The sequence below is a fragment of the Micropterus salmoides genome, unplaced genomic scaffold (assembly GCF_014851395.1).
Source record: "Micropterus salmoides isolate LMB-PRFRI ecotype aquatic unplaced genomic scaffold, ASM1485139v1 Ms_hic_scaffold_21, whole genome shotgun sequence".
In the NCBI taxonomy this organism is placed as follows: Eukaryota; Metazoa; Chordata; class Actinopteri; order Centrarchiformes; family Centrarchidae; genus Micropterus; species Micropterus salmoides.
Genome location: NW_024041262.1, coordinates 10,932,851 through 11,057,774, shown reverse-complemented (window position 1 = coordinate 11,057,774; position 124,924 = coordinate 10,932,851). Strand labels below are relative to the sequence as shown.

Below are 124,924 nucleotides of genomic sequence, written 5' to 3'. Positions count from 1 at the left end.
AAACTGTCTGCTACAAAATGATGTATTCTTAATATCAAAAATGTATTTATTCTGTGTTCTATGTGAACAACCTCATTTCATTTTTAGACTGACACAGTAGGATGAGATCAAAATTGTCTCACTATAACCAGTCCACTGTCTGGTGGGCAGCCATATCACAGGAAATTGTGTGTGTGTGTGTGTGTGTGTGTGTGTCATGATCAAATGGCTCCCCCCCAGGCTACATTGAAAGGTCAGGGATCCATGCAGGAAATTAGTGTCTGTGGAGGCACAGACGACACACACACACACACACACACACACACACACACACACGAGAGAGAGAGACGAGAGAGAGGCACAAACCATACTCGAGGAAGCTAAACATGTCCTTCATTAAATTCAAGTAACATCCCACTGCGCTCCCTTGATGTCTCTGCCTTCTCTCATCAGCCATTTTTCCTAAGAACAGAGCTCCCGGTGCTATTGACAAGAGCCTCGCTTCTTATTTTTATTTTTTTTTGCATTAGCGCTGACGCTAAAGACAAATGAGTCTGCCTCTCCCCGCCCACCCGTTCTCCCCTCGCTCTGCCCAAATCTTCCACTAAGCAGGCCCCTGACAGTATACATCAGACGGCTGGATCAGATGTGTGCCATCAGTCATCATTAGAGGGCATGATCAGGGGAGTAGTGGCTGGCCGTGCAGTGTTGATGTTATGGCGTTTAAAGATCTTAGACGCCTTACTTTACGCAGAGGTTTGTTGGTCAGGTGTGTAGCCAAGTTATTGAGTGTTTCAGCCTATGAATCTGTAGAATAATGTCTATATGTGTGTGAACGATGGCCAGTCAGAGTGTTTTTTTTTTTGCGGCTCATAATTGTGCAACCAGGTTGTTTTCCGCTACGTCTGGCTATTCTAAATATGTTGGCTGTCTCCTTGGGGTCTTATGACCATTTAAACCCTTGGGCTGACCTAGTAACCCCCTCGGGTCCTGGCATCACTGAGCTCTTTAACATACTAGTGACAGGATAATGGCACGCTTGCTGTGTCTTCTTGTCCACGCCCCCGCAAATACCTTCACTTAACATCCGTGATAATAGGCTTTCAACTCAGAACTTGACATTGGTTCTTTTGGCTAATTTATGGAGGGAACTGCTGTCATTAAGGGGTTCTTGTACAGTAGAGGAATGCACGTTAGCCTGCTGAGGCTCGAAGGCGGAGGTAAATTACAAGCGAGTTTAAGTATTAGCTCTAACTCACGTTGACGAGCACATGAAGTGACAAACCTAAATGGGTGTCTGGATTTTAAGCGAAACAGTGTGGTGAGAAGGCACACTATTTGGCATCGTTGCACATACACCTCATCCTCATCCACCGAGACACACACACTGCAATCGCGACCTCTCCCCCACTTCCACAGTCATGCTGCTCCTTCTCTGAAGTTGAGAAGATCAAACCCTCGTAATCTATTCCCCTGTGATTGACTATTGTGTTGTCCACAGAGAGGGAGAGGGGAAAGGGAGAACATGAGTCGAGAGAGCCGGTTTAACATGACAAAGCCTGTCCCCAGTGATCCTCTCTTCTCCACCCCAGATCCTGATGAGCCTCTTCTTTCTCCCTTTCCTCTTGATCCCTTGTCCCCCCCTTTTTTTATTTCCACATCCTGGCCCCTCAAAGTCCACTTTAGCCCTCTAATGCAAATAGCCCTCCATATTTATGACCTGCTTCTTCCACTGTTAAATATGCGCTTAAGAATGGAAGGCCTTGAATGCTACCAGTCACGTTGGATTAGCGAGTATCAATAGGCAGATAACCTCTCTGTTATAGTGAGTGAAGAGCAAACACTCTAGCACAAGCATTCATGATGGTCTTTTGGCCTTTAAACACTGTGTGTGGCGCTCAATAAAGTGGCTGTGTGTGGCGAATAAGGTCGGGTCAATGTGTTTGGATGAAATATCAGCACAGTCAATCAGAATTGTGGGGTATGAATTGCATTTTCCAGTGTTTCCAGTGTTACCTGTGATTGTATTTAAATGCTGAGGGCAGACACGTGTTCATGATCTCCTCATTAATTTAAATGTCCCAAATCTTTCAACTACAGTGCTCTTAAATGACGTGCTATGCTCTTACATCCTCTCTTCTTAGACCATTTTTGTATTTTTTCCCCCCAGCATTTTGTCTCTTTTTAGGATTCCTTTAAGGTCACAGGAATATTTTCAGCCCTCTGACCCTTGGACTTCTTATTACTGGTCGCTTGTAATGTCGTTGACCTTGGATTTTTACAGGAATACAGGGAATTGAAGCTTATTTGGCCGTTGCACTCATTCTAAGTGGCTGTGAAAAAAGAGCATCAGTCAGATGACTAAAATGTAAACCGTAAAGGCTTTTGTTAGACCACACAGTGAGTTTCTGGATTGGGTAGGCCCCGGTTTACTATTGCTTTGGCACCCTCCTGGCTCCTAGAATGCATGAGTGCAGTTTGTTATCACAGAAGGGGGAAAAAAGCGCACACACAGTCATCCACTCACACACAATTCTATAATTACCCGACGCAGGCAGTCTGTAAAAGAGAGGCTTAATGTTTCATGAAGCCGTTTTCACAGTCAGAGTGGTAACATTAAAGACCAGTTTGTAAAAGGTTGTGGTTTCACTTGTGTGTGTGTGTGTGTGTGTGTGTGTTATGATCTAATGCTGACCTTGATCTTGAAATATGTGTCATAAGGTATCACAGCTGTAAGTCACTCCAGGGAAGGTGTATTAATTCACTTTGACAGAGAGTTGACAAAGGGAGGTCACACTGTGGTTACACCTTCTCCCTTTCTCACTGCGGGGAGTGTGTCTAGAAGCAAACACGCCAGTTTGCACAGCTTTTATTTGGGGCCTGCTTTTGAAATGTTTGTCTTGCGTGTCACCGTCCTCTCGCTCAGCTTGGCTCCTCTTTTCTCCTCATGTGCTCTCTCTCCTCCCTAGCTTTATCAGCCCCCGTTTCTCTTGCAGCCTGTCTCGTCCTGCTCCGCGCTCTCTTGCCCTGCCTCTCTCTCTTAATGTGGGTCAGTGATGTCGCTCAGCTGATGGTGTACAGCTGCTGTATGCGTGTGATAGCTCGTAAATGTTAAATGGCAGATCCACTGTGGCAAACACTGCCTGTATTCGTCATGTGGATTAGCCACAGAAAAGGTTTGCTAATAATGAGTCTGCTTCTCCCATTGAGTTAAACACCCTGCCTTTAGCTCATTGCAGTAATGAAGCTTTGGGCTCGCCCCTAATGCATATACACAAGAGGACATTTGAAACAGTTAGCTCTGCACAAAAACAGCACATATTCGTTGACACCTCAGCCTGTCAGACCATCTTAATAGACCTGCCATGTACCAGATGTATGTTCAGAATCCTAAGTGAATCGTGCACACACATTTTGACATTCACACCCTCACACACACTTACATTGGATATCATGTTTTGGAGTGTTCATGCCCACACCCTACTATGACATGTGTTACCGGTTGCTAAAACACGCCGCTGTCCCTGTCCACATCCTGGCATCCCCTGCCGACATGGGCTGCCTTTTGCCCCCTTGTGCGCACCACCACGTCCCACACCATCAGGTCATGCCACATATCTCCAGTCACCCCGGGGGAAGTGCCAACTCGCATAGTCCCAATGTCCGTCAGCAGGCAAAGACAGCTGCTGGGTAGAGTTACACTGTGTTACTCAGGGTTGCAATGGAGTGTTGTTGCCAGGGAGCCTGTGGTTCTCTCCGGCAAGATGGCTGTCTTTGGCTGCTTTTTCTGTTTTTGTTTTATTTTGCACAATTAGATCCATAAACTCATGGGATTTAAGAAATGCATTTGTGGTTTAGATGTCCTGTGAATTCTGTATTTGTTAGAAGGCTTCTTATTAACTATACCAAATGCTTGCATGTGGCTGCAGCAGCATAGAGCAGCTACTATGATTAACATGAAGCTGCTGCTCCACGTCTAGCCCTGTAGACCTCACCTTTGCCATCTGCTCGATCCCTTGCTGCCCCTCCCTCCCGCGCTCTAGTTTGTCCACACATGTTCTCAGTTCTGTCTCCATTTGCCGGGGCAGCGGTGATAGGAAAACCTGGTGTTTTGTTATTTCAGAGGCCTGGCAGCATGGAGAGGGAAGTTATCTTGGGCCCCTTGAGAAGGGCTTGGGAACATGGTGGGGGCCACTGGGCTGATAAAAACCAGACCTGGCCTAGACAAGAACATGCTGACATTTACATGCGTAGGCTCTCTTGCACATACGCACAGTGTACATATCAGGCAACATGCACTCAAATATGCAAACAGGCAGATGCATTCATTTAAGTGAGCACGCACGTTTTCATTTGTTGTTCCCAAAAGCAATCAAACAGAAGAACTGCATACATTTACAACTCACAAAGATGTAACGATGCCATAAATTACCCCTGCTAAACACAGCATGGTGTTTTCCCCACTTCTGGCCCATCTTTTCCTGGTGTTGAGGAGAGATAGTCATAACAGGCAAGAAAGACTCCTTACTCTGCACCGCCTTGCCCTTCGGCCTGTGCTCGGACCCTCATCTATCACTCACGTATGTGTGAGTGTGTTTTTCTTGCTGTAACACTCTAGACTGGGGATTGACTTGGCCCCAGTTTTGAGCGCTACTCTTTAAACTTTGATCTTGGACAGTGTAGCCTTCAAACATACCACACAGTCCTTTAAGAACTCAAGCTGTCACATCAATTTGTGTTGTCTCTGCAAAATGTTAATATCTGCAATGGTTGCAAAACAGCAGGCTGTCATTTCTGTGAAATGTTGACCACAACATACTCTCCTAAGTGGAAGTGATGTATCATTTGCTGCAGGAAATTATATTAGAATTAGATTATGCTTTCAGTTTTATCTATGCCCTTACATCCTTTACACTAAGATTGTGATGGTGGATATGTATGAATTAAAATATATATTATGACTCTGTATATAGACCTTGATTTTTCCTAAAATGGTGGTGTTGTGCAACACCACAAAGTATGTTCCCATTATTTTGCTTGGCAAGCTTGGAGACTCATTATTAGTGACAGCACCCAATATCTCCATGCATTCTCTCCATTTCGCCCTCTCTCTCTCTCCGACATGAGATGATAGACTGCAAGCTAGACATGCAGCAGCTTAGGTGGAACACAACCAGGCAGGGGGATCCTCAGTAATCCTCCTAACTCGCCCTCACTGAAAAACACACACACACACACACACACACACACACACACACACAGTGCCATGCATGTATGAGTGGGAGTAGTGACAGATGGCCTACTAGCATAAGAAACTTCTGAATCTGTGAGGCAATAAAATACTGTAGTTGATCGATTGTGATTTTGTTTGCATGTTTAGGTGGACAATGAATGAATGTTGACATTCCCATGATGGGTAGATTTTAAGGCCTTTTACTGGCTGTGGCTGTAATGATTAGTGCATCTCGGTGCTTAAAAAGTGTACATGAGACAATTTTACAAAGCCTACAGTTGCAAGACAAACCCAAAGCCTGAAGTATTCCAGATGTAAAAGAGGACTTCCTATGACTTTCGGCCTTGCATAAGATGTAAGTTGTAGAGAGCAACATGAAGAGGAGAATGTCAAAGTGGGACAGGAATAAGAGGAACATGAAGGTGGAAAGTGACGGGAGATGGGGGGTGGAAAGGCTGGATTTAGTTACAGTGAATATGGGAGGCGTGAGCCTCGCTGTCTGCTCTCCTGCCCCATGTTAACCTACACTGGCTGTACTTCCTCTGTGTGTGAGTGTGTGTTTTCACTTATGCCTGCCTACCCTGCCGCCAGATTCCTCCCCCTCTCCCATCCAATAGCCTAACTGTTCACACTCTGTGTTTGAACACAAACACACCCCACTGTCACTCTCCTTGTAGCTGTCAGTCTGTGCCTGCCTGCTAGTGTGTGACTGCGCACACCCGCCCTCAGCCCGACTCATATTCAGATGGTGTGCGTGGCTTTGCTGTCAGTAATCAGGGTGAAGGCAGCAAACGGAGCCCCATCCATTTTCAGCGGAAAGCTGTTATGACGCTTTGCTAGAGAATGGCAGGATTTCCCTGTAAGCAAGGAAATAGTCCCATTTCCCCCCTCAATAATTGAAGAGTGCTGACAAAGCATTCCCCTCGTGTGTGTTTATCGTTTTCCCTGCTGCTTACACACATTCCCGACATGGAAACCAGAAATAATGTCTGAATATTTAGCAAAAGTGCATGCACTGTGCGTGAGTGATACCCTTCTCTGCTCACTTGTTGGTCTGTTTTGCTGCACTTAAAAGCTCTTAAGTAGCTGCCAGTTGTTTTTATGGACATGCATGATACATTGGACTACAACTCCCAGGGTTTAGCAAGGCGGTCTCTGTCCCAGGGCCTGTTCCATTGACCATCCCACTTCATTATTTAAGCAGACTTCAAAGCAAGCCTTAATGTAGCAGCCTGTAGCATGGTGGTCTGTCTGGTGTATCCTGCACACTCACTGCATGGAAAGACAAATGGACCTCTATACAGGATGTTCTCCCATGTATCTTACACATGGCGAGCGTGTGTTTCCAAATAACCTAATAGAAGCCAGGGGAACACAATGGTCCATGATAAAGTAGGATTCAACAAAGTGGAACACCCTGTCAAAGCTCACCCTCTCCCCCTTCATCCCCTCTGCCTTCATTTTCTCCAGTTCTCTTTACCACAATCCAGCCAGCCAGCCAACCAGCCAGCCTGCTAATGTAGTTAGCTTCCCTCTAATGATGGCGAAATCTCATTAATATGCTTCACAGCTGGGCCCAGTAACCAGTGGGGATGAAGGTAATCAAATCTCAGAGGACTAACCTAGAGCTGAACCTCAAGAACTGCTCAGCAGCACTGGGCCGAGACAGACCAGAGTCTGGAGGCTTGATAATAGCCGGTGGGCTTGTGTGTGTGTGTGTGTGTGTCTTGGTCTGTGGTCTTGATGCCTTTGAAGTGCTGATGTTAGCCAGGCTATCTTATGTCAGTATTACAGCTCAGGCCAGTTCATCATTAGAATAGATTTCATTTCAGTCTTGTGCATATTTGTACATTTAAGTCTAGGCATGCAGTGATTGCTTATAGAGGATGTCGCTGCGAGGGTGCGGCTTCTCTAAGTGCTCTTGTGGCTCATGATGTATGCAAAGTGAATCTGAAGAGCGGCATTACAGACCACTCACACTTGAACTTAATTAAATCATCGGTGCTTCGGCTCTGAGTTTGAGAACACCATGCTACATTAAGCTATTAAGATATCTTGGTGCTACACACACACACTTACATGCACACACCTGCAATGTAAATATCAAAGGAGAGATCTGAGATAGTGATATTTCGGAGCTTTGACAAATTTGTCATTCAGAATTGGTTTCATAAGATAAGTACGTTGTTAATTCATGGCCAGCTCACACATTGTTTAGAGCAATTCAGAAATAGAAATAGTTGGATTTAAATTTTTAATACATACATTATGTGGCAGAATTAGCGGAGGGGCTAGTTTCAGCCGTAGCCTGTGGTCAGATGTTAGACAGACATCAGCTCCTTTAAATGGACTTCTGCTATTAGGGTGGGGTAGGGAGGGAGTGGGGAGGGGATGTTTACTGTGTCAAATGATTGAATATGTGATTTCTAAACTGAAAATGTCAACAAAAAATGAACTAAGTTATTTCAAAGCAGAGTCAGGTTTATTTTTGCTGGTTATACCTGACGGCCTGTGCTGTTTACTCCCGCTTCTGGGACTGGTCTGACAACATGCCAGAATGTAGTCTTGAATCCAGCCTTGTGTCTGGCTAACAACAATTGTGGGCACCGTACCGCTCACGTGGTTTGTGTTACACCTCCTCACCAAAGTACAATAGATTCCTTATCAGTGATTCCTTGCTGTTTTTCATTTGAACATTATTTTCAGGGTTGCTGGTTCCTGTATCCCTAAGCAAAGCGGGGTGTTGTTGTCTATTCATGCTAGCCCTCTCTTGGCTAAAGGAATGATATTCTAGCTGTAGCTCGAGTATTAGTTACCGTGATGACTTTGCAGGCTCTGGAGGGGCTCCGGTATGGAAACCTTGCCAGACACGCACATTTCCAGTGTTAACATGTTGCAAGGATATCGAGGGAAGCTCTCCAGGCGAGTGTGAGTCAGTTCTTCCAGTGTTTGTGCGTATGATTTTGTGGATCACACAATAGGCAGGCTTGTATGGTGGTTGGTGTTGATGAGAGCTTGGATGCAGGCTGGTGTTGAATAATGCCTGGGTGAGGGCTGCTGAAGGGCTAAGTAGCTCTGTCCTCTCTGCTGAGCCTCTCTGCCTCTCTGTCCACAGGCCTGCCATTGTTTTGCTCCATGCCTCGGCTTGACAAGGCTCCAGAAGCCAGCCATTGTATTTAATTACAGTCGCCAGCCCCCTCACAGACTCTTGTCCTTGTGTCCCAGATTTCCATGGGTGCTCTCATTAAGACTGTGCATTCTGTGCGTGTGTTTATGTGCGTGTGTGTGTGTCCGACCGATGAGTTTTTTTTTTATGGCTCTAGGAAAGCCCTCAGCCTCTGTAAATGTAGGCATGGATACAATTTTTATGTGTTTGGGTGGGTGGCGCATCTGTTTGTCTAGGCGCTTCTAATGAAGGAAGCTTTAACTTGGATGAATAGCTCTGTGGTCACACTAATAATGCAGGGCTGTAATCAAGAGGGGCAGAAGAGCGCAGAAAACTGTGAATGTTTTTTTGCTAATGAGAAAATATGCCATGTTATGTAAGGGCTGCTCTATTTAAGTTTAATTTGTTTGACATGAGTGTGATGACTGCATGGCCCAGTGGCATGGGCAAAGATGGCCCGTAATGACCCTAATAAAATGGCAATGAGAAGCAAAGGACGGACACTCTCTCCCTGCCCACAATCTGTCGTCCTTCTCACACTCACCCTCGCAGCTCACTTTGTGACCAAAGCCATTTTCTCTTCTACCACAGTAAAAATAAAATGGTATTCTTACTGCTGTATGCATAATTCTCCTCTTTCTTGAAAACAGTATAAATTTGGATTATGAGCATGTGAGTTGTCCACGTTCTCCCAAATATATCGCTCCTTTCCTCTTTTGCTTCACACCACTTAGGGATTTTTCTAAATACTCCCATTTGTTATTTTTCAAGACTTTAAAGGGGCTATATGTAAGTTTTTAATTTTAATAAATCAAATTTTCATTGCCTTATTTGTCAATGGGCTCAAAACTGACTTAGAAATGAAGCACACACCTGTTTTCTCTGTTGCTTGCATCAGCCACTATTCTGCTTTTAATGTGAGGTCTCCAGGTTGGATTCAGCCCTGTGCGCGCTCCCGAGCCTCTCTCGTGCTACAGCGACAACTCGGCAGCTAACCACATGCAGTCCACTAACACCATAAAACAGCCGGCTCACAGCAAAACACAGGCTCCACGTAAGGATACAAAACAACAATAAAGGTTTATGTGCTGAAGCCCATCAGACCAAAAAGGTTCAGATGATGTTGATTAAGAACAAAGTGAGCATTAGTAAAGCTGGAGAAACACAGAGAAAGTCGCATTAGCTCACCAGCTAACGCCGAGCAGTTGCTAATGTTATCCAGTGCAAAGTTATATCGCTTTCCACATAACTTTATGAACTAAAGCCACCCATGTTACTATACTGTGTACCACTGTGGATTTAGCCTGCAAGAAAGGATGTAACGGCAAAAAGCAAATGTGGAGCGATTTGTTTACTAACGTTAGCCTATAGTGATGCAGCCAGCTAATGCTACAGTAGCTTGGACCTGCCACTGGTTTCTTCGTAACGTTCAGTTAATGGTTATTGTGGTTTTACCAATACTCAGGTACACAGCTTCTCCACCTCTTCGTCGCTGTAACTAACATGACCCACATAACATAAAACACTGCAACGAAACAGTCACAACAACCCAGAGGAAGAGCCATCCACTTACACTAGTTACAGTAAAGTTACTTACTGCAGTCTAACTGTTATAAAGTGTGACACACTCTCATTATAATATCCATTCCAGCTCACTAACCGTTTAATTATCATCCAATACATGTAGCTGTGCTGACATTGCTGAGCCTCCGGGGAAAGATACACAGATAGTAAAGATAGTTGCTGAAAAGCAGCAGGCGAGCTAACGATGTAGCACATCGGCTAAATGCAGTAAATGTATCGTGATCATGTAACGAGCATGGATTAGTTTAACCTGCAGCTGATAAAACAATTACTATAACGTTGCAGTGGTAGTTTACCTGAGTTTCCAGCTCTGTCTGTCTATAGCCGCTGTCACTCTGCCTTTTTTCGGGAGTATTGAGCCGATATGCCGCTCGCTGCGCTGAATGAAATGTACGGCGCCAGTGTTGACTCTGAGACGGGAACATCAAAGTAACAGAGCCTGAACATGTCTGGAGAAAAGCCACAGCCTGCATGCTGGTGTTCCTGCGTTTATTTTGGTATTTCTGTATGAAAAAGGTGTTTCGGATTATGCTCTGTCATCAGTTCAAGCGATGACAGAGCATAACCACCGCTAGTGGCCACTGGAAACTCCATAATGCCCCTTTAAGTTATCGTTTTTATCACTTCATCTGTTTTGTATTTTTTGCCTTTTGTTTATTGCTCAAGCACACCATAGTTCTCTGTCTCTCCTACATCTTTGCCTTTTTTTGTGCCTCCCTGCTTTCCTCAATCCCATCTCCACCCTACATCTTGTTTGCTTTTTCCCCCCGATTGCAAGTAAATGTCCCGCGTCTTCAGAAAAGAACCTCACTTTGTTAAACAAATAAAGTCTCCTGAAGTAAATAATCAGCGTGTCTCACTCCAGTTGCTTGTCAGTGACGTCCTTTTGTCTTTCGAAAAAGGTTGTAGATGGTGTGAAAGTGACATGACAACTGGGCCTCATAAATGAAATGTCTTAATATCGCGGGCCTGATTGGGTGTCACTGTAAGGTCTTGCAATATGAGCTTTATTGCTGCTTAGCTTAACTGTCCCCGTCACCTGAAACCCACTTGGATATGCTGTGTGAGATAACACGCAGGCTTTGGAGAGGCTAGATTTTGGTGTCTGCTTGGTGCTTGTGTCTGTTATTTTTTCCAGGAAGCCTTGGACATATCTGGGCATCAGGTTGGTTTATTGAGGTTGCGCTGAATGTAATCTTCCCTCTGCACCATCTGCTGCATGCGCATGGAGATTGGCAAGCTGAGGCCCACACACACAGTCACTATAAAAGGATAGGAAAGGGCGCGTGCGTGTGAGAGAGAAAAAAACTCATCCTTGCTTTAATATTGTAAGTATAAGTGTGATTAGAGATGTTGTGTCAGGATCCAGTGCGAGCATAGTGTTCGTCTGCGGTGTGTTCCCAGCTGTACAACGGGCCTGCTGAACCAGCCCACTCTGTTAAATATAGATGGCTTATTTACACTCAAGCACTGAGCTGGAGGCACCTACTGAGCTGCTTGTCTATCTCCCCAATCCCTCTTCTGTTGAGCTAGTGATGCTGGGCGGAGAAACGGGGCTGCAGTGATGCACACATATAGTAAACAGAAGCATTTAAATCCCAAATATTCTGAGTTTTAATTTTGTACTGTAACTACTCAGTTCTTGAATGGTTGTTTGTGGTAAGGCCACCACCCCTGATGCCTAGTTCATTGACTCAGGCATCATATTGGCATCAGTATAAAAAACTGGAAAACTTCGACAGCCTAGTTACAAGAAGAAAACACATGCTCCATTTGCAAACAGAGATTATACACTTATTTAGTCAGCCATAGGCCACAGGGTGCAGGTCTGTGCTGTGGATGTGTGTTTTTATATATTTGATTAAAAGTCGTGTTTTGTACACACAGGTTGTTGAGGTCAAAGTCCAATACATATTACATTAAGGCAACAGCGGGTTACTTCCCTAAAATACCACAACACTTTGTTTACTGTGTACAAGCACACTAAATATGTGAGCCTACAAAATGCCCACATGCTGTTTGGTTTGTCATATTAGTGCTTGTTGGATGAAGACGGTGTATTCAGCCTCGTACTGTTTACTGGTATTTGTTGCTCTTGAGTGGTACAGTGCTTTATCCTTTAATATTTCCAAGCATTCATGCTGCACAATTTAAAAATAAATAACAGCACAACTCCGGACCTTGTAGAAGAGAAGAAAGCCTATCTTTGAACACTGCTAGCAAAGCAGCTTCTTGCTGTAACACACACAAGCCATCATATCAGCAGTAAATAAGAATACTCTGCAGAGGCTGGTTTCATTGGTGCTTTGATGGTGTGTGTGTGTGTGTGTGTGTGTGTGTGTAAGAAAGTGTTTGTTCTTTGAAGATATTTGCAGCGTCTTTCCTGTGGCGGATCTGAAAATGCCAGATCAAGAAGTAGCACTTTTTTTTTATTTTTTAAAACACATTGTTAGAGTGTGAGTAAGTTCCCCTTCTGGTGATTTGTATTAGATGTTGTCAGTAGTGTATTATTCTGGACTGGGCTGTTTAAGATCTGTGTGTGTGTGTGTGTGTGTGTGTGTGTGTGTGTGTGTGTGTGTGAATGCACACATGAGATTCTGTGTTTATCCCGCTGATATCGATTAATGCTGCACGCCTGTCAGCACGCCATTTGATAGTGTTTACTAACCCCTCTTGTTGCTCTCTCCTCTCCACAGCAATAGAGACCCAGAGTACCAGCTCAGAGGAGATAGTGCCAAGCCCGCCCTCGCCTCCCCCGCCACCCCGCGTCTACAAGCCCTGCTTTGTGTGCCAGGACAAGTCCTCAGGGTACCACTATGGTGTCAGCGCCTGTGAAGGTTGCAAGGTGAGACTCCTGGCCTTCCTCTGAATCTGCCAAGCAAGCAAGATGTTCATCAATCTTGTAACCTTCGTGTGATTTACATAAGGAAACAAAAACACTCTAAGGTCTTCGCAGCCTAAGCTCAGATGATGAAAATGATAAGGCACGTCATTTTGAGTATTTCACATCCTTTTGGGTTTTTCAGTGTTTAATGCTGGAATTTATTGTTGGAACAAGTCAAACTTGACTACTTTTTCGTGGGGAATCATCTACTAACATTATCCTTTGCTTTACTGAGCTGCCTAATCATCAGTATGACCTGGACAAGTTGCAATTACCTATTTCAACACTTCAGCCTATATCTGAGCATATTGTAAAGATAACCTATATGATGGGCCTGCCTCTTACCACTTACCATATGTGAAACATTGTCAACTATCAATTGTTGTTGCTAACACATATCAGCTTTACTGGCATGCCCGCATCAGCCGTCTGTTATCAGTACAGCCACGTTACACAGGTGCTGAAGAGGCCTCATAACCCCTATCTGCTCTGTTATCAGTTGAGAGTTGCTGTGTGCATGCATACATGTTCTCCTGTTATTGTGAGCACATAGACGTCTTTATCTCACTTCTCCCAAGGCACAGAGCCAGAGTTGTGTAAACTCAGAGGAGGCTGGAGATGAGGAGGAGGCATCTGTGGAATCTAATGTAAAGTTTCTGCCAGGTGCAAACCTTATCTCTATAACAACCACCTTGTTTTTGGTTTTTTGCACAGTGGTCATGGAATCTTGAATTTAGCAAATAGGATTTCCAAACATGTAGAGTCTTAAACAGAACAAGAGTATGTAAACCCTCCTTGCAAGGTTCAGTCATGACAGCAGCCTGTGTATAGCAAGAGGAGGTAGGGAGTGGCTGACAGGTGCCCGCCATACCCTCTGACTTATTGACTGTGCAGCCAATACTGTGTGTGTTTCCATATGTGCAGGGATAGGAGTGATGTGGAAGAAAGGGGGGTAGAGCAGAGAGAGAAAAGCAAAGACTGTAAATAAAAAGAGAAAAAGCCATACTGGAAAAGGCGGGAGGCAGTAGCAGTAAAAAAGAAAAAAGGAGAAAAAAAGTGTTAGTATGGGCAGGAGCTCAGGGGGACTGTAGAAATAAATACAAAATGATACAAAGATGAGAGAGACTGCAGGGAGTGAGATAGCGGGAGTGAGAGAGCAGACTGTGCTCTGGGAGACATGAACAGCTAGAAAAGAGAAGCTGGGATGGTTGTGGGGGCAGAAGATTAGGCGGACGGGGTACAGGGGCCACAGCTGAACTCACTGACACCAAGAGAAAGATGGTCAGCGCATCAGAGCACGGGGGGGTGGGAAAATGACTAAAGAATGCAATGGGAGGAAAGCACAGGAAAGCTGGGAGCCTGGCACACACATACATACTAACGCATAACCTTTTAACACAAACCCCCTGAGTGCTCCATGAAACTTAACCTGCTCCCCAAATGTGACTTATAAAAAGTTAACAAAGTAAGTAAAGGCCGACCCCTGTGCTGTTTTATAGGGGCAACCAAACTACTGCTGACTTTGCTGCTCCATGGGTCCTGTGGAAACTTGAAATATCTATGTAACGGATTTAATGTCTTGTTTTTAGTTTTGACAGGTTTTGTATGTATAGACATCCTTAGACTAAAGGGAATTAACCTATTTTATTTACCTCATTCATATCGAATCTAATACTCCAAATTATATTCAGGTTAGTGGAAATATATGCTTGACTGTCGAGATGAGACAAATGATTATTGTACAGACAGAAGGAAGAGATGGGGGGTACTGAAAATTAGCGTCAGTATGAGTGTGTTTGTGTGTACTGAGCAAGATTAAGCTTGTATGCAAGTGTGTGAGACAGAGAAACAGGAAGATGGTGTGTAGTAGCCCTCACCCTTCTATTCTGATAATATTGTGTGGCGTATGATGTGTTTCTCAACAGTTTAGCACAGGTAGAAGATGTGGCCATGCATAGGCTTACAGCTATACACAGTCAGGTTTGATGATCATGTTTTGATTTTTATGTATTTTTGTTCTATAATTTAATATTAACGCTTCATATTGGTAGTGTCTCACACATACTTCATTTATATGATATGCTTCAAACAAATTTGTTCACTCTTAAGTGGTTGGTAAAGTGGACAGCTACTAAGCTAGCTGCTGACTACTTTATGTATCTTGACTATAGACATGTTTGTGTCCGTGTGTGAGGTGTTTGCATGTATTAAAAAGTATTGACTTGGAACTCAGAAGGTGTGCAGCATCTCTGCAACCATTTTTAAGGCCTAAATGACTTTTATTATGTCCTCTTAATGTTGCTCCCTATTGTCTGATAGCATCTGATTAAATAGGGTTATAAATAAATAAAAATAAAGCTCAAACCATCCGGTGAGTGTGTGTGTGTCTCTGTGGTTGTGTGAGACCAATATAGAAGTATGAATCTCTGTTTTGTGGTTAGTGTCAGTTTGAAACACACCTCTTGTTGCATCAAGCAGCATTAGCGGTAGTTTTAAATGGTCACCTGCATTATTGCAAACTTGCATTGAACTGAGGGTTGTTGGATTAACCATTAATTGTCTGTGTAGTTGGAATGAAAATATGAACACAAATAATCAGAAAAAAGTAATTTATTCAAATTAAGTCAAAAAAGTATGAGACAGGTTGACCTGTATTTATTTGTTTGGTCTGTTTATAAAGTTTTAGTTTGTCAGTAGTCATATCTGAAAAGTTAAAACTCTCAAGTTATGAGAAGTGAATTTTGATTTGTTTTCATCCCAACAGTCTATCAAAGACAAAGAAAGCATTGAAAAGGTATTACACATACAATAGTCTGACGGTTACTAATCATAGATTTAAAAAAATCTTTTACAGTGTGATAAACATAGAAGGAGGGCAAACAATAGATGAGCTGTAAACTTGAGTAATTATTTGTTTCTCCTTAGTGGTCGCAGTGTTGTTCTCCCTGACAGCTCAGAAATAGTGTGGCTTTTTGAAGCCATTGTGCAGCTGGGATATAGCAGATTTTTTTAATTAATCAGTCAACACTTATTGTGCAAATGATTTTAAAACAATGGCAAATAATAACTTAATAAGTTTGACAATCAGTTGTTAACACTCTGTCTGCCCTCTGAAAAGCACTGAAACTAAGGCATGATAGACATTTCAGCTCTTTCAGCTCTTAAATGTAGGATCCATTTCATAAAATGTTTCTCCACAAAACCACCAGCAAGCTCTGCATGCCTCCTTGACTGGATATAATTCATTTCCCAGATAGATTATAGCTGAGGTAGATATATTTTTAACCAGAAAAAGAACACATGCATATAGACTGAGTCCAAACAGCAACAAAGTAAATCACATTCAATTCAATCATATTCTGAACCAATAATCAGATATCCTGATTAGTTTTAGGCCAAGGTAGGGGAGGCAGAAGGAAGTAGAGGAGGTTGCCCTCTAATGAGAAGATCGGCGGTTCGATCTGCTCCTTTAGTCTGCATAGCTGTTCCATCGGTGTGTGTGAATGTTTATTTCTGTTCTGAGTGATTTTATTGGAATTGGACTGCTGCTATTTGTACGGAGTTCAATAGTCTCAGGCTTGATTTGAGGACATTACTGTATAGATAAGGCTAATAATCTAAACCAAACTACTAGGACTTTAAAGGTGAATAATCCAAAATTTTTATATCTGTCCTTTGCATTGAGACTCTGAAGCTGTGTTTGCACGACAGTGATACGGGTATAAAGTCAAAGATGAACCGGAACTTAAATAGATTTTAACATTTTAATACCAAACCGGTTTTGATAGTGTTGTTTTAAACCCGTCTGACCACACACGTCTTGCCCGAATGTACTCCGTTCTACTGAACACAACAGCTCAGCTGGTTAGTAAAGTGTTACCATAATCATTAGGAATGTTGCCTAAAACTACGAAAATATCCCATGTTCAACAGCTAGCATCAGCCGCTAGTCCCCAATTCGTGAGCTGACTGTCTGCCTACTCAATAGCCACAGTGATAATTTGAAAAATTCAGGATGCCTTCTCTGTATCACTTCAGAGGAGATGACTTGGCATAGTGTACTTAATAATTCAACACTACAGGCATGTGAATGTATATGGTTGTCTCATCTGAGACTGGGGTAAGTTGAGGGTTAGCAGCGTCTGCTTTGCTGCAGCATGCCAAACTACAAAGGCATTTCCTGGGGGCTGTAGTGAACAGAGGAAACAGGAGGGGGATGTTGAGCTCTGCTACTTGGAGACAGCTTGTTCGTTTGTTGTGTAAGTTCTATCGCCCGCACATACTCATTGGCGTTGCACTTCTTTTCCCCTCCAGATATTAACACTTAAACATTAAATATGCATGCCCACCCCCTCATGTTTATGTTTTTGTCTTGGAGGCATGGCAGCACGCAGCAGGCGATCTCTCTTCCTGGTATCCGCTGCAATGGGAGGCAAGTAAATGTGAATGCAAGTTAATGTGTGGGCTGTGCACAGGCACACGCATATCCACACATGCAAGGATGCGGTGGGAGGCTGGGAACGCACTCTTAATCTGGGCACAGTGTGAAAGTCATGTAAGAGAGGATTCCTGTGCTTCCCTGTGAACTTGCCAACCCGACTGCCCCCTGGCTTCCCTCTTAATAAGCATAGCATTACCTATAGCATATCCTCAAACACATGCAAAGTAGAACGCACTGACCTACTCATAAGCGGGTGGGGCTCTTAAAGCACACCAGGTAGACAGCTGGGAACTCAAGTACATGACATATGCAATCATGTATGTGCTGTTACCTTTCGCTCCTTCTCTTTCATCCCTCCCGCCCTCTCCCTCTTCTTGCGGCTCTCATCTCCTCTGAACACTGCAGGGTGGCTGACAGGCCTGCTGAGGGCTCTTGTCGCCGGGGTGGATTAAGCGGTGATACAAAAAGAGGCTTAAGGGCCGCAGGAAGCAATGACTCCTAAAAGGAGGAGAGGGGGGAAGGGGCGGAAACGATCAACGGTCCCACGAGCCGGCAGCGACAGCCAATCAGGAGGTGCTGCGAGAGAGCACCTGAGCCTCATGATGGTGGGAGGGCGTGGGTCAATCCCCTGGTGACACTGGGGTCAGGGTCAGGGCAATATCGGATCAAAGAGGACATGATACACGCACACATAGGCACATACAAAGGCCACGGACCTATCCCTCAGCATCAGCAGCTAAAATTAACGTCAAGCTACAAGCCTTGTTGTCTCCACTTTGTTGTCTGTCTGGCCTCATTATTCTGCTGGGAGATGGCAGGTCTTCTCAGAGGAGTTTGTAGGTATCTGCTAGAAGTACCAAACTTTCTATTTCTAGGCTGGAAATTGCGCATGAACAGCAGGAGTGAGATTGAAAAAGTGTGGAGTTGTTCACCCTTTTTCAATTGCTAAAAAAATCAACAAGTTGCAAAGCAGATATGATGAAATCAGGACAAAGGTTAGATGAGATAACCCTCTGAGGACTGAAACTCTTCCTCTACCAGCTGGAAGAAGTATATCATCATGTGTAATCGGCACTGTCGCCCCCGCTCTGGTACCTTCTTCAAACAGATACATGACAGACTGTACCCTCTTCCTCTTCGTAGTTCATTAGAAGCCTGAATCACTTCCACTTTGTGGTGGATGGGAGATGTGAGAAGAGCCTGGTGATCTGGGAAGGACAAATTGTGGGCTTAGGTCCACCGGCCATCTGTCGGCTTGCAAAGATAATCCCTCGGCATGGGATGGGCCTCCCTGGCAGCTACCCCACCCCACCACACCAGACTCCACTCCATTCCCTCTTTCCCTAGCTACCCCTACCCATCCTCCTACTGACCAAAACATAACCCGTGCCCCACTGTGTTGCATCAATACTGACATTGACCTGTATTACATTTGTCCCGAGTCCTGCTTGCTGAGTACTCACTCAGTTGTGGCTGATTTGCATTAACCTCTTTTTGATCTATTTGACACACAAGGGATGTTTAAGCGGTAAGGCCACAGAGGTTAACAGTGATTTTATTGAGGTTGCCTGCTATTGAGGAGAATATAAGTTATTATGCAATGCTTTTCCACTGGTTTGTCATTTTTGACTCTCGTAATACATGGGCAGCAGTTAGAGGCCCTCCTGGTTCCAAAGCACAGTTTTTCCATTAACAATTCTTGAAAGCAGAAAATATAAAAAATTCAGTCATCAGATTTTGGGATATTTTTAGACAAGGGTACCTAGCCGGTTAGGGATGTGGTCAGTTTCAGCTTTCATACCAGAAATCCCAGGTGTTGTTTTTTATTTAAAGCATAGATAGCTCCTGTTAAACTTTTCTCCTCAGTTCTTTTATTACCCAGTATCCTGAGCTTCTTTGCAGCTGTTAGAGCTGTTCTTAAAGTTCATAGGGAGAGGATCTAAATTATTACCGAGGTAGTGCATGGGACACGTGTTGCATCCATCAGGGAGAGATACTTTGCTCTGTTTCTATGTCTTGCTTTTGTGCCATCAAAACATAGTTAGTCTCCCAAAGATGGCCCAATTCAGCTCAGTGACCAAAGATGAGCTCATTAGAATTTGTCCTCTTCCCAACACGCATGGACTAAATTTTTATATGTATTATCAGATTTTCTTTGATCTAGTTAGATTGAAAAGGGAAACACAGGAAACGAGGGATTCCTTTTTTGTTCTTACACAACGCACTCATGTTCTCCCTCTCTCTCTCTCTAATAATACGTGCTTGGCCTGGATCTGGAATTGCTTATTTCTGGCTGTGTAAACTAGGCCATGGTTATATGGCACCCAGTAACCCCGTGCCTTTTGCCCCAAAATCCTTTGGATCTGAAACATCACCAAAAGCATTTTTGTGTTGTCTCTCGAGTGGCCATCCTAGAGGAGGTGGGAGACCTCATGAGATGATGGCAGTCCACTGACTATTGGTGTCTGTCCAGATTATGCCACAGAATAAACTCTTTAAGGACTTAACCGTATGGTAGTTCATTGCCTTTGAACTGCAGATGGTCATGGCCATTCTGATCCGCCTCTTTTTAATTTAATTCTTTTTAACCTTGCGTGTAATTTAGGGGTTTCTTTTTTAAAGGGACGTTGTTAACATGGGCAATGCATGAGGAGAGACACACAACAGCAAACCGTACAATATTTGTTAAGTAACTGAACTCTTTACTGCTATTTAGGAAGGTAGTTTCATTTCCCTCACACTTCTTTTGACACCTATCCCTCTGCCAACACCTGTCCTCTCTCTGTCTTTCTGTCCCATAGGGCTTCTTCCGAAGAAGCATCCAGAAGAACATGGTGTACACTTGTCACCGGGAGAAGAACTGCATCATCAACAAAGTCACCCGCAACCGCTGCCAGTACTGTCGGCTGCAGAAGTGCCTGGAAGTCGGGATGTCCAAGGAGTGTGAGTATAAAAACCCACAATGCCCTGCTCGCATCGGGCTCTTAGGGCCAAGCACAGATCATCATATTTTAATTTGTTTAATCCCTGAGCGGTTAGCATGATTGTTACCATTGCAGGAAGTCTTAAGCCTCAGCATTTGTAGAGATATGTTCCACTACCAATATTGCATAAGCAATGACTATTGATGCACTCACATATCAGCTTTGGCTGCAATTCCAGTCTGAATCCTGTCAGTTTCTGTGACTAAACTCGTACATTGATGCCTTTTAGTTGATTTTGTTAGTTTGGAGGCTCCCGTTTGAAGAGAATACCCACTATAAAAGCGAGACAAAGGGTAGTCGTGATGTAGACTGGCAATAACAGTCAGGGTGTCGCCAGGCTTGGCAGGCCTCTGTGATGAATATGTTCTCACCTGCCGAGAGTGAAAGAGCAGGCGTCTGCTCTCATCATTGCACCCCGAGGGCTGTGTGAACACACACACACACACACACACACACACACACACACACACACTCACTCACACATATGTACACGCAGGCAGACAGACTTGATAAAGTAATTGGAAGAGGTGTGACCACTACAGAGAACTCAGAGGCCAGCCGGGTTCTTACCTCAACCCTGGTCACATGACACACTCTGTTGTACACACAGGCACACACACACACTTACTTGTTATCATGTTGCACATTACCAAAATGTGTGTATGGGGCACATTTTCACTCATGAATACTGATTCATAAAGTAATAAATAGAAAGTGGTATATGCAGATGGAAAGCGTAGCACCTCTCCTCCTCTCACCAGCACACACCTGTTTAAAACTCCCATGCAGACTCCATTGCTCCATCCCTCTCTGCCTCCTGTCTTCCCAGCGCTATTTACCTCATCTTTCTGGTACGGCGAGTGCAGGGAGTGCCACAGCACTGTGGCTTACAGTAAAAGAAGTTATCCTCTGAGCTCCTTACCTTTGAATGGGGCCATTAATCATGGTTAGAAGGATCACAGCAGCCAGCTCTTTTACACACACAGAGAGAGAGAGAGACAGAGAGAGAGATGGGGAGAGAAGGAGAGAGACAGGGGCACTCAGCACACAACAGGGGAATAGACTGGAGTTGGAGAGCTATCTAGTGGTGAATAGATAGTACTGAACAACTGAAAACAGCTAAAATTGGTTTTCTGAATGGAATGGAGACTGGAAATTTTTATTATCTGATAGATTTTGACCCACCAACACATGGTTTTGGTTTAATAGCCTTTTTCTGATTGTGGTCATTTTGTGCAGATTGCTCATCTTGTGTCCTCAGCAGTGACTTTGGCTTGTGAAACTGGTCTGGGCTGGTGAGGAAGGAGACGCTGGCCATCTGGGGCCAGCAGGGAGTCTTTCTGCCTCTCACACTCACCGACACGAGAACACACGCAGACATAAAAATGTGTTCTCGTGCACACACTCAAATTATGGACTTGCAAGGTGACAAACACAAAGTGGTATGAATAAAAACGCTTTAATAGTAATATGCTCGGACAGCTCCAGTTAAACACCATATCCTGTCTGTCACACACACACACGCAGAAAGTGGACCCCCTGCTAGTGCCGGGGACGTCTGGGTGACCTTGTGTCTGCCGGCAGACAGGTCCAGATGACAGTGCCAGGCCTTCTGCCAGGTGGCAATGCCAAGCAAGACGGCTTCAGAAAAAGAGAGGGGGTTGGGAGCAAGTGAAGGGTTACAAGGGAAATGCCTGTAAGCCTAGTGACACATTTATATCAACCTGACAGTGGTTCGTTAAAGAAGACCAAGACTTATGGCCTAAATGAAATCATATTTAGATGGCTTAAATGAAAAATATTAGCATGTATTGGCTTATTTATGCCCTTGTTGCCCTTAGCCTAGTGCAGTGGTTTCCAACATAGGGGCCAGGGCCCCTCAAAAGGGGTTATGAGATAACTGAGTTAGAAAGAAACACATTTCTGCTACATCAAAACTATGTCATTTCACTCATTTTTGCATCAAAAAGTATTCAAATTAAACTATCTGAGAAGGTAAAAATCATTCTTTGTTTGAAATAATAGCAGCTCATAGAAATATGTACATTTTGGCAAGAGGTGGCGAGTTGACTTTGCTCTGTTTTAAAGGGTCACAAGCCAAAAAGGTTGGGGAACCCTGGATTCTCAAGCAACACAAAGGAAAGTAACTTTACTCCCACTACTGACACCTGTCCATTATGAGTCTTTTTTTGTGCATCAGTGATGATCATATGGTTTAGTTGCACAATCCTTGAATCCTTGAGGTTCAGACCAGCCACCCTACCTCATCATCGTCACCCCCCCCCCCCCCCTTTTTTTTTCCCTTTCTCACAAAGCTATCGCTAACATGTTCCTCAAGGAAAAGTAGAAAAAGTAAAGTAATACGAAGCAAAGGACGTTGGAGAACAGAGTATGGGCAGGATAAGATCAGCCGGAAAGAAAGGGTAGCAGAGAAAGATGAAGGCTGTGAGAGGAAAGAGTGTTGAACCAAATGTGAGTGAGAATGAAAATCTAAGAGTAGAAAGAGCAGAAGGGGGGGGCTGGAGGACAGAGAGAGGGAGAAAGTTTCATCACTGTCGACAGTGGCTCTGCGCTGCGAGCAGCGGGAGCAGCGGGAACATTGACATTTTTATCTTTCCATTGAATTTAATCTGTGTGATGGACGAGCTGCCAGTGCTTTAATTTTCCTCACACGAATTATCCCCGTCTGCCCACCTCTCTCTGTCTTGTGCACAGACACACACATACACACAAACGCACACACAAATACACACCGAGGCACTAACAGGAATTGTCTATTAACGGCACACTACAGCTGCAATCCAGTAAGAGAACAAATGATTGAGTAATGGGTGGGTGGGTGGGTGTGTGTGTGTGTGTGTGTGTGTGCGCTGTCACAGTATTCTGTACACGTTACACACCGGCTCTTGTAAATCATTTTTATTCGATGAACACGTAACCGCAAACAATCCAGGATGCAAGTTCCCCCATTAGCATTCATATTCTGATAATGCATTTGGAAAGATGCATTGCTTCTTTAACGTGCACGCAAACATCAAATGCACGTTCGTGGCCACACGCACACACACACACACACACACACACACACACACACACACAATAAAAAAAAAAAAGCAAGGCAGTATTTCTATCATTTTCGCTCCCCCGCTACAGTCCCCAAGTTATTGCATGTGGCAATTCGCCATGACAGATCGCCAGTCGTGCCTAATAGTTCTTTAATGACTTCATTAAATTGTGTTGTGCGGCTTATGATTGCGCTGCCAATTTGTCAGCGCGGGTAATGTCTGGGCGCTAGGGATGCCCCACTTTTATTTGTGAATTAATTGGACATGGACTATGTTGCAGCCCTCCACCCCTCCCCTCATGGCAGACAGGTCACAGATTTCCAATCAGCACCATGAGCAGGGCTGGCCCAAATATGTTGAGCAGCTTACTACGGTTTTATGCAATGCGTTTCCTCCACTAGGTCATAATTGACTTGTTAAGTAAGTGGAAGTGGCAAGCATTTTACTGTTTTGCTTGTTTTCACTGACATGGTTTATATAACTGTCCAATTATAACATACTATGTAGGATGCAATACTGCACTGGTTGTTACTGCATGTCCACCTAGCCTACCACATCACAACCAATAAAATGCTGGCACATAATGTATTACCATGCTCCACCTGCACAGCAGGGTCTTCTTCATTTCTTGTTATGGCGAGCAATGCTTAGCAATAACACAGTGCGGCATCAGACTTCCAGCCCCTTCCTTCCTCCTTCCCTTCATGTTCTCCCAGGCAGGGAGGCCTGTCTGTGGGCTGATGGATGAGCATCGGCACCGAGTAGTGCATCCCTCCCTGGCCCCGGGCTATGCCCCTCTGTCACAGACACTGATCTCCCTTCAGCCCGAGTGCTCTCACCCTTAATGGTCAAGGTTAGGATTAAGACAAGGAAAATCTGATCTTAGGTCGGACGCTGGGGAAATTCAGGTACCTCGAGGGGAGGTGGGGATGCGAGGACAGATAGAGATGAGTTTAGGATGGTGGGATGATTTAAAGCATAAGAAACACAATCTTGGAATGGGGAGATGGTGTGCAGTGGTGAGAACAAAATGAGAGGAGGACAAGGAAAGAGAGCATGTGTTGTATAACCGAGAGAGAGAGCGAGAATAAGAGAGAGAACGCTGGAAGGTTTTTTCTTTTTTTCTTTTTCAAGCATGGGCTCAGCAGCCGAGCCCTTTTAAAACCATTAGAGGCAGGATATTTGTCATATTATGTTATTAGATTAGCCGGGACCCCTAATGAAAGCTGTGGCAATTTGTCAGCCTTATGGATAGCTCCATCCACCACCACTATTTATCATCTAGCACCACATCCCACCCCCACCCTCAACACACACAAACATACACAACCCAGTCATTGCTAAACTGCACCTCAGTCTGGATGGGCTGGAAAAAATGGATGGAGCCTGTAATGGGATTCCAATGCTAAGCACACCGCCTAGTGTTTTTTGTCATTTGGTGTGAGCACACTATTCTGAGCCAGATCGCCCAGAGGGAAACCACATTGGATTGTTTCAAGGCCCCCCCCCCCCCATTACCATAGACCTTCTTCGATGGAGCTGTCTCACAACATTTATCTCGTAGCATGGGATAACAAAAGTGATGCTGTGGTTGCTGCTGCCGTTTGCTGCGGCCAGAGCATCTTTTTCTGCTCGAGTTCACCTTTGATCTTGATCTTAGTGTACGTTATGGTAGTGCTTATATGGAACATGGAATGTGGGGTTATTAGCATGTTGTAAGAATTTTTCAAAGCAATCTGGACATATTTAATTGGTGATTAAGGCTGCAAAAATTTGGTTTCCACTGCAGGTTCTATGTGATTTATTAAAAATGTAAAATGTGTCATCAGTTTCGTGAAGTTTACACTGTGTAGCTGAGGTACACTATGAACCATTCTTAACTTTAGACATTTAGCTATCTAACTAATCCTCCCTGCCCCTCTCCTTTGCTCCCTACAGCAGTGAGGAATGACCGGAACAAGAAGAAAAAGGATGAGAAGAAGCAGGAGTGCACAGAGAGCTACGTGCTGAGCGCAGACACAGAGCAGATGATCGACAGGGTTCGCAAGGCGCACCAGGAAACTTTCCCCTCTCTCTGCCAGCTGGGCAAATACACTACGGTCAGTAGCATGACACTGACAAGCTGCGTGTCTATATTTGTTCACCTTTCTTAGCTGTAGTTTATTGTACCTGCACTTGTCTGTATGTAATGCATATATGAGATATGGCAATATCTCAAATTTTTCCTCACCTCTTCCTGTCCTTCCAGACTAACAGCTCAGAACGACGTGTATCCTTGGACGTAGACCTGTGGGACAAGTTCAGTGAACTCTCCACCAAGTGCATCATAAAGACGGTGGAGTTCGCTAAGCAGCTGCCTGGCTTCACAACACTTACCATCGCCGACCAGATCACTCTGCTCAAAGCCGCCTGTCTGGACATCCTGGTAAGAACAAAGGCCTCGCGTTTTTTAATCACAAAATTTCACAGAACATTACCCCGCCTTTTAAAAAGACTTAGAGCAGAGGAGTGGTTAAATTGTCTAAACAAATCAACAATGCGTTCTGTCTCCGCTGTCCCCAGATACTCCGGATTTGTACGCGCTACACCCCAGAGCAAGACACCATGACTTTCTCAGATGGACTCACGTTAAACCGAACGCAGATGCACAATGCCGGCTTCGGTCCCCTCACCGACCTGGTTTTTGCCTTTGCCAACCAGCTCCTTCCTCTGGAGATGGATGATGCAGAGACAGGGCTGCTCAGCGCCATCTGTTTGCTTTGTGGAGGTAGGACAAGTTTCCTCAAAACTTATTGAACATTCTCTTTGCCCCAAAACCGTGCAATTACATAATTTTTAACAGTTTACTGAAGCTATGGCTTGGACTGAGTGGCACCCCTGTCTATATGGCTGAAATAACAGAAGGGTGGCCATGCTTTTTAATTGAGCACCACCTAGTGGCTAACTGTGTTTATGACAGTAGGAGATGTTGACAGATTTTTTCCCCTGTTTGTCCTCAGATCGTCAGGATTTGGAACAGGCAGAGAAGGTTGACGTCCTGCAGGAGCCCCTTCTGGAGGCGTTGAAGATTTACGTAAGGAGGAGGAGGCCCCACAAACCGCACATGTTCCCCAAGATGCTGATGAAGATCACTGATCTGAGAAGCATCAGTGCTAAAGGTCCGTGGTCCTCACTAGTGTTTATATGTGAATAGCACTAAAAGGAATAGTTAATGAGTTGATTCTTGTTTGGCTGAAACATTGTTATATATGTTTATAATTTTGATAATAAACATTTAGTTATGCATCAATTTTCTTTGTTACATTTGACTTTTCTCACTTTCATGTCATATTAAAATTGTGTTGAATGAATATATACCTCAAATGTTTTTGTAAGAACTTTGGTAGTTAATGTTTTCCCATCTCTCCACCCCTCTCTGCAGGAGCTGAGCGTGTCATCACCCTAAAGATGGAGATTCCCGGCTCCATGCCCCCTCTCATCCAGGAGATGCTGGAGAACTCAGAAGGTCTGGAAAGCGGGGCTGCAGGCGGCCGACCCAGCGGTGCCCCCCCAGGCAGCTGCAGCCCCAGTCTGTCCCCTAGCTCTGCCCAAAGCAGTCCAGCCACACAATCGCCGTAGTAGCGGCCCACCTTTTTAGTTTTTTCCTCACGATGCTCTGTCTCCTCCCTCGATGTCCTAAAGAGGAGGGGCGAAGGAGGGGGGTGCCTTTACCCTGACTGCTGAACACAGGAGACTGGCAGAGCCAACCTCCTCCTCTCCAATGACACAAACCCTCACCTCCTGATCTGCTTTTCCTCACTCTGGAGCACAGTCCTGGCGTGAGAGGGGGGTAAGGCCAGGTCAGGCCTGGGGAAACAGGATGCCTCTGAGAGACCACACCGTAAACACTGCTGATGACTCCTCCTCCTTCTCCCTTCACTCTAATCTCCACTGCTGCTCCTCCCCTATTCACCCAACAGACTGATGGAAACAAATCTGGATGCAGGGGAGGCCAGTTTTGAAAGGAACCGAGAGTGGGTGATGCACCGTGAGATGACTATATGAACAAGGACAATGCATACAGACTGACTTGAGAAACACCAGACACTTTTTTGTTGTACTCTGAGGCAGACTGCAAGCTTGGGACTTGTCAAAAGACCCCCCTCCTCAAAGACTCTGGGTCTTTTCTCTTTTTCCAACTTCAAAATAACAGATTTCGTACAAAAGATATATAAATATATATAGAAAAAAGTTAAGGAACTATTGTGTTTGACATGTCCAGAACAGAATGGCAGGTTGAAATGAGGATATGTTTTCTGAGATTAGAAATTGTTGTATTCCTTCACTGTTTGAAGCTTTTCATACCCATTGAGAGTATTGAGAGACGTTTCAGTTTTATCACATTTGTACATTATTCTAATTAACAAAAAGCAAAAGATGTTGAAATTTCTCTCCAGTCTACACATGCAAACACAAGCAAACAAACACACACACACACACACACACACACACACACACACACAAATGTGCACAGAAAACAAGTCGCAATGAATATCACCTACTATTCCAGGTTGGATTTGTTTTCCTTTTTCCTTTTTTTTTGCTTCCAAGAGAATGGGGGAAAAAAATGATTGTATGATATGGTCACAGGTCCTTTCAAGAAATCAAATTAATGAAGATTCATTATTAAGGTGTATTTTAAGTAGCCTTTGAGTTTGTGTATATAAGCTGTATTCATTTCTTTAAAACTATGAAGAGTTTTAGGCTTCACCTGATTTTTTTTTTTTTTTTTTTTTTTTTTTTTTTTTTTAAGAATACCTTTTATGTGTTTTGTTTATAGGTCTGTGATGCAAGAAAAGACATTTTGAGCACATTTTACTGAAGGAAGTTCTTTCATGTTTTGTGTCCTACTAAAGACTGGACGACCCTTAACCAATCACTGGCTGTTCAGAATGTGGCTTTCACAAACAATGTCAACCTTTCTCCCCCCGTTCCACTTTTTTTTTTTTTTTAAATACATACAGTAGATAACAAAGTAGCACTCCAGTCGGGGCATAGCTTTTTGGCCATGTAGCAGAAAGAGATGGTGTTTTCTGAAAATGGTGAGCTAGATGCCACTTGTAGCTTGCCGGGTTCAAGTGAGCCACAGCAGCTCGGCTTCAAGGAGAGTTAAAATGTGAAGAATGGTGTACATACACACTGTATTAAACACAAGTGATTCTCAGTAGTCTCTGAATGAATCAATCCGTAGTGGATGGGAAAAGACTAGATTGTAGTGACTCCTCTGCTCTGTCAGTGGTCAGGCAATTGTAAGGTCCCAAATATGATGTCTGTCAAATCTTCCCCTGGCAACCTGTGGTAGAAACAATTATGTAACCTTTTTGCCGGATCCAGAGCAACTTCGCACCCTGCAATTCACTTTACACCAAAACGCCTTCACCGTTAACACACGTCATCTAGACCATCATTACTGTACACATGCCAATGTCTCAGGAAGGAATCATTTTTTGTGCTTCGCCTGTTCTTTGTATGTTCTGTGCTGCACCTCCTAACCCTCCTGTCACACAAACACACACTTCTGCTACTGAGCCCCTGACTTTGTCTTCAGTCACTCATTTTTGTTCGGCCTGGCACACCGGGACTCGTTCATAGAGAAACTGACCCCGCAGCGTTACGACTTACGATGCCAGTGTGGAGTCTCTCTTGAGTCGTTCATGTGTTCTTTTTATTTGTACAGTCAAAGCTGCTTTCATCATTTTAGGACTTCACCTGTCCAGAACAGCGCACAAATTTTCCCTCTGCAGCTAATCTGGAATAGCAACAGACACACCGTCAGTTTGAGAAGTATGGAATATGTTGCAGTTTTGTCAAGATTATCAAGCGACTTTGGAAAAAAACAAAAACAAAAAAGATCAAAAATAAAACCAACATTTAATAATTATTAAATGAGTTTTGTGTTGCTCACGTGTCATTTATTTCACTGTCTGCTACAGGGGTGTCCTCAGTATAGGTTTTCATACATCATATTTATAGAAAGAAGAAGTTTTGGGGGAAATCAGAAGGCAGTCACTAACTTTCTTGACACTTTCTGAAAGCCTTGGAACCCCCTTTTCATGTGCGTAGCAATAGCATAGCATTGAAGAGACTGATAACAAGTGTTCACAGGTAACCATTAATACTGGGGTAGGTACACTGCTCAAAAAAATAAAGGGAACACTAAAATAACACATCCTAGATCTGAATGAAATAATCTCATTAAATACTCCTTTCTTTACATAGTTGAATGTGCTGACAACAAAATCACACAAAAATTATCAATGGAAATCAAATTTATCAACCCATGGAGGTCAGGATTTGGAGTCACACTCAAAATCAAAGTGGAAGCACTACCACACTACAAGCCGATCCAACTTTGATATAATGTCCTTAAAACAAGTCAAAATGAGGCTCAGTAGTGTGTGTGGCCTCCACGTGCCTGTATGACCTCCCTACAATGCCTGGACATGCTCCTGATGAGGTGGCGGATGGTCTCCTGAGGGATCTCCTCCCAGACCTGGACTAAAGCATCCGCCAACTACTGGACAGTCTATGGTGCAACGTGGCGTTGGTGGATGGAGCAAGACATGATGTCCCAGATGTGCTCAGTTGGATTCAGGTCTGGGGAACGGGCGGGCCAGTCCGTAGCATCAATGCCTTTCTCTTGCAGGAACTGCTGACACATTCCAGCCACATGAGGTCTAGCATTGTCTTGCATTAGGAGGAACCCAGGGCCAACCGCACCAGCATATGGTCTCACAAGGGGTCTGAGGATCTCATCTCAGTACCTAATGGCAGTGAGGCTACCTCTGGCGAGCACATGGAGGGCTGTGCGGTCCCCCAAAGAAATGCCACCCCACACCATTACTGACCCACCGCCAAACCGGTCATGCTGGAGGATGTTGCAGGCAGCAGAACGTTCTCCACAGCATCTCCAGACTCTGTCACGTCTGTCACATGTGCTCAGTGTGAACCTGCTTTCATCTGTGAAGAGCACAGGGCGCCAGTGGCGAATTTGCCAATCTTGGTGTTCTCTGGCAAATGCCAAACGTCCTGCACAGCGTTGGGCTGTAAGCACAACCCCCACCTGTGGACGTCGGGCCCTCATACCACCCTCATGGAGTCTGTTTCTGACCGTTTGAGCAGACACATGCACATTTGTGGCCTGCTGGAGGTCATTTTGCAGGGCTCTGGCAGTGCTCCTCCTGCTCCTCCTTGCACAAAGGCGGAGGTGGCGGTCCTGCTGCTGGGTTGTTGCCCTCCTACGGCCTCCTCCACGTCTCCTGATGTACTGGCCTGTCTCCTGGTAGCGCCTCCATGCTCTGGACAATACGCTGACAGACACAGCAAACCTTCTTGCCACTGCTCGCATTGATGTGCCATCCTGGATGAGCTGCACTACCTGAACCACTTGTGTGGGTTGTAGACTCCGTCTCATGCTACCACTAGAGTGAAAGCACCGCCAGCATTCAAAAATGACCAAAACATCAGCCAGGAAGCATAGGAACTGAGAAGTGGTCTGTGGTCACCAACTGCGGAACCACTCCTTTATTGGGGGTATCTTGCTAATTGCCTATAATTTCCACCTGTTGTCTATTCCATTTGCACAACAGCATGTGAAATTGATTGTCAATCAGTGTTGCTTCCTAAGTGGACAGTTTGATTTCACAGGAGTGTGATTGACTTGGAGTTACATTGTGTTGTTTAAGTGTTCCCTTTATTTTTTTGAGCAGTGTAATTTATTTCAGAGGCATTTTTTGTTAAATTTGTTGAAATTCTCTTTACATCCCGACAGCAATCAATAAATCAAATGCTGACACAAAAATATATCTGTGGTTGTTGCAGGACTGTAATAACTACAGCTGGCCTGCTTACCTACCTGTCTACCTGCGCACATTCTGCCCATGCACTCACTGCGCATGAAAATGTTTTGAGGGAGGCCTGAAGGGAGGGTGTGAGATTATTTCAGTTGGATACTTTCAAAATCTAGCTGTTGCCTACTCCAGCTTTAATATTTATATATATATATATATATATATATATATATATATATATATATATATATATACATATAAATATTTAAATCACCCACTAAATACATAGCAGAGATTCTTCATGGCAACGACCTCAAGCAAAATCAGCATTAAGGTTAGGTAAGGTTGAAGCTTTCATCAGATTTCATAAGCAGTAACACAACAGTGCTCAAATCATTACTGTCAGGGGTTTTGCAGCTACAGCCTTGCTTGGTCTGGTTTGACCATTTGTTTATGGTGGCTAATTTTAGCACAGAGTTACTGACTCTATGACTATGTTTTTGCAACTGCCCTTATCCTGTAATTCTGTATTAATGGCCACAGAGGCTGGTGTTCAGCAAAATGTATGTTGAAAATTAAATAATAAGAATAATCGAATGTATTGGAAGAAATGAAATCACACAGAAAGTCTCTACCTCCAGAATGTAGCGCTTCTCAGTAGTGTAGTGAGGAGGCATAAAAATAATCACATATCGACACAAAATATTATTAGAACTTAATAATTTGTTTTCTTAATATCCATGTATTACCAGATCATTATTATTTTGAGAGCAAATTATGTTGCAAATATGGGTCAATAAATATTTTTAACTCACATGTTGACATGTTATAGAAAGCACAGCTGTTTGCTTTAGGTATCTCAATATGCCAAGTCAATAAACCAGTATACATAATATCAGGGCCCTGGAATACAAGCCTTGTTAATGTTAATGACTGTAGACTATTGTCATTTCACGCATACAGCAAGTACACACAGAGAAATATAACAACATTCCTCCAAGATGAAGGTGCTACATAGAACAGCAAAACACAGATATAACTCTGACTACACTGACTTATAAGACTACATTTAAAGTGCATGTACAAAAGGAGAAAGACCACAGAAAAACAGGATGACAGTGCAAACTTACTAGTTGTGCAGTGTTTTTTCTGTAATGACATTTACTTGTGTGAAAATGATATATTGTTATTATGTACTATAAATAATGGTTCTCAATGCTGTGATATCCTGCCATGACCCTGATGACAGCTTCTCCATTCAACTGGACCCTGGTGAGGTTTTTGAAAAATATCTTTAACAAATCTTACAGAAGTTGGAGACACATTTATATTATATTATATTATATTATATTAGAAAATCTATGGACAACATCAGAAATGCTAAGCCTGACTTCCGTGAAGAAACCCTGTGATAGGGGCTGACTAGGCTCTGCCAGAGCCCTATAGAGGGCTGCAAAAACCATAGACTGTATATTGAAAGTACTATGCCCCGCCCTCTTACTGCGATTGTGACCCTTCAACCAATCACAATCCTTCGCGCGGAATTTCAAAAATTTTCAAATGAACATCCCTTTACAGAAGGGAGATTGTTCCGCCAAATTCGTAAACAAAATAGTCCCCTTAACGTAAATTCAAGTTAAATGTAATGCACAAAACCAAAAACATCTTTAAAAACGCAGCAACACATACATACATCAAAATACATATATTGTGTCCCAAAATATCAATTATTCCGAGTAGTTTTTTTAGGTTAATGTGTGTTTATTGTGTGGCGTAGTGATAGTACAGCACCCCTAGGAAAGAGTCGCGAGACGGCAAGTGACGGCTGTTCGAGGCAGCTTACGTTAGGCATTCGTAGATGTACATTGTAAGGTACGGTAGGACATCAGTTGTATGTCCAGTCTGATATGATATTGTAGTAAATAATTCCTCTTCGCAACATCGCGGTCGATGTTTATGGATTGCCAGAAATTGACGCGTCGTTGAACGGACTTCCAGGTGAGGCTACAACGCTTAACAGTTAACATTAAGGTACAAATGTTTCAAAAGTTTTGGCTAACTTAGCGTCACATTTTCACTGAAAACCGTATATTCTTTTGTTGCGTAGTCTCTAACGTTAGTCTCACTTCAGAACATTTCTACGTTGACATGTATTTCTGAAAAGAGTAACTTATCGTTAATCGTAATATCGTTAACGTTGCTGTCGACGCGACATTGCACGTGGGATGTCGCAGAATTATCAGTAGTGTTTTAACTTTAACCACAAACGACCTGCTGATTTGATTTTACAGGGTAAGATCGGATTACGTCAATGTTCCCTTGTGTTAAGACATTTTTGGACAAAAAATATATTACTAAGTCTATTTGATGTTTAGCTATCTCTCGGTGCAGGTTTAACACTTATTTACTAATGTTCCTAGGTAACGTTACGAAAATGCCACTGCATGGGAAAATAGTCGTGATTAAGAGGACTGGAGGAGATGGGACTGAGTTTCCTCTTACTGCAACGTGCTTATTTGGAAGGTGAGATCAATAACATGCATTTGGTGGCTTTAATTTTAGTCTGCCGTGTTGTGATTCCAGATTATATATTTTTGTTGTTTCATTGCACTACTTTTCTAGTTATCTTAAAATGGCTAGCTGTTAATTAGTAGAGGAAACGCATGCGCAAGTTATGTTGGAGCCAGCAATTCCTATGTGTGTGAAGCCATGTTGGGGTTGACAGAGGTGCTATAAAAACGCTTGTGGTTTGGAGGCGGGCCATTTGCTGCAGACGTCACAATCTTTACTGTATGTCTGCTCACTTACATGTATATCCAAACCTCCAGGTCAAGTTATCTTTATGTAGACTGTGGAACATTTCATTATCTAATTATGAACTAGAACCACTTATGTGTAAAACCTAAAATGTCTCTCTTGTTGACCCATGCATTTGTTTCATTGTGATTTTTACAGGAAGCCTGACTGCGATATTCGTATTCAGCTTCCTCAAGTCTCCAAGGAGCATTGCAGAATTGACTTGAATGAAAATAAAGAGGTAACAAAGCGTGTTTAACATGACCACCTTAGCTTGTCATTGTTTCATTTTAAAAGGATATCTGGCATAGTGAGGTTAATGAATATTTGCTGTATTATAATGCTAATTTTCTAGATCAAAAAGTTCCTAAAGTTCACTGTGGGGAATCTTTACCTATAGCAGCATAAACCTAGCTGACACTGGCATTCAGCTTTGAGCTTCTCAAGTCCTTCTTTACTAATTCTTTTGTGTGTGTGTCTCTCCCAGGTCATTTTGACAAATTTGAGCTCAGTGAATCCAACTCGTGTCAATGGAAAGCCTATGCAGCAGTCTGAGCGTTTGAAGCATGGAGATGTGATAACTGTAATTGACCGTTCTTTCAGGTAACTATGAAAAGGAAAAGGTAGCTTTTGTTGTTGCTGCTGAGATTTTTGCCTTTTGCAGTCACAGATTTTTAAAATGATTAAACTTAGTTTGCGCCTGCTTTGTTTTTTATCACCCAAAAAAATTTGAATGTTAATTGTCATTTCAGGTTTGAGTACCCACCAGCACCCACGCCAAAGAAGAGGTCTTCAATAGGAGGAAAAACTGAAACCTTCAAAGTAATTGACTTATTATTCATCTCTTACCACAGGAGCATTGCAGCTTTCCCAACATCTTGAATTTGCCTACACTCCTGTTGAATTAGATGATTTCATATTTTGATCAAGGTGTCTTATGCCTAGGTTCTTCAAGATCAGCAAGTGGGGGACACATTCGCTGTTGAAAAAGGAGACAAGAGGGTCTCTGAAGTGTCCACAGGTGAGACTTGTGTGCGTGATAGTGGTTATTCTAAATTAGCCGTATTTGAACATGATGTCGCACAACAGTGTGCATTCCCAGAAACATGATAGATCAAATGTTTTTAGAAATGGAGACAAATCACTGTTTTGACTTTTTCTTGTATTGTTCACAACTATTTTATTATAGTCATATTTTGCTTGGTCTATAATACATCTGACAGATCAGTGGAATGTTTTTGCAGCCCAACTCTAACTCCCTGCCCATTGATAGGGATTCGATGCCTGTAGATTTTCTCTAGTCTAACATTTGCTTTTGTTTCAATGCTTTTTATGTAAAGTTTTGGTTGTTTTTCACATTTTAGACCCTCATCTGAAAGATGGAACTAACCATGACAACATCCAGCGATCGCTGGAGAAAACTATGGTGGAGTCAAAGGAGGATGATGGCCTGCTGCAAGGCAAGACCACCTCCCCCTTCAAGGATCTGTATCAAATGATCAAAAAATCTCTGGATATCAAGACCCCTCGGAAATCTTCTGCCAGTCTGCTCCAAACGCCTTCTTCAAGGTTTTGCACACCAAAACCTTGTTCCATCAGGAAAAATGATGGAAGCCCTGTCCTTTCCACAGAAGACAAGAGCACTCCTAAGAAGAATGAAACTAAAGGGGAGAATGAAAAAATAAGTAATGGGACCCCAAAGTCTGTAAAGAAACAGAGGAGGTCCTTCCATGCTCCCTCTACTGAGATGGCCGGACCAGAAGCTGAAAATACAGCTTCACCCCAGAAGAGAAACCGTGCATCCCCCCAGAGGTTTACTGTGTGTGAGGTTATTGAGCAAGTTTCCGCTCAAACGCCAAAGTCGCCTATGAGAAGGAGAAGCAAGGAGGTCACACCAGCCAAACTGGTGACTAAGGAGCAAGAAGAGCAAGCGGTGACTTCTCCCAAAATACTTCAGGCATCACCAAGGAACTCAGAGAAAACTGAACAAGGTAATTAATACTGTGATGCTACGTTTTTCTTTTTAATATATGAGTGTTAAACAAATTACAGTAATTATTAAAGCATGTTTAAGATATGCTCCATTGTTATTGATGTGCATGTAACATGTTTTCAATTAATTTCATAGCGAAAGAGACGTCTAAAAAACGCAAAAGCGGAGAACTTGCGGCTGACTTACCCGCACCACAAATGAAGAGGAAACGGGTTTCCTTTGGAGGTCAACTGAGTCCTGAGTTATTTGACAAACGACTGCCTCCTGACTCTCCATTGCGCAAGGGTGCTGCTCCGCGGAGAAGCTTGTGTCTGTCTAAACCCAACCAGTCACTCCTCAGACGAGCATCGGTCATTGGCATGATAAAGGTAAGACTCTAGGAGAGGATGACTCAAGTAATTTGTCTAACATTACCGTAGTTATCCATCATATAATCTTTAAAATGGACCTTGTTTTTTGTTTTTGTTTAGGAGTTTGAACAAGAGCATCCAGATAGCCCAAAGGTTCGAAGAACGCCTACAAAGAAGTCGCCAAAATCCAGGACCCCTTCTCCCAAGGCAGCAACTCCTGCAAAGAGGTCGCCAAAATCCAGGACCCCTTCTCCCAAGGCAGCAACTCCTGCAAAGAAGTCGCCAAAATCCAGGACCCCTTCTCCCAAGGCAGCAACTCCTGCAAAGAAGTCGCCAAAATCCAGGACCCCTTCTCCCAAGGCAGCAACTCCTGCAAAGAAGTCGCCAAAATCCAGTAGTCCATCACCTGCAAGGGGAAGGTCCCCCTCCAGGAACAAAGTGGAAACTCCTAAGGCCAACGAACAGCCTAAGAATCAACGCAAGTCGGTAACTCCAGGATTCCAGACCCCCTCAATACAAGGGCGCTTCTCTGTGTCACGCATCAGCACACCATCTCCAGCTGCAGAAAACGCTGTTTCTGCCCAGGTGCCTTTAGTCTCTGTAACTCCTAAAATACCCCTGAGGAGGAAGAGCGCCTCAGGGAAGACTCCAAGTATGGCAAAGAGCGCTGTGAAAGTAATGCGCAGAAGAAGTGGCATTTCACGGGCATCTATGAAACGTATGTTATACCTTGAAATTATAATACATCGCTTCTTGTCTGGTCTTTGTTCCTTTCACTTTGTCATCAATAGAAGTGTGTGTGTTTGTGTGTGTGTGTGTGTGTGTGTGTCAGAATAAGGTGTAAAGACCAATGCTGATGCCATTTTACTGTAATGTTTACCATTCAGCTTTATCACATGGATTGACTTCAAAGTATCTTATTTCATCACTCAGTAATTAAAATGAGAACAGATTTCATAATCTCAATAATGAGATGATCATTTATTGTCTGCAAGGTTTGCTTGGGCCCTTTGGTGTTTTTTTTGTTTAACATGTTTACTTTTTTCCTTCAGTGTGGGCAGATGTTGTGAAATTTGGGCAACCCAAGGCTCAAGTGGCTGCTCCAGCTAAAAAAACAGTCCCCAAAAAGACAACAAAAAAGGCTGCGTCCAAACCACAGGTAAAGTAAGATACTGTAACAAATACAGGGTACACTTTTTATCATAACAATTAAATGCTTTTTTTTTTTTTTTTTTTTTTCTATTGCTAAACAATCTAAACGAGTTGGACTAAATACACTGAACAACACATGTTTTTGCCCATATTCATCATGAGCTGAACTCAAAGATCGAAGACTTTCTCTATGTACACAAGGTCTATTTTGCTCAAATATTGTTCACAAATCCGTCAGTATCTGTGTTAGTGAACACTTGTCCTTTGCCGAGATAATCCATACACCTCACAGGTCTGGCATATCAGGATGCTGATCAGACAGCATGGGTATTGCACAGGTGTGCCTTAGGCTGATGCAAAGTGTTTATAAAGCGTTTATAATTTTGTTCATTGTATAAGCAAAGAACATCTGCTATTCTGTTTTGCTGACTGTGACTACTCTTTACTTTTAATAGCTAACTGTTGGAAAAAACTATATTCTATATTCTCTTCAATGAAGACCCACTGAAATTAGAGTTTACTTATACTACATGTCTTTCTCAATCTCTCAGACCCCTGCAAGAGAACTCAAAGGCCATGTCAGCACTGGGCATGCAAATTCACCTGTTACCATTGTTTTGAGCAGAGCTCACTATCAAAAGTTTGTAAATCCAACTGGTGCTGCACCAAGACTGGTCGCCAATACTGCTCTCCTTAAAAAAAACATGAAAATGGACGAGGACCTGACTGGTAATAACCCCTTTTCCATCCTGACAAATGGCAAGACTAATTCTTGGTAATGCATTTTGGACTTTAACATTTTTATGTTGTGCATTGTTTTTTGAACAACAGGAGTTTCTGAAATGTTTAAAACTCCTCTAAATGAGAGGAAGAGGAGGTCTGTAATCAACAAGACCAGTGCTGTTAAGACACCAGCAGAAGGCCTGGGCACATCTGTGGTAGAACCATCAGTGTTGAACACACCAGAAGGACCAGGTAGAGTGTATGTGGTGTTAGAGAACCAAAGTATGACATTTTTATTCTGCATAATCAGAGACTGAAGGGTTTGTCAAATTAAGTCACATAATACATTAGCATAAACTAATAAAAATGTGACTTATTTTACAGGCGAAATGATGGTGTCCCCACTGAGTGTTTCATCTATGGTAAAAGAGAAAAGCTACAACAGTGAGGCAGTCCAACGCCTCCTGAATGAAGATCCAGAGTCTAGCTTAGTCAGCGATGTCCCTGCCTTGGAGATTCACTCTGATTCTGGTGAACAGCAGTGCGCAGATTTGAAGACACACTCTGTAACAACTCCCAAACAGAAGCCAGAATTACCGGAGTGTCTCACTGGCGTGAAGAGGATCATGAAGACACCAAGACAGAAAGCTGAGCCTATTGAGGACCTGAGAGGGAGACTTCTGAGAACTCCTAAGCAGAAACCTGAACAATTAGAGTGTCTCACTGGAGTGAAGAGGATCATGAAGACACCAAGACAGAAAGCTGAGCCTATTGAGGACCTGAGAGGGAGACTTCTGAGAACTCCTAAGCAGAAACCTGAACAGCAGGAGTGCCTCACCGGAGTAAAGAGGATCATGAAAACCCCACAACAGGAAGTTGCGCCTCTCAAAGACCTTCAGGCAAAACTTCTGGGAACTCCTAAAGCTCTAAAGGCTGATGCAGGTTTGGATGATAAAGAACTTGAAGAGACACCAGCACACGTGCAAGAATCTGAAGACCAATCGGAAATGACAGAAATGAAAACTCCAAATGTGAAGAGCTCCCCATTGGTATGTCTCACAGGTATCAAGAGAATAATGAAGACGCCCAAGGAGAGAAGTGCTCCAGTTGAAGATATGGTTGGCATAAAGAGCCTCATGAAAACTCCCAGAGATAAGAGTGAACAGGTTGTGGAGAACTTAAGTATCAAGAGACTCGCAAAATCGCCAAGGCTGAGCAGTAATGCGCCAGTGGAAGTCTTGGAGGGAGTTCAAGAGCTTGTGGAGGAGCCACTGACTGATCACACAGGAGTGGACACAAATGAGGTAACAATGGAAACACTTACTTCAACATTTTCGTTATTTTGTTATATATTTGGGAATTAGTTTAATTTTAAGTATCTGAGAATGCAACTGGCAGGTAGCGTGTGATCAACAATAGGAACCGTTCAGCCATAGAACAAGGCAATGAACTGAACACTTCAAAACGCATGTTACTGAGATTTAAAATTTTCACATCACAGGAAGTCATTTGATTGAATATAAAAAACAAAAAAAAACAAAGATTTTGTTTAGCAGTCCAACTTAAGTTGCACACACGGTAACTTCAGAGTCTACTTGAGACTCGTCCTCAAGACTTCAGACTCTGACTGGAGGTGCAGGACTCATGAACAATGTTTATTTTTAGGAAACGTCTGAGCTTGCTGTTATTCCGTTCCCTGCGTTACCTATATACTACCTGTGTAACACGTAATATCAGCTGCGTGCGGCCACACGCGAGAGACAACAAACACCACAGCTGCTGTGCCATACATTATAAACTTTGGCTTTAAAACGTCGTACAACAAGGCCCAAACAAAGAAGCGCTGAACGCTACATAGGTTACCTGAGGTGAGTAAACATGTTTAGCTCAGCGTTGGCCCTCTAACGTTAGCTTGCTTTGGCTACGACCTACCAGAGCTACTCCAACTGTCGTTCGTTATGAAAAGATGAATGAGCGTTTGTTTACTTGCCAAACTTGTGGTAGTTAACATAATCATTTACGTCCCGCTAGCTGCCATCACATTAATTATTAATGTGGCTGCAAACTGGTTACAGGTTTAATGTTGATCATGTAATGTTACACTTTTATCTAGTTAAAACGTTACACTGGTTTGAGAGTCTGGGAGATATGCTGACTTACAGTAGTTTATCAGCTGTCATTAGTTGAAGACTCATTGTACATCAGACTACATGGTGGTGCTCTGTAAGTGGAAAAACAGGTTACAGAATTCCTTATAGATATGCAGTTTTATAACGGGGTACCCGCGGGGTCTTAAAAGTATTAAAGTCTTAAATTTCATATTTGAAAAATAAGGCCTTAAGTCTTAAATTTCATTTACCAAGGTCTTAAATTTGTTCAATAAATGCCGTAACGTCATAAACACTTTTTGTGTGTGTGACTTTATAATTTACTCCGTTTGTTGTGATGTTATATGGCAGTACAGGTAACGTTACTGTTTACGTCAGTGTTCAGCTTTACGCTCTGGACTGTGGAGTGTTCGCGGTGCACGAGCTTCAGCATCCAAACTCTGGCGCCTATCAGTCAGTTGTTAGGGAAGAAAACAAAACGTCTGATGGGCTACTAACCAGCTAACGCTAGCTTGTCACCTAAGAATTGGGGGGGGGACACAAGTGGCGGTTGAGGCCAAGGACAGTGGCACTCACACTGTGGCGAGCGCTAATGAAACAGCGGAGCTGGAAGACCCACCTGCAGGTTCCTGGTCAGTTAATGTTAAAACAGCAAGGGAGACTGTTGTGTATGAGGACCGTGTCTGTGTGTCGGCCTTGCGCCACTGTTGCAGGGTAACGTTATGTGAGTGGGGATCCCCAGTTTATATATTTCTGTATTGAATATTTAATCCAAATAGTTGTTCTCGTGAACCCAATATTGTAAATTGTGCATGTGAGTTAAGTGTATCGTCACACCCCTAATTTGAACCCTACGTCCACAACACTTTTCAACACAAAGTGATGTCCTTGATTCATATTAAAGTACAAACACACCCCAAAGAGCTACAGTGTGTTAAGTATTAATAAAATATTTTATTAAATACATGTCATTTTGTAAATGCCTTTCTCTGGAATTAAAATTCCTACAGATTTTGCGTTATGCGGCAGGGAAGTTGGTATTAAATTTCATCCTAGGTGGTATTAAAAAGGTCTTAAGTCTTTGAGAATCCTGGGGGTACCCTGTATAAGCAGCCTGGATTGAACGCAGCAGGTGATACAGCATTCATTATAACCACAAGAGACTTGAGATTTGACTTGGACTCTACCTCAAAGACTTGAGCATCTCTGCCAGGCGACGGCAGCTGCTCTTCTGAAAAGGCCTAGCTGAGACCGCTAGAGTGCACTTTAGAGGCGCAGGGAGGGGGTTGGGTTGTTTGTTTTTCGGCTGATCGTTCCATTGATTTAACTTTGTTCTAAACAATTAGGCCTATACTCTTTCTTCAATGAAGGTTTCTAGAAGCTGAAATGAACAATTTATCTTGTCTGTGTACATTTCACTGAACCTTTCCTTTACAAGACCTCTGTTACCGGTGTGGTTTTCTTTCTTTCTTTTGAACAGGTGGCAGATCAAAGCCCTCTGGATTGTGGTGAAGACATTGCAAAAGGTTAGTTGGTTCATAAGTTTAGTTAGAATAATATTAGATGTATAATACCAATGTTTCCCATTAATTAATGAGACCATGGCAGCCCGCCACAGTCTTAATTTGCTCAACCATAGTTTCAGAATGAACCAAAAATACTTCTCGTAACAACATTCCAGACCTTTAACGTTGGGTTTTGTGGGCACTGCTCCGCGCTGCTCGTTAAAGCCCTCGCGCTCACATACTTTGGCGCCCGACTCGAGACAACCACTTTTCTTTTGAGGTAACTACGGTAATGTTAACTGTCTTTAAGCTAGCGGCACCTAAATTTGGAGTGTGCACGTATTAAAGCCTTTATGGTAAATCCACTGAAAAGAACGAGTGCAAGCTGACAAGCATGTTAGCAACTTTGTCATTTTCTCTTTAAAAAGACAAGTGTTGCAGTATGAGAGGCCTATCTCGAGAGGCTGTGAAGTCTTCATGTTACGCAATACGAGAACTACATACAACATCATTTATCAAATTGGGTCAGACTTGATGAATTTAGCGGGCGGATACACATGTGACAACATCTGGTTTTCAAAATAAGGTGTCTATACATTATGGAAATAAGATAAATTGGATTATATTCACAGAAAGTATAAAACCTATTACATGTGTACATTAAAAGTAAAATTTATGGTTGCTGGATAAACATTAAATTTGTTGACTTTTGTTGCTGTTTCATCACCATTTATAGCTATACAAAGGGTTTATGATTAGTTTACTAGAGCACAACATTGTTTTCAAGAGAGCAAAGTTATTCATAGGTAGCCTCTTAATTTTGCACCAAATTAATGCATTTAACTTTATGATATATATTATACAAAATGTTCTTCGGTTGGCTCCCTGGGCGACGCGCACCCACCATAGTCTCTTAAACTCCAGTGGGAAACACTGGTAATACATGACATTTCTTGGGTGGTTCTGCTGATGAGCTGATTGATAACAATGGTTTTGTTGTCTCTCCTTATGTAGAGCTAGACTTTGCCCAGGAGGAGCCTCGAGACAATGTGCAATCAGATGTGATCAATGATGTGCTCCAAATTCACACGACAAAGGGTACAGATGCTAATGCTTTTAATTGATTTGTTATGTTAAAATGACTTATGAGTTTGTTATTATGTGGACTTTGAGATGTTTTCCAAAATGTTATGGAAATTCTGTATATTGATTTGAAGAATTGGGGAGGGGGGGGGAGAATCTGCTCTCGAAAGTAAGGGGGGTAGATTTTATGCTTCAGAACTTATTCAGGCGTTGACGAGGGTTTGATCCTTGTGCCATGATCATTGCTGTGGAAATCTTTTGTCAAAACATGCTAGATGCAAATATTTAAACTGCTATAAACTCTATCATAACATGTTTTTCTTTCTTTTCTGTCTACGTTTTTGTTTATTTTAGAAGCAGATGCAAATGAAGTTGTCGATCATTTGGAGGAGGTGCCAAGTGGACATGATGATGAAGATGCATCAGATACCATGGAAACAGTTTCTCAAGCAGCTATAGATGAGAATTTACCTGTCGACGCAGCAGATGAGCATGTATCTGAAGAACAACCTGAAGTGGAGACTGCCACAGATTCTGACCATGAGAAGAAACCTGTTCGTGGCAGAAGAGCAAAAACAGAATCTAAAGCAGCTGAGGATAAACCGGAGGCAACAGAACATTGTGAAGATCCCGTCACCCCTGCTCCAGTCAGAGGAAGAAGAGGGAAGAAAACTGAAGCTACTGCACCGCCTGCTGTTAAACAGACAACAAGAAGCAGGAATGCAAAGACCACTGAAAGCAGGGATGTTGAGATTGCAATGGAGAAAAGCGAGTCTCTGCCTTCCAAAGTTGCCCCTAAGCCTAAACGAGGAAGAAATGCCAAAAAGTTTTCTTCTGCTCAAGCTGAAATGGTGCCAGTGCCTGAGAGTGAGCAGAGCCCCCGAGTTGATGTCAACCACGAGGCAAATGACACTGCAACAGCTCTGGAGAAGGCTGTATTGAAGCCTAAGCGGGGCAGAAAAGCTGAAAAATCTGTGCCAGAGCAGCAAGATGTGCCCCAAGCTGACATGGCAAAAGGTACTTCAGAGTTCCTTTTTGTTTCTACTTTAAACTGAAGTCACTTAAAACACTTTCTGACCTATTCATAACGTAAAAGTGAGGGGACTTGATCAATGTGTTTTTCCATTCCTGGGAGAGTTAAGAATTGTGAAAGTTCACAATATTAGTGGATGGTTCTCCATAGATTTTCATTGGTGAAAACAAATCCTGACTCACATACTGTATTTAACTGATGAGCTAATTGATAGTTGAACGCTCAAACACTGTAAATGTAAATCTAACATTTCTCCTTTGGTTTTCTTGTGTTGTAGAAGCAGGAGCAACTGAAGTCTGCGGTGACGAGCTGGAGGTGTTGCGCAGTGGACAGGATGAAAATAAATCATCAGATGCAATGGAAATCTTTCACCAGGCACCTGTAACTGAGAGTTTACCTGAAGTGAAGACCGCAACTTGTGAAGTCACAGAAATGGAGGCAGCTGTCGTTCAGAAAAAATCTGGTCGAGTCAGGAGACCGAAACTGGTAGAATCTAAAGCAGCTGAGGATAAACCGGAGGCAACAGAACATTGTGAAGATCCTGTCGTCCCTGCTCCTGTCAGAGGAAGAAGAGGGAAGAAAATTGAAGCTACTGCACTGCCTGCTGTTAGACAAACAACAAGAAGCAGGAATGCAAAGTCTCAAGAGAACACCTCTGATGATCAACCTGAAATGGTACCACAGAAAGTTGTGGAGCCACTGGTGGCTGAGGTTTCCACTGAAGCTGTGAGTGACCAGACTTCTTCACTAAATACCCATCAGGAAGAAAAGGATCCTGCACCGCCCGCAGAAGCTGTTGTGAAGCCCATTAGAGGGAGAAAAACTAAACAAGCACCTGTTGAGCCACCTCAGTCAGAGCAAAATGAAGTTGTTAGTGACGAGCCTGCAGACGCTCAAGCTCAAAAGTCCATTCCTGCTGTTGGAAAACCCAGAAGAGGGAGAAAGCCAAAAACTGATACTGTTGAACAAAATGAGGTGGCAGAGGACCCTGTTCTCATTGTGGAGACCAAGCAGCAGGCTCAGCCTCTGCTCAGGGCTAAGAGGGGAAGAAATGCCAAAGAGGAAGAGCTAGAGAACGATGTCCAGACTATTTCAGTTGAGACTGCTAAACCACAAGAGCCGGTTAAAAAATTAAGGAGAACCAGGAAGGCAGAGCAAGACCATGTAGAACCAAGAGAAGAAGTCCAACCCGTTGTCCCAGAGGAGGCTGAGGCTCCACTTGTTGCCGAGCCAGTGAAGATGAATGAACCGGCAACTGTGGCTGCAAAACCAAGGAGAGGAGGGCGAAAAGCAAAACAGGACACACAAGAGTGTGAAACCCCTGTTGAATCTGCTGAGGTCCATGAAGTTCCTATCGTCAGCTCCACAGGCAAACCCAAACGTGGCAGGAGAGGAAAACAAGTTACTGAAGAGATCACTGCTGTAGCACCAGAGGAACAACCTGACCATGAGCTTCAGGCTGAAGAGGAGAAAATTGCTGAGCCAGAGGCTTCAACCATCAAACATGGCAGGGCAAGGGGGCTTAAAACATTGGTGAAAACTGAGCTTCCACAAGCCATTCCGGCCAAGAGAGCCCGTCGAGGTGCAGCTGCTCCCCTTGAGGACACCAATGCAGAATCGACAGTCCTGGTTTCAGAGTCTGCGCCAATTTCAGTACAGCCAGCTAAAAGGGGGAGACGTGCAGCAGCAAAGCCCACAACAGATGATGCTGGTGACCAGGCAAATCCCACTGAAGACGTAAGCAGTGCTGTGGTGGAAGACACAAAAATGTCCAATAGATGTGTCAAGTGGAAAGCAGATTTGGAAGTGTTTGAGATTCCACAATTAACACCTGTAAAGGCGGTCCGAGGCAGGAAGTCAAAACTTGGAGACAAGGTTGACACTGAAAGCAAAAATGTCTCTAAGGATGCCAACAAAACTGAAGAGAAGGATCTCTCAGATGAAGTTGTCGAAGCTCAGCCCATCAAGAGAGCCAGGCGCGTGGCAAAGGTCGCTGACAAAGAGTTCACAAGCAAGGTGAAAAGTGTTGAGGCTGAGGCACAGCCAAAAACCCGAAGAGGAAGAGCAGCAAAGAAATAAATGCATTTGTATATATCCTTAATCATAATGACTTTTTCCCTTTAAATCTTTGTCATTTTTTTTAAGATTGTATGGCATTTTAGAAAGTAGTTTTATAAAAACGAAGCACTGCTTTTTTTTTTCTCCAATACAGCAGGGAATCTTGTTTAAACCCTTTTTATGTCGTGACAAGTTGTATGTTCATTACATTGCGAATATTTTTATGGTGAAAAAAGTGGTTATTAAATTTTTGTACAATGGGGGAAAAAATTGGTCTGAATTTGTCTTAATGTCCAAAAATGGATTTGGGGTTCTGTGCATCCACATGTGGAGTTACAATGACTGGGATGATTATTCACTAAATGGTTTGTTCTGGTGACTGATCATTTTCATGCTTTTGTCAGTTTCTGGAAGATATGACAGAAGGGTAATGGCCTTGTGCAACTTAGTGTTGCTGCCGATCTTTTCTGGATGACTTAGTGCTTTTTATAAGCAGAGGGGAAAATAAAAGTGGCTTTTTCAGAGCATATAAAACTTTACGTTGTAGGAGGGGTGAGCAAGAGTGAGTCAGGCAAGTGTAAATTGGTATATGGATTATAGGGTTTAAAAGAACTCTACTGAGGTTTTGACCTACATTGGACTAGAATGCATACGGCCGTAAATGCCCTCCTTTGCATATGAAGTTGAATTGAAAATGTATCGATTACTGAGGCTTAGTATTTACTATTTCAGACACTAGTAATATCCTTAAAGGGACTTAAGGAAAACTTTAAAAAGCCATTCATTGCAGTGGCATATTGAAAAATACAAGGTAGTCAATGTAATCAGTGTGCGAATAAACTTGATTAAATAACACTAATATTAAACTTTAACATCAGCACAGAATAAGCGTCTCAGGAAGAGATACAGAATAGTTTCTGGCTAGCTTCGAATTACTAACCGGAAATGGCGATATATCAGGAGAACAGCCCGGACACATTTAGGAGACGGAGTCGAAACGAACGCAGAGTCGACGCTGGAGGGAGATTTGAGCGGCGCACGGGCAGCTTTCGACCTAAAAATTGTCTCACGATTTAAGTGGTTGACTTATTTCTTGCTTTGTCGTTAGATTTTATGTTTTGCCGTCATGGAGGCGGAGAGGGACATAAAAACCACGGCGAGAGGGTTTCAGTGCACCCTGTGCAACGTGAATTTACCAAACAGTAAGTAACGTAACGTAAGCTAACTTTAGCCACATGTGCGACACTTAAAATTATGTTTCCAGTAACTTTTTTTATAGGCAGGTGACGTGCAGTATTACCGGACTAAAAATCCCACCAAATTTTAAGCTATGTCGGGGATGAGAAAGAACGTTAACATACTGTCACTTCTAAAATGAACGACATAATGTGAGTGCATTGTTAAAACAGTTAGCTAATGTTATAACGGTAAGAGATTTAATGTATTGGATACGTTTGTCATTTTTTTTGATTGTTAGCTAAACGGTAAATTGCATGTCATTGCTTGATTAAACGTTTTTATCTTTGAAGCTGTCATATTAATGCAATACTGTTCAAATTGTAAATCTTTCCCGCAGTGCCAAGCTTGGAACAGCATGTCAAGGGGCGGAAACACAAGACGCTGAGCAATGTGCGGGCCACCAGGAGGACCCAGGATCAGCACAGTGTGTTTGTTAGTGGCATCAAGCCTGACATATCTCAGACTGACATAGCTGACTACTTCCAGCAGTTTGGGCCAGTCTCAGATATTATCATGGATAAAGACAAGGTCAGTCAGCTGTTCACAATGAGATACAGCTCATTTTAAATGACACCCATAGCCTCAAGGTGCTCCTCTTTGTAGTTTGTGGCTGGTAGTCAATTTCTGACTGAGCCCCAATGTAGTCTGACTGTGATGTGTCACTCTACGCTCACAGGGTGTGTTCGCCATCGTGCAGTTCAATGAGACTGACAGCATACAGGCAGCCTTGTCCTGTGTTGAGCATCGGATGAAAGGCTTGAAGCTGCGTGTCAAACCCCGGGAAAAGAAGGAGTTCAAGTTGATTCCCAAGAAGAACAATGACTTCCAGAACCTCCAACAAGTTCTTGACCGTCTGAAACCTCAGCTGTGCCAGTTGGTGTCTGTAAGCATCCTGTGAACTAGAAAGTGTGGGTCCGTAAAGGTTGGATTGTAAGTGTTACAGCCTCTGGGGGCTGCGAGTGGAGCTTTGAGATTCTTAAGTCTTTATATTATATATCATTTTTATGCTATACTAATTATAACTTATGCATTACATACTCATGTTAATAGCACATAGTTTTGGTAATTGGTGCACAAAAAACGGATACTTTTGTCGTTTAAACTGACTGTAAATGGTTGTCATAGGCAACAGTAGTCAGACACTGTTAAATTACAAGGTGTTGTCGTTTTGTTCTCCAGGTGGATGCACAGATGCAGTACATTGTAGAGCGATGTCAGCTGGGCGAAAACGAGAAGAAGGCCCGAGGCTTGATGGTTCAACTCCTGCAAGAGGTTTTCGTAGAGTTTTTTCCAGGTGACCTTTTAGAACACACATACAGGGAGTCAATTTCTGAAATTTTGTGTTACACAAAGATAATTGTGTAAAAGTTTATTGTCAATTGGCTCTCTCACTTTTAATGCATTGTTTGGAACGGTGGCAGACAGCCAGATTCTGCCATTTGGTTCATCTGTCAACACTTTCGGCATCCACTCCTGTGACTTGGACCTGTTCCTGGACCTGGAAAACACCAAAGTGTTCCAGGCCCGTGCCAAGTCCACCGCAGAACAGGTCAGGCATTTTTATATATATATACAATTTTTACCTCAGTGTTATCACCAAAACTTTGTGGATCCACAGTGTATTGGCAAAATAATGTAACTTTACAGGGAGCCCGCTGTGAATTTTGTCATAGTTCCTTTCTTTTGTCTTCTCTCTTTCTTCAGGTAGGGGAGGGCATGTCAGACGATGGCCGCTCCGAGGACTCCATCCTGTCTGATATTGACCTGTCCTCTGCCTCGCCGGCCGAGGTCTTGGACCTTGTGGCTGCAATCCTCAGACGCTGTGTCCCCAGCGTGCACAAAGTTCAGTTGGTCAGCAGCGCTCGTCTTCCTGTAGTCAAGTTCCATCACCGCGAGCTTAACCTGCAGGGGGACATCACCATTAACAACAGGTCAGTAGATGATTCTTAGGATTACCTTGATGATGTGTCAAAAGTCTTCAGATGTAGTGAGAAATTGTTTTTATCTTGTACAGTGAGCAGAATTACAGATTGGTTTCCTTTTTTCTATCCTGTATCTCTTACTAGACTAGCAGTAAGGAACACCCGCTTCCTCCAGCTGTGTTCAGGGATAGAGGACAGGCTGAGGCCTCTGGTGTACACAATTCGCTACTGGGCCAAGCAGAAGCAGCTGGCTGGTAAGGATGAAATGACTCACACCTCAAAGCATATCATATAGCACCTATTCTGTTTGTAAGAACAAAAAAAACCAAAACAAGATTATTGTGTTGTGGTTGTCTGTGCATTTAGGTTATGTCATTTTTTGGTCAACAGGTGTCAGTAGAACTTCACTTTCCCCTTGTCTTGTTGGGATCTGTCTGCACACACTGACTTGCAATGCCTTTTTAGCTCCTTGTTATTAAAGCTGTGAAAAAAGAAGAAATACATAAAGCTGGCACATGTATAGCTCCTTTTTGTGTTGAAATATAACAGGCAGTGTCTCCTGATATAGAATAAAATCTTAATGCGTGTTCTTCACAGAAGAGCACACAAATTACCTTCACTCATGGGGCACATCTCCTTTATTCCCTTTTATGAATAGTAGCCTCCACGCTGCCAGTGCAGCTTTCAACAAGGCACTTGTGTAGAGTGATAAGCAGAGCAGGATGGAATCAGTTCCATGTAAGGCTGCTGTATATTTCAGATGAAAGCTTTCTAACTTCTGTTATACTTGAAATGAAATAAGTGAGTTTGCAACTATATTATGCAATGTTATTCTACAGCTATTATCGGCATAGATTCCCTTTTAACATCAGTGGAAAGCAGCTGGTTTTTCTGTATGACTTGGCAATGACCTTGCCCTTTAGGAGATAAAAGAACCAAACCCAGTCCCCCACACCATGCCTTGCACTAATCATAGTTTCATCCTGTCAAGTATGAACAACACAATCACATTTGCGTTGTGACGTGTAGGTAACCCTAGTGGTGCAGGTCCCCTGCTCAACAACTACGCTCTGACACTGCTGATCATCTTCTACCTGCAAAACTGTGAGCCTCCTGTCCTCCCCACGGTGGACCAGTTCAAAGACATGTCCTGTAAGTTCTGCATTGCACCTGCACTCAATAGGCCTCATGCAAGAACATTTTTTTACTCTCATCTTAAACTCCTCTTACTGTTTATTTTTTTTTTTTTTTTCGTTCGAGTGTTCCAGGTCAGAATCACCAAACTTGTCGTCAAGTTGCTCATTTCAGTGTTATGAATGCCATCTGTTCATAAGGAGGTGAAAATTTGTGAGAAGGGAGTTCTTTGACCTGGAAGTGAAGATGCTAAAGTCTTTCTAAAGCAAATCAGTCCATGGCGTAGATGGAAGGTAATCAAGGGAAGTGACACGGAGAGATTAGATGAGACCGTATTATGGCCTACAGTGGATGATGTTAGACTCAGGAGCGACAGAAGATGATCCTGAGACTTCCTTCAAGTTCCTCAGGCAGCTGCTGGAATGAAAGTTTTTCAACAGCTACTAGAATTTATAAGTTGCTGTGAAACAATATGCCAAAGAAAGTCGTAAAATAAAAATAAAATAAAAACCAAATTGACAGCCACAATGAAGACATGGTAAACAGAATATTCATTTTGCATTAAGTTGGTCTCATTTGTATAACTGAATTCAGGTCAAATTAGTGGGTTTTTGTCAAATGGAGAGTCAGACTATCTATTCATGACTCGATAAAAGGTCTGGACCGCACTCTTAACGTGCCAGTTAATAATGAATCTGCTCATATGAGTGGTTCTTGCATGAGGCTGAATATGTCCTTTTTAAGCAGTGTGAACGAAAACGGGACAACAAAAATTGCAAATTGCTTGCACATTATGTGTGTTTTATATATAGGGATGTTTGGACGAGATTAGTCTAAAATTTCAGTAGGTTACAGCTTAAAATGACTTTCGTATTGTAGATCATTTAGTCCAATATAATGAAAATTACATGTTAATTTGTCTGTTTTGCTGTCATTCTAATTACATGTGATTTGTTTACCTCTTTGCAGGTGAGGAGGAAGAGTGTGTGATTGAGGGCTGGAACTGCACCTTCCCTAGTCAGCCTATTGCTGTGCCAGCCAGCAAGAATACACAGGACCTCTGTGAGTGAGAGTAATTGAAAAAGCATATATGTGTCTAGGGGTGTCCCCGACTAAGGATTTACATAGTCGAATCAGAATTGTCTATTGCCTATAGTTGACTGATAGTCGAATCATATGTGTTTTTGCGCGGCAATTGCGAGCGCGGGGCAGGGTGGGGGCTACACATGGTAGCTCCACTTTAATCTTGAGAAGTCTGTATTCATTACTCGGTGTAACTTACACTGTGCATTTCCAGCTAAACTGAGGCTTATTGTTGACCATTTTCTCTCTGCTCGCCTGCCATTCACCGGTCTTGTGCAGAGTTCTGCGTGCATTCCGTGCTGCCGACAGCTGCGTGCACGAAGCGGTTCCTCATGGGTCTATTTCAAGTACTCTTTAAAAACGATAAATTGTTTATGTGGTTCATCAATGGTGATAAAGGATCCTAACTTTCCGCGAGGTGGGGACAACTCAGCACAACAACAGTGAAGCTGGGGCTCCATCTCTTCAGCAAGTGTTCCCCTACTCCCACACATACGCACCGACTCACACCCCTTCCTTAAGGGTTAGGGTTACAATTTAGGATTTATTCACGCACTTTAAAAACATTTATTAAAAGTTTTTTTTTCTTTTTACATGCTTTTATATTATATTGTAATAGGCAGTATATTAACTTATTGGGAGAAAACTCATAGTTCTAGGTTAAATCAGATGTTGAGCACCCCCATATCACCAAAATGGCATGATCCTCATTTTGCTGCTGTGAGATTGACAGTCGAATCAGGCTCCACCCATCAAAACATCGAATCTTCGACTATTGGGGGTCAGCCCTAAATGTGTCGGAGGTTTCCTGTGACATTATATATGTAACCTAGTGTCTTCATGTGTTCTAAATACAGCTTAATATAACCTCTTACATATATTGCCAGCATCACCACTACAGACCCTAAATGTCTCTCTGAATGTATGTTTTCTCTCTCTAGGCACCCTGCTCGCTGGCTTCTACTCCTTCTACGCTAAGTTTGATTTTGCCAGTAGTGTCATATCTGTGAGGGAGGGGTGTGCACTCCCAATCACTGATTTCCTCAGTCAGACTAAAAAGGAGGAGGCCATGGAAGAGGAACAACCCTCCAAGACCAATCGCCATGGCCCCAAACTGGGCCCCATAAATCTATTAGACCCCTTTGAGCTCTCCCACAATGTAGCTGGAAACCTGAATGAGCGCTCTCAGCGCAGCTTCCAAAGGGAGTGCCAGGAGGCTGACAAGTACTGCCGCAGCCTGCAGTACAAGCGCAAATCCACCAAGGGGAAGTCATGGGGGCTGGTACGCTTGTTGACCCCCCATGGGGAGGTCCCAACTACCAAAACAGAACAGCTAACCATCAGCATCCCCTTCAAATCAGCGTCGCTCCCTGAAGTGCTGCGCAATCAGCTGCACATGGCGGGAGATGGTTTTCGGCCGCTGTGGTTTCAGAAGGTTTGCTCTGCTGTGGAGGGAGTCTTCCAAAGTGTTCTCAGGTGTCACTTTGTTCCCTCCACAGACGGCGTCTTTGGTGAGGATTCAGCTGCCAATGCTGCGGAGGAAATGGAAACTGCCTCGGCTTCACTCAAATCAACAAATGACAGCTCTGACAGTGTTGAATCCCAAAACGAAGCCAGCCCTCTGGGTAATGCTGTGGTCGGTGGCAAGAGGCCGCTATCTTCTGGCAGCGATGCTTCTGTGTCGCCTCAAGGCAAAAAGCCAAGACTGGCAAAAAGGGGCAAGCCTGCATCTCCTCACTGGATCTGTGAGCAAAAGCACTTAGTGTGGGCTGGCAGGAGGAAAGTGAGAAGGGAGCTGATCAAAGATACAGACTCCAGGCCAGAGGGCAGCTGCATGGAGCTGGAGTCCCAGGTCACAGCTCGCATCATTGAAAAAGAGCCAGAGCTCAAGGAGCCCCTGGAGTTCAAGGTTCAGCCCCAGATGGTGGGTGGGACAGAAAGCACAAGGGCGGTGCTCAAGTTTGAACCAACCAGCGACAAGGAAGGAGTTTTTCATGACTTCTTTCATTTCCTGGAAGCCTTCTTACCTAAGATGGTAGAGACATTGCTAGAGAAACCGGTGAGTAGTGCTTAAAATAGGACCGGTTTCAGATATGTCTCCATTAAAGCTAAGAATTTGGGGGTCTCTTTGTTTTGAATCAAAATGCCATTACAGCCACTTGTATTAACCGTTGTCTTTATATTATACCAGGCATCAACTATTATATTTGGAGATAAGGGCTTTGTCAGAACGTTTGTATTGTTTTCATGTGTGCTGTATATTTGTTCTTTGTTTCAGAATACGATTTCCTAAAGAAGCCTACTTTTATGTTTTGAGACGTGATTTGGTTTTAGTATGTTTGTTTAAAATGATGCTCCTAAATGATGAAGCTTTAAAGGGGATGTCCAGTGGCAGACGTTTGGTGTACACAGCATCTGATACTGTCTTCAAATAAAAAAAAAAAAGCCTTTGTAAAATACTGCATCATTCTTTACACAGAAGTTGTGATCAGTCAGGACCCACATACATTTATTTCACCATCAAGCATCATCTTCAAGCTGTCCTTATTAATAAAGAATCAGTAATTGTAGTTTAACATACAGTAGTTGCAGGAACAGGGTCGATACTTTAGTTTAACTTGTCGTGAGCTGCCAGAGAGGGACCATTGACCGGAGCTTTTATCCAGTCAGGTCTTCGCTCATACGACTAAGACAGATGAGAGTAATTACTCAGACAGGCAGACTACTTTATTATAGCAGGAGCGGAGGGATGCACAGAGTTCCCCTGTGCTGATTAACATCATTCATCTCACTTTTACAGAGAAATCCAGACGGCCAGCAGGCTATGGAGGATGGCGATGGCTGTCGTGATGAAGGTGTTTGAGACGGCTCACTGCATGTTAATCTGATGCTGGCTTGCATTGCTGATTGTTAATTCTTGAAAGAAAGTCAGAAAGTCAAATATTGCGTTATGACTCCACTTGAGTATTGTGAAAATATTGATTTCTGGCCATTCCAGCAGCTCTGGGAATGGAAATGTAGCTCTGGCCCATATTTATCAAGCTTCTCAAAGTGCCATTAAAGTCTTAAGTGCTAAAAATTCACGAAATTTAGTTTACTTTCAAATTTAAGCTAAGAATCACTCTCCCAGTTATTTAAGACAGCTCGAGAGGTCTCTCGAGTGGTTAGGAGTTGCCAGTACAGGCTTGTGATGGCACTGTGGAGACAGAGACATGCGCATATGTTTCAGGAGAGGAAAAATGTTTCTGAATTATTTGATGATGCGCACTTAATCAAACGGCATCGTTTGGACAAAGTAGGCATAATCTTTGTCAGAGAGTTGGTGAGAGACGTCATCTCACACGGACTTTATGCAGCAATGCGTTTTCAACTGAATTGAAGGTGGTGATGACACTTCGTTTCATTGCCACAGGACAAATGCAGCAATGCAATGCTGATTGATTCAGGGCCATCACAACCATCAATAAGCCGAATTGTCAAGGAAACAATTATGGCAGTTACAGCTCCAAACACTGTCACGTGTTTCATCGACTTCCCAACAACACCCTGCGTAATCCAACAGACGCAAACACAATGCTTGAAAACGGCCAGCTTTCCAGGAGTAGATCATTTGCAGCGCGCAAAAAGAACCAGATTTAGGATCATAAACACAAATGGCGATATCTCTTTCTGCAAAAACGCCTCAAGTAGCCTATGTTAAACTGCAGTTTAATCGGGAATCATATGAATTAATAAATGCAGTGCAATTCATTCTCATAAAAAAAGTGAACATGAGGACAAATTATATCTAAATTGATGCCGTTTTCAGTCTGTCAATCCAGCAAATAGGAGTGCACTTTCATGTAGCCTAAGATGTCCTTTGCCTTATCGAGCCAAACGCTGTGCGCCAGCATGTGGATGTGATGCGCTGCTTGTAAAAACACGTTATGGAAATATAACACTTATTTTGTTTTCATTTACAACAAGTCATATTTCTTTTAACTCATCGACAGCCTCGTTAAGTGATTGGACTGTTTGTGTAGCCTAAATAAATGTTTAAACACAAGTGGAAAGCATTTGGGTTACTCTCTACAGATGGGGGAATCCAAATTAGTAGGCCTACCTGGGTCATCCCATCCTGCGTGTGTGTGTCCCCCTCCAGCCAGCGACGTCACTAATCAAGAGGGAAACCCTACCTGTAGATCGGTTATGATGGGGTGGAGCTCACGTGCCCCCTTTCCTCCGGTGCACAACGTTGCGCCAAAGTGCGTTTTTTTACCCACCAAACAACATACTTCAGCTTCACCAAAAGGAAGGTCGGTTTCACACTGAGTTAATTTTCGTTTTGTTGCTTTTCTGTCGAAGTTCTCAACAACTATGTAATGGCTTTCCATTAAATTTTTTTGCAGACTTCATAGTCTGGAGAGGACCAATCCTACTGACTTTGGTTATCCCCTGGCTGTTCCTTTATATGCCCCAATATCTGTGAAATATCTCAACATCTATTAGATGGATTAGCACCAAATGTTCTACAGGTCATGGTTCCCAGAGGATGAATTGTAATGACTTTGGTGATCCCCTGAACTTTCCTCTAGTGCCACCGTGAGCTTTCATTTGTGTTTTTGGCTGAAATATCTCAACAACTATTGCCGTGAAATTTGGTGTAGATATCCCTGTCCCCCTCAGAATTAATACTATACTTGCTAAACCATTAACTTTTCATTTAGCGACATCAGGTCAAAATGTGTCTTTGTCAGACACTTTGATCTATAACTGAACACCTGCTAAACTCATGACATTCCTGTAGCACGGCTGTGGACTCTTTCTGGTTTATGTTCTGTCTGCTGAAACGCTCACCGTTCTCGTTTGTGTTTATTTTTCTGAGGTTTTGATGGCATATTGCTCGAACATCAGCCGTTTACTTCGACTCCACACTACTCCAGTATCACCATCCCTTGTTTTTCACAGGTGCTCCTGATATATGGCCTCTCACAGGCACACACACACACCTCTAAGCCGGAGATTCAGAGTGATTGATATCAAACCTGGAGATGTGTTTGCTGTTGGCCTAAAACAAGAAAACAAACCATCGCTAGTTGTTCTGATAAGACTCACAAGCTATTTTCCTCAGGTTTCAATCTATTGTAAAATATTCATCAAGTTGAACAGCAACACACACAGTATGCGGTCGTAGAAAAGCTTGAAATGGTTTCATCAGGTATTGATGACAGTCCAGTTACATGTAGCTCATTTGCTCTAATTAAAATAACAATTGGTTGTGGTGAGCATTTTTATTTGCCTTTGTATGTGTATGTCTGTCAGGCTGTGGAGCTTATTATTCATTTAGAGTTCCCCAGAAAAAGATGCCATTTCCATGTTTTGTGTCATTGATCGGAAGTGATCCTGAGCCAACCCCCCCTAGACCTAGAATCTTCAAAGCTTGCTAGCAATATCAGCTGCTTACGGCTTCTGTACATTCTGCTGTGACGCATGAATGCATTGAGTCACATCTAGTCTGACATCATCTTGTTTTGTATTGTGTAGCTGTAAGTTTACGACATATCCAGTAATCAGCCCCTCTGCGTAATCGGATGCCTAGAATATGGAGGGCATGTGAGTAAGACATTGACTTTGCCCTTACATAGTTTTTAAGGGGATTATTTTGATACATAAACAGCACACCGACTCCCCTAATTTGTACTGACTTTGAGAGCATGCTCTGAATCAAATCATCGACCTTTCCCGAGCCCTCTGACACCCGCCTTGCCATCCATCAGAGTTACCTGAAGCTGCCATTGCCAGATCACTCATAAACACATCAGTCGGTGGGATATAGCTGTAATTGGTCAGCTCTGCTTTCCAGAAAAGACAAATGGTCTAAGTGATGCTGCTGTTGGCAGAGTAGCTTTGGCCCTCTGGGGGAAATGAGGCACTGGCTGTTTTGGAAACCAAATGAGAAGCACTGACTTTGTGCGCCCATTGTTTAGGACTGACTTCTCTTACATAGAAGCTGGTTGTGTGTGTGCGTGTCCCTCCAAAAAAGGCAGATAAGGTCTGAAAGTTAAAGAGAAATATGTTATTGTTTGCTCACTGGTCATCTATGTTTCTGACTGATATTCGGTGGCCCCTTTTAGAGCCATTTATGTGGTCAGGAATTATGGGACCGTGGCAGTGGACAGCCATCAACCCCCCATTTTGTCTCCTGAGCAAGTGTGCAAACAAACCTGGCTGCCTGAAAAGCACTCTGTTCATATTAGTGGCTCTCCCACTATGGAGATAAGGCTAAATAAAAACGCATAATCATTTCCCCCTTTCTGTCTGTGATGGCAGGAAGGAGTCAGACATTCTCCTGGGAGATTGCTCTTACACCAGAATGGACTTCTGTACGCGCGTGTGTAATGTTCCTTTTGTATTTGGACTATGTGTCATGCAAATGGAAATAGTAGTGGTTTTACTATCCAAAGTGAAGACAGGCTCAGGAGAGAAGCTTTTAGGGCTCCATTTGAGGAGTACATGTAGATGCCTTCAGTAAGTAGATTTCCAACATCCTGATTTGCTCAAGTTATCGCTCTGGGCCCGAAAAAGTCTTACTCAACAAATGAAAAAGTTGGCAAAACTGAGCAAAATGCGAGAAAAAGTTTGGAAAATCAGTTGCCTCCTACTGGTCCTATTATCTTGGCCTTGATGGCAACTCAAACACTTTTCCCCTCTGTAGGAGCCTAAACTACTCTTCAGGAGTGCATTAGCTGGGGTTTATTGGACTGTGAGAACTTTTAACTGTCTGCCATTTTCCTTATCGGGGGGGTTGTTACTTTCTCAGTGTTTATCTACAAACACTGGAGATAGCTAATGAGTTTTTCTTGGGCATATTGTTGTTTCTTGCCATTGACTTTTATGGCTCGTAGAGTGAATGCAGAGTGGTTGATTACTGAAGCAGGATTAACTAAATGTTCAGGGTAGCCACCGTCAGCTGTGGGAAATGGGTGATTACAACAGAGAGGACACATATCGGTTCCCTTGAATTGGAGATGATTTATTCGGGATTTAATCACTTTTAGCTATCCCCCCTTTTTTCTCAGCTCCTCTGATTGTTAAAAGCAAAGATTTTGCTATTTAGATTACTTTTTGCTATTTTGCGCCAATTTGGACGTCGTAGGGTGAACAAACTGCAGAACACTAATTGTCCCCTCAATATCAGTTTGAATTATGGTGCAATAATTGCTCAGAAATGATCAGTGCAATCAATGTGTAATACTGCAATCCACTTTATGGCGTGGTCAACTACATTTTAACTGCTTGTTTATTGTCAACAGCAGCAGCAGCTCTGTGGAGGCTGTCAGTGGGGATTTATGCCCAAATCAAGTCATGCTTTTGACAAGGGCTTAGGGACAGACAAAGGACAGACAAAACACTGTTGTTTACAACTCTATAAACTCTATAAGCATATGAGATGAGTTGTCATGACTTCCCCAGGGAGCCCAGTATGACAGCCTGGACTGCGCTGTTATGTTATATGGCACCACGACAATTCCTTTGATTTATCCATGATGATCTAATACATGGCTAATACTGATCTTACTAATATTGTGAGAGCTTTTTTCCTTTTTGCTGTCTATTACACTCCAGCAACATTTGAACAATATGTTGCTGATCATGAATAAACACTGTGTTATGGATAATAGTAAAATAAAGTCCCCATCAACAAAGAAAAGCAATGTTCGTGGTGTGTTTTGCAACCAGTATTTTATGTTTTGCCTGTATTATTGGTTTAAAGGAAGAGTTCATCTTTCTGCTTTATGCCAGAGAGTTAATAGATGAGTACCACTCATGTGTTTATGTTAAACATTAAGCAACAGCCTGCTGCTGCTGGTCAGCATAGCTTAGCATGGTAACACCCTAGCTCTGCCCAGCAGTAAAAAACAAAAAAACAAAAAAACACTAGCACCTCCATAGCTCACTAATTAACACCTTATATCTTGTTTGTTTGATCCGTACAAAAAACAAAGTGTACAAATTACAATTCTTTATTTTCTGGATGTTTTGGGCTGGACTATTTCTTGGCTTTGAGCAGTTGCCAGGCAACTAGTGGAGACTCCAGAAAGCTACTGCTCTAGCCGAGAAATACTCCGGCACATAAGCCCCCTATAAAACAGGGACTTGTGAGCTTTAGAGGTGCTGGGAGACAGATTTTGCGACCACTAGCTGTTAACCTCCCTCCACTGTTGTTTGCTAAGCTATGCTAACCGGCTGCCTGCTGTAGCCTTATATTTAACGGACAAATATGAGAGTGGTATCAATCTTATCATCTAACTCTCTTCTATAAAGCGAATATGTGATGATGCCCTACAGTTTCCCTGATAGCAAGGCAGGGAAGGTTTCTGAAGCAGCATCTAGACCACACTATATCAAAGCTCAGAAGAACAGTTGTTAATGGCTGACACTGTTTTTATACAGTGGAAGCAGAACACCGGATGAACTTGGCCTTTAAGATGAATAAATTAAGCCAGAATTTCACAAAAAAAATTAAACAGTCAAAAGTGCAAAGAAAATAAAACATTTATTTCAGTTTCATGTGCATGTAAAATCTGCTACCTCTGTCTTGTGTGCAGACATACGAGCAGGGGCAGAAACCCCATAGTTGGATAAGATACGCGTTCAGGCGTCATGAACTGAACAGCAGACCGTGAAGATCCGAGATAAACAGGAGCCGACTGAGTCTCAGCACTTAAGACCTGAAAAGTATTTGTGTACACAAACGTTTGTGCGACCGTGTGCTCATGTCATATCAGCGTCATGATCCACACCCACCCTCAGCGTCTCTGTGGTGATATGAATTTGAAAAGGCAACATAATCCAGCAACGCCTCAATCAATCACTTCATTCAATCATAGGAGAATTACTGCAGTGAAAATATGAGTGTGTCAAACACAACAGCAGTATTGATCTGTGGACGCTATAGCCTATGACCTCTACCTACAGACCATATTAATGGCTTTATCTGAAAAATGCAAGCAGGAGTGATGAATGCAATAAAGGCAATTTATAGGCAATAAAGGTGAAGGTGCTAATGGTTAGACAAGTTAGGCTTCATCATTCCTGGATAAGATACATTTCATATTAATGAATTAACACTAATAAATTTACATTTGTCTAGTGCCTCACAAAGTCTTCATTTGTGTTCATTCTCTAAAGAAAATGTTTTTATGTCTCTTTTTTTGGAACATAATTGTGGTGACTGCACAGACAGGCATTTCCCATTCTGGATCCTCTGTATCTCCCTGGAGATGAATGTGTTCAAGAAAACAACTGGATGACTCTGATTAGTTACCAGTACATTATATAGATTTAAATGAACTTTTTGAAGTTGATGCCTGACTGTCAAGTAACAAACATCAAGCTAATATTGTATGTTACAATATCTTCTTGAAAGTAAGACATTAATAAAAAACAAAGAAATTGTTACTACACTGTGCATGGAAAGGCAAGTTATACTAAAAACAGACAGGGTGCCATTTTGAGCAGTATGTTGCAGGTTAGCAACCCATCTCTCTCTGATTGTTTCTGTGCAGGCCATTATTTTGAGTGTGAAGGGCCAGTTGTATTGTTCTCTGATTGCCGCTTGCTTATGTTGTGGTTTCTGAACTCCAGGCTAAGACATTTCAAGGTAAAGGGGTGATCACATCTTTAAGCCAGCTGAGAGAAAGTACTGCAGTGTAGGTGAGCTCAGGTATGTGTCTATTCTTTTGGAAATACCCTGTGCTTTCTACAACATTTTGATGATCACACTCACCCACTAGTTCCCTGTAGCATTGTAGTATCCAATACTTTGTAATTGTACATTTGTAATTGATGCTGAACTCTTTGACTTAAAAAAACTTTTATGATCAAGAACAGTGTCAAGCGGGTTTCTTCTCAACACATCATCGCAGCATTATTGTTTGGACAGCACAGCATCCAAAAAAAAAGTTTGCCGACAGGGTTATTACATCAGATATAAGTGGAAAGCATAGTGTCAAGGGCCAGGGATTAAATGAATGAGCTAGTAAATGCTTACTGGCCTTAAGCTAAGGGTGCCTTGAACCTACGTGGACTATGATTTGAACTCATAAAACATAGCGGGGGACTGTTTTATGCTTTTTTATGGTCTCTTGGCGCTGTTCGTGGTGTTAAACGGGCAGCACGCAAAGATAATGCAGCAGGTTTTCGTTTCACTATTTATTTTATAGTAATGCATGTGAGATATACTGCCAATACCACCCTCTATAATTGGGTGAAATCCATAACTCGTTACATTGTAAGTTTCAAAGCAACATCGTTTCCCACAGCAAAACCCAGTCAACTACAATTTTCAAGCTTATTATTGGAAAAAGTGAAATGTGCGTCTTTTCAATGTGCATTTGCATGACAATAAACTTCAGATTCCAGCGAAAAGTCAAATATTCAAATTGAGATAATACCCCCTTTATACGCCGCTGCTGAATCGATGGGTGTGGTTAAGTGTTAGTCAGTGCGCATCAGGTATCCATCCCACACTATATAACCCTGTGAACTGAGAGCAGAGCAGCCAACCAACACAAGTGCACCACCGGGGTGACTGCATCAGGAGACAACTGTCAAAAAAAAGTAAGCAACTTACTTTTTTGTTACTTTGATGCAACATGTGTGTAATTTATTTTCCATTTATGTAAAATAACGTATTTTCATGCCATCCTTGGAAAACTTTAAAGGCAGTTTGTGCATTGACTAGAGCCTTAAACATCACCAAAAATTATGTTTTTGCTTCTGCAAAAGTTTTTTCAAGAACAACATTTTACATTTTCAAGTGACCATAACCTGGGATTTCTCCACAGATGGCCAATATGCTGAGATCGTTAGTGATGCTTGGAGCGCTCGTCGTCTGCCTGCTGGTGTGTTTGAGCAGCTTCGCGGACGCCTACCCTCCCAAACCGGAGAGCCCGGGGAGCAACGCCTCGCCAGAGGAGTGGGCCAAATACCACGCAGCTGTCAGGCATTATGTCAACCTCATCACCAGACAGAGGTGAGTCAGGTTTACATCTCCTTGTCTTATTTTTTTTTCTCTCTCTCCAGCCAGACAATGCAAGAATGTCTCCAGATTTAGAAACCGACAGACATTCCTAGAGTGCATATTTTTTTATTATAGTCATTAACACTGTGAAGTTTAGGACTGCAACCTCAGTGCCATATCAGGTTTGTGAGTGTCTCATGAAAAAAAAAAAAACATTACAAAGAAGGACTAATAAATGCTGAAAGACTTGCAGGGATTTGGTATCTTTTCATCCTCTGGTTGGGTCAGACAGGTAGTCCACCTCCCTTGATGTGAGGGGATTAAGTCTCTGGCTCAAGGACTTGTTTGCAAGGATAGCCACATGGGGGATCAAGGCCTCATGTTGTTGCATGACTTTGCTCATACTAGACCGTTTTTTTAGATTCTGCTCTAGAGTTCAGCCCGCAGTACTCTTTGGTCATTAAGTTACAATGCATTGCTGTGCTTGGTATAAAAAATAATGAGGCAGAGTAGGAGCCTGGTTTTCCTCAGATGGGTATATAAAGTTCAGACGAGATAGAATGGCTCCGTTGGGACCCCACATTTTATAATAGACCTGTTACCCCTTACGTCCCAATCAATTCCTTTTGTTTCTTCCTGGGTGAAGACTGGATCATGACAGAATATATACTACTTATATGGGAGTAGGTGTTCTACACATTTGAGGATTTTGAAAGATTTTTTGTTGTGAACCTTTAATGGAATGTCTTGATTTTTAAGTTTTCACTGTTTTCTTATCTGTCATACCTAAAATACAGCAAAGATTATATTGGTGATTACAGTTTCGATCAGATAACCAGTAGCCTGAATGTGATCAAGTACACTATCCCTGCTGTGTGGGTATAAAAGCATTCATTCAGTTGTTCGAGTTGGAGAAAATAGCAGGTTTGCAGTTTTCCTGTGATGGAAGCTGAGTATAGTCTCATCATTGACCCTCCTGGTCTGTAATTAAAGAGGCTGGGTCTGTCATTGCACTCAAAGGACCCACAGTGTAGTGTTTCATACCTCAAACAAAGGCAGGTTTACTCTTCAGTGGCCAGGCATTGATTTTAGTAAAGAGGTTTCAAAGGACAAAGTCAGAGGAGCTTGTTGTGTTTGCCTTGCTGGACCCCTGGCTCTGAACTTGAAAATTCTCCCTTTTGTTCAGATAATTGCCCGGCTGATTTGTGATTGGACTGCAGACACTGAACAGAAAAGCAGTACTGATTAAAACTCGTCAGGGTGTATGCAGCTAAGTTGCCTTGTTCACGGCTTGATGCTCCTTTGAAAAAAATATTGAAATTCCCGGCAAGTGTGATAGGGTCACCCAGCGAATTGCTGACTTAGTGGCTGCTTGTGCAAAGCAGAGACGGTTTTCACGTGTACCAGAATCTCCCGCTAATATTTCACTGCATCCGTTACATGCTGGTGTTTGATTTTCTCCAGGTATGGGAAGAGGTCGACCCCTGACCAGGCGGTGGCATGGCTGCTGTTTGGGGCTGATTCAAGCCAAGACACTGAACCACGGTGAGAGAAATTAATGGGAATAGACGTCTTGTTTAATTGCTTTGTGCTTTTAAATTGAAGACAATTTTGCACGGTGGGGAAGCCCCTGAAATAGCTGCGAAAAGGAATGCATTAACTGTGCAAAATGTCGATGTCCAATATAAAAAAATTAACTCAGGATTGGAAGATCGGTCTGATCGGCCACACTCTCCATTATGATTTGAAATATGAGAAGTAACTGGCCTGTCATTACAAATACATGACAGAACATGCAGTTCAATGAGAGTACATCAAATTAAATCAAACATGTTTCATCTTCCAGTAACAGTTGGGTAAGCAGCTGCATACACTAATTCCTTAGAGTGTAAAATAAATTTTTTGTCAATGCATCTGCCTTATAAGCATTTACAACACAGCCCTGCCAGTATTGATCCAGTATATTATCAAATGTTTTTATTGCTGTAAGCCATGTTACAGCAAGATTGCATTGCTGTTTATTTTGCTGTTCTTCAGCTCCTTGTTAATATCAGTTACTCTTCAAATATAAGAGTATTAATTTGTTTTTTTTTATCTCACTGTGGGTTTGCACAGCTTATTGGTCACATCACTGTCATAGTGTCACAATCATATGTTCAGATGGTTGAGCTGCTATCTACTACGTATTAGGATGTGGTAAATTTCAATGAATAAAAACTGCCTTTTCTCTTTTCTTACAGCTTGGACTATAGCGATCAGTGGTAAATGAGCCCAGTGTTAACCCTTAATGACCCCCCATCCCACCCCAATCCTTTGATTCACCAACAATAAAAAAAAAAACACTGAAATTCTTAAGAGACAACCTGCACTTGACTTTGTGTATTTAATTATTTAATGTGCATGCAAATCTTTCTCTCTCTCCCTCTCTGATTGTCTTCCTCTCTCAGTAGACTATAAACATTTTACTTTGGCCAAAATATGTAAATAATTTCTATGAAAATCAATCACTTTACAATGAAGACTTGAATGGAATAAAACTATTAAAGACACAAACATGCTTTGGTATTTCTTCATTTATTTTTTACAAGGCAAACTGCTCTTATTGCCACTAGATGTCGCTATATCACTAAGAGACGAACATTTGCAAGTCTGTCTCACTGATGCGGGGTTCATATCGTCAGCAGCGAACACGCTTTAACTTCGCACCGGGGTACCACACCACAAAAAAACGCGTTTGTCATCACAAAAACCTTCCCGGACATCCTTTGGGAAACAGCATCAGCGCTAACAGGGCAGCCAATTGGCCTTTAATCAATGGAGCTATTTGCAAGAGCGCGCGAGCGGTTTTAGGTTAAAGATAGCAGTTTGTGTGGGTTGCCGTTGGCTACGGTGTTGTGAAAGTGACTGCATAGATTAAACAAGACCTGCCGTGCTTCAAGTACTGCCAGGAGACCCGGTGGAGATATCAAACCTCCTGCTTCATCTCAGACCGAAGAGGCATCCGGATAAAGGTGACCCGGGCAGGTGAGCGCTTCAGCCTTTAGCTGGTTTTGCACTGAGGAAACGTGGTGTTTAGTTTAGGTTGGTGGACCGCGATAATGCCGTTTCTAGATGTGTAGTCCACCTTCGCCACTCGCCAGGTGGATAATGTCACACGCAGCCAGATATTATTTCATGTCCTCTGTGAAAATAAGTCTTAGCCCTTATTCATGTGGTTAAAACCCACCTATTGTCTAAGCTCGTTTAGCATTTCTTCCTCTGACAACGAGGGGACGCATATTCAGCACGAAAAAGCTACACGGGCTCGAGCGCCGTGTCTTTGCCTCAATCACGTGAAATAGAAAAACTAGCCTTATTGACTTCAAGCTGCTTGCACCTGTGCTACGGCCACATGTAAAAACAACTATTTTTGACAGCCTAACTCAAATAATGTAGGCTACTTCATCTGAGTGTTGGACATTAATTCAGAGAATAACGTTGATAACGACTGGTGGATCGACGTCATGCACCTGTTATTTCCCTTTGCGCATGCCCATACGGTCGGGACGTGCACAGATGTTTGAGCGCGTGTGGATCAATAGAAGGGTGCTGATGTGTGTCTGACGTTTACGGTAGATAAATCTTAATAAGAGAAAATCTACCATATTCCTTCAAAATAAAAAAAAATGCTGTTTTATTTATTTGTTTTTGTCTATTTTTTGGACTTCTATATTCTACTAAGGTTTGGCCAGAGAGCGAGAGTCAGTTTGACAATTATTCAACTGAATAGTCAACCATGGTGTAAACCAGATTAAAGCCATTTAGATTTATGATTTCTACAACGTTTGTGCAAAACGTACCCCACAGAAAATGCACAAAATAGTTTTGATGCTTAAAGGCAATGAGTATGTTTTGGAGTTTTTTCTATATTATCACCTTTTTTGAATAATTATTTTTATTTATGTTTATATTCCAACAAACATACGTGCCATCCTCTATTACATATATTTGAACGCTATATAAGCAGCAGAATGTCTCAAACCCCTTCTTTCCCATTTCTCTCATTTTCTCCCTAGTTTTATTTAGGCCTATATGTTGCATACTTAGACATCATAATGAACAAAAAGATGAAAAACTAAATGTCAAAAATGTTCACACTGACAGCTAAGAAAGTAAAAATTACAATTAAATTTATCCCAAACAAATAAATGAATGAATTAAAAAGTCTACCGTTCATCCCTTGCAAAGTATACAGTTGCATATATATTTCAGCATGACCCAGTTCCTCATTCAGGAGAAGGTTCCCGATGTCACAGTATGTTATATAATGGATTAAATGGCTTCCAGATTTCTTCACACTCAGTTTGCCTCTAAAAGCATTTTATTTTTCCAGGTCCATACCATATGCTACATTTCTTACCCAGCCACCAATGTTAGGCCTGTATTATCACATTAAAATAATCTTACAATGAGATTTTTAATTTTTTTTTAATCTAGCCTAGATCAAGACTAAAATTAATTAGTGTTCCCTGACAATTTGTGCCCAAAAGAAGGAAATATCACAGACCTTTGGATTTGTGTCGATATTGTTAGAAGATTTCTATCAGTTTTACCGAAGTTCAATTGGTGCTTATTAATTTTATACAAACATCTATTATGTTGTCTTTTCTGCTTAAGCATTACAGTCACACTGTGAGGACGTTTGATTACTAAAGTGCAGAGGAAGTATTTAAATTACCTCTGGAAGCCATAAAGAAGTTATTATATTTTCAGTGGTAATAGAGATATACCATCCATGACCAGCTGCAGGTAGAAAATAACTACAGAGCAATGTGTTCATGCTGTGCTGTTTGTTGCATCCTGGACAGGAAGATTGGACGGCCATTACAGTTACATGAGTACCATGAGTTTACATGTAAATGTATTTATTAAGTTGAAGCATGAGACCTCATCAAAAAGATACTTTTATCTCACTTTCATTGGAGGCCAACTTTGTGTAATTTAAGAAATTTATTTCACAGGTTCAGTAAAAATAAAGATTCTTTCTAGATTCTGTGCGGGACAGTAGCAACCATATTAAAGGAAAATGTTTGTTTCTTTTTAATTCATTCTTTATAAAGAGTAAATCTGGTTTATATGTTTCATGTGGTTGATAACTCATTTACCCAAAGGTACTGATATAGCCCAGATAGTGACGTTGTTATTTTGGAGCAATAGAAACTCTCATCATGATAAGCATTTTGTTTTGTTTCCTGAAGCCTCCATAATTTATAGTCACTTATAACAGAATGAAAATCCCACTGCTGGATTTTCATATCAAACCACAGTCAGATATGTCACATTTAAAAGAGCCTTTGACTGGGATTAAAGAGACTTCCACCTTCTTATCAGTTTCTGTTTCAGAAGTGGTCGAGGTTTACCATAACTTTCCCTGCATTTGACAGTTTTGGGGATTGGCTACAAGATCAGCAGGTCTGGTTCTACGTCAACTGAAACATCATCTAAGCACTTCTTTAACGATTTAAGAACTCTGTTTGAAGTCGGATTCTTTAAACTTTGAAAATGTGTCCTTCACTCTAAATTCTTTCAAGAAGATTTGAATGCATTTTGTACGAGACATTAAATCGGATCAAATCAGAACAAAAATGCCGGCATGGTGGTGAAGACAATGTGAGCCCCGGAGTAATGCATACTTAACACTGAATTAATATAAATCTGTTAACATTGGTCACACATTCAGAAAAAGTCAAAGAGCTATCCCTGTACGACCCCAGATTCTTGCACAGATCTTATTATATTGAAGAGTCAGAGGGCATACTGGTTATTGGATATCACATACAGAAGACTCTTAACGATAAGAACACCTTTGGTGGTGCCTAACATGTCACTGTGCACTTTTACTGAGTGATTAATTACTGCATCAAACAGGAATTCTAATAAAATGTAGCTGGCAGAGAGAAAAGCTTTAGAAGTAGGAGCCATCCACACTCGATTCCACAGGGAGATTAATCAGCAGCGGTTCACATAGCCTCAGCATATTTTCCCCAACCTCTGTGGTGTCATTCATAAAAATGATCTGCTCATTTACTCTCACACCTGCCACCTCATCCCCTTCGGGACAGATCTCGATGTACAGAGGCTGCAACAACTGCATGCTCCCATTTTTATCACTGTGTTTATATACATGGATTTTTTAAAAGGCAAATGTAATATTTTTAGCCATTCTAGCGCCAAAGTCAGTCGGTCTGGGCGATCCATCACATTTTGAAATGACAACTGTTGGATGGATTGCGAATACATTTAAGACATACATTCATGTTCCCCAATGGGTGAAGCATCTAGCACCAGCAGCTGGTCAAATGTTTCAGTAATTCAGTTCAATATCTTAATATCTACTAGATGGATTAGCACAAAAGTTTGTACATACATGCATGTTCCCTACAGGATGAATTGTATGATCACTTTGGTTATACCTGACTTTTCACATTTCACTCAAGCCCCTCAGAAGCCACAGTTGGTGACCTGGTGCAGATTAACACATTTTTCAAAAGATATTCAAATTTGGTGAATGGATTTGTGCAAATTGAAGTGTCCCCAGTCAGTATTAATGCAAATTTCCAATAATTTGCAGGCAGGAACTAATGTGCTGTATCAAACATCTTCTCCATCAACAGCAGCGCTCACAGGCAAGGGCGTAGAATTTAGTAGGTACGAACATGTCCAGACCTATATTCAGCGACTACTGAATTGTCTGTAGCAATAATTTTGGTCCAAGAATATATATAATTATTGGGCTATTATAAATGATTATAAAATAAAACCACTGTGTCTAGTCAATGTATTTTGTTTACAAACAGTTAACAGCTGTTGTTCTCTATTAGGAGTCCAATGTGTTTTTTAAATTTTGAAAGATTATGTCCTCCCTAACACGCCTCATAGCAGTTTGGTCTGCTACCTATAGCTTTTTAAGAACCTCAGCAATTTCTACAAAGCAACTAGAGACAAATCTAGTGAGTAATTCAGACCATCAGGGGGAAAGTGAGAAATAGACAAAACTCTATTATATTGTTGGCTAATTTATTCCCCTGCATGCTGCTCAGAGTAATCTCAATCAGCAGCTCGCTCTCCCTCTCCTCTCGCACTGTGCACAGGCATGCAGGATTGAGAGTGAGTTACTATGGTTACAGGAACAGTCTGCGTCTATGTCACTTTGAAACTTTGTAGTAGGGGTGTGCCAATAAATTGATACAGCAATATATTGTTACACATTTTTCCATGATACTGTATCGATATTCCAGCCCATCATATCGATACATAAAATAAAAAATAGAGCTTTGACGGTTAGCTCAATGCTAAAATATAATGGGAATTTCCATTAACCTGCTAATGGACATTAGCATCGCGATCGCGAAAATATAATCTTAACATAAACTACACATTTTGTTTCACATGCTTAACATCCTGAGTGACATACTGTGCAAATACTTAAAGTACACATGATTCCTGATCTCTGTATGAAATAAAAAATAGCTACTAACTTCACTGTCTTGATCTGCTACTCCACACAGACTAGCTACAGCAACCCCAAACGGCCAAAACCCAAACCCAACATTACTTGTGGCCTAAATATACAGCTATCACTAGGTGGAGAAAGGGCAGTACAATGCTGTGTCGCTGAACAATTAAGTATAATGTGATGTACATATTAGACTTAGGTGGTACACAGCATTTTGTATTTTCAGCAAAAAAATCAGTAAATTCAGTGAATTTGCATTTTATGTGCCTTTTTATAAAGAAATGTTTTTTATGATAATTTTTCATAGTTGCGCTGTAGTTCTGTAGTTTTAATTTACAGACTGCAAAATGTGTGCTGCAGAATTGTGCTGTTTTCTAACAGTTTGGATTTACAGAAAATGAATAGAGAACTTTTTCACCGGCATTTTGTATTCATAGACAGAAATTGTGATGTATCATTTTAGGATTGTCTAGCGATATATATCGATTATCGCAGAATTGCTCTATCGTGATATTATCGTTATCGTGAGCCATGTATTGTATAACGTATTGTATTGTGAGGTACTCTGCGATTCCCACCCCTACTTTGTAGTGACGAGATTATTCTTTCATCAGCCCCCACCCCCACAATCTGTCCTTGCTCACAGGGAGCAGATCGGACTATATATTAACTGTCATAGTTCAGAAAATCAACATATTGTCCTATCATTATCATTCAGACCTGCACATTCAGACCACATTGCCTCTTAAAACACTGGGATATGCACTGTCTTAACAACATACATCCAAAGAATTTCTATAAAACCAGACTGATGTCTAATTCAGACCTGCATTTGGTCTTTAAATATTAGAGAGTGGCTCTTTGGTATGTTTGTTTTGAGATCTTTCGGGGGAGGGTCCAACAAAAATATAAATAAGGCTGGGAAGGATCTTGCTTTTTTTTATAAAGTGAAATTTAAGATTCAGCCCCCCTCCCCACCCCAATTATTTGGGCAATAAATTCACAGACATGCCACTGTGTCAGTGTTAGCTAGTGTTGGTGGGGATTTGCTCTGTAAAATTTGAATCTTGACCTCCAGAGTGTCTCTCAAGAGAGATCTGAGTGACACTGAAACACTGACATTCATTCAGCTTATTCAATTATAACTGCTTCCTTCGAAAGCGGGGATCTTTAATGAAATGCAAGCAGGGTGGTGATTGTAAATGCTCCCTCTGGGTGGCTCTCAGTACTTTGCCTGAGTCCTTTAGCATCTCATTGGTATATACAGGACATTTAATACTACTCACTGTAATTGCCGTCTGTATCGGTGGAGGAAAATACAACACTAAGTTGATCAGGTTTCATGAAATGTCTGGCATCAAGTGATATCTATTGATGGTGTTAACTCTTGTGTAATTATGCTGAATTGGGGGTTTTTCAGTAATGTAGAGTATTGAAAATAATAACACATTACAATAAACTAATACACTGGAGAAAATGAGCTTGACTCTTGATTTCTTACTGATTGAGAATCTCTGAGTAGCTCATGTGGCTGAGGTGGCTAATGACTCCCAAATCTGTTAGCTGATGTTTAATCATTTACAATTAGATTTTTCAAGGCACGTTAAGTTTCATATAACTTTAAGCTCAATCTGTGCCCAGGAAAAATACACAAAGTGTTCTTTTCCATGCTCTTTTCTTTCTGCCAAGTAGTAGCACATAGTGTGTATTAATATGCATGCAGTATAACACACCTTTTAAAATACAATAAATCATTCCACTATGCAGAATACAGCTCTAAACTGCACTTAAATTTATCCTCCTTTAAAAGACCTCCACACTTCTGATATGTATGTGAGTCCCAGAAGGCAGGATTAAATGAATGTATTTGATATTGTGTCTGCTGACAAAGAGTAGAATTTAGTTTGACAACAGAGAAGCATAAACGTACTGGTGCTTTCTTCAAGGTACTCGAGGTCATAAGACTTTTGAGTGACGTTCACCAATATTTTTGTTGAGTAGTATTAACTCTGACAGAAGTGGCTTTCTTTCTGGGGAAACTACATATTTACAGTTTTTGAAATGCTTTTAGCAGCAAAAATCTGATTTTAATCACCACCTTTGTATCATCATGGCAGTAAAGGTTTCAGAGGCTGATTATTTCTATGTCTCGGCACATAAAAAAACAAACTATCTGTGTGATTACATACCACCGGGGATAAGTATGGAAATATTTTCTTTTGTGTTTTGGGTGTTCTGACCCGTTAAGTTTGAGTTCAACCTGAGACTTTACTTTCAAGAATGCCATTAATTTGTCTTTTTAATAAGAATCTGAAATAAGAAGTTATATTTTGATGAAAGTCAACTTTTCTGACCCTTTATTTACCACTAGACCAGGGGGAATTTTTTAAAATTTTCTTCAGCCAAGAAGTTCTTTTTACAGGTCTGGTGAAATAGTTGTTCAGGAGTTAGTTATTATTTGCTGCGCTCAGGCCACCGGAGCATACAAGTACATACAAGTTTGAAATCAAACTAAATAAAAATGCTCCATTTCATTATAGACTTCAGGTCCAAAAGTCCTGTGAAAACCTTAGTTTTGGCTGGTGAGCTCTGTCAGAATTGATTTCCTGCCTGTTGTGTGAATGCTACAGTCTTTTTCAGCTGTGACGCTGATTTCCTCATACGTATGAATGCTCAAACCTACATGTTTCTCAAGCCCCTTAATAGACCCAATTTTAGCTTCAACTTATTATTATTTTACGCATTTTCCCTTGTTGCCATGGCGAAGCGCCGGGGGAAAAGGCGAAGAGCTGCTGATGGTTGTCTTGGATACGACAGTTTTCCCTTGTAAAGTAATGAGAGGAGCTGAACCTGTGGGAGCACAGGGTATTTTTAGGCCTGACGCCAGCCTGCATGTGTGGATTAAGACTCGTTTGGTTGCTGGTGCGTGTGTGCGTGTGTGTGTGTGCGTGTGTGTGTGTGTGTGTGTTTGTGTGAGCGAGCATGTTCACAGGCTTTAATGCAGCCTCACTGTGGGAACAGCTCAAGGCATTTTACACTTGGCATACAAACACCTGGGCCACCACTTGTGTCATGGCTCCAGGTCAAAATGTGCTGGAAGATTTTATCTGCTGTTTTATACATCTGCAATAAAACACTGGAAACAGATACTTCCCTCAACCACCACTGTGGATCCTTGCTGATAAAGAAATATGTGTGATAAAATAATTTACAACACTACATTGGCTTCATGTGAGGCTGTAGGCTTGCAAACCTAGCAAAATCCTTCAAGAGCAAGGGAAAAGTCTTTGAAGCAAATATGTCACAATCCTTAATGAATAGCAGAAGTATAGCAGAAAGATACCATCCAATCTCATTTTGAAAAAAAGAAGATATTGAAGCTGGTTTAAAGCTTATTCCTGTAATTTTCTAGGGGTATTTTAAGGCACCAAAGCTTTGACCTTTGCCCTCTTCAATGGTTATGTAAGAATTGCAGGAATTTAAACTTAGTCTGTAGTTAGGCTAGAAAGGTTTATTTGGTAAGGAGCATTGAAAATGTTTAGAGATATAATTATAGATCACACACACAAAGCACACTAAGCACACCCGGCTGCCCTCTTGTTTTATTAGATCAACAGCGTTGCGATGATAGCAGGTCTGCAAATGTGATGTCATGGCAGCTGTGCTATTGAGCTGCTCTCTTCCTGCAATACAACAAGGAAGATAGAGATTTGTGTGATGTGTATGTGTGTGTGTGTGTGTGTGTGTGTGTGTGTGTATGAGTTGACTAATAGAGAGAGAGGGAAGATCAATCAGAGAGCAGAGACAGTTTACATACTTAAGATATCCCTGTAGAGACAGACTGACCCACAACTTGCACAACTGCTGGGTCTTCTCCATCTGCAGCAAAAAGACAATTACCAATATCAGTTTTGACCTCATTTAAGAATCACCTATTACACATTGTTCAACTTCAAGATTAGTCTTAATGGTATAATTAAGGACACCTTTAATCCTTGAATCCTTTAGGGATTTCTTACTGGTTGCAACTAGACATTTTGAGCAAGAAAATGCCACAGCACCATTATCATACCCTGGCCAATTATTCCCCATCAGTACTATTAAATAAGAAGCAGGGAGACTTGCAGAGTGAGCGAGCAGAGAACATCCCCCAACCCCCAAGCCTCCTTCCTGTCAAACCGCCCCCCCCCCCCCCCCCCCCCATGTGACAGCCCGGCTCTAGCATGGCCATGCTCTGCTGCGATCAGCTTTGACTTCTTAGCGGCCGTGTGGTCTCTGCATACTTTTAACAAGCTCTGTCATTTCGCAGTGCAAACACGGGATGCCACGGATAAGCCTGGGGGGACTGGTATGCGGTATTAAGGACCTGATCCGCATTGATCAGATTTCTGCAAAAGCACTTGGTACTTCAGCATGAAAATGTGCTTCAATGTCGCACCGGTACAAGCAATTACAGCTGTTAATCAAGTAAACATGTTGTCCCCACCAATGATGCAAGAGGCACTCCTTGGCCTAAATATTTTTTATGTATAGACGTTCGATACTCGCACATAACCTCCCCAAAAAAGAAAAAATCAATGTACAGCCACAAATACGTACACAAATTTGTCCCATCCTGGTCTCTCTACAACTGGATCAAGTCAACAAAGAAATGAAACCATAGCTTAAAGATTATGTGGACAATTACTAACCTAAAAAACATAATAAAGTCACTTACATTCAACCAAAATTCATGCACAGAGAGAAAGGCACTTAAAATATGTGACATCTCATTCTCTGAGTCAGTTCATGTGGTACTATTCCAAATATGATATGACATGTCCGTGGGTTAGGAGAAATAGATTTATTACATAAGGCAAAGAGAGGGAGTTAAATATAGATGATCAGAAACCATGGACAGGATCAAAACATATGGCTGAATAAACTGGGTTATTGCAAGGATTAATGGGTGATGGATAATATATTTATGGAAGGATACATTTAATCTCACCTGTCATGAAAGTAATGAGGTCATATTCAGGTATGAAAAGAAGTAATACAGGTGTCCCAGATCTCTTCCAGAATTTCAGCCCGAATGCATTCCCAGCCTTACCTCATTTTGGTGGATCAAACGTTTTGGGTTATAGTTGAAATATGCCCTTCTCCATTGGGTGGACATTTAATAGTTTGAATGATGAATCTTTAACTGGTGCTCTGGGACGTGTTGATTAAATGCTCAGACACAAAACTGCAAATGTCTGAAGAAATAGGATTAAGGAATATTGCACACGGAATCAAATTAATAAAATGACATACCACTGGTCTTGAAGACATCTTCATATTTGTGTTCTTTGACAGCTGAGAGGCACGGAAAGAAATAAATGAGTCATAAAAATGTTTTCTTGATGACATATGTCACCTGGTAAGCCAGTTTAGAAATATTAGCTGCTCAGAAGTAAAAGAGAAATGTGATGCCATCTAAAGGAAGAGATAAATTTAAATAAATAATGTTGGAAGGCAGACATAAAGCATTTATAATGTAGCAGTCTTTTCCAACATCGATGATAGTGCCCATTTGCCCAGTTCATGTAATTCGTTCAATGCTGTGTGTGCACTGTGTGTAGATGCTCCATCACTCCAAATCTGATTATTGATGATGAGATAGGATGTTGATGCACGATCACATTCACACACAGTGACCCCGTGGTCACATTGCTGGTTTTTGGCCACAGCAGCACTGGTTCCAGCATGGAGAGCTATTGTCATGGCAACCAGGAATTAGCATCCTTGGATACCACAGCCTCGCCCTAATCAGCTGCGCTCTTTTCTTCCTCACCATTGTTCTTGTTTGATCTCCCTCTTCCCTTCTCTCTCTCTCTCTCTCTCTCTCCTCCTTCCCTCTCCCTCTGACCCCCCACCTCATGTTTCTACTCAGCCAGAGCTTTCCTGCCTTACACTCCTCTCACCAACCCTCTTCTATTTTCCTCTTTTTCTCATCGCTCTCATGACTATTGATTGCCTATTCCCTGGTCCCCACACACCCTCCTTAACACCTAACTACTATGTGTATTTATTTTACCATTTCCACAGCACCTCTTGATATTCCAGTTTTGAACCTCAGGACCACAGATACTTAGTCTTCCAGTCTACTGTCTGTGATGCTTGTTGCTTTTTCTTGCTGCCCGATAATTTAGAATCAATAGAGAGCCTCACTAAGCTAATGTTAGCTGGCCTGCCCACTCACTCACCTGCTCACTCAATCTTTCCAACTATTGTTAATAGTATTCCCCAACGGAAATGGTGGCTAAAATGATTTGGGTGTTACCAGAGCAACCTGCTACTGTATTTATAGGTATTAACAAAGTTAAATACAAGTTGTTGTGTGAAGGAGCTTGTTAAGACAAATTAGGAAGGAGCTGTGCACATACCTAAGTCTGTTGACTGTGATTATGACAGAAAAGGATTTGTTTTCTTTGTCATGGCTGGATTTAGACTTCAACTGATCCCTGCGTGTTAAAGGGCCTCAATCTAACAACACAGTTTATAGCTAGACTAAACTATTTTTTAAAAAGATAATAAAAACAAGTCGCAAAATATTTAAAACTTTGACTTTTGATCCGTGTGAAATATCTGCTGTTTATAGAACTTTTATAATGAGTTTCTACCCTCCTTCCCTAGTTTCAACCTTAATTCTGCCTATCTGGTCTGACAACCAAGGGATTTTGCATTCATATTCACAATCAATACCTCATTAGGGGTTTTCAATGCAACACCTTCTAACTCTTTACACTCTCTTTCATTGCAGTTCATCTAACAAGTTTTGGAGGAAACTGGGAGGAACCAATTTTTAAAATGCCTGTGGCAACATCCAGCTCTGACTCCGGTAAGTGGCTTGGTCTCGCAATGACAAGGGCATCTCTGTATGTGTTTGTTTTTGTGTGTCAATGAGAGAGAGAGAGATACTGAGAAAGAGAAAAGGGAGGAGATACTGAACGGTTTGTGGTTATTCCAGCACTCAGGACATGTATCTCATCTCCCAAGATCTAATGTGACTTAATGAGCTGGCTAATGGAGTGCTAAAACTCCAGCCTTAGATCAGTCATGCCTCAAAGGATTTGCTGTTATACCCTTCTCAGCCCTCCGCTCAAGCCCACATGCACATCAGATCTGCACTAGTTGCCTGCACTAATGCACACAAATAAATAATCACATTTTTATCCTGAGGCATTAAATGAGTTTTTTGTTATGGATTGATAACTGAGCAATGTTGACTGAAAAAGTAGTGTGAAACTCAGAGGGTTAAGTGATTTGCATTCACAATTTGAGGGTCTTGAAAGGGTCACAGTTACTTTGACAATTCAGATTTCAACTTTTTTTGAAATATGTGGATGTTTATTTGAGGAAGGCTGTTTGTTTATGTGGCTATTTTTGCCTTAAATAACAACAAAAACACCCTTGTGCAAAGGTTTCCACAGAATTGCTGGCTCACATTAATGGTCTCTTTTGTTGGCATTGTATAACCGTGAATTTTCAGATTTATACCTTGGCATTGATATCCAAGCTGAAAATGTAGTACTGTGACAGCAGTATAATTGTATTTCCTAGTCTGAGCACCAAGAAAGGTGCCCATGCCATGCTTACATGCATTTTCTCCTCACTCAGTGCTGAGGGCACTTGATCCAGACACATAAAAGATTGAAAAGTCATGTTTGGATGTCTGGGAAAGTAAGAGTGTCAGTATATTGGTTAACAGAGGACCGAATCTAGAACTCAAAGCTTTAAAGTATTTTTGCGTGTGGTAGTAAATTGCAACAGTCAGCTGCCGGACAGAGGGAGAAAAGCAGTTCTACAGAGAGTTAAAATGTGTGTGGAGTTTCTTTTTTGTAATGGGCTGTCAGTCAGTCTTGATTTGTACACTAGTCGAGGGCTGAGTCTGGGTGACTGGCATTTTTAGTAACACACAGTAAATTGTTTCTCCAAGCCAATTCATGTCTTTTTCTAAATTTAAAAAGTTGCTATTTTTGTGTCGGCTTGGAGAAGGGTTAGAGAAGGGTCAGTTTTGATTTTAAACAAGAAGATATTTTTCTACTCCTGTCAGTGAAGCAACTCTGATATGCGTTTCGTCGATTCATGAGCGGAAAGCACAAATACACATCTCCCAGTAGGTGCTCTTCACTTCCAGTGCATCTGCAAGGCCGGCTGTGTTTGTATCTGTCTATGTGATGTCAGTAATGGAGGGTCGTCTCTCATATATGTGTCAGCTCCCTGTGCACCGCCTCCTTTACCGATTCTCCTTCCTACAAGCCAACCTTCTGCTGCTTTTTCCCCCATTTAACCCCCATAGGGAAGCCTGGAAGGAAAGCTGTCCTGTCTCATTTTTCCCCTCCTTCTAGAGAAAGCATTATACTTCCCTCCCTCTTTCTTTCTTCCCTACACCCCCCCACCCACCCCTTCCTATGCTCATGCACACAACCCTCCCTCGTCTCCATTCATTCATGCAGGAGGAGAAGACGCTCAGCCAGGCATAGCTTATACACATTCACGTCAAGAGCAGGTGAAGAGGGAGGGAAGAGCAAGGAGCTGTTTTAGCAGAACGAGTAGAGAATAAGGGACAGAGAGGAAAAGAGAGAGGGAGAGGGAGGGAGATCTCTCAGTCTGCCTCAGATACAGTATTGGGTGTGTTACTGTGAGTGTGTGCACTGTAGAGAGGTGTTGTTCACCATGGCTGGCAGCGTGTTTGGAAGGCTCTCCCTTGAGGAGGGGGACTCAGCGAACTCTCTGGAGGGCCTGGAAATCAAGCTGGGGGGAGAAGGTAAGTACACAAGTCCCTACCTGCTGGGTATGTGAGGGATGCAGGATGGTTTATAAAACAGATGAGTTCCTCCAGCTATGTTTTGTCACAGGTTAGGAAAGATATACTGGACATAAAGTGTGGGGAAGCTGAGATCTATGGTTGAATCGCTGTTAAAATGCAACTAAGCAGGCAACAGTATGCTTATGTACACGCTGAGGGCACTTGAGGGCTAGTTGGTGTTTGAAATTCACAGTGCACCTGCTCCTGATGTGCTGGTTCAAACCTCCAGTGTGTGATGAAGATGAGTAGAGGCAGATTAGGACCCAGGGCAGCATGTGATGTACAGGAATCCGAGGCAGCAGGCTACAAAGACAGGAAGCAGGACGTAAAAAGACAGCAAGGTGCAGTGGAAGCCACATTTGTGCCACATTATAAATGGAGAGCAGTAGAGAGTGAGAGACAATGAATGCACTTTGAGATAAAGAAAGCAAAAAGATAAGAAGTTATTACAAGTGGAACAGCCAGTTTAAAAGCAATTATGTATTTGTCTTTTGATGATAATGGACAGATAATGTTTGCGTAAACAGCATGGAGCGGAAAGTATCATACATCCTTTTCATTATTAATGGAGTTCATTTATATTACATGGGGTTACATACTATACAGTAATATTTTCTGAGTTTGTGTCCATATCTACAGTATTTATGTTCTACTACTTCTTTACATATTTGAAGTCATGTTGAATTAGTCTATGTTCAGCGTCATTACATCATTGCCAAGTCTCCTGCATGTCATACAGTATACTGTGTTGCAAGATATCCTCTGCTCTGTGATGTAGCTTGACAAGACAGCAGTGACAGCCATAATGAATCACATTTTCTGTCAAAGCATTCACATCCTGTCTATCAGTTCAGAGTGCATGTGTGTGCTTGTGTGTGTGTGTGAGAGAGAGAGAGACAGAGAGAAGGAGAGCGAGAGAGACCTGCTGTGCATTGTACATTCATGGCAAGTAGGTAGGGGGTCATTCATATGCAACAGTGTTCTGATCAGAGACAGCACGCTTGAAAGTGTCAGACTCGCAACCTTCAAATAACTCGGTGGCTCTCTCACTTTCACCCCACTTCTCTCCACACACACACACACACACACACACACACACACACTACACTTACGCTATATATTAAACAGACTCTGTTCCCACCAAACTCTAACATTTTCAGAGGAATATTCTGTGGGCCTACTGGACTAATGAAGAAGTGTTCAAACACAGATGATGGATCACTGAATGCAGCGTGTTGGTAGGATTAGGCTGTCAGAGATAATTGCGGGGTTTCAAGAGAACGGGACAATTTAATTCTGTTCTGGCTGAGGGTATTCGATAATGTGGTGACACTGGCAATTATTTCATCCGTATCACACCCTGACGATCTGTTTGCTCTTTCATTAACTGCTGCAGGGGAAACAGATGTACAGTCAAAGTCAAAATGTTTGCCTCCTGACGGCAAGTTCAGTGGAAGAACTTGTTCGTGCTAGTTTCCCCCAGAACTTCACATGAAGTCAGCCCCGACTCGCTGTGGCCGTGGGGTGAGGTGCAATGGGAGCTGCTGTCCGTTTGCAAAATGTCAACAAATATCACAAGTGGTGATCTTCAGCCAGCTAATAAGGCGATCCAGCCTGCGCCCATATCATGCCAGCTTGGAACCAGCATCACCATGGCGATGTGGTGACTTCAATGGCAGGTTTAAAGACCCTTGTGCTGCTGATTGGTTAACCAAGAGACAGGACGATGTTACAGTGTTTCCATTGAAAATGTTGCCTTTCATGGGACAACTCATGCACACTGTTGCAATGGTTCGAACAGTTACACTTCTGCAAAGTCAAACAGAATGTAATTTGTTATAGAAAATCTTATTAACTCAACCAAATAATAAAATAACAAGGATGTATTACTAACACTATTGACCTGACAACATTATCTTGCCATATAGTGGGCTATGCTGCCCTTTTAAAAAGAATACTAATAACTTCTACAGTTTATTTAAATAAAACGAGTTTTCTGTTTGTGTGTTTTTGCTGAACTTTCTATTGCTAAAGATAATATCAAGGAAAATATGCAGTGTACAGGATTTCTGGTTAGAGGCACTGAACATCCACAGTACACCCACATTCACAGTACAGGCAATTTCAATTATTTTGTCTGATAAGAGGTCCTCTGAGGACTGTGTGGGCATGTATATCAGGTAGTTGATTGACTCTCACACTCCAGTTAGCTGTATTGAACCTATTAGGGTGGGAAAATTACCTTAATCATTTTTATGCTGTGTTCACATCAGATTGTTTAGACTGTAATATGAGCAACTGAGTTGGAAGTTTATGTCAGCCGCTGATTAGCGCAAAGAGTTCCTCATGTAATTCCCAGCATAGCTCCACCCAGCTTCAACCTGAGCAGAGGACTACACAGCCTCCAAGAGAAAACACCTGTGGTGATGTGCAGGACTTTACTTTCCCATACATAATGTTGACGTAGTCTCCCAATGCTAAAAATTGACATCAAGACCTTAAGTCCTGCCGCATCAAGGTATCTAGGTAGTTTATTTATCATTATACAACACAAGGTTGTACAACAAAAGGAACGTTTTTAGTAGCTTCATGCTACACACAACTTCGCAGATAATTAAATGTATATTAGAACATGGTAACATTATTAGAATATGGTAACAACAAAGTTAAAGCTGCAAGCAGCAATGGACGGGACCTCGCACCCTGACACATGTCGGTGCGTGCCACGGCTGCAGCTCAGCCACTGTGGCTCTGAATTATCATGTGCTGAAGAGAACACCCGCTAATTATACATTATGTATTAAATATGTGAATGCCTCATCGATATAAACACATAGTCCGTCTCCTCACGTCTTAACGGAGTCTTGCTCCGTTAAGTCAGCTCGGAGCATGGTCCATCTGGCGAGTGCTTGATTCGGGATGTTGATGGGGCAGGTCTCTGTAATGAAGCGGCACAACAGTCTCTGATTTCCCTGTTGCTTGGCCTTACTGAGTCCCATTTTGTCCAGACCGGACCGTATCCAGAAGTAGCCTTAAGTCCAAGGGGGCCAGCATGGCTCCTATCTCGGCTGTCTTTCCTCTCCTGTGGGGCGATCACCGCACCCGCCGTGGTGCCTGATCCGGTTGATCTGACTGGGTGGATTGTTTTCCCAAGGTCTGTTGCTCTTTAATCCAAACCTCGGCTTCCTTATCCGATGACTGTATTCTGTCATAGGTGATAAGTATAATATGTTTTTCAATGTAGCAGAGTTTGAAGAAACTGCAGGCCGCAGCATCTGCATGCGCAGCCGTTGCCATAGTCAACATCTCCTGATTCAGTCAGTTAGAACAGCTTTGGCTTAGCCTGTTAAATCAAAATCCAACAGAAATCATTCACTGATGTTGCAGCAATAAAGCAGAAAAAAATAACAGATTAAATCAAAAGTGTAGCATTTTGAAGTTTGAAGGCGCTACCAGCTGCTGCATCTACATTCACTACCATTGCCATATCAAGTCTCTGTATATTGAATTTGTGCTGCAAGGTATTCAAATAATGCAATTTTCTGTTGTCTATAATACCAGATGAGGAGAACTATTCATTTGAGGGCGAGCCTGTTAAAGTTACACACACACACACACACGCAAACACACACACACACACACACACACACACACACACACACACACACACATATTGACCACACATTCACACAATGGATGTGCCCACACATGCTTCACACAACGTCCTCTGAACTTGTCATGAGCTTGTCTTTTCAGTGACTCATTATCATGAGTTTAGCATGAACACACTAGAGCAGCGTTCATGTTTTAGCTGTAGTAGCTGTATTCTTTGTGCTCAGTGTTGCTGCCTGAATTGGAGGAGAAAATACTTCAGATTGATTGCACTCTGCAAGGGCACCAAGATGGAAAACATCAAGCACATACCATAAGGACAAATGAATCATGTACTTCAGTCATAAATGATTAATCGGTTCTGGCACACACAATGGAATATACTTCAATCCAATATAATTCTCCACCACTGCCTTAGACATTCGCTACCTGGGGGATTGATAGTAATTATATTTTGCTGAAGAGCAGGGAGCAGAATCAAATCTAAAAGCAAACTTTGCTCTTGTGACTTTGGCAATTTGAAATAGTTTCGATGTGATCTACAACATGCACTTTTCTGTCATTTTAATAGAGGGACAGAGAAATAAGGCTGCAGTAACTTCCAACAGTGTGTGCAGGAAATAATAAGAATATCAATGAGACTGCTCAGAAATCTGCCTGTGTTTTCAAAGGACAAAGCGGGTGTTATTACTGTGGAGTCACTCTGCACTCTGAAAAGCTTAACATTGACCTTATCCATTGAAAGTACGCTGATTAATCACCACCAGGTCTTTGCTGCAACTGACTTTCAATGTCCCTTTCAGTATAATTCTGGCTATACAATGAATTTTAAAACCCTTTTCCATACTGAAATATGTTTTGAATTAAAAACACGATAACACAGATGAGGTACTAGTGAATATATTGTACCTCATGGTTTATAAATCTCATTTAGATTTTTTTTCTAACATTGTTTCAATGAAACTGATGCTGCTTTGGTATATTGCCACCGGCTTGTTCCTTTAGATCTTCATGTCTTGTCCCTTTGTTTTTCACCACAAGCATGCCAGTCGTGCTTTGCTCATCTAGTTGTTAAAACTTTCAGAATTTGTCGAATAATTTAAAATATGGATGTGGATAGAAATAAAATTACTTTCTGATATAAAATGTAAGGGTTTTGGAATCTGTGCAGTAGATGGGTTCATCCGGTAGCTGTGGACGGGCTTCAGTGGCTGCAACATATTCCTTAGAGGGGAATTGCGCCCGTCAAAATCACATCCAAAAATTTCCTGTTTCCTGTTTCAGACAGGTTCAGTCTGTTACATCAGGTGTCTAACTACATCATGGAAAGGATCCCTTCCAGTGACTCACGGTGACCCCATTGTTTTTAACAAGAAATAGAAGTCTTGCTCAAGGATAATTCTCGCTCTGAAATCTCACGAGAGGCGAGTTTTTGCATGAAGACGATGGTAGAAACATGAGTCAGAGATGTAGAGAAGAGCTTGTTGTGTTAGCAACAACTCGCCTCTCACAAGGTTTCAGAGCGAGAATTGTCCTTGAGTGAGACTTCTGACTTCTTGAGTTCTGTTTCTGGTTAAAAACAAGGGGTGTCAGTCATAGGGAATATTTCCATGAGATTGTCAGACATCTGGTGTAACAGTCTGAACCTGTCTGCAGCAAAAAGAAGCACTTTTTGTGGACATGATTTTGATGGCTGCAATTGCCCCCAAGGAATATGTTGCAGCCACTGAAGCCAGTCCGTGGCTGCCGAATGAAGCCATCTACTGCATGGATTCCAATACTTTTTTTTACCTACTTTCATTTCAAACTAAATCTGTGAAAATAGGTCCCATTTGTATTGGTATTAATATTTGGTAGGATAAGATGCAATCACTAAAACTTTCATTAAGGTTAGGTGTCAAAGTAAGGATTTGGTCCTGACTGACTTTGGCCTTTAGCTCAAGCCACAAAGAGATTTTCCAGAGTTACTGTACACATCAATCAAAGCGTCCACACATTGCCTGAACTGCATATTTATTATGTAAGAACAGATTATCATAAAGACATGAGACAAACACACACAGAACATATACAGTAGGCTGCTACAGGGAAGGAGTCATCGACTATCAATTACAACCCCTTTCTTTGTGGGAATCAAAACACTTGTTATGTATTACATATTACAAAGCATGTAATATGCAAGTACTTTACACTTAGAATATTTATATTAAAGCAGCTAGAACCAATACTTGTATCAATGTATCAAATGACAATGTGAAAACAATGTGAAAGGGGTCACTCATGGTGATGAAAGTAGCGCATCTGCAATTCCCCTCTGCTTTACAGAGCTACATAGTGAGTCTCAGCTCACTGTTTAGCTATCCGGCCCACAACTTTACTTTTCTGATTCAGTCTCACTGCACTCACAGTGTTGCAGCTGTTTTCAGGATAAAGACCCATCACCTACTCAGCAAAATAGCAGAGAGACACAGTTAGCAACTAGCTGATAAAGAGCCAGCAATTTCCCTCTGGTTGGTGGAAGCTTATGGTCTGCTGATATTCTTTTGGGTGGAGCATTTACACTTGCGACAGTTTGTTTATCTTAAGAAATTTCAGCAGACCAGACAGTTTTTATTGCTGGACAAAGGGTGTAGAAAGAGTCAGCTGTACTCCTGTACACTGTTTAAGACCCCATGAGGATTCAGCAAGGCAAAACACCAACATAGCCGCATCTTCCACATCTCTTTGTCCATGTTGCACCTTCCCACAGCTCCCCTCTCCATCACTCTGTTTCCCTAACTGCCGCTCCATAGCAACAGAACAACCTTCAGTAAGTGCTGGCTAAGAGGTTCATGTTCCCCTGCTGTGCTCCAACCACAAACAACAACAGCCCAGATTGTTTAGCTGCCTCCATGACATTCAGTTTAATTAAAGCACTTCTTGGAGGTGAAGTCACAAGAGACAAAAGCACCTTTAATTTGGGTTCCTTGTGATTACATGTCCTCTGCTGTCACTGTGGAGAGGAAGCTGTTGATAAGAATCGGTGCAGGAGGCCATCACAGCGTGTTATTATTATTTTTTTTATCAGCTGAATGACACATTGCAGGCAAAGTAGCATTTTACCTAAGCTCTATTAAAACTAATTGAATCATTACCACGTTTGTTGGCCTCTTCACTTTTGAACACACCATCTCAGTCTCTTGGGAGCTTTAGATTTTTGTGTTCATTATGTATCTGCTTTACTGGGGCTCCTCTTTCTGGACTTTCCCCCTTAAATCTGGTGACAAGCAGTGGCAAAGTACTATACAAACAAACATGAAAAGAGCTTTAAGTTTTACAGCATTTCCCTAGAAGAGTAGGATCTGTAGAGCACATGACATACTGGCTCAGTCCAGCTGCACACCTGAGACCCTTTTTATGCTCTTAAGCCCTCACCTGCTAAATGGAGTTCTCTAATGGTATTGAGTTGCAGTCTGTAGTATAGGGAATTTAGGCTCACTCAAGCAAAAAATTACCTACCCCTTTAAAGGCTCAGAGGATGAAAAGAAACCTGAGTATTTTATCACGGAAATGTCTACATGCAACTTTGAAGCTCAAATAAGACATGAGCAGAAGAAGAAAGATCAATACAGTTAGTGGTAAAAGAAAAAAGCAGTTTGGTCCTGGCTGTGCAGATTTATTTGAAGTTTATGCAGGTTTATGCAAGGAAGGATGGCTTTGACAGCAGCGTTATACGAGATGAAATACTCCACCTGAATGCTAAACAGAAAATTGTTTTCGAAAGAAAGTTGCAGTTAAGAAAATAAATGCTGTATCTTAGCCTGACATTCAGACCTCTTCCTTTGTGAACTTTTGACCTGCATGGCCAATCTTCTGTTGTCTTTGCTTTGACGCTTGCCAGTGACGATGAGGGAAGCAACCCCATTCATCCCCTCATTGCTTCCAGTTTCCATGTTTTGTTGAGAGAAGGAGGACAAGTTGGATTTTTAATGATCTCTATTAATAATATAGAACGACCCCAAGCATGCTCAGCACTGGAAAATGGCTATTTTTCGGCAGTCCTTTCACACCTTGTCATGATTCCTCTGTGACTTCCAAGCAATGATAATATCACAGAACATCTAAACACAAGTCAAACCCATTACCCTTTCGTGAAGTTTTTGTATAATATCTTTAATGCACTTGGAGAGGCAGCTGTCAATTTTATCGGGATTGTTGGTTCCAACTAGGACTGGAGTGGAAGGGGAAAGGAGAAAATTATTATTGACATATGTAAATATATTAAGACAGCATGGGCGTGTGAGAGAAAGTTAAAGAAGAATCCACAAAAGGAACACAAACAGTGGAAAGTAGTGAAACAATGAGAAAAAGAAAAAACAACTGCACACAGGTGGGCGAAGCCGAGATGAGCTAACATCGGGAAAAGTGCCGATGTGGCAACAACACCGGCGTACAGTTGCGGTGATTAAAGAGAATTATGCACGACCTGTAAGCTGAGCCTGCTGGTCTGATATTCTGTGCCAGAGGCGAATCTGGCAACTCTCCTGCTGGAGCAGAGCTGCTCTTCAAGGGTAAATAGAAGAAAAACAAGACTTCACTGCGGAAGACTTGTGTAATTATTTATTTAATTTACTTATCAAATTATTCAGAGAGAGGGCGGATGGGCTGTGTAATCATCGAGGTCGTCTTCCTCTGGCCTTCTTGTCTTATGGCTTTCTGTCTATTTTTTCTGAGTGAAAGCAACGCCCAGGATAATTTCTTGTCTTTGTGACTGTTTGTATATGGATATACAGTTAAGTGTGCACATAAAAATATGTCCAAAGCACCACAGAATATATCTAAATTGCTTTCAGCTCATTCTCAAAATATCTATTACCTCATCCCTCCTCTTTAGGCACAAAAAAATAGCTCCCACTGCGCTCTACTGAGCAACAGAAACATAAATCATTTGCCAGCTTCTTGACAGACCTGAACTGCACACAGAAACACACACCTTGTGTTGTGTGTTAACCATGGCTGCTACTGAAACTTACAGTCTATATTATTCAAAAGTAGCCTACAGCATCAATGGACACATTTGTATCCCACTAGCCTGTTTTCACTCTTTTCTATATAGGATCAACTTGAAACATTGAGTTTGGTGATAAAAAGGGATAATTGTTAAGGGAATTAGAGAACATTTTCTGTTAGAGGCAAAAGTGTTTTCATTTTGTTGAGTCATTTTGTTTTATTTTATTGTCAAGGGAGCAGCTTCGGGCTGCAGATTATTGAAACCACTGAATAGAGTAATGGAGTTCTGGGTTAGGGAGACTCATTCATGATCCTAAATAGTCACAGGTCTTTGTTTTCACAAAGAAAATGTGAATTCTTCCATGAAGTGATATTCTGTGGGTTATTGAAAACAGTTTGTTATATTTATTGGGTTTTAGCCATGCTAGTGCCATGGCTTGATTGATAGCAATGTCGATTCAGCACTTTGGTTCCAGACTGAAATATCTCAGGAACTGTTGGGTGGATTGCCATGAGATTCTGTCCAGACCATTTACTGTACAGTTCATGGTCCAGAAGATAAATCCTACTGACTTTGCATTTGCGTTGAGTTTTCCTCGACCTCAATGTTGACATTTTTGGATTTTAATCATGTCTTACAACTCTTGGATGGATTGCCAAATTTGGTTCAGACGTTTATGCTCAGGATGAATTTTAATCTCTTTGATTCCTCAACTCTTCCTGTTGCACCATCAGGACACATTTTCCTAATAGCTATAAAACTAATATTTTTCCTAAAATTCAGCTGCTTTTGTGTTTAGTACTAATTAGCAATTGTTAGCATGCCAATACACTAAATCAAGATGGTGAAGTACTTAAACATTATACCTGCCAAACTTCAGCATGGGATTATTGTCTTGGGAACATGTTTCCATGCTGGTGTTAGCATTTAGCTCAAAGCGCTAAGAATAGCCTCAAGCCAAGCTGTAGACTCTTATTTATTGGCACTGTGCGATTGGTCACTTTAAATGCATTGCTATCTGTAGCAAGATACCCTGACCCAGCCGGTGATTCAAATTAAATATGCTAGCATGCTAGCTCGCTCCTATAACTCAGCTCAATAGGAACAAGAAAGAAATACATTTCATATTGGAACATACTTTGTACAAATAGTTACTATAGGCTAAATGTTGCATAGTGTAGTGTGAGTGGTATTGTATGCAAATCCACAGTTCATGGCGTCAGAGTTCTGTTATAAGGTGTATCGTATCATTGATCCATTATATAAAACTATACTTAGTATACACAGATTGTAATATTTTGGCCACTAGTATACAGTAGATGATATCAGTGTACTTCATACCACTAACAGCAAACAATACAAGGTGGATGAACTGCAACTGTGAACATTCCTGCCAATTACAAAAAGCTTTTTAGGGATTTAATACTTTTCATGAGCTGCTATACTACCATATTTTCACCTGTGAGTAGCTTCTCTGTTTTTGTTGAGTATTGCATTGTGGGACAGTATTATTTTATCCTGCATACCGGGTATCCTAATTATACTTCATCCTGTCATTTACCTTTATGAAGGTGCTACATGTTTAAAACATGGTAAGAATTATAACATTGAAAGCACCGTCTTCTAATACAAAACTAATTAGAAGGCCTCTAATTGGACTAATCACCGCTTAATGCTCTGTTGTGCCCTTATTAGGAGAAGAGACTTATGAAGTATGTTGTTCAGGATCTGTGGTGGACCACCAATCTGCCTGCTTTGTTAAAATTAAAAGCCAGCGTTGTATTTTTAGCTTTGGAAACAAAGTCCTCTGTGTCTGTTGGGTATATTACTGCAGACAAATGTTCCCTTTGAATAAAAATGCCCACTCTTCTGACACTCATGTCTGCTGTGATTAATGCCTGCTGGGAGGTGATGTCAGTGTGTGGTACCTTTTAATGTGTCATAGTCAAAGTCAGTGGAGATGCTTTGAAGCTAGACTGAACCTTCCCTGACCTTCATCAAATTGTTGACGTCACGTTGCATCTGCTGATTGGTTGGTCGTCTCATTGAGCGATGTCTGTGGTTTAGCAGTTTGATTATACATCTTTGAGATAAGACTGCGTACGTGTGTGTGCATGTATTTCCTTTTATGGGCTTATCTTTCAGTGCACCATGAACCAGAAAAAATATATTTTAAAAATGCACCATTTATGCCATATGAAAATCTAGTCTTTTCCTGCCTGTACTGTAGTTTGGTGAAGGCATACAAACCGATCATATGTGAAGTGCAAACTAGTAAAAATGTTCATTCTATCAGCAACTTTGTTAATGTTAAACTGCTGTATGTGTGTTTGTGTGTGTGTGTGTGTGTGTGTGTGTGTGAACATGTGCTTAGGAGGGAGAGGGAGGAAGTTGGGAGTTGTGGGAGAAAGATACTGTTGCTTCTGACAGACTTAAGAGAAGGGTGACTGACAGAGGTGAAATTGCTTGGGAAAGGATGCGAGGCACCTCCCACCTCCCACCTCCCTCCCGCTCACTTTTGCTCCAGCCTCCTCTTGCTCAGCCATGTAGTGGGAACTACTGTAAATGTGCTCTCTCACTCTCTCTCTCTGTCTCACTCTTTCTTCAGTCTATTTCCCTTGGGTAACTGCAGAATATGGAAGAGAGTGGAGTGAAATGAACCCTTTTCTTTCTCGTCTGTTTTTTTCTCTGTGTGTTTGTAGCGATGCATCAGGCCCTGGACACCCTGAGTGACAGCACAAGCTCCACAACTGCCAATGACCTGGACCTCATCTTCCTCAAAGGCATCATGGAAAGCCCAGTGGTGAGAACAACTTTATAGTGTACACTATTAGATGTATGATGAAATATGTGTATGTGTGTTTGACATTCAATAGAGGACAGTCAGAACTTTTAATTGGAATGTGTCTAGGGATGGACAGACTAATGGATAAGTCATTGTGAAAGGACTTCAAATTTAATGTACCTAAATCACACAGGCTAGTTATATGAAGTTGGATGCTAGTTAGTGTCTGCTGCAAAATTGTATGCGCGCAACTTTACATTTTGTAGTTGCAGTCTTGCATTTTGCACGTTTGCCTTAACATTTATATTTGATTTCAATTTCATTTTTTTTATGTGCCATTTCCTGCATTAACACATTATTATGTTGTCACAGAGATTTGCATGCGATTATTAAAATTATATTGCAAAATGGAAACTTTATATTCACACCCATTATTACATTTAAAATTCAAATTTGAGCTTGCAATAATTATCTTAAATAGACAGCTTAAATTCATCAAGTCCGATCACATTACCATGTTAATGGTCTTGCTTCATTGTTTTCTCATAAGTTGGAAATGCAAATTAAAGAGAAATCTGGTATTTTAATTTCACTCAGTGTCACGCTGCACTGTGCAATAAAATTCAGACAAAAACCCAAATGCAGAGTGAAATAGCGACTCATCTCTGTGCTGCTTAGTCTGGCATATGTTTTACCTGGTAATGGTGATTTAAAGGCTTTGAGTCATTTCCTAACTTTTCTCAGTGGTGTTGTGATGTTGGGATAGATGCTAATATCTTTGAGGGTTTTTGATTTTTAAGTTTAAACTTAGGGGGGACGTAGGAGGCAAAATGGTTGCCATTAAAGATTGCTTACCCCCTCATTGCTTCTAGTTACAGAGAAGGTGGACAAGATAGATGAGGATGGACATATTTTTAATAACAGGCACAGCAGAGAGCTGCTGCTTGTGTTGCCGATGGTATATTGAATATGCTGCTGTAAAAAAGTTAGCTGAAAAGCCTTGGACAGTTTTTTGCTTTGATGCAAAAATACTTTAATTAATTAATAATTTATTTTTGGCATCTGTTTGACATATAACATTTAGCTGAACAACACAAGAAATACATCTTTCTTTTTAAGGGGTTGTTTACATTTCCTGTTTCCCAGCTGTCAGTCAGAGCCAAATATTGAAATAGCAGTCAGTGAGACATGTTTACAAGTTGACATTACTTTGTACACTAATTGATTTACTGCAAAAACCTGTTTGAAAGCTGTAGTTGAGGATCCTTCTTTCGTTTATAATAACACAGAATTGAAAATGACTCACTCCATGGTTCAGACGAGTTCTCTGCACAGTATACTTCAGGAGTGGAGTTTTTACAGATGTTTTGATAAATTTTTTCCACTGTTAAATGTGGTGATTATTGCTGCTTGTTATGATATAACAAGATTTTGGGTGAAACCTAAAAATCATCCCATATAGTGGCAGATGAGAATATATAGAACCAGCTGCACCTATACATGCATTGTTCTTTTTTGTTCACAGCCTGTTTATCTGTAAGATAAATGTTCAAATCCATGTTGCATTCGTACAGATTTCTCTTGGGCAGTTGCCTAGACATTGGATTAAAGCTTGTCCAGGATGGAAGCAAATCTGTGAAGTTATTTCAAGGATACTTTGCCTTTTATCCAAGAAAACTCAAACATTGCTGGCAATTGTCTTTTGTTGTTTTGGCTGGTCTGAAAAATATTTCCTCCTAAAGTAATATATATAATAATATATTCACACTCTTCCGACAGTATTCACCCTCTGTTTGTCTGATTGTGAACGTTTTAGAAGTTTGTGAACAAAATTTGAATTTAGAAGTAGGTCTGTAAGGACGTTTCCTTGCTTCTACTTGTGCAAAGTCTCTCTTATGAAGCCAACCCAACTAGTTCACCATTTATACATGGAGTATAGTGATGTCGTTGTCATTGAGAACAGCTTTTTGAGAGAGTGCAAGAGCAGTGGCAGACAGTCTTTCATCCAACTGCATGTCATGTCGATGTGTCAAAGTCTTTCTCTTCCACTTCTTGCCATATGCACAAATTCACAAACATTTGTGTGTGGAACAGTGGAAGAGAAGGAAAAAGTATGCTGCTGTGCACAGCAAAAGCGTGCAAGGACAAAAAGTATGGATGCAGTTCATGTCATAAACAATTCATTCTTTGCCCCTTCCTTTATGTTGTTATTGTCATTAGTATGGATTACAACATGTGTCTTTCTAAGATTGCACTCACTGTTAGCTGATTTACACTGAGGTGGAAGCTTTTTGTGGGCATGATGTTGCTCTGTTCAGGGAGACACATTGGTTGGCTGGCTACTCCTCAGACCCAGACAGAGCCGGAGGTAAAAAGCTGTGCAGTCTTGTTCAGTAATTCAGAGGCAGGAAATTTGGAGATGGACTATCCACAGGGAGCAGCAGGAAGTACTGCATCAAAAGCTTCCAATATTTCTGAAAACAGAGCCTCTTCTGCCCCCTTCTATCCCTATTCCTGTCTCTGTCTCTTTACTTTTGGTTTCTTTTCACTTAAGACTGATTAATTTCCTCTGCACAAAAATGCACGTGTGCATACGTGCCGGCATGTGTCTTGTCTCTGAGAGTTCTTGGGGGTTCCTGGTGTATTGATGCTGTGTGTAAAGAAGACGCCTCGCTGAAGGACGTGAAAAAGATTTCCAAGATGATAGTTTCTCTTGACCCCCTCATGGAGCTATAAACCCCTAACAAGCTGTCACTGTGCTGAGAGTTTAAAGACCGTGCTAACAGCAGGATGGAGGTACAGAGCAAGGGTTGATGCGTGTGTGCATATGGCATGGTGACTTTGGTGAATTGTGCAGATTGCACCACTCGCACTACAGAACGATGCAATCAGCACAACCTACAATTCAATAATGAATCTGAATGATGATTAGACCCACAATGAGCAGATATTGACAACAGGAGTGATGATCATGCAAAATAGCTTCCATGGTGCTCAACTATTTTCAGCTATGACTGGAACTGACTCAGTGCTTGGCTCCATATCTAACTGAGCAATCAGGGCAAAATGAGCTGACACATGCTTTTAGATATTAGATATTTAGTTATGTAACCCAACTTCCTCGCTATCAAATTTTCCCTGTTCAGACTCTAAATGAGACTCCAAGGTCTTTGTAAAATAGTGCAATGTGGCCTGCAAAACAATGAATTCTGGTTTTGCTACACAAAACAGCTTGTGCAAAACAATTTAGTTATTATGTGGCAAGCGGTCAAATCCTGACAATTATTACCCTATTTCCTGCCAGCTATTGACATTTAGCTAAAAGTACGGAAACAGAAATCATGCATAAAAGCTTGTCTTCACTGCGCTGAAGTACGCCACATCTAATGCAGCACTCAGTGCTCACCATGGAGTAACAGTCTGATTTAAAATAAAATCCTAATGTCTTCAAAAAACGGTTTGTTAATATATGTTGCCTTATATTGGAGCTGGCATGGATTAATTTGCACCTTGGAGAAATGCTACTGAATGATACATCTCAGTCAAAGTCAATGTGAGAAACTGTCTATTACCATTACATTATGTGGCATTAAAGTGGGCCCTTGTAACCTTTGCTTTATAACACCAACAGTGGCCACAAGTGACAATTACAGGATAAGGGTTCATGCTAAAACCATAGTGTAACAGTATACAATGATTTTGTGTGAAGTGAAACTGCTTTATTCAGTGTTTCTACTGGTTTTAATCACTGGATCCATTTGTTTTGGAGTGGAGACCTCTGCACATAATGGGAGGAATCATTGAAGGAGCCCTAACCGAGAGAAGTTGACTGCAGTGAAGGCAATAATGGCAAAAACAACGGTTCCTGAGATCCCACGCTGCTTCATGACATCATCAAACTACATCTTTTGTTACTGTTTTGATGTGAGAGAACCCCAGTGGCAGAAGATTACATGCTGTGTGTTAGTTTTCTAACATTAGTCATCATAAGCTATTGGCTGTTTGAGAAAACATCCAGCTGGGGCCTTTCCAGTGGTCAAAACATGATAAAGTTCCCCTATAGGGTGCCATTCCAGTGGACAAAATGCAATTCAGTGCCATATACTGGACGGCACATAGCTGGTGCCCTTTTTACTTTTTTGTCCCAGCCCCTCATACAGCCTGAGTCGACCACTGATTGCAGAATTTACAGAGTCTTTCTTTAAATAATCTATTACCTTCATCAGCCACTATTAATGACCAATAGAAGCAACACTGAGTGATCAAATTACATTACAAACCACTGTACTATAGTGGTAAGTTGTGGTACATTTTCACATTTTAGAAGCGAAGGCTAGCTAACTTAACTAGAGATCCATCAGAAATATCTCATGTAGATGCAAAATATTGAATGTAAAAATGCTTTGTCCCTTTCTTTTTGCCTTGAGAACATGAGTGCTCATTAGCTTTTACAGCGAAAATGTCGAGGTTGAGAGGAGGAAGATTAGTAGCGTCTTGTAATTAAAACGCCCAGTGTATCATACATGAGTTTTAGAGACCTCTACACCATCAGTGTGATCATTTCCCCCCCAAAAAACCGATATATACAATCAGATACATGCAATGCACGGATGATCCACCAGGGGGCTGAAATTCATGCTCTATAGGTCTTTCAATTGTGACAGCCAACATGGAGGTTGTCAATCGGTGACCTACAGGTTATGATTATTTACTGGATTGAACTAATGTATAGTTACTTAAGATTTGATAACTAATTTTATAGTAAAATCATGTTGAAAATGTGTGTATCAAATTAGATACAGCAGGTATGTAAGGATGTTGAAAACAGACCGGGCAATGGTGCTCTGGGCGATATTACTGATTGAATTTTTTTTTAACTCCGAAACCCGCCGATGTTGTTGCTCCGAGTCTAAGCGGGCGCCATCTTGATTATTGCGCAATACCTGCAAGCTGCCTGCCTGCTGTCATCTTTTTCTGCAGAGAGGAAACATGCCGCTTGAGAACATACGGTGGTTTTTTTTGCCATTTTGTAGTCGATCCGTTGGAGATAAATAGACATGTATCAAATGAAAGGTCTGCTCAAGCCGGATCGATTGATACCCCCTCATACCCTCATTTGGAAATTGGTTGTATGGACTGAAAAAGCGTTTTAAAGATATCTATCAATAAAAGTCAGCATTTTAACAATAAATATTGCCAAAATATGGAAATTCGCCTGGTATATTTGAAAATGTTGTATGATAACTGTTGTATTTTAGTTTATTTTCATCAGACTTACAGTTACAATTGCATTCTAGGTGTATTAGATTATATTGCATTAAAAGCTTCCTCAGGATGGTTTTGATGGTTTATTGCATTAAAATATAGCTTTTTTTTACCAGGCAAGGATAAAAGTATCAGATTTTTTCTTTATTGCATCTCCATGCAGTCTGTAATGGTAAAATAAATATATTAATACACAATGGATTTATATTCCTTAGCTTCTGACTTTTCAAACGAGACCAGAATTATGCATCTAGGCGAAATGGTTGAGGATTTATTCCTGATTTATTTTGGGTATGTAATTTTAGGCATTTTTTTCTGGAAAAAGGGGAGTGTTTTCAACAGGTTAAGTAATTTATGTATACATCTGTAGATCATAGTTTTATTGCATATCCTTCATTATGCATTCTATTAAGCTACATACAGTCGTATAATTTTTTAAGGAAACTAATTAAAGGCATAATTAGGTATATTTAGAGCAGATATTGAGAAATTTTGTAGCCTATATTGTATTTTCCTGCTGTATCGAGATGCTAAATCTCTAATTGGATGTTTCCAAGACTGACTTCATAATAATTGTCTTTTGGTCATTGATTTTAAATACAAATTGACCAATTCAGAGGAGAAATACACAGTAATTTGTGTTTGGTTTGTATTTTTTAAATGTCAAAAAAGTACAGCATTGAAGATATCCTGATTATGGGTGGCAATTCAAGTGACATGGAGCAGTTAGAGGAAGATGTAGATGCTGATGATGATAAAAGGCGTAAAACATGTTATGTTCTGCATGTTTTTTGTTGTTTTAAAAAACCATGATGTGGGCAAAACATTGCAATAAAGTCCAAATGTATCAAATATGATATAAAACAAAACACACATGCAAAGGGCTATTAATTTATTTTTTTTATTTGGCATTAGGTTTAATAACAACTCAACCACTCCATATTCAAAAATTTTCTGGAAATTGTTTAATGGTTCAGGCTTTACAGGGTTAACAATGGAACAGGAATTTTGAAAGCCACCAATTTCAGTACTTGGCAGAGTAACTGTTGAATAGTTGGTATCAATGACGGTATATCAACAATTTGAAAAACTGATACACTGGTACATGCACAGTATAATAAGACATTCCAATAACATTTTATCTCTTTAAATATAAGCAACAAGTTTAAAGTGGTGTCAAAATAGACACATGCCTCATATATTTGTTGGTCATGTCCATGGCTCTCAAAACAGTGTAATCATAGTGTCCACACTGGCATGTGACACTGACACAGCTTGCTCCATCAGGTTGCAAAGAATTCTGCCAAAACACCAAATGAGCGAGGTCCTGCTGTCGTGTCACTAAACAGGGCCAAAGAGGTCCATGTAGGTGTTTTAGTCCATGTGCAAATAGGTTTGTCTGTGCGGGTGTGTTTGGTATGTTTTCCCTGTGTCTGCAGTATGTGTGTAATAAAGTACACATGATGATTTGTGTTTGAGACCTTGTATATGCAGGAATTTGTGTATATGTGTGTATCTATTTGTGTGTATATGTGCACCATTTCCTGTCTCTCTGCAGGGATTCTTCCTGTCTTCCTCAGCAAACAAACAACTGCGCTGCCAAAGGAGTCTGCAGTCCCACCAGAGAAATCCTCTGTGGGACTGCGTGACATTGTAAATGTTAAAATACAAAAGAGGCGTGCAACTGTAAATGATTTTCAGTTTTATTTGCAAAGAAATGTATGATATATTCCCCTAGTTTTGTACAAAAATAAAATAGAAATATCCCCAAATCCACATCCATGATACAAAATTATCCAATATGAGCCAAGAGGATCAATTTATTCATTTTTTATCTTTTATCCTGGACAGAGGTGTGGAAGCCATGTCCATATAGGCACTGAACCCTGTGTCCTTGGTAGCAGCGTGGGAGAAAGTGAAAAATTAATGTTGGTTGAAATATTGATTTTTCATAGCAACACGCTGGAAAAAGCTACAGGGCACAAGATTTGACTCAAGTTTGTGCTGAGCTATCTTGGTTTTTGTATAATCCAGTAAAGATTTATGAGTGCAGGCTGTGTGTGGCTCTCAACAGGGGTTGGTTTCAAGTTGCTATTTTTGCTGTTTGTTATTGTGCCCTTTTCTGTGTTACTGAATCACAACAACCAGAAGAAGTCACATAATTCAGAAAACATGTCATTACAACCCAGCAAGGTGCATTAACTGCTCACTGAGAAGCACTAATGGAACTTAATATCCCTTTTCAAAGACTGAAACTTTGTAAAACTGATATACTGTAAAGTATAGACAAGGTTATCAAGGAATCAGGTAATCCTGGCACTTGTGATGAGAGAAAGTACTGTAAGTAACATCTGTTGTACATTCATTAAATCCCAGGCCCATGAGCAGTTTGAGGAACCCAAGCTTGAGGCTGTGAGGGAGAACAACGTGGAGCTGGTCCAGGACATCCTCAAGGAGCTCAGCCCGTTAGCACACATGAGTCAGGCAGCCGACGAGCTGGTCCGCATCCTGAAGGAGCCTCACTTTCAGGTGTGGAGGGGCAGGGCTTACATCTCACAGCAGGCTGTAGCTTTAATTAACAGGCACTCAGGCTAAATCTTTGATTACTTTTCAAAGTGATAGTTGTGCTTAATGATGCGTGATGTGCTAGTATGGATTAAATTGATTTGGCGCTACAGTAGATTATGTGTTTCATTCCATGTAGTGTCTGACAATAGCTCTGCAGCATATCATGATTCTATTACCATCTTTTCTGCAGTTCCTGTAGTGGAAAAAAATTACTATTCGTCACTGCCATCATCAGTTGTTGTGTCACCTGCTGTTCTGCTCACAGTCCCTCCTGGAGACCCATGATTCTGTGGCGTCCAAAAACTACGAGACCCCTCCCCCCAGCCCCTGTTCCTTCATGGACGCAGCCCTCAACAACCAGCCTGTTCCCCCAGATGCAGTCAGGATGGTGGGCATCCGTAAGGTGTCCGGCGAGCACCTGGTAAGTCTGCCCAGCTAAGGAGCAAACCACTAAAATCGCTGAGGCAGGATAAATGATTTCTGTTTCATTAGCAGCTCATGCACTCATTATAATGAGCGTTTTTGTTGCATTGTTAAAAAGAGAAACAAGTCAGATTTATTATGCTTTCCAGCACAGCAATAGTTGAGATGTTGATTTATACAAAGGACTGATATTTTTGCCAGGTGCTCTATTATCTCACCCTCATACTCTGCCGTCTTAAGGGTTATTTGACACCTTACTTTAGGTTTGCTGCCACCATGTAGGAAGTTACTTGTCAACTTGCCACAAGTTGAGTAAGCGTAAGTGGAGTCTAAATAGGACACATAGGAAGCAAAAACATCAGCTGACCATGTATACCTATCAAACAAGCAAACACACCCTGAAATATGTCTGTACTTAAGCCTAAATATCTTCTTAATGGAACAGTGGGTTATTTTTTTGCAGCCAGTGTCTTGTGGCCATTACAGTAATTGCAGTTTAAGTACATAACACTCCACATCACTCCCATGGACTTGCCTTTTGAACGGCAGAGCAATGGAGGACATTGTAAGGCTGTTCTATCTAGTTTTTGGTCTTTTGGTTTGTGTGAAATGGAATCTGTGTTGTTGAATGAGTCTAGTTAGCCCACTTAATAATTGATTATTACATTTTGACTGTACCTGTGTGTGTGTGTGTGTGTGTGTGTAGGGAGTGACGTTTCGAGTGGAGAGTGGCGAGCTGGTGATTGCCAGGATCCTCCATGGCGGTATGATTGACCAGCAAGGTCTGCTCCATGTGGGTGATATCATCAAGGAGGTGAACGGCAAAGAGGTGGGCAATGACCCGAAAGTGCTCCAGGAGATGCTAAAGGAGGCGAGCGGCAGTGTGGTACTGAAGATCCTGCCCAGCTACCAGGAGCCACACACACCAAGACAGGTCAGCAGGGGGTGGATAAACAAATTAAATACATACCTTTCAACCAGTCATGATTCTTGCATGTTATTTATTGGCCGATAGCCCGCCGCCATTTTGATGTTTTGCAACCAGCGGCACCGGATGTGACCATATTTGGATGAGACGGTGGAGCTAACGGCCGTGTGTGGAGCCAGCTAGCTTGCTTAGCTAGGTGCATCTGTAATTCACATTAACTGTCATTTTAACAGGGCTGACAATTTTTTCTAGTGAGCAACCGGCTTAAAACTAAATGTACTCACCAGAGAAAGTGAACATCCAACTCCTAATAAGCTTTTTCAACGGCACTGGTTAAATTTACACACTGCCATGGGAATGAGTCACTCTAGCCTGATTAACAGGTCGCCATGGTAACGACTTGTCAATTATAGATAATCTGAAGCATACTCTGCTTTATGGTCTATTTTCATCCAAAGAATTTTCTACATGAACGTCATGTTGTATTGAAGAAGACATGAAACTAGCTATTGAGATCATTAAGTCATCAGGAAAGTGTTTACTGAGGTAATTATTCAGCTGAGAAGTAGGGTAATTTTACCATTATTTCTAATGGAGCCAGACTTCTTTTTGCAACCAGAAAAGTCGCCCTCTGCTGGCCGTTCGATAGAATGCAGGTTTAAGGGACTTTGCCGTTCACATCAGTTTGTTCACATCAGTTTGCTGACCGGAAGCTTCCTGCTTGATACCACACTGTAAAAATGCTCCAATGTCCTTCATTCAAAACCTTACTTAGATGTTTTTTTTTTTATTAATATTACTGTTGCATTAATGTATATGTTGCATTTTACTGCTTTAGATGTGTGCTAATTTTACCTAATGAAGTGGATTAAGTATTTGCCTATGTAGATTTATAAAGTTGCATAAAATAGACATATAAGTAAAAGTAAAGTACATAAAATTTGTATTTAAGTATAGTACTTAAGTAAATGTACTTAGTTCCACCACTTCTTCTTGAATCTCTTTAACATAAACATAATACATTTTTAATCACCCATCCTGAAATAGATATTGTACAAAAAGTTCTGAGTAGTTTGACAGGATACTGTCATTCTCATCAATCAAGTAAGTACCACTTACTGTCCTCCCTTGCATCCTCCCTGTTGTCTGTAACGTTGTATGCTGTGCCAAGAATCATATATCTGATTCTACAGTGGGGCTTTGTAGATGACATTGGCTATTTGGCTATTATACCTGCATTACAGTTGTGTCACTTATCCAGATGCAGCATAATTCTCAGCTTATACATAATAGATCAATAACTGAAGTCTTCATGAACAAGATAAAGAGTGATCCTGCAGACAGTTCATGACACTGGAGTGCTTGTCTTTTTGAGTTTGTCTTTTTCTCCTGTGGTGGTAAAATTCACATCAGACACATTATATAAGTTTGTTGGATATCAAATATTTGTAGGAAATTACTCAAGACAGCAGTGTTTTCTAATAGCTAAAAAATGATTGCCGCAATCGTGGCTCTCATTGGGTTGTTCTAGGAAATGAACATTAAGAGCCAGAGGAGGCTAGTCACACTGACAATCTGACCCAGTTTAGAGTGAAGAAAATAGAAGGGTTATCTTGCCTGGTTATATATTGCCAGTAGGATGGGAAGACAGAGCACATCAGAGGATGCAGTGTGTACAGCTCAAGATGTGTTGGGGACAAGGCTCTGTGACTGATTGGTCTCAGTGGTAGAGAGGAGAAACACTAGAGCTTGAAGAAGCCGTGTCAAATGAATTCCCTACTCTAGACCAAAATATACAAGAACATAATCTACAAGAAAATTATTTAGAGACTGTTTTTGTGCTAGGATTATTAGCAAAGACATGCATCAATTTCAAGCATATTGTTGCTTTTTAGTGAAAATATCTCAGCAACTGAAATGTTAATTTTCAGCTGGATGAAAGTTAAGTCAGTTGGTCAATCCAGCACTTTGTCCAAACTGAAATATCTTGACAACTGTAGGATGGATTACCGTGACATTTTGTAGAGATATCCATAGTGCCCAGAGGAGGTCTCCCACTGACTTTTCTTCTAGCAGCAGCTGGGCTGACATTTGTGGTTTTGTGAGAAAATGTCTTAACAGTTATTGGATGGAGCAACAGGAAATTGGTAGGGGTCATTCCTATGTTCCCAGGGCCCTATGTTCCCCAGATTAATATGGCACATAATGGGAACATGCGAAAAGGGTCATATGTTCCCCAGTTCTAGGGTTAAGATTATGGGGTTAGGGAGTAAGGGAATTTAGGACCCTGGGAACATTGATCTGCTCCCGACAGTCATGTCCTCCACAGGTTAAATTGTAATAACTTAAGTTAGATTTTTTGTTAACTTAGCCTTTTCTCTGGCACCATCATCAGTTACAATTAATAAAAAAATAACTTGTCCAGTTGTTTGGTTTATAACAAACTACTCCCATCAGCCTTAGCTGTGCTTTGTATCAATTGCTTATTAGCAAAGGTAATGATACTAACATGCTAAGCTAAGATGGGGAGCATTGTAATCATTATAAAAGGTAAACATCATCAGCATGTTAGTGTTGTTATTGTGTGCATGTTGCCATACTAGCATTAGCATTCAATTCAAAGCACTCGCAGAGATGCTAACATGGCTGTTGACTCTTAGCCCTGGTAGATTATTCTTTTGGCTTTGAATTAGCCAAAGAGATCAGAGAAATCCTGAAAAGACTTGTAGAGGAACTGGGTAATCTGTGAAATGAAATGAAAATGTGCAAACTACCTAAACTCGAATGGGCTTATTTACACATGACAACAGTTATACAGTATCTTACAAAAGTACACCCCTGACATTTTTGTAAATATTTGATTATATCTTTGACAACAACAGAAATTACATTTTGCTACAATGTAAAGTAGTGAGTGTACAGCTTGTATAACAGTGTTTGCTGTCCCCTCAAAATAACACATCACACAGCCATTAATGTCTAAAGCGCTGGCAACAAAAGTGAATACACTGCTAATTAAAATTTCCAAAATGGGCCCATTATTTTTCAGCACTGCCTTAACCCTCTTGGGCATGGAGTTCACCAGTCCTCTTCCATTCCTCCATGACGACATCACAGAGCATCCGTTTGAGGATGCCCCACAGATGCTCAATAGGGTTTAGGTCTGGAGACATGCTTGGCCAGTCCATCACCTTTACACTAAGCTTCTTTAGCAAGGCAGTGGTTGTCTTGGAGGTGTGTTTGGGTTTGTTATCATGTTGGAATATTGCCCTGCGGCCCAGTCTCCAAAGAGAGGGGATCATGCTCTTCTTCAGTACATGTTGGCATTCATGGTTCCCTCAATGAACTATAGCTCCCCAGTGCAGACAGCCCCAGACCATGACTCTCCCACCACCATGCTTGACTATAGGCAAGACAGACTTGTCTTTGTACTCATCACCTGGTTGCCGCCACACACGCTTGAAACCATCTGAATCAAATAAGTTTATCTTGGTCTCATCACACCACAGGACAAGGATCCAGTAATCCATGTCCTTAGTCTGCTTGTCTTCAGCAAACTGTTTGCGGGCATCATCTGTAGAAAAAGCTTTCTTCTGGGACGACCGCCATGCAGACCAATTTGAAGCAGCGTGCGGCATATGGTCTGAGCACTGCAGGCTGACCCCCCACACCTTCAACCTCTGCAGTAATGCTGCAGTACTCGTATGTCTATTTCCCAAAGACAACCTCTGGATATGACACTGAGCACGTGCACTCAACTTCTTTGGTCGACCATGACGAGGCCTGTTCTGAGTGGAACCTGTCTGAGAATGAACCGCTGTATGGTCTTGGCCACCGTGCTGTCAGTTTCAGGGTCTTGGCAATCTTCTTATAGCCTAGGCCATCTTTATGTAGAGTAAAAATTCTATTTTTTCAGATCCCCTGAGAGTTCTTTGGCATGAGGTGCCATGTTAAACTTCCAGTGACCAGTATGAGGGAGTGTGAGAGCGATAACACCAAATTTAACACACCTGCTCCCCATTCACTCCTGAGACCTTGTAACACTAACAAGTCACATGACACCAGGGAGGGAAAATGGCTAATTGGGCCCAATTTTGACATTTTCACTTAGGGGTGTACTCACATTTGTTGCCAGCGCTTTAGACATTAATGGCTGTGTGATGTGTTACTTTGAGGGGACAGCAAATTTACACAAGTTATACAAGCTGTACACTCACTACTTTACATTGTAGCGTAGTGTCATTTCTTCAGTGCTGTCACATGACAAGATATAATCAAATATTCACAAAAATGTGACGAGTGTACTCAGTTTTGTGAGATACTGTACAGTAGTAAAAGAAGAAAAATTAATAATCCCATTTCCAGGGATTCCAGTGTTTTTCCCCACTGTTCTGGTAAGACCTGTGGAAACTGAGGGCAGCAGCCAATCCGGCAGAAATGGTATTAAATTGCTGTCTTGTACGAAAACTCAATGCCCTCCCATTTCTGAAGGTTATTTATTGAAAAGGTGTGCTCTGAGTCGTGGCTCTTTCATACATTTCAAAAGGTGCAGATATTTCTGTAAGAAAACATTTCTACAGTAGATCATGACATCACTTTGTGAGACCAGAGTGTGCAACTGTTTAGTTTTGCTTTTTTGTGGTATCAGCTCCAGATTTTAAAGTGCATACTTGAAAAACTTAATAGTGGCTGTCTGTCAGAGATGTTAAAGAGTGATTTGGCGGTGCTCACAGTGTAAAGGGCATTGTAGGTGGATGCTGTACTGTGTGAGTAGTTGCGACGATTAGAATTGCTCCCAAAAAAGTTCCCTCTGAATGTAATCCAGCTGTCTTGTGCCTCACGCCTGGAGCTGGGTCATCGCATGGTGACTAAACTCAACTGACAGCTGCCTTTGGCCAGTTGAGACTGTGTGTGTGTGTGTGTGTGTGTGTATGTCCATTGTGTCATTACAGTGGAATGAGACACACACACCATCAGTAAGGGCTGGCAGCCTTTTTTTATGTTCATGCATCAGTTCAGTACGAGGAAAGGCGTCAAGTGCAGAGGGGATGGAGGGGATGGTTGCCATGGCTACAGATTTTGTCTCTCTCTCTCTCTCTCTCTCTCTCTGTGTGTCTGTCTCTCAGACTCCTTTTCCTGTCAGTGGGGGTTGGGATACAGGATTTAGTTTATGAGCTGAATCCTGTTGCCTTGAGATGTTGGGAAAGTGAGCTGAGAGATGGAGTAAGATTTAAGTGTGCAAGGCTGTTTCATAGTGATGGACGCTTACTCAACCAATCCATCTACCGCAGATCATGTACTGTTCATACACCACACCAGAGGCAGCATAGGTATACATTTGCAGCCTGTTTATTCAATCACTCACAAATCAATGTTTATTTTTTCAATCTGACCTGTCTGTTTTGATATCCATTACAGCAGTTTTACTGAAACACTCCTTCTTTTCAACCTCTTTATCCTTTTAGGCCTTTGTAAAGTGTCACTTTGACTACGATCCATCCCATGATAACCTGATTCCCTGTAAGGAAGCAGGGCTTAGCTTCAGCAGTGGAGACATTTTGCAGATTTTCAACCAGGAGGACCTCAACTGGTGGCAGGTCAGTTTCCACCTCATAAAAAGGTAGTCTTTTGTGCATCAATTGCTTGAGCTAAGACTGAAGAGTTTTATTCACCTTGTTCGCTTGTTTACCAATTCTTTGTGTGCACATGTGTGTTTTCCCTCGCAGGCCTGTCACATAGAGGGAGGCAGTGCAGGTCTCATTCCGAGTCAGCTGCTTGAGGAGAAGAGGAAAGCGTTTGTAAAGAGAGACCTTGAGCTCGCTACCACAGGTACGCATCTCAGCAGCACTAAGCAGAGCAGAGACACGCTTCTCATTATGCAGATTCGACACAGACTCCTTGCTGCACAAACACACGGGCAAGACAACATCTGGTCCTCTCCATATCATACAAGCATTTCATCTGGCGCCGGGGCCGCTCATCCTCCTCTCACCTGTTTGTTGCTCTTGTCAGTGAGAACTGGAGAACTGGTAATGAGCATTGCGTGACTCAGGCGGCCTGATCCAATCTGCTGGTTATTAAGCAGCGGGGTCTGACATTCATTAACACCCCCCCCCCCCCCCCTCCCCCGGTGAATGGAGCATTGAGAGAGGAGCGTTGATAAGACCCCGTAAATACAAACTTAATCAATAATCATCTCCTCTGAAAAGAAGCTTTGTTCCTTTAGATTAATCTGCTCCGTATAGAGTCCTCAGCAGCAACAAAACAGGTGGTGAGTCACAGCCCGCTGCATGCCCTTCACTTGTGGAGGAGAGGAAGATGACAGCCCAACTGTACTGCCCTTGGAGCCTGGGAAGGACACATCTGTCTGCTAGCACGCTTTCCACACATTATACCAACTGAGAGCATGGTTTGAATAAAACATTTTATCAGGTTATTTTTGGATGTTGAGGTCTGACATTATTGATCAAATCTCCAAATTATCCAATCTATAAATTAAGATTCATAATAAGCCCTCTGGCTCACAATATTTGTTGTCACAGCTTGATGAGTTGCATTCTGTCATGGATGTGAACAACTGAGCTCATGTTTGCTTCCATGTATGTATCAGTTCATAAGACATTCTCCCCATGGCTAAATAATCTGCTATATTGAACAGACCGCCTAGTCACAGGTGTTCTCTTGGCAGCAGACTGGTTGCATCGACTCATCAATATTGGTGCACAGTGCCACCTAGTGGTATTGTCTCCCTGTAACCTTCAAAGACTTTGGATTTATGACCCAGCAGAGCTTTCAAAGACATTTCATCTTGATAGTACATCATTTTAACAGGGACTTTGTTGAAGTGGCTGGCAGAGACAAGCATTTCTTTAATTGTGTTTTGTGCATTGCTGTCTGTCTCAGGTCCTCTATGTGCTGGGATGGGTGGCAAGAAGAAAAAAAAGATGATGTATTTGACTACCAAGAATGCAGGTACTTCATACTCACCACACAAAGCGTAGAATCACAGTCTCTTGTTTTGCGTGAGCTGGACAACATGTTAAGTTAAGGTTTGTTATGATTAGAATTCGATCGCCATGAGCTGCGGATATATGAAGAGGTTGCCAAGGTCCCGCCCTTCAGGAGGAAGACGCTGGTTCTGATCGGTGCGCAGGGGGTCGGCCGTCGCAGTCTGAAAAACAAGCTGCTGGTGTCGGATCCCCAGCGGTACGGCACCACAATCCCCTGTGAGTGCACCAATTCATCATCAGACTAATCCACAAATCCACACGTCATTTGGTACCTTTGATGTGTTTCTGTTATTGTTACAGTGTTTGTTGTATTTGTTGCGTACTGTGTTGATATTGTCATTTTGTGTGTTAGTATATTCCCCTTCTTTTTTGAGATTTTATCCTTGCATTTTACCAGTTAGTGTTCACACTGTGCAAAATATCTATTTCTCCCTCTATTTATAATTTCAGTCACCTCCAGAAAACCAAAGGTGGATGAGAGGGACGGCCAGCTGTACTCATTCATGACCCGCAGCGAAATGGAGTGCGACATCAAAAATGGTCGTTTCTTGGAGCACGGCGAGTACGACGGGAACCTTTACGGCACTAAGATCAACTCTATACATGAGGTGATAGAAACAGGAAAGATCTGCATACTGGACGTCAACCCACAGGTAGACGAAGCTCACATGTGTATGCTTACCTTCTTTCATTTCCTCTCTGCCTTCATTCCTTGCTTCTGTTCCTCTCCCATCTAAACCTTTATCCATTATTCATCATATTTTCCAGTATAAATGATTTTAGTATAAAATTCTAGATTCAAACCAATTATGCACAGCTTGTGCTATTAAAGTATTTTCAGGCTAAGCACATCATCAATATTTATCAAAAAGGATATCTTAATGATCAGCATTATTTGGCTTACTAACACACATTAACTTGATAAATGTGTTAGATGAAGACGCTGCAGTTGCATTTGAATCAGTTCTTATAACCTGGTGTGTGTTTTAACTTTTCCCATCGCTTGCTGTGCAGCGATGCAGTGATTGTAAAAATGTCTCATATACATTTGTTTTTCTCTGAAGGCTCTCAAAGTCCTGCGGACGTCAGAGTTCCTACCCTATGTTGTGTTCATTGAAGCTCCAGATTTTGAGGTTCTCAAAGCTATGAATAGGTCAGCAATTGAGTCTGGAGTGGTCACAAAACAGATGGCGGTGAGTGTGTGTTCTCTTAAAGGCCCAGAAAACCTATTCTTTCATTCTTTACTATGACAAATGGGACTGTACATGTAGCTGTCAGTAGCTGCACACACACAGTTTTGGTTATTTCACATTAGACATTGCTGTCTCTGCTGTTTGGTCTGTGCTTTTGCACTGTTTTGGACAGGGCTTTGATATTAAAGGGCAATGTCAGGTACTTTTGTACACCAATCAAGATTTGGCAACATTTGGATCAAAATGTCATGATAGTTTGTGGGTTTTTTGCTTATGTTTCTTGTTTTGATTAAATGTGATCAAACCACACACACACACACAAACACACACACACACACACACACACACACACACACACACAGTAGTGATGAAGCAGATTAGCTGAGTTTCTTAATAAATTATATCTAAGGATGTTTTTTTGAGAAATTTAACTTTGATCGTTACTTATTTTGTCATAAATATTTAATGTTACTGGGAAAAACTTCAGATTTAAACGTTTGCAGGGGTTTTAAAAGTCAGTGGCCTTACCTGAAATATCTGAAATAGTTAGATTAAAACGCAAGAAAGTTCATTGTTTTAGTAATTGGAATACCTAATGTGTTCACTCAGCATAGAGGAATACTAACAAGAAAGTTGCATTCCTACCATTTAAAAATTAACAAATTTACCTTCAGTTGTGCACCACTTTCACAGTTTACTCTGTTCTTCCATCCAAGTAATTGCCTGCTCATTGCATTTATTTCCACTCAGTTGTCTCACTATCCCGTGCTGCTCCCTACAGGACTCTGAATTAAAGAGGACGGTGGATGAGAGTGAACGCATTAAGCGGGCCTATGGACATTACTTCGACGTCTGCATCATAAATGATGGCCTGGAAGCGGCTTTCCGAAGTCTACGGTCGGCACTGGAGAAACTGTCAACGGAGCAGCAGTGGGTGCCTGTCAGCTGGGTCTTCTAAAAGTCACCAAGAGCTCACCAGCAAGGTGCCGGGGCCTCAGGTCGAGGGTCGGGTGACGATCTCACATTGGTAGCTCCAGAGGGCCTGTCTCCATGCAGTCATTGGTGGTGGAGGTTTGTAATGAAGGGCCAAGTGTCAAGACTCCGTGCAAATGACCAGCCTCATGTAGAGCGTTTTTGTACAAACTTCGTGTTACTCTGTTGAGCCTAATGTCAAGTTGTATTTTATTTGTCAGAACTGGAATAATTTTATTGATATTTGTTGAGAAGGATTTAGAGCTGATTATGAGGTCTAGTGCAATAGTGTGAGTGAGTGTGCGTATGTTATCATAAACGTGGAAATAGACTTAGAGTAAAGAATATGTTTTGCAGATAACACTGCTCTATCGAAGGTTTTCGTTGAAGGATATTAAACTTTTTAGCCTTTCCAAATCTTAAATACTTTATGTAGTGAAATGTTTACATTGGATTGGTAGGACTGATTGGTTAAGGAAAGATACCAAATGTCATATTTGTATTAAATTCTCTATATTTTACCATTGTATCATACAGTATGATTGTATGTGTTCAGAAATGTGCTTTATCTTGTATGTCTCCACTAATTTGAAAAATGAACAGCAATAGTAATATTTTGAATAATAACATATACATGAAATGCGTCTCCTCACACACACAAATGAACACACACACACACACACACACACTGATACATACATAAACACTATGAGAGAAGTGGAAAAGTGTCTTCTGTTGAGACATTTTGCGTTAATCTTGCGGTCAATCAATTTGTTTTGTTTTGTTTTTAATGTTGATTACATTGTAATTAGTTTTCCCATGCTGGTAAAGCATCTGCTTTGTCTGACAGTGAGAAGATCCAGCGAATGGATCACAGTGTCAGACTACTGCCTGCTTGATTCTGTTGGAGTTGTATTTGTAGCACTTGGAACATTAAATGAAAAAAAATGAAGAAAAACTCTGAAGACGTAGCCTACAATATGCACTGATTGTATAATGAAGGCAAACATATTAATTAACTTTACAGGTTGGACAATTGATGGAAGTTGTCACATTTCATTTTTTTTATTATTGACTGATGTACAAACAGTACAATATTTATCAGTGGCTTTGAATTTATACTTACTTTTGCCTTAATATGTTTCAAAAGCCAAGGAAACACTATCACTGTTCCTTCTTAGAAAGTAGAAAAAAATAATACTGGCAACTTATTTAATATTTATTTTCCCTGAAACTTGTAAGTACTGTATTGTAATAAAGAGTATATAGTATAACATGGAGAAACACTTGGAGCTTTGATGATTCTGCTGGTGTGTAGATTCAGTTGCACAACTACACTGTAGTTTTGATGTTCATACATTTTAAATGTTGAGAATATTACTTCACTGTTCACTACAGTTAATATTAATGCAAATTAGTTAAAATCACAATATTCTATAAAATAAATGACAATACTATTTTTCAAAATACACAGACACGGCAAAAGGTGCATAATCAGTGTTGGTTGTCAGTTAAAATGAAGTTTAGCCGGTGGATGCCTCTATGGCTGCGGGTGGTTATGGGTGGGTGCTGGGTGAGGATGGTGGGGTTGGATGCAGAGGTCCTGTGGGTGTGATCTCGTCATCACTGGTGCCAGAGGCAGTGTTATCGGATACATCTCATGGGCAGGTGGCGGGCCCCCCGGCAAAACGCTTGTCAGCTTGGGGTCAAACTGCATGAAAGTGAAGTTCAAAGTACTTAGCCTGAAGTAACCCAATGTTTTATACTTGATAATTCAAATCATATAATAATACAGCAACTGCATATGAGCCTAATCTTAGAAACTATGGTAAATACTGCTAGCAACTGGTTATCTTAGCTTAGCACAAAGACTGGAAACAGCTAACCTAGTCATCACCGTGGCGACGACAAGACTCCAGGAAGTGACTGTGCCCGGCCAGTAAGTAGTCTGGCACATAATCAACAACATGCAGCCTAATTAACAAATATGGTAAACAATATTTTTCATAAAACATATTTCCTGTGGTATTGGAAAATGTTCCTGTGGTGTTCAAATGGTACAATCCTATAGTACCGGTTCAGGTAAAGCAAATACTGTGGTACTGTACCATATATGTACTATATTTCATTAATATCATCAGTTACATTATTAAATTTACTGTATTTTGTTCAAACGAAATATAGTGTTGGTGAGCTTTAGTGGCCAGATTTTGTTACCTTGCTAGCCTAGTTGTTTGGAACCATTTCCAGTCTTAATGCTAAGCTAACTTCTAGCTATACAACTTCACATTTAGGGTGCAGACATGAGAGTGGCATCAATCTTATTATTTAACTCAAGGCAAGAAAAAGAATAAGCGTGTTCCCCAATATGTCTACTATTCATTTAATGACTGTTGATTTTTCAGACACATTTAACTATTTAGGATTTAAAGTGATTTTGTGATTCTCAAAATACTAAAATAAATTTTGGTAAAAGATAATTCATATTTGCTAGTCAGTTGACTAACAAGTTTACTTTAAATCTGTGTATAGATCAGTGCGCGGTGATCTTGTGACAGAGTGACAGAGGTCCACTGTAGTGAGCAAGGCCACACGCACCAGTGAGTATGGTGGTGGGCGATCCACAGTGCTGTACCGAGGAGGGACTCTGTCGTAATGTCTGCCCTCTTGTGCCTGGTCCTCAGACAAAGAAATTGTGTGGAGCACTGAAGATCTGTTGCCATCTTGCATTGTAGTTGTGGTGACATATGATGCTCTTTTCTTTTTTGTGTGAAGATAGAAGCAGAAGAGTACCACAGCTATGGACACCACCAAGACTGGCAATCTAGGAACACACGCCCATCATTTCAAGACTTGATTATTGTGTGTCTTAGGTCAACAATTCCCTTCCTTTATGGAGAGATTTATTCTTTCTTATTTATTTGACTACTTACATATACTGAAAGGTATTCACTACTGCAGTCATGGCTGGAATTATGTCAACCTGCTGAGAATACTGTGAGGGTAAAAATACATTTAGACATTATGCCATCCTGCTTGAAATCAATAACAATACAATTATGTGAAATATGGACTTCCATTGACAGTGTGGTAAATCTTTGAAATGAGAATACCACATAGGTAATCTGTATTCTGTTCTGAAATAAAATGTAAGTTTAAATTAGTATGAAGTTAGTTTTGTAGTAATGGACAAGCTAGCAAAACACCTACAGAATCTGATTTAATACAGTATATACAGAAAAATACAAACACAACTAGGCAGTCTTTACTTATTAGTGTAACTGATCCTGTGTGTGAGCTGACATCACAGGATATGATAACGTGCCAGCTTTTACATCTTAGTTTATGAGAGCCCACTGGAAAAATTATGTGAGAATGCAAGTGCTAACTGTCCAATCACAGAGCTGTGACCTATAGTGACCTCTTAAAAACAAGAATGCCATTTTAAAAGACCTTTGAAAATGGCTCAGCAGTGTACAACTGGAGAGGTTAAATCAAGAAGCTAGGAGCTCATGAAGCAGTAGGAATGCTGTTTGACTTTATACTGTCTGAGTTTAACAGACAGTGGACCATCATCCTACAAATCTATAGCATTACAACTATAAGTCAAGATAATTTGAATCCAGATCATTCTAACATACGTAACCTTAATGACAAAGAATTAAATAAATGGATATATTATCATTAACAGTGGGATCAGTACTTACCTTGTTTAACAATCCAAAACATACAGAAACCGTCCTGACCTGTGGGTTGTCATCAAAGCATAATGTGCCACTCGGGGAAGTACACAACGTGAACAGCTTTTACAGCATTAATGTCTTTTTTAAAGACACAGGACATAGATGTGTGCTCTCCGTCTTGCATATTTCCTGTGTATGTTGAACAAAATCTTTCATAAATCTATTTAACTCTCTATTTACTGTAGCAAATCACCACAATGGCATTCCTCAGAGGTCGATTATTAGACCACTCTTGTTCTGTTTCTACTTATGGTCCACAAATTTCTATCACAATAGCCAACAAATAACAATTTTGTGGTTCTATATTTATACAGTTATATAAATTTTTTGTGGCCAAAAAACTTTCTACTTTGCTTTTTGGAAAACAAAACTGAACTCATTTTATGCATGAATATAAATTACTTTATTTTGTAAAGCGCATACACTAAAAACTAACTACAGTTTTATTAAAAGATGTAAACAATAAGTGCTATAACTCCAATAGTTAAACTGTCAAAACATACATAATGTACATATTACCGTGTAGTGAGGTTTGAACTGAGTTGTCTTTGAAACTTCAGCAGTTCTATCCATGAAATAAAGATTCTCCTTTCCACATAGTGGATTGTTTACACACATATGTCCCAAATGAAACACATAGATGCGCTAAAGGTTATTGTAACCTGTATGGGCTCAAGGGTCAAAAAGATTTAGTTAATAAATATATATATATAGTGAATAATATTCAGAGAAAAACTTTCATAAACCTGTGCTGAAACTCACAAGAAGTTAAAAAAGAGACCTGTTGAGAGGTATCAGCTGTAAGGTCATGCCAAGGTATTTTGAAAATATGGGTACATATTCTAAGCAGAAAGTACATTTACAAAAGTTTATTTAATAGAGCAAATCCTGTCCCTGATTTCAAATGTAAAAGCTGGACTATCCAACTTGTAACCTCCGTGTGTTCATTTATTTTGTGTCAAACAGAGTGTGGAAACTTCACAATGTTCTGCTTTGAATTTGCACTCAGATGTTCACAAAAGCAGTTTCTTGTCATTGTGTAACCGCACATTGATATTTCTATTCACCAGACAGGTTTACCGTAGACTGATGCACAAGCAGGTGTTTTGAACTCATTTCTGAGCATCACCTCGCAATGTGAAAATCTTGTTGACACCTTATTTGATTCCATAGATCTGTTATAAAACATACAGTGTGTTGAGGCTAGAGGGTGTTTGAAGAAGATGAGGATGTTCAGGGTTGCTCTGAGTAAGCTGGGGGGTCAGTGTGTAATAATTGCGGGTCTGGATAGCATGTTGGTTCCAGATTGAAAAGAAAAAAGGAGACGTGTAATGACAGAGAAGATATTTGGTTGCAGATGATGAAATATCTAACGCTCTGAGGAATATTTTCAAGATAATCTTTAACAAAAACCCCCCACTCAAACCAACTTTGTATCTAAAATACATAATGCAATATGATAAATGAATGTGAACAACACAACACTTTACCTGGTATGGAGGAGGTGGACTGGCAGCAGTACATGGGAGGCTCTCTGTAAGGTTTATAATATGCTTCATTTATATCCATTACTTCCTAGTCTTCCTCCTCCTCCCGCTCCTCCTCATATAAGGGGCTACCTTGGCCAGGTCTCTCGTAAAAGAGCTTTTTGATCTCAATGAGACTTCCTGGTAAAATAAAGGTAAAAAAAATGATGTACACAGATGGAGAGTTAGTGGGCCTCGGGGGCCAGCCCTCTCCCTCTCTGCGTTTCTTTGCAAAATGGCAGCAAAAAATCCACAGAATGATTCCACAACACAACTTGAGATTAAAGGACAGCTTAACTATGCGTGCAGCACGCATACAGATGAATGTTAACGTGCTGGGAACAGAGGACATACTTACTCAATAATAGGATAATAAATAAATGACCATGTCAGTTTTATTCTCTAAATCAGGTTTCACACCTGAAGAAAACGTGAAGTCATTGTCATTCAAAATGACAAATCTGGTTTTGAAGACTGCAACTCTGTGTTACTGTTTGTCATGCATTGTGACGTTGAGTTATGCAATACATTTATAGGTAGGGAGTTCAAAGGTAGCTCCTTATCTCTCCGTATCCTTAAATCACGCCGACACAAAAAAGTATGCCCTTAAGGCAGATATAATTAGGCTACTACTTTGTCGACACAACACTACAGTTAAAATAGCCTATTACACATAGGTTAGCGTTCATGGGATGTAGCAAAAGATTCTAGATTTGAATTTGGATCAATAAAAGTAGAATTAGGCCTTTAGACTGTTCCTCCACTTTCATCCCTTCCTTAATTGAGTCAAATTTAAAGCAGCACAGATTTTTGAAGTTTGGATAAGCTGTCTTATCTAAATTGATATTTTCTTTGATGAAAATAAAGCTTACCTTCAAGTACAAGCCATGTAGTGCAGTTTAAGTAGAGTGTTGACTTGCACCAGACATTTTATAGCCTCATCGACCTGTTTAAAGTAGCAGAACTTGCCAGTGACGTAAACAACTTATCATTACTGACACTGCTCTCACCACATGGCAGTGTTGGGCTAAAGGTCGCTGGCTGTTTGGTGTGTCTTACTGATTAAGATACATTGGAATAAACAACGCAAAGACGTACTGAGGAATGGAAATCACATTATGGAGAGAAAAAACAGAATAACAGGGACACACAAGATTTCCTGTTTCAACATGTTTCTTAGGAATGCAGTCAAGGTGTTGTTGAAACATGTTGGAGGTGTCTCTGCTGGAGCTCTCTGCCCAGCAGAATGTTTTACTTTGAAGCAGGATGTTCTGGCCCAAGAAAAAAAATAAAGTAAATTCAGGCTCACACTGTGCCATTCAACACAGATGAAACTGCTCAAGGTTAACCTACTGCACACACTTTTTCAACCTTTTATTCATGCTTAACTTCTCACAACATTCCCGAAAATATTTCCCATGCTGCAGACATCTTATACATCCACCTAATGGCAAAACCATTAGTTATACAAGTGATCTGAGCAACCTTAGAAAGAACGAAATCATCCAATAACATGAACTATAATGTTCGTTAGTGTAGAAGAGGGGGAGGTGGTGGTGGTGGAGGTGGACCAGCTCTTGATACTGGTGGTGGTGGAGGAGGAGGAGGAGGTGGAGGAAGAGGACCAGCTCCTGATGCTAGTGGTGGAGGAGGTGGAGGAGGACCAGCTCTTGATACTGGTGGTGGTGGTGGAGGAGGAGGAGGTGGAGGAGGAGGACCAGCTCCTGATGCTGGTGGTGGAGGAGGAGGACCAGCACCTGATGCTGGTGGTGGAGGAGGCCCAGCTCTTGATACTGGTGGTGGTGGTGGTGGAGGAGGTATAGGACTGGCTCCTGATACTGGTGGTGGAGGAGGAGGAGGAGGAGGACCAGCACCTGATACTGGAGGAGGTGGAGGAGGAAGAGGGGCATCTCCTGTTACAGGAGGAGGTGGAGGCGGGTACATGTCATTTGATGGAGAGATTGGCGGTGGAGGGGGCGGAGGGGGTAGGCCAGTGTCCATAGAGAAGGAGGGAGGTGGTGGAGGAGGAGGAGGAGCAATCATATCAGGGTCCACATAGGCAGGAGGAGGAGGAGGCAGGTTGTTGTTGGTGGGGTTGGAGGCGGTTTGAAAGGTGGGGACTGACGGTGGAGGCACAGCAATGCCAAGACTGGATCTGCATACAAGAAGAAAATAGTTGGACATTTTGGGAAACATGTCATTCACTTTCTTACCAAGAGTTAAATGACAAGATTTATACCCCTCATATGTACTGCACATTAAATATGAAGCTACAGCCATCAGCCAGTTAGCTTCGCCTCACATTATACTACATAAAGAAACAGAGGAAAACAGCTACAGTATAGCCTGGCTCTGTCCAAAGGCAACAAAATACACCTACCCGCACCTCTAAACTCACAACATTAACAGGTTATGTCTTGCTTGTGTAATTTAATTGTGCGTCTGACTGTTTTTTTGTCCATAGCCGCCACTACCTAGTATCTCTGCTTATTTTCTAGTAACTGGTCTGATCCAAGAAATAGTAAGAATTAGAGGTGCTGGCAGGCTGATTTTGTTACATTTAACCAGAGTCTGGCTAGCTGTTTCCCCTTGTTTCCAGTCTTTATGCTAAGCTAAGCTAACTCGCTGGTTGGCTGTAGCCTAACATTTAAAGGGCAGACATGAGAGTGGTGTTGAGCTTTTCTTGGCAGAAAAGTGAAAAGTGAATGAGCACATTTCCCAATACTGTTTCTTCAGTCCACGAAGCAGAAACCTTTCCGACAGGATCATAAATTGTGCCGGTAATTTACAAGATATTATGCCCATAATGTAATAATCAGTAGAAGTGTAGTGTTTAATTATAATAGCATTGCTGTAAAAATGACAAAGGAAGACTTTGTCTACATACACAGGGTGGTCTGCTGTTCTCTTTATGCTGTCTGTGGTCCCTGCTCTCACTGTGGGCTGCTGCTCAGCAACCTGTTGAGAGAATATGAATGAAAGTTAAAAAAACAAAAAATATGGCATGGCAGCTCTACACACAGTCAGCCATACTGTACACCCTAGACATCACAGTAGGACTACAGTATGGAAAAGAACGGTGAACGCTGTGTGGACTCTCAATTTAGTCTTTCAATTCAGAATCCAGTTTACCTCAAAACTGTGTCCAATGGAGTCCAAGATGGAATATGATATTGGCTCTCTTGAGTAGCTTTGCTCTGGCTCCTTGCCCGAAGCCGGTGGGGTCATTAGATTGGAACGACTCCTGCTTTTTGGAGTAGTAGAAACACCAATCTGTCTCCTGGCTATCTTGTCGAAGTGAATAGCTGCAGCCTGGAGTGGAACACAGTGTTAACAGCCCCCATCAACAAAACACAAAAACTCAATTTTCACATTGAGAAAGAGAGAGAAAGAGAGAGAGAGAGAGAGAATCTCTCATAAACATGCTGCAACAATAAAACAAATGGAGCATAGCAATCAAAGTGACCACAGATCAACAGATGACCTGCAAGTGTAACAAATACAGCAACTTGGTTCCAAAATATACAACCAAGATTGTACTGGGGAAATGAAATAGTGATACTTTTTTATATTCTTATTTGAATGTAGTGAATTACTCCTGAAGGTCACACATTCCATGCAAAGGAAAATGCACTTTACTAATTTCTGAAAACGAAAATGTCATAAAAGATGGCTAGGATTAGGAAACCTATCATTCACATTAAACAAGTCTGTACAGTGAATACAGATTTTTAATGACAAATAACTTTCTACAAATGCGCTGTAGTTGCTTACAGCAGTGACTTTAATGAAATCAGAAACAAAGGAAACTGTATTTCTTGGTTTGTTCATTATTCTGTTATTTCATCAAACACAAAGAAAAATGGTGCGACAATGCTTCAGATATTTTTTGCCAGCTACGCAGAGGTCACATCCCTTTCTGGGGCAGAGCTCAGGTGTATGTTAGGTAAAACCTGTTCCTCACCAGTGACAGCAAGTTGACTGAGGACTCCATTTCTTTGATGTGCATGGCCTGCGAGTCCAGCAGCCTCAGCAGGGTGCTGGCCAGATTGTGGATCTGGTAGGACACGCTGGCCAGCGCCTGCGCAGCCAAAGCCTTGGTCTCTTCAATAGCCTTGGCTGAATCCTCTCCCTGCAGGAATTTTTATTGTATTTTACCAGGATAGGTTATAATGTACATACAGGATGGATGAAGTATTGAGATATTTTACCCAAGTACCACAGAATAAAAATACTCTATCACAAATAAAAGTCATGCATTCAAAATCTTACTCAAGTAAAAAAAAAAGTATTAGCATCAAAATGCACTTAAAGCATAAATTTAATAAAAATAAAAGTACTCCTATGCAAAATGCTCAGAATGTTATATATAGAATGTTTACTGGATTATTATTGATACATTGATGTAAGCAGTGTATTAATGTTGTCATGGAGCTAATTTTAACTAGCCTACTTAATATAGGCTACTGTGGTTTACTGTATAAGAATTGTATAAGAATCTTTGTTAAACCGATCATGTTTTACATGTAAAAACCTCATCTGAAAAGTAAGTCCAGCTGTCAGATAAATGTGGTGAAGTAAAACGTAGGCTACAATATTACAGTATATCTAATAGTAGTAGATACAAGTATAAAATAGCAGAAAAGTGAAATACTAAAGAAATACAAAGTATAGAACTTGAGTAAATGTAGCCACTTAAAGTTTCATTCCACCACTGGTAAAATGATTCAGATCCTTTTTTTTGTAATTTTTCCGAACAGAGCTAAAACTATGGCAAACTTATGCTTTTAGAGTTGTTGTGCCTTTTTTCTATGAGTAATTACTCACCTTAAGGAAATTGCTATCGCAGTAATCTGCGACTCGGAGGAGGTTGCTGTGGTTGTCAACGAGAGCCCTCCTGGCGGCTGGCGCCTCTTGTAATATTTGAGTTATAACTTCAGAAAAGTTCTTTCGCTCCGTCATTTCTTTCAGTTGGCGCTGCTGACAAAAAACCCTTTAAAGATTTAACTCACGGTGCTTGAAGAGGATGCAGGAGTCAGTCGAGGCAGGAAGGGGTTTGGTCGGTGGTGAACGCGGAACCACCTGAGGGTAAAGATTTTCACCGTCTCAGCGCAGATGGTTCTAGGGAAGGGCGAGCTGCACCTGGTAGACATCCACTGAAACATCTGTAAAAACATCGGTCTCATAAGGAGATATGATGTACCCTATATATTGTTATAGGCTACCGTTTCACATAGACAGTAACAAGTTACAAATGATAAAATACATAAAATACACAAAATGATACCAGTGTATATCACGATCACGCCTCATGACAGCCACTTGTATTATTTATAAAATTCCACTAGAGGTCAGTGCAGTGTAGAGAAAGGATCCTCTCTCAAGGTCTATTGACCAGATGATGCCTGTTGTAGTCCACATTGTAGATGATGATGATGATGGTGATGATGGTGATGATGATGATGACAGACTCAGTACCACAGTCAGTATAACCCAAGCAGTGAAAAGCTCACTTAGTTTGACAGAGCATCAGCTGGACTGGATGTTCCAATTTGAAATGGAACATTGTTACATAATCACAAAATGCTCCGCCAAGGCAAAATACTATGGGGTTCCATTTGTGCCTAAAATAAGTCGGCATGCTTACTGTCTATGTCGATGGTTCACATAACTGTCAACTCAACTTGCTTTTGTCGTCTGTTGCCCTCCTTGTCATTTGACTGATGTCTTGCCCTGTCTTTGCTAACTGGTCCCTGGCACCTATTTCCAGGAAAAACGCCTAAAATAACATAGCCAAAATAAATTAGTAATATCTCTTCAACCATTAGGCCTAGATGCATAATTCTGGTCTCCTTTGAAAGGTCAGAAGCTAAGGAATATAAATCCATTGTACATTAACATATTTATTTTACCATTACGGACTACATGGAGATGAAATACAGAAAAATTATGATATTTTCATCCTCGCCTGGTAAAAAAAAGCTATATTTTAATGCAATAAACCATCAAAACCATCATAAGGTAGATTATAATACACCTGAATATCTTCTAATACACCTGGAATACAACTGTAACTGTAAATTTGATGAAAAGAAACTAATATACAACAGTTATTACACAATCTTTAAAAAAAACAACAGGTGAATGTCCATGTTTTGGCCATATTTACTGTTTATATTTTCACTTTTATTGGGAGTTATCTTCAAAATATTATTTCTCTCCATACAACCACGTTCCAAATAACATAAAGCTTCCAAAACATTGAAATATTGATAAAAACAGTCAGCATATATGACCAAAAGCACTCCCGTGCTTTACAGGCCACAGCTTGAGAACACAACATCCTACAGGGCTGAAGAGTGGGCTCTTTCTCTTCGTATTGACGAGAAGAATCGATTCATATCCTGGATAGCTCCTACGGGTCGCCAGCAGAGGCCGATAAATACCGCCTCCGCCAAAGCAAACTCTTCTTCTCTACTTCAGTCTGAGGACAGAAACAAAACTTAGCGACAAAGCCGACCTCACCAAGATGGCGGCCCGGCAGATGGTCTCTGTTGACACAAAGGGACGGAAAACAGCTAGAACAGCGAAAAACAATCGGGTCAGTCCGTTTCCAAGTGACCATGTGTCATGACCTTTTTATATACAGTCTATGGTCATGACTGTGTTGTCACCCTCTGTCATCGATGTATGGGGTTCCGTTTGTGCCAAAAATAAATCGGCATGCTTACCATCTATGTCAATGGTTCACATGACTGTGTCAACTCAACTTGCTTCTGTCGTCTGCTGCTGTGTAATGACCATGCGTCGTTAGTATGTGTTGTCTCCCTCTGTCGTTGCTATGTGTCCTTTCATTCTGTCGATGTGATGCATCATTTGACTGCGCTATGGTTGTCCTCCTGATGTGTGGACTTACTGTGTTATAAAGTTGACCAAATTTCCCAGCTAAATAAGTGGCACACACCCTGGCCTTGCTGCGGTGGCAAAAGGGGCTGCCAGTATGGTCCCATCTAAGGCAGTTATTGAAGATTACACCTTGCCACATTAACGCGAGCAATCACAATATCAGACAAATAGCAATAACGAAAAAGAAATGTCAACAGTAAAGATTGGCTAAAGTCAGCAATATGTTTTAATGGGCTCCATTAAATGCTAATGATAAAGTATTAGTAATAACATTATTATGAATTAATCTTACAGTGTATTAGTTATTCATTTTCACAAAATACAAGATGAATACGAGGTCAACAATGTTCATCATCCATTGTAACAATACCAATAGCTCCACAAAGTAGAAATTAGTTAATAGGCGCTTTTCGACCAAAAGTACCAGGGACTTTTAAGTCCCCAGGTCTATTTTCAAGGAACTAAAAGGTCTCTATAGCCCACTGTTGTGTGCTTTTCCACCGTCGTCTAAAGACCTGCGAAGATTAGGCAAATTAACCAGCTGACGTAAGCTGTAGGCCTGGCTGTACACAGCAATGCACAGGCATCATTATTTGTAACCACTATCCATGAGCAACATTTATAAATGAACATCAGATTTGACTGGAATATAATGACAAACCATAGGCTATGCTTGACCATTAAAGGAGCTTTTTTGTGTTATAGCTATAATGAGGAGACACGCGATAAAGTTCGTTACACATTTAATAACAAACTGGATAAAGCCATAAAGTTCTTAAAATAACTCCAGCATAGAGAAAGCAGCACAAAAATAAAATCGTGACATTTTGGAAGGTTATTACAACATTTCCAGCCAACAAGAGCTGTAATCAGCTGTTCAGCTGGTTTTAAAGAGGAGGAGACCGACTTCAGCTCTGTGTAGAAACTTCCTGACTGATGAAAATTTAAAAACAACAACAACTCTGGACCCAGTAGTAACTCCATCAGCTGTTCCCTGTAAACACACCCAGACTGGCTGCTATTTACATTTAATGCTGACAATTGATCTCAGGCGGACAGCGGCGAGACATGCTTTTTGTGCTATTTGACTGCTGATTTATTGGTTTGCAAACAACGGTGGAAAAGAGACGAGCAGTTGCAGACAAACACCCGACATTCTCCAGTTAAAGCCAGTAACCACTACTCGCCCATTCAGAAATTCACTGCAAGGCAAGCCCCACCCCCCCAAAGTACCCGGTACATTTGTGGCTAGACTTTATTCTATTCCCAAAAGATCTGGTCTCTGTTTTGAAACATTCTCATTACAGTAAACAAAAAACTGGGGTTGTGCTACAAAGATGGACAGTAGATATCAGCAGAGGACACATACAGGTAAAACTCAAAAAATTAGCATATCGTGCAAAAGTTCATTTATTTCAGTAATTCAACTGATTAGAGTGTGACACTTTGAGCCTACAATACTGAACCTTTTCACAATATTCTAATTTTCTGAGATTTTGAATTTGGGGTTTTCATAAGCTGTAAGCCATAATCATCGAAATTATATCAAATAAAGGCTTGAAATATATCACTTTGCATGTAATGAGTCTATATAATATATTAGTTTCACCTTTTAAGTTGAATTACTGAAATAAATGAACTTTTGCACGATATGCTAATTTTTCGAGTTTCACCTGTAGTTACAGACCGGTTGTATTTGAGTCACTGAAATGGAAGACCCACTTTGCCAGAAAGTAAATAAGGATCTCACACACTGAAAACTCTGCTTTATGAAAAAACAATTCTCTTTGGTTCCTTTTCATGGGCTGAACTGACAAGCAATTAACATTAGTGTTATGAGTTGTAGTTTTTTATTTCCATTGTTTCATATGTCTATTTATTTGCCTGTTTCTCTCCTTCCTTGTCCTTGAGATGCGCAGTCTGTTTTTGGACTTTGTGTTTTCCTTTGCCCTTGTGGACTTTACTTTGGATTCAGCCACTACTTGTAAGTGTGCTCGCCTCTTGTTAAATAAACTGAACTATACCTGCCAGTTGTTCGTCCTGCGTTTGGGTCCTACCTGCTTCACCACACACGAATCTTAACAATCAGTTTTTAGGGACAAATAACATATTTTCACATAGAGGTTCATGATCACTACCTTTGACCAAAGACAGAAAAAATTGACTATTTTCTGAGTGTTTATTTGGGTCATATTAACAAAGCACAATGGTTAGACTATTTTTGTATCACTCTTGGCATTGCTGAAGCTAGAGCTGAAGATCAAAGAAGACACTACTGAACAGCCAGTCGGCACCAAAGGATCCAAACTAGTGGAAGTCCACCAGCAGTGTGCACGCCGTCAAATGGCAAAGCTGTGGTTTTATTCCATCTTGGGCTTGTGCCAGAACCCATCAGGATCGTCTCGCAGAGCGGTGCAGAGCACAGCCCCAGGCAGCTGGTTTGCCTTCTTCATGAGATCACACGATAGATAAATACTTCAAGATGCACACCAAAGTCTATGTTGGCCAGTTCAACATCATCCTACTTTCATTTGGATATTTTTGTGCTTCTGCCATGGGCGAATAGGCTACAAAGTTAAAGGGAGTCTCTTTTAATTGTGTTTGTCTTACTTTATGCCCTGTAACCTGCAAAAGTTAATACATTTCAAGTCTGATCCATGTTGTTTATAATTAAAGATTTATTGCTGTGTTTTAGTTAATGTTGATAGTGATGTGATTTACAATTTGGAGTCTGCAGTAGTTCCTTTTGAAATCTAAAGGATGTGCTGTGCCTGTTCTGTGTGTGAGTTCCTGGACCGCTAAATCTGCCCTGTGCTGGACAACTCTTCCATAAAAAATAGACTTGGTTCAGCAGAGCAGAGCGGAGAGCTAATGCTAGAGTGGGGAAAAATGACTGCTATGAATATTTGTACAAATATCTATATGCTTCTTCAAACAAGGCTCAACAGGCTAGCGCAGTGAGAGGGTCTCAATCTGCAGCTGCAACAACAAGGAAACATTTTAATCAACCTGGTTATCAAACTATATAATCCAGTGAGACAAAAATAAAGTGTACATGTAAAAAAGGCATAATAATAAGCAACCATCCTATGATGAGCTTTAGTGATGTCACCGCTGCAGTGTAAGGCGGGAGTCTCACACCCTAGGGCTAGTTTAGTCTATACCCTGAACTGTGTGGCCCAATTAATCGTTGGGGACTTATTTGTGTTCACGTGCTTCCATGTTCAAGTAAGTGCTGGATAATTGTCACCTTCATGGACCCTTGGTAAAGGAGTGACATTGTAATACAGTACTGATTTCGTGTTCAGGTGCTAAATTGTGTTACTTTTTGTAATTGCCAACCCATGTCACTGTGTGGAGATAAATTTTATGTTACTAGTTTCAACATGTTTGGTAGTATTCACCTTTGCTAGTTAGCTCTGCTGTTAGAGTCTTTGGTATTTGGACGGTAATATAGACACGCAGCATTTTATGTCCCTGTTTCACAACTAGGTGGGGCTCTTTGTTTTCTGATGTGAAGCATTATTTCTCTGTATGTACAAGAGATCATATCTTACTGCCTATCGTCGACAAGTGTTCTTAAATATTAATGGTGTTTGTTTACTGTAGTAGCATTTCTAAAGATACAACCCTTTGATTAGATGTTAATTAGTAAATCACCTACTTTGTCCTATTAAGAGTACATGAACCTGAGGAAAGCCATGTACAGAATGGGGAATATTCTGTTATAATACAAGTTTACCAAGCTAAATTAAACTGTTTAAATGTCCTGTGCTCTGCTGTGCCTCCAATCCAATTAATAAAGTGCAGAGAATGAATACTGAATCCATTTTAGTACACATCATATCAGTATACTCTTTCGTGTTCCGTTTTCCCACACCAGTAACTAGTAAGGTCTGACTATGATAGCCCACTGCTTAATATGAATGGTTTTGTTTACATCCCTGTGACATCCATCCAAACCCACACAATTTAGTATTTACCTATCAAAATCTTTTGCAGAGCTGTTGGTTGAAACGCTGGAGCTGTGACCCTTTGTGTTGAACTGTGACAGCAGATCAGCCTGATAGAAGAGCAAATGAGGTGATCTTACAAGGTGTAAATCAGTATATCAGAGGTCATCATGATTGTAAAGAGCTGGGGTGGGATGAGATAGGGGGGAAAAGACACCTGCCTTTCTGGTTGGTTCGTCCTGCTCCAGGCAATCAGCCTCGCCCTCAAACTCTCCAAATACTGCTTCTCTCGGCCAGTCACAGACCTGTGGAAGGAGACAAGGAAAATTCATGAGCACTTTTGGAGGTAAAGACATTCAGTCCCAAATAAGGT

The 124,924-nt window shown here is 41.4% G+C and overlaps 6 protein-coding genes across 13 annotated transcripts; 5 read left to right on the top strand and 1 right to left on the bottom strand.

The window, feature by feature from the left end:
• The first annotated feature begins 12,645 nt into the window (after positions 1-12,645).
• Positions 12,646-29,264, top strand: raraa (retinoic acid receptor, alpha a). Its single transcript, XM_038735931.1, has 7 exons — positions 12,646-12,807; positions 20,089-20,230; positions 25,275-25,435; positions 25,585-25,761; positions 25,899-26,103; positions 26,336-26,494; positions 26,758-29,264. Exons 2-7 carry the CDS (start codon positions 20,119-20,121, stop codon positions 26,952-26,954), a joined length of 1,011 nt encoding a protein of 336 aa, XP_038591859.1. The 5' UTR covers positions 12,646-12,807; positions 20,089-20,118; the 3' UTR covers positions 26,955-29,264.
• Positions 29,265-32,998: 3,734 nt separating this feature from the next.
• Positions 32,999-46,236, top strand: mki67 (marker of proliferation Ki-67). Of its 5 annotated transcripts, none has more exons than XM_038735724.1 (18): positions 33,000-33,163; positions 33,586-33,688; positions 34,121-34,202; positions 34,449-34,564; positions 34,714-34,783; positions 34,907-34,982; positions 35,326-35,952; positions 36,090-36,322; positions 36,425-36,480; positions 36,532-37,022; positions 37,357-37,463; positions 38,008-38,185; positions 38,288-38,431; positions 38,564-39,483; positions 41,768-41,813; positions 42,807-42,890; positions 43,230-43,892; positions 44,186-46,236. In XM_038735724.1, the coding sequence occupies exons 2-18, from the start codon at positions 33,600-33,602 to the stop codon at positions 45,985-45,987; spliced, it is 5,784 nt and encodes a 1,927-aa protein (XP_038591652.1). In that variant the 5' UTR covers positions 33,000-33,163; positions 33,586-33,599; the 3' UTR covers positions 45,988-46,236. The 5 variants fall into 5 exon arrangements, with proteins under 5 accessions (XP_038591655.1, XP_038591652.1, XP_038591653.1 ...); XM_038735725.1 differs by having other exon boundaries at positions 36,425-37,022; positions 38,564-38,801; positions 38,916-39,483; XM_038735727.1 differs by having other exon boundaries at positions 32,999-33,163; positions 36,425-37,022; positions 43,230-43,471; positions 44,416-46,236.
• A 729-nt stretch (positions 46,237-46,965) lies between these two features.
• Positions 46,966-54,222, top strand: tut1 (terminal uridylyl transferase 1, U6 snRNA-specific). 3 transcript variants are annotated; one of them, XM_038735640.1, is made up of 11 exons: positions 46,966-47,168; positions 47,543-47,733; positions 47,882-48,088; positions 48,385-48,499; positions 48,627-48,754; positions 48,910-49,136; positions 49,272-49,381; positions 50,157-50,279; positions 51,231-51,323; positions 52,286-53,403; positions 54,145-54,222. In XM_038735640.1, exons 1-11 carry the CDS (start codon positions 47,093-47,095, stop codon positions 54,205-54,207), a joined length of 2,451 nt encoding a protein of 816 aa, XP_038591568.1. In that variant the 5' UTR covers positions 46,966-47,092; the 3' UTR covers positions 54,208-54,222. The 3 variants fall into 3 exon arrangements, with proteins under 3 accessions (XP_038591568.1, XP_038591569.1, XP_038591570.1); XM_038735641.1 differs by lacking the exon at positions 54,145-54,222 and adding an exon at positions 53,623-53,776; XM_038735642.1 differs by lacking the exons at positions 46,966-47,168; positions 47,543-47,733 and having other exon boundaries at positions 47,994-48,135.
• A 7,668-nt stretch (positions 54,223-61,890) lies between these two features.
• Positions 61,891-64,902, top strand: LOC119915860 (peptide Y). The gene is made up of 4 exons (XM_038735643.1): positions 61,891-61,946; positions 62,174-62,361; positions 63,814-63,894; positions 64,590-64,902. The coding sequence occupies exons 2-4, from the start codon at positions 62,174-62,176 to the stop codon at positions 64,612-64,614; spliced, it is 294 nt and encodes a 97-aa protein (XP_038591571.1). The 5' UTR covers positions 61,891-61,946; the 3' UTR covers positions 64,615-64,902.
• A 17-nt stretch (positions 64,903-64,919) lies between these two features.
• On the top strand, positions 64,920-109,699 carry mpp2b (membrane protein, palmitoylated 2b (MAGUK p55 subfamily member 2)). Of its 2 annotated transcripts, XM_038735638.1 has the most exons (13): positions 64,920-65,373; positions 76,629-76,706; positions 89,982-90,082; positions 97,706-97,858; positions 98,163-98,318; positions 99,027-99,254; positions 104,714-104,845; positions 104,975-105,077; positions 106,152-106,220; positions 106,313-106,474; positions 106,709-106,911; positions 107,323-107,451; positions 108,233-109,699. In XM_038735638.1, exons 2-13 carry the CDS (start codon positions 76,676-76,678, stop codon positions 108,407-108,409), a joined length of 1,644 nt encoding a protein of 547 aa, XP_038591566.1. In that variant the 5' UTR covers positions 64,920-65,373; positions 76,629-76,675; the 3' UTR covers positions 108,410-109,699. The 2 variants fall into 2 exon arrangements, with proteins under 2 accessions (XP_038591566.1, XP_038591565.1); XM_038735637.1 differs by lacking the exons at positions 64,920-65,373; positions 76,629-76,706 and adding an exon at positions 78,430-78,635.
• Positions 109,700-115,051: 5,352 nt separating this feature from the next.
• Positions 115,052-118,915, bottom strand: abi3b (ABI family, member 3b). Its single transcript, XM_038735639.1, has 5 exons — positions 118,520-118,915; positions 117,657-117,824; positions 116,825-117,004; positions 116,580-116,650; positions 115,052-115,847 (listed from the first exon to the last, which is right to left on the bottom strand). Exons 1-5 carry the CDS (start codon positions 118,652-118,654, stop codon positions 115,223-115,225), a joined length of 1,179 nt encoding a protein of 392 aa, XP_038591567.1. The 5' UTR covers positions 118,655-118,915; the 3' UTR covers positions 115,052-115,222.
• Positions 118,916-124,924: the final 6,009 nt, after the last annotated feature.

Coding starts and splice junctions, on each gene's coding strand:
- raraa (XM_038735931.1), top strand. CDS start 20,119: ATGGTGTACACTTGTCACCGGGAGAAGAACTGCATCATCAACAAAGTC. Junction 25,436..25,584: donor AGCTGGGCAAATACACTACG/GTCAGTAGCATG, acceptor CTGTCCTTCCAG/ACTAACAGCTCAGAACGACG. Junction 26,104..26,335: donor CATCTGTTTGCTTTGTGGAG/GTAGGACAAGTT, acceptor GTTTGTCCTCAG/ATCGTCAGGATTTGGAACAG.
- mki67 (XM_038735722.1), top strand. CDS start 33,600: ATGCCACTGCATGGGAAAATAGTCGTGATTAAGAGGACTGGAGGAGAT. Junction 34,565..34,713: donor GTAATTGACCGTTCTTTCAG/GTAACTATGAAA, acceptor TTGTCATTTCAG/GTTTGAGTACCCACCAGCAC. Junction 34,983..35,325: donor GGTCTCTGAAGTGTCCACAG/GTGAGACTTGTG, acceptor TTCACATTTTAG/ACCCTCATCTGAAAGATGGA.
- tut1 (XM_038735640.1), top strand. CDS start 47,093: ATGGAGGCGGAGAGGGACATAAAAACCACGGCGAGAGGGTTTCAGTGC. Junction 48,755..48,909: donor CCAAGTCCACCGCAGAACAG/GTCAGGCATTTT, acceptor CTCTTTCTTCAG/GTAGGGGAGGGCATGTCAGA. Junction 49,382..50,156: donor CAAGCAGAAGCAGCTGGCTG/GTAAGGATGAAA, acceptor TGTGACGTGTAG/GTAACCCTAGTGGTGCAGGT.
- LOC119915860 (XM_038735643.1), top strand. CDS start 62,174: ATGGCCAATATGCTGAGATCGTTAGTGATGCTTGGAGCGCTCGTCGTC. Junction 62,362..63,813: donor AACCTCATCACCAGACAGAG/GTGAGTCAGGTT, acceptor GATTTTCTCCAG/GTATGGGAAGAGGTCGACCC. Junction 63,895..64,589: donor AGCCAAGACACTGAACCACG/GTGAGAGAAATT, acceptor CTTTTCTTACAG/CTTGGACTATAGCGATCAGT.
- mpp2b (XM_038735637.1), top strand. CDS start 78,545: ATGGCTGGCAGCGTGTTTGGAAGGCTCTCCCTTGAGGAGGGGGACTCA. Junction 106,475..106,708: donor GTACGGCACCACAATCCCCT/GTGAGTGCACCA, acceptor TTATAATTTCAG/TCACCTCCAGAAAACCAAAG. Junction 107,452..108,232: donor TGGTCACAAAACAGATGGCG/GTGAGTGTGTGT, acceptor TGCTCCCTACAG/GACTCTGAATTAAAGAGGAC.
- abi3b (XM_038735639.1), bottom strand. CDS start 118,654: ATGACGGAGCGAAAGAACTTTTCTGAAGTTATAACTCAAATATTACAA. Junction 117,825..118,519: donor GCGATAGCAATTTCCTTAAG/GTGAGTAATTAC, acceptor AAATTCCTGCAG/GGAGAGGATTCAGCCAAGGC. Junction 116,651..116,824: donor CCATTGGACACAGTTTTGAG/GTAAACTGGATT, acceptor TTCTCTCAACAG/GTTGCTGAGCAGCAGCCCAC.